This window comes from Phascolarctos cinereus, unplaced genomic scaffold (genome assembly GCF_003287225.1).
Source record: "Phascolarctos cinereus isolate Bilbo 61053 unplaced genomic scaffold, phaCin_HiC Scaffold_3;HRSCAF=262, whole genome shotgun sequence".
In the NCBI taxonomy this organism is placed as follows: domain Eukaryota; kingdom Metazoa; phylum Chordata; class Mammalia; order Diprotodontia; family Phascolarctidae; genus Phascolarctos; species Phascolarctos cinereus.
The window spans coordinates 236,295,756-236,439,934 of NW_027555736.1; the positions used below are offsets into that span (position 1 = coordinate 236,295,756).

General features: G+C 36.3%; 2 protein-coding genes across 5 annotated transcripts; one reads left to right on the plus strand and one right to left on the minus strand.

Annotated features, from left to right (window-relative positions):
- Positions 1–21,241: 21,241 nt before the first annotated feature.
- Positions 21,242–84,191, minus strand: EXOC5 (exocyst complex component 5). The gene is made up of 18 exons (XM_020986453.2): positions 83,931–84,191; positions 65,125–65,219; positions 64,156–64,303; positions 59,248–59,442; positions 52,825–52,889; positions 52,284–52,312; positions 46,145–46,254; positions 45,370–45,414; positions 45,128–45,268; positions 44,073–44,155; positions 42,766–42,975; positions 40,916–41,063; positions 31,869–31,977; positions 31,348–31,468; positions 26,755–26,841; positions 24,531–24,639; positions 24,104–24,319; positions 21,242–23,399 (listed from the first exon to the last, which is right to left on the minus strand). The coding sequence occupies exons 1-18, from the start codon at positions 83,955–83,957 to the stop codon at positions 23,211–23,213; spliced, it is 2,127 nt and encodes a 708-aa protein (XP_020842112.1). The 5' UTR covers positions 83,958–84,191; the 3' UTR covers positions 21,242–23,210.
- A 172-nt stretch (positions 84,192–84,363) lies between these two features.
- On the plus strand, positions 84,364–109,221 carry AP5M1 (adaptor related protein complex 5 subunit mu 1). Of its 4 annotated transcripts, XM_078151509.1 has the most exons (9): positions 84,365–84,781; positions 87,734–88,373; positions 91,012–91,239; positions 101,863–102,002; positions 103,426–103,511; positions 103,603–103,721; positions 106,125–106,221; positions 107,169–107,251; positions 108,439–108,605. In XM_078151509.1, exons 1-8 carry the CDS (start codon positions 84,708–84,710, stop codon positions 107,246–107,248), a joined length of 1,464 nt encoding a protein of 487 aa, XP_078007635.1. In that variant the 5' UTR covers positions 84,365–84,707; the 3' UTR covers positions 107,249–107,251; positions 108,439–108,605. The 4 variants fall into 4 exon arrangements, with proteins under 4 accessions (XP_020842114.1, XP_078007635.1, XP_078007636.1 ...); XM_020986455.2 differs by lacking the exon at positions 107,169–107,251 and having other exon boundaries at positions 84,364–84,781; positions 87,734–88,124; positions 108,439–109,221; XM_078151510.1 differs by lacking the exon at positions 108,439–108,605 and having other exon boundaries at positions 106,399–107,251.
- The last annotated feature ends 34,958 nt before the right edge of the window (positions 109,222–144,179 follow it).

Here is a 144,179-nt window from a genome sequence, read left to right on the forward strand (position 1 = left end):
AGTGGAGTAGACATAGATAGCAATTGTCCTGAAAAAAAGATCTAGATTTTAGTGGGCTTAAAGTTCAATGAGTTAGCAGTGTGATAGAGAAACAAACAAAAAAAAGTAATTCAGTCTTGAACTGCATTAGCTGGGGCAAAGCTTCCAGGCATAGGGCGTAATTGATAACCCCACCGTACTCTGTCCATACTAGATGTCATCTGGAGTATTGTGTTCAACTCTGGGCTTCTTCATAGTTTAAGAAGGACATAGATAAACTGGAGAGTGTCCAGAGAAGGGCAATCGGGGCGGTGAAGGGTCTGGAGTCCGTGTCCTGTGAGTATTAGCTAAAGGAATTAGGGATGTTTAATCCTAGAAAGGGAAGACTTGGGAGTGGGGTGGGGGGGACAAGAGAGCAGTCTTCAAGCATTTGAAAGGCTTTTGTTTGGAGGAGGGATTTCATTGTTTCTATTTGGCCTTGGAGGGCAGAACAAGGAGTAGTGAGCAGAAGCTGCAAAGAGGACAAATTAGATACGATGCCAAGAACAATTTCCTTATGATCAGAGCTGTCCCAAGGTGGACCAGGCTGCTTTGAGAAGTGTGTATGTGTAGGGGGAGTTTCCCCGTCTTTGGAGGTCTTTGAACAGAGAGGCGAGATGACCACTTGTCAAGTGTGTTCTACGTGGATTCCTTTTGGTGTTAGACTGATTCCGTTACTCCAAGTCAAGAAATCTTGGTTTGGCTCCGACAGGGACTGCCTTTGGGTAACCTTGGGTTCTCTGTCTCTCTAAGACCCAGTATACTTGTCTATAAAAATCGGGATAATAGGAACTGAAACATGAAGTTGGAAGGGACCTCAGAGGTCACCTAATTCAATCCACTCATTTTGCAGATAGGGAAACTGAGGCCCAGAGAGGCTGTGACTGGCTCAGTATAATTCAGGTAATAAATGACAGGGTGGGATTTAAATCAGATACTATGATTCCAGAGCCAGCTCTCTCTCCATTTTATAACGGTTTCTCATAGTAGCTCCACTGTCTCAGTCAGCATTGTAAAGAAAGTTCTCTGTAAGCCTTAAAATAAGAAAGAGATGTGAGTTGTTCCTCCTCACATGCTGATTCAGATTCAAACTTCATATTCTTTCATTATTGTAAATCACTTCACACTTCACCAAAGAAACCTAGGTTTTTGTGCTTCTGCTACTAAAAGAAATATCTTTAAGTTAAGAATTTGCCTCAAAATCAGAGTCACTTCACTGCACAGAAGCAAAGTTCAGACAATGTGGTTTATAAATCAGCACTTGTAACTGGAGCCTGCACAGCCAACGAAGCTAAGGATTTTCACACACAATATCTTGCCTGTCTCTGCCACGGCAGAAGATACAGAAAAAAAAAATTTCTACTAAAATCCTGTCCACTCTACACATGGCAAGATCAGCTGCTAACACAGTTTATTTCTTGTGCTCTGTCTGTTTCCCAGCCTGGCTTCATATATAACTTTTCTTCACTCCTCATAAACCTATTTCTTTTGGGTAGGGATAGTTTTATGCAGTTCTGGTAAGCAAAATTTAACTGCCTCTGCCCACTAGTCTGCCACAAGGAAAGGGTCAGCTTTTGAACTACCCACTTTAGAAGTCTTCAATAATTTAATCAATGATCCCTGGTGTTTTGTGGTGATTGCTAGATTCATTCTTAATAATATTCTTCCCTGGGTTGTAAATTTGTCTTCCAGAATTTACAGAATACTTGAGTTTTAATAATATGAATTTATAAATCTGCTCTGCAATAATGGTATGAGATAAACAGTACAGGAGCAATAAAAATAAAAGAAAGAATCTTAACTACCTCCTTATTTTCTTCTTACATCAGGCTGAGTAGAGTCTCTATATCCAGAGCGGGAGACTTGAATTTGGTTCACTAAAATTTCACTGAAGTCCTAACATAGTAACAAAAGGTAGGTAAAAGGCAGCATTTTGATAATTCAGAAATAACAAAGATATGGTAATGATCAAATCAAGAATAATATAATCTTACAGACTGCTTCTTTTCTGATAAATTAAATTACATTTTAAAAAGTTATCTCCCGGTTATATCCTTAACTCAGCAAGAATCACTTTAATACTAAATTGCATTTTAGCATCCTTAAATTTCAAAGAGAGAGCAATGACGGTGGATACTGGGTCCTCACTCATTTGTAAATAGACTAGCAGTCCAGGAATCACTTCTGAAATGTGGCATCAATTGCATGGGCTTAGTTTGAGTTGCATAAAAGCCGTACTACATATACAAATAACATCAAACTTGTTGGTTTAAAGAAGGGCACCTCGTACTCAAAATCATGATTGTCAATCATCACCCAGGATTAAGGGATATATTTTAAAAACCTAAAAGCAAGCACTTCCTTTTAACTTCTGCCTACTGTGCATTTTGGATTATTGCCCAGAAACAGCATTACTTAAAACAAGACTGCCTCCCTCCTACCATCTATGAGAAGTGCATTGTTACCATCTGCTGCCTTCTATTTGGAATAAAAGTCAGCCAGCCACACAGTTTAATTTAGAGATTTTTTTTTTATGGCCTGTATTTGTGGAGTTCACCTTCTTGTTTAATTGGAGCTGATTTTTTAGGTTGTTGGGCTTTTTCCCCCAGCAACTGACATCTCTCTAACAACAGCAAAAATTAAGTTAGTTTTAGGTGTATCACTGTATATTTTTCCTATAAAGTAGAAAGTTTCTAAAGGCCTAACTTGGCAAGTTCTATTGATTTACTTTTCTCATTTTATATTTTCTCTTTATAGACATCTTTATTATCTTAATATTAGAGGGCATAATTTAAAATGATATACATATATATGATATATAACTTGGACATACATATTTGTATATATCTGTCCTTTATTAGCTACACCTGAGTTGAAATGGCATGAATGACCCAAAATATTTAATAATATATGTTTTTCTTCCATTAATTGAAATAGGCATAATACCAAATAGATTATATGACTTAGAAGGAAAATGAATACTAGTTCTTTAATCAAAATTAAAAAAGAAAATAACCCCACAACATTCCAAGGCTAATCTTATCAACATATAACCTCTTAATAAGATTACTGAAACCTGTTCATTTATGAAAAGTTCAACATTCTATTAAATTACTAACAAAACACTGAATTATAACCCAACAGGTTGCTTCATTGAATTCATTCAACCACTACTGACAAACATTCCAAATTTGAACTTAATTAATATTCCTACTTCTGGTTTCCATAGTTTCTTTTTAAACACGAGTACCAGCAGAAACTGGCAGTAACTTTGCCCATATTCTCAATAATAACCCCCTCTGGCTGTCAATATGTATGAAAAGAAAAAAATTTTGCATACCCAGAACAGCCTGGCATTTTCATGTCTTTTGTTTTAAAAAAATGCTGGTAACATTTTTTTCCCTTCTTTCCCACCCCACCCCTATTTTTTTTTCTGCTTAAGTTGTTTAACTATTTCTCCGGCTGTGTTATGTATAAGATTCAAACAGAAAATGAATACCTAGACTCAAGAGTATACCTGTGGGTTACCATTCTCAAACTATGAAGACTTCATTCTACTTTCCCCTAATCATAAAACCACAACAGAACAATTTTTTTTTTTACTGGGGAAGGATCTTGGTGGATGGAGTACTTCTCTTTTTCAAATGATCACAAAAGTTAAAATCAGGGGTGTTGTGAGTTTCAGAGGAGATAATAGATGTAAAGCACTTTGCAAAGCTTAAAGCACCATATAAATGCCAGTTATTATTAGCCTCCAGTCACCAGGCCTCCAATCTAATAATAATAACAGTAATGAGTAGCATTCATATAATACCTACTATGAACTTTCTAGCTATGTCAGTCAGTAAATCGATAAGCATTTATTAAGCACCTAGAATGTTACAGGTCCTGTTCTAAATGCTGGGTATATAAAAAGAGGCAAAAGACAGTGCCTGCCCTCTAGGGGCTTACAATCTAATACAGGAGAGAACATGCAAATAAATATGTACAAATGGGCTATAAGCAGGATAAATTGGAAATAATTAATAGAGGCAAGCCCTTAGAATTATTAAGAGGAGTTAGGAAAGACTTCCTATAAAAGATGGGATTTTAGTTGGGACATGAAGGAAGCCAGGAAAGTCAGTAGGCAGAGATGAGGAGGAAGTGAATTCCAGGCATAGCGGACAGCCAGAAAAAATGCCTGGAGCTGAGAGGAATATTTTGTTTGTGGTAAAGCAAGGAAGCCAGTGGAGAGAAAGGTATAACAAGACTGGAAAAGTAGGAGGCAGCTAGGTTATATGCAACTGTGTTTGAGGTTTGTCGTTCCTTCTCAAAGAGGACCATGACATCAGGAAGATGATGCCATGACTTGCAACTGAATCAGATTTAAGAGAGGGAGGGCTGTGCAAAGTCACCAGCCTCACTTTCTCCTCCTGAGCCATCTGAGTCCAGCAGCCAGACATAGATCCAGGAAAACTGGAGATGGCCCAGGATGCAGGGTGAGACCTCGGTCTTTTTAAGTTAAGGTCTTTCTGAGTTGTCTCTTTTCCTGAAGTAACGCCCATTCAGTGATTAGGCCAGTTTAAGAGGTGAGTCTAGTAATGGTCTCTTCAATAATGCTACTACTAATAAAAACCACACTGGAAGGGTAATACCCTCAGGGTTGCTGTCCTAAAGAGAAATGATTGCTGTTTGCATTCACTCTGAGCCCAAAAAATAACCTCTAGGAAGTGGTGCAGGGACCTGCTTATGAAGGACCCTAAATAGCAAATAGAGGATTTTGTATTTTATCCTGGAGTCTGTAGGAAACCATTCGAGTTTACTGAGCAAGAGAGTGACAAGATTGGACCTGTGCTCTAGGAAAATCACTTTGGTGGCTGAATGGAGGATGGATTGGAGTGGGGAAGACTTGAGGCAGGCAGACTCACCAGGAAGCTATTGGAGTAATCTAGGGGCAAGGTGATGAGGGCCTACACCAGAGAGGTACAGGTGTCAGAGGAGAGAAGGGAGCATATTTGAGATATGTTGCAAAGGTATAACGGACAGGACTTGACAATAGATTGGACATGGTGGGGAGAGGGGTATTGTGGGGAATGAGAGATAGTGAGGAGTTGTGGATAACACAAAATCACAGTAATAGAGAAAGTAGAAGGGGAATGGCGGTTTAGGGAGAAAGGTAATGAGTTTGGTTTGGGGCAGGTTGAATTTAAGTTGTCTGCTGGACATGCAGTTCAAGATTGGAGGTCAGCAGAAACGGTAGGACAAAACAAATAGATTTCATCAGCATAGAGATGGTACTTAAATTCATGGGAGCTGATGAGATCAGCAAGTGAAGCAGTATAGAGGGAGAAGAGAAGAGGACCCAGGACAGAATCTCGTGGGACGTCTATGGTCAGAGGATTCGACAAGGATAAGGATTTAGCAAGAGAGAATGAGAAGTGGTTGGAGAAATAGGAGAATTAGGAGGACAGTGCCTTGAAAGACCTAGAGAGAAAAGACTATTAAAGGAGGAGAGAGTGATCAATAATATTAGAGCCTACAGAGAGGTTGAGGAGAATGAGGATTGAGAAAAGGCCATTGGATTTGGCAACGAAGAGACCACCAGTAACTTTTGAAAGGGCAGTTTTGGTGCAATGATGAGGTTGGAAGTCAGATTGTAAGGGGTTAAGAAGAGTAAAGGAGAGAAAGTGGAGGCACCTATTTATTGTAGGTGACCTTTTCAAGGAATTTTGTCACAATGGGCAGAAGAGATATAGGATGATAGTGGGGGATGGAAGTATCTAGTGAGAGGTTTTTGGGGATGGGCGAATCATGGGCATGCAGGAAAGCAGCCAAAACATAGTGAGATTGAAAATTAGCGATAGAGTAGAGGTGACAGAGGGAGAAATTTGTTGGAGGAGTAACAGGTAGAAGGATTAACTTTGGTAAGAAATAAGGCCTCCTCATCATATCAGATGAGTAAAGAAGACAGTGGTACAAGGCATATGAGGTCTCATGTGAGAAAAAGGAGAGAAGAGGGGGCTCACAGCAAATAACTTCAATTTTTTTTCTGTAAAAATGAGAAAAGGTTCTCAGCTCAAAGGGTAAGGGGTAGGAGAAACATGGAAGGTTTGAGGAAGAATAAAAAAGGTTTGAAAGAGCCATTGTGGAGAGTGGGATAGTGAGTTGATAAGGAGGTTGTAGCAGGATTGCCTAATAGCAGTGAGGGCCCAGTTGAGGTTGTATAACTTAAATTTGTAGTGGACTCAATCAGAATGATTGTATGATTTTCTCCATCTTCATTCAACAGCACATGTATTGGTGCAAAGGAGACAGAAATTTTAGGTAATATTTACAATGTAGAACTAGAAGGACAGTAGCACAAGTTCTATTCTGCCTCAATTTATGTCCCACCACATACAATGATTAGTGACTACACGATCTTGATGTATATAGTATAAGATGTGTTTGCCATGTGTTCTTTCCAACTTTTATCCAACCTAGAGTATTGTTAATCAAGAAAAATTTACTTTTTTTCTTTTGTAAATGGAGTCAGGTGTCATTACAAGCTATGACAACACATAGTAATACACAAAAGTTATTGTAATAGTCTCTTTCCAGGTTATATCATATATCTCCTCTACTAAAACCCTACTCCAATCCCTCGTTGTGGTGTAAAGGTGTGGTCTTTGAAAGCTATACAAGCCAACCAAAAGCTATGGCAACAAACAAGCATTTATTTAGTCTTTTTTTCCCTTTTAAATATATTTTTATTTATCTCATTATAGTACATCCCATTACATGCAAAATTTTTATTTATTTATTTTTTTGGTGAGGCAATCAGGGTTAAGTGACTTGCCCACAGCTAATAAGTATAAAGTGTCCAAGGCCAGATTTGAACTCAGGTCCTCTTGATTCCAAGGCCAGAGCTCTATCCACTGTACCACCTAGCTGCTCCTTTTTTCTTTTTCTTTTTTTTAAATAAATTTATTTATTTTTAGTTTTCAACATTCACTTCCTCAAGATTTTGAGTTCCAAATTTTCTCCCCATCTCATCCCTTTCCTGCCCCAAGATGGCATGCATTCTGTATACCCCTTCCCCTAATCTGCCCTCCCTTCTATCTCTACCTCCTTCTCTTATCCCCTTCCCCTTCAATTTTCCTATAGGGCAGGATAGATTTCTATACTCCATTTCCTGTATATCTTATTTCCCAGTTGCATGTGAAAACAATTTTTTTAACATTTGTTTTTAAAACTTTGGGTTCCAAATTTTCTCCCTTCCTCCCTCCCTACCCACCCTCATTGAGAAGGCAAGCAACTTAATACAGGTTATACATGTGTAGTCATGCAAAACACTTCCATAGTAGTCATGTTGTGAAAAACTAAGTATATTTCCCTTAATTCTATCCCACCCCCATTTATTCTATTCTCTCTTTTGACCCTGTCCCTCCTTAGAAGTGTTTGCTTCTGATTAACCTTTCCCCTAATCTGCCCTCCCCTCTATCATCCTCCTGCTCTCTTATCCCCTTCCCCCCCTATTTTCCTGTAGGGTAAGATAGATTTCCATACCCAATTGTGTATGCTATTACCTCCTTAAGCCAAATCAGATGAGAATAAGATTCACTCATTCCCTCTCACCTTCCTCCACTTCCCCTCCACTGTAAAAGCCTTTTCTTGTCAGTTTTATGTAGATAATTTACCCCATTCTACCTCTCCCTTTCTCCTTCTCCCAGTATAATCCTCTCTCACTCCTTAATTTTATTCTCCAGATATCACCCCATTCATCTTCAACTCACTCTGTGCTTTTTCTTTCTATCTATCCATCTATCTGTATATATATATAATACATATAATTTTTTCCCTCCTACCTACCCTAATACTGACAAAGGTCTCATGAGATACAAATATCATCTTTCCATGCAGGAATGTAAACAGTTCAACCTTAATAAGTCCCTTATGATTTTTTTTCCTGTTTACCTCTTCATGTTTCACTTGAGCCTTGTATTTGAAAGTCAAATTTCCTATTCAGCTCTCGTCTTTCATCAAGAATGCTTGACAATCCTCTATTTCACTGAATATCCATTTTCCCCCCTGAAGGATTATACTCAATTTTGCTGGGTAGGTGATTCTGGGTTGTAATCCTATCTCCTTTGACCTCTGGAATATTATATTCCATGCCCTCTGGTCCCTTAACGTAGAAGCTGCTAAATCTTGTGTTATCTTGATTATATTTCCACAATACTTGAATTGTTTCTTTCTGGCTGCTTGCAATATTTTCTCCTCTACCTGGGAACTCTGGAATTTGGCTACAATATTCCTAGGAGTACAGGCGAAATTTTTTAAACTCATTTTTTAAATGTTTCCATTCCAAATTCTCTTTCTTCCTCCTGATTATACATGTGAAGTTATGCAAAATATATTTTCATATTAACCATGTTGCAAAAGAAAATATAAACAAAAAAAACAAGAAAAAGAAAGGATTTTTTAAAAAAAGTATACTTCAATGTGCACTCAGAGTTCATCAGTTCTCTGTCTCTGGAGATGCATAGCATTTTCATCATGCATTCTTTGGGATTGTCTTGGATCATTATCTTGATCAGAGTAGCTAAGTCTTTAACATGATTATTCTTACAATTTTGCTGTTATTGAGTACAATGTTCTCCTGGTTCGGCTCACCTCACTGTGCATGAATTTATGTAAGTGTTCCCATGTTTTTGTGAAACAATCCTGCTCATCATTTCTTGTAGCACAATAGTATTCCATCACAATCACATACTACAACTTGTTCAGCCATTCCTCAATTCATGGATTTTCCTTCAATTTCCAATTCTTTGCTACTATGAGAAAAAGAGTTGCTACAACATTTTTGTATATATTTTGATCCTTTTGGGATACAAACCTAGTAATGGTGTTGCTGAGTCAAAGGGTATTTATAGTTTTGTAGCCCTTTGGGCATAGTTCCAAATTGTTCTCCAGAATGGTTGGACTAGTTCGCAAGTGTCCCAATTTTTCCACATTCCCTCCAGCATTTGTCATGTTCCTTTTCTGTCATGTTAGCCAATTTGAGAGGTGTAAGGTAACACCTCAGAGTTGTTTTAATTTGCATTTCTCTAATCAGTAGTGATTTAGAACATTTTTTTCATGTGAGTACTGATAGCTTTGATTTCTTCTCCTGAAAACTGGCTTTTCATTTCCTTTGACCATTTATCAACTGGGGAATAGCTTTTATTTTTATAAATTTGTGTCCGTTTCCTATATACTTGAGAAATGAGCCCTTTATCAGAGAAACTTGCTATAAAGAAAATTTCCTCCGTTTTGTTTTCCTTCTGATTCTGGTTGGATTAGCTTTGTTTGTGCAAAAGTTTTGGATTTCACGTAATCAACATTATCCGTTTTACATTCTGTGATGCTCTGTAGCTTTTGTTTGGTTATAAACTCTTCCCTCATCCATAGATCTGATAGGTACATTTTTCCAAAGCAAGTATTTTTTTTTGCTTTTTTTTTTTTGCCATAAATACACATTTGTATAATGTGTACCCACATAAGTTAGTCAATTCACAGAGAGTATCAACAGACATCTGTGATATTTTCCCCATCTTTCTCCAAAGGAGACTGAGTCTTGCTTTCAGGGAAGCAGGAAACAGATCACAAGGCTAGACATGCTCTTTTCTCTAGTACTAGCCTAGAATGACATCTGGTTGACCCCTAAATATTGCTGGTCTAGACACATGATTTTTAGATTTACCCCAAGTTTATACCTGTTGGCTTGACTGCTTCCCACCAAACACAAGTATAAAGTCTTTTTTTGCTGTTATTCAGTTGTGTCTGACTCTTTGTGACCCTAAATGGGGTTTTCTTGGCAGAGATACTGGAATGGCTTGCCATTTCCTTTGCAATTTCCTTCTTTGGTTTGTTTTTACAGATGAGAAACTGAGGTAAACAGGGTTAAATGACTTGCCCAGAATCATACAACCATTAAGTTCTGAGGCCAAATTTGAGCTCAGAAAGATGAGACACTCTATCTATTGTGCCACCTCGTTACACAAAAGACTGTCACGAATAGCACATATGAATAAACCCATTTATTCAAGCAGATAGCAAAGAAAAATCATAGGAGTTATACCAATTGGAATATATCAGAAAATAAGCAGAGTCAATGAAGAATCCAGCAGGAAGTGAGATACTTCCATTCAAACCAAGAAGCCCCAATTTCACCCCAAGGGAAATTTTCCAAAATCTCTAGAGAGGCAAGACAGAAATTGGGGATATGTCAAGAAGTAGGCTTCTTTGACATATCTAGAGTTTACAAAGTCTCTTTTTCTATCTCCATATGTTTGGAAGTAGTCCCCAAAATGGTCTTGTATAATGTATAATGTTTCTCAAAGAAACAATGTCTCCTCTCTCAAAAAAAAAAATGTCTTGAACCAACTCCATCATTTATTTGTATGGTTGAGATGACGAATGCAGACTCAACACCCTGAACTACAGTTACAACCTAATGTAATGAAATCTCAAGTCTTTGAAATATTAAAAGATTGAAGTATTCTGTCTTTAATTTTAAAGTGGTAGAATCGTCATACTAGATTAAATTGTGAACTCCTTGAGGGCAGGAACTGCCTTTTGCCCCCCCCTTTTTTTTTTGTATCTCTAGAGATTACATCATGCCTGGCACATAGTAGACATTTAATAAACGTTTATTGACTGTTGGCTCTAAGAGTGTGCATACATGTAAAGAAAGTTATATTTATTTATTTATTAGTAAAGTTCTCTTCTCAACAAAGTATAACCTGAAATATTTATCTATGCCCGTGACTGATCCAATCATTTTAAATCCAGTTAAGAATTTTGGATTTTCAAATTTATCCTAAGGACCAAGGGTAGTTTTATAAGGGTTTAAGGAAGGAAAAGCTGGAAAGAAGATTATGACATTCATTTAAAACAAAATTGTATCTATTTATATATGTGTGTATGTATGTGTGTGTGTATACATGTGTCTGTGTGTCTATATATGTATATATATATATATATACATATATAGAAGAAAAAAACATTTCTTCAGTTTTTAAGCTGCAACTCCAAATTCAAATGACATTCCCTAGACAATTAAAAGAACACATTTCATGTTTAACAATTAATTCCATGTAAATTCATTTATCCATTCAACATTTGAGAGCCAACTATGTAAAAGTCACTATTCATCCTCAAGAATACCCCCCCCTGTTTTTGTGAGGTAGTTGGGGTTAAGTGATTTGCCCAGAGTCACACAGCTAGTAAGTGTTGTGTGTCTAAGACTGGATTTGAACTCAGGTCCTCTTGACTCCAAGGCCTGAGCTCTATCCACTGCACCACCCAGCTGCCCCAAGAATGCCCTTTTTTAAACAAATAGCAACCATACATTTAAATTAGCTAAAACACCTGCCATATGAACCAGTTTTTACATATTAATACCTCAAATATTTTGAAAACTTTCAAGTATTCATTTAAGGTACCCAAACTAGATACAATGAAATTCATTTTGAGTTCTTTGGTTTTTCTTCCAGAGAAGATATCTTACACTTTCCTGAATATCGCTAAATTGTTTAATAATAATTATATGTGTGTGTGTGTGTACATATATACATACGTGTACACACATGCAAGCAGAGCAAACCTTTAGAGGGGAGAAATGCCAGAAAACTCCAACACATGCTTTGTTTGACACTAAAAAAAAAACTCAGGAAGAGTCATAGAATCCACCTCACACACAATGCCGTTTCAATGCCAGGTGTCTGAAGTATCTGCCACTCCATAGAAATAAAGCAGGAGACAGAACCTTTTGTCTAAGAGAAAAGAAGATGTTGAGTCATAACTGTAGCTCAGGACGCTGTGAGTTTGCACTCATTATGTCAGCCATTCAAGAAAATCCAGATTTTCTTGATCTTAAGCCTGAACTGGGTCAATGAAGAGAATTCTTGAGCAGTTCAAACAAGGGAAAGTTTCTTCTAGCAGAGAGAACTTGGGCAAAACTGGCTTGTTTGGGGATACATTTTGGCAGAGGATATGGGTAGAAAGTGACTGAAAACCTTAGAATTGTCAGTGCAAAGCACAGCCAGGATTGGGCATGTTCATAAGCATACACATTACAGAAAACAGCTTGCCTTGCTTCAGTAATGGAGTTCAAGAAGAGACAGTTCACTTAAAATATAAAGGAGTTTTGCTCATATCACAAAAGCCAAGAAAAATTCTATTGAATAATAACTATTACACAGACATATGTGCACGTATAAATACTTTTTTTCCTTCCCAGGACTATTCTCATAACCTTATTTGACTAGGGAAACACCTCCAAGTGACACATTTTCAGAGAAAAAAACCCCATGGCATATAATTTGTTGTCATATTTGTGATTGGGGGTTTGGTACTAATGCTTCTTTTCCTTCCTTCCTTCTTTCTTCCCTCTCTCCATCCTTCCTTTTTTCTTTTCTTTTCTTTTTCTTTCTTTCTTTCTTTCTTTCTTTCTTTCTTTCTTTCTTTCTTTCTTTCTTTCTTTCTTTCTTTCTCTTTCTCTCTTTCTCTCTCTCTCTCTCTCTCTCTCTCTCTCTCTCTCTCTCTCTCTCTCTCTCTCCCTCCCTCCCTTCCCTCCCTCCCTCCTTCTTCTCTTTCTTTCTTCTCTTCCTTTCCTTTCTTCCTTCCTTCCTTCCTTTCTTTCTTTCTTCCTTTCTTTCTTTCTTTCTTTCTTTCTTTTTCTTTCTTTCTTTCTTTCTTTCTTTCTTTCTTTCTTTCTTTCTTTCTTTCTTTCTTTCTTTTTTCTTCCTTCATTCCTTCCGTTTTTTCTTTCTTTTTCTCTTTCATAAAGGAATCAGTTCTCACCTTACTCAGCCCAATCTGGTGACTGTAATACAGAGAAAATTCCAAAGGATTCTCAGAGTTCTATGTGTGAAGATATCTTTCACCTGGTCAGAAAACCACATTATCCCTATCTCTAAACTATATAGTCAGAGCTAGTGATGGCTTAGAATAAATTGAGGTTAACACATAAGATGCTTTGTATTCCCAGTACTTAGCACAGTTTAAGCGCTTAATAAATGCTAATTGACTGATTGCTCAAGGGTTGATGGATTTTTCGTTTTGGTTTGCTCCAGCTTTGTGCAATTTTGAACAAGTCTTTTCACCCCTTGTGGGTTTTAGTTTCCTGGTCTGTGAAATGAGAGAGTTGTACCAGAATGATCTGTAAAGTACCTTGCAGCTCTAAAATTCCATGATTCAATCAACTTCTGGTGAGAGTGCTTCATAAATAAGGTTGGGGAGAGAGGGACCTTTCATGAGCTACCAGTGATGTTGAGACATAAATTGAATTCACAGAAAAAAAAAACAGTGTTGATCCTGAACAGATTTCCAAATCTTTAGTTTTCTGTCTTAATTTTAATTGTTAATAATACACAGTGACCATCTACTTGTGTGGAGAAAAAGTAGCAACTGTGGACCACAAAGACAGAGGCATAGATATCCACATGAACCTGCAAATACCCCAGCAATACATGTTTTAAGAATCTTTCTCTTTTTTCTGTGGAAACGGAAGCCCTTTAAGGAGGGCAGCATCTACTATAATTCTATTGTATGAATGAAAAAAACATTCATTAAGAAAGTGCTGGGACTTCTACATGCAAGTTGGTTCTTGCTCTCAAGGAACTCATATTCTAATAGTAGAAGGAACACATATAAGAGGTTTCAGCTACAAATCAAACAGAAAGGCCCTGGCTCTTAGAGTGCAGTGGCAAAGCAAATGGCAATATGCTTTAGCACAGTGCCTGGCATATTTGCTGTTCAGTTGTTTTCAGTTTTGTCTGACCCTTCATGACCCCATTTGGGGTTTTCTTGACAAAGATGTGTTTCCTTCCCCAGCTCATTTTACAGATGAGGAACCCGAGGCAAACAGGGTTAAGTGACTTGCCCAGGGTCACACAGCTAGTAAGTGCCTGAGGCCAGATTTGAACTCAGGAAGATGAGTATTGAAACACTCCAGGACCAGCGCTCTATTCACTGCACCACCTAGCTGCCTATTTTAGCACAGTGCCTACTGTATCGTAGGCACTTAATAAATGCTTATTAATTATTGATTGATGTCATTTCCACAATAGAATCATATCCATTTCTGATGTAAACTATTTAACTGTGGACATTGGTGAACATTTTCTTTTATGGGTCCAATGCTTTATCATAAAGTGACCATGGGTTCTCAAAAGATGAAATCTATGAGTTGGGCTCTCTAATAGATATTTCCCATTTGAAGACTAGCCCAAAGTCAAAGAAGCTTGCCACTAGAAGGACCATTGGGTGATTTTGTCCCCCCTATCTACTAAGAGGTAGGAATATCCACCCAGATGAACTCACAATTCTATCACAGTATTGAAGATGAAGAGGAGAATGGTAGTTCGTGCTGTCTCCACTCTAGCGTACAAGAAGCCTTATTATACATTGACATTGAATTCTAGATGAATTGAAGGTATGTAGAAGAAAGGCATATATGCCATAACATGTCACTGCTGTTGGCAACTATTCTTGGTAGCCGTATTCCTTGTGCCCTGGTTGGTAGAGATCTTTTGGATATACACACACATACATGCATATATATATGCATGTATATATTAACGCCCATGTATACATGTCCACAACATATATAGACATATGTGTGTACACACATATGCATATGCATTATAAATGTATACACACATATGCATATGCATTATAAAAACACTTTTTAGGAGGGAGGAGGTATGTTCTTACTTGGTACAATACCCTAAGAAAAGTGGAAGGGAGAAGGAGTCATTTTCAACTTCTCTGAAATTGTTTTTGGAAGAGGCATTTTTCCTTGCTGCGAATCACTCACTTTCCTCACTCCAATGGCAACCCACCATAATCACAGCAAAATTGCATATAACAGAGTCAGGCATTGGTTCTCAGGTGATTAGGAGCCTTAGATGTCACTGTTTTCTTGTGCTCATCTACTTCTGGTATTGCTAAGAGCTCTTAATACAGAGTCGTGTTTTCCCCTGAGGTACTTGCTTATATGCCACATCAAGGAATCCTAGAATGTTGGGTCCAGAAGGAACTTTCAAGATAGTCTAGTGCCAACCTCTTCATTTACAGGTGAAGAAAATGAGGCTCAGAAATAAAGTAAATTCCCCCAAATCACAGAGGTGGTAATAAGAAGTAGTCCAGATTATCATAGGATGCTAAGCCAAATAGTGAAATGACCAAAAAGTCATTCACTAACACACTAAAAGTCAACAGGATATAAATTTTAAATCAATGGATAATAAAATAATTGGCACATATATGTGCATTAAAGTCTGCAAAAATCAATTTGCATGTATTACTTCATTTGAACCTCAGAACTGAGACAAATTTTACAGGTGCTGCCAATACAGTAATTTTCTAGATAGTGAAACTGAGGCTCAGATGAGTGAAATGACTTGCCCATAGTCACACAGCTAATACTTGAACCCAGGTTATCCTGATTCCATGTCCAATGCTATCCATTAAGTCGCATCATATTTTTAAAAATTAATTTTAGGGATGAGAGCATATGGGAAAAAGTGGACAGGTAAAGAATCGTCACATTTTTATAGCATTTGATGTCTATAAGGTGTTTTTGCTAACTTCTTATTAGATTCTCATAACAATATTGTGGAGAAAGTTCTACTGGAATTATTGCCCTTGCTTTCCAAAAGAGAAAACAGGCACTTGGAACTCATTAAGTCATACAACTAGCACCAGAGGGATCATTTGGATTTAGGTCTCCCTAGTCTTCTAATTCAGTATGCTTTTTCCACAATGCCACCCTTCATCTTAAAACACATACAAATTTTAATAATGTCCTCAGGAAAAAGTTCTTTAAAACGATGCTCATTCTTTACTATATTTGTTAGGAAAAATCTGCTCCAAATCACTCAACTCACTGGAGTTAAGAATACTTTCCAGCTATTGTTCTTGATATGTAGGTTGTATAGACGCATGGGCAGATGTCTAAAAACTTCCATAGTTAGTGCTGAATGTTCTATTGCTTGATTTCCCCCTCCCACTTCCCCCCCCCAAAAAAAAGGGCACAAGGAAATGAATGTCTGGAGGAAAATCAAGACACCAACAAGAGGAGGTGGCACACAACGATCCTAAAGTATTATTTTATTATTATTATTTTGTATTATTTGTATTTGTATTAGTATTTATAATCATTTATGACAATGATTTTTCTTGATAAAAGGCAAATATATACTTAAATTTCCTCGTAGGTTAACAGTGTGTCTGTCTGTAAAGGATGTTGTGCTTCATGGGGTTTTTAATTTAAAAGAAACTTCAAAAAGGCTCTAAATTGAAACTTAAAATATTACCATAAAAACATAGTAGACATTCAGTGTTTGCTGAATACAAATAAATTCTCCCCCTGGTGGCTCAAAATGTTTATGCATCAGAATTTACAATCGTGCAGATTCAGAACTGTTAATCACCCAATCTTCAATATTTCACTTCATGTAGGTACTTTGTCTTTCACATCTCATGTAGAACCCACATTATCTAATTCTAAATGTCATGTAATGTGTGCAAATGGTGGATACTCAAAAAGCAACATTTTCTGTCATTCCAGGTCAGACACTATTTAAACGCACGCCTCTGATGGTCCATTTATTTTTAAGTAACTTAACAGCAACAGAAAAAGAGGCAATTCTCAACCAACGATGGACTATTTAACCACAGAGGCTTCTGGCAACTGCCTACTTGATGTGAATTTATTGGGCAATCTTTCTCCCACTTAAGCCTCCAACCTCTTCCCAACTGTCCTGCCATGACACCTTTAATTCTATCATTAGAGATTCATTTCTTCGAGTTAAAGTAAGTTGGTTTTGAAAAGTCCCCAACTAAAATGCAAATAGCCCTGGGAGGGGTAAGACTCTAAGCTTTGACCAACTAGTAACAGTTTCGTCTTGGTATTAATCAGGTTAGCTTGCCAAGTATGTGAGAGCTGGAACTCGTGTTAACAGGATGGTCAAGGAGGTTACACATAGAGGGTAGAAAAACCAATTTGGGGTTGAAGGGGGGAGGTTATGAACAGCAAAGGGATGATATAAGAGGATTCAGACTGGAGAAAGGATATCGAGGGAGTAACAGTCACTTTGCAAAGGAACGCTGTGTGGTAGGACAAAAATGGAAGTCCCACCTGTTGCCAATTACTGATAATTCTATTATCTAGTGATTGTCAGGTCATTTGGAAGGTAAAATTATTTCTGCCCTAAAACTTCTGAATTAAAACTAACTCAACTGGATACTGTCTATAAAAGATATATAAATATTACTATCTTAGCTGAAATGAATTGACAATTTAATACATGTTACACAGTACATATTAATATAGGAAAGTACATTATAATCAGTGTAATGTTGACCAAGTACTAATCCATTCCACCTGCTCAAATATTAGTGCAAATAATTATATATTTGTAATGCATCATTGCTGCCTCGTTCATATCATGCCTTCTGAATAAGTGCTTTTCTTCTGAAGTTGTTTGCTAGTTTGAGTATGTTATATATTCATACTTGAATTGACTTTGGATAAAGTAGACGACACCACCTTTGAAACTCACTTGACAAAGCCTTAGCAGGTAATTTTAAGGAATCATCTATCAAATAAAGTTAAGTTATAAGAGCTAAGGTTAATTGATACCCTCAGCCAACAATGGTAAAAAATATACATAAAGAAGAAAAAAAGCATTTTGCATGAAAGTTGTCCACTTACTATGCACACACACAGAAATTGATTTATGAATCTTTTCAATATGATTCTCTCTGTTCCCAAAACCTGATTCTTCCAGCTTGTGTGTTGAATGAGGAAGAAATGAAATTTAATGAAGAACAATTTTCAAAGGTCCTAAAATGAGTTTTCTAGTTCACACACATTTTCACATTCTCAAAATGGATTTTTGTCTCACATTTTAATTACAGGCCTAGTCCCTACAGAGTAGCTTTCATTTATATACTGCTTTATGGTCTACAAAATGCTTTCTTTACAACTGCCATATGGAGTGACTAGTGAATGTAGTATCAATCTCATTTTACAAGCTAAGGAGTGATTCACAAAATATAAGCAAAGAAGTCAGAGACTGAACACAGATCCAACTCCAAGTTAATTTCTATTTCCACTCCATCACAACTGTTTTTCTTTACCTGACAAATACAGCTATGCAAACCTTCAGTGTATATGAAAGGAGAAACTACTTTCCTTGTATCTTTTAAGTGGATGTTTATTATTCAAGAGGGAATGGTATATGGTATTTTCTACATGAACAGCTATACCTTCAGTCAAAGCTGGGAGGGAAGTACCTAATAATGGATAACAGAATCAGAACCTCCCCCCCCCAAAAAAAAATCACAACATGCTGTAATGATGAACAAAGACTGGTAACACAAAATTCAACAGGGAGAAGTATAGGGACTTAAGTTTGTTGATTACCACTGAATTAAACTGAAAAAATCAATTATATGAGTACAGGATGGCTGGATTTAATTCATGTAAAGAGGACCTAAAAGTTTTTACTAGACCGCAATCGAGCCAGCAGCATGAGACAGTAACCAAAGAAGTTGCTAGAGTACCAGGGTTTTTGTTGTTTCAGTCATGTCTGACTTTCCATGACCCCATTTGGGGGTTTTCTTAGCAAAGATACTGGAGTGATTTGCCATTTCCTTCTCCAGCTCATTTTACAGATGAGGAAACCGAAGCAAACAAGTTAAAGTAACTTGCCCAGGGCCAATACAGCTAGTATCTGAGGCTAGATTTGAACTCAGATCCTCCTGACTCCTGGCCCATCACTATCTAGCTGCCTCCAAGTACAAGGAGTAGCCTTGTTGTATTCTGCTCTGCTCAGACCACAAGTGTGCTAAGTTCAGTCTGGAAAGAATAGAGGTGTGGGTTAGTTCTGCTGAACTGCCTTTCCCCACCCATTCCCCTTTTTCCTTATTTCTGGGTTAGAAGGGATGGTGTTCTAAAGAGGAAATGGAAAATGTGGAAAGGGATATGCCTGGGAATGAAGATAATTTTAAAACAAAAGCAACAAAAATGTGTTTAAAATAAATGTAAGATCAATGAGAAAAGAGGAAAGATATGTAGATTGTGTCCAGAGGTGGTCCAGCAAAATAAGTGCACAGGAAACCATGCGTTACAAGGACTGGTTGAAAGAACTGAGGATGTTTAACCTGGGAAACTAGTCGGAACGTGAAGTGCTTTATTACTAGCTTTAAATATCTGAAAGCCAATCATGTGGAAGAAGGATTACACACATATTTCTTGGTCAAAGAGAAAACTAAGAGCAGTAAGTGAAAGCTAACAAGGAGGTAGATTTCAGTTTAATAGAAGGAAAAACTAGCACACTCTCATTTCTCTTAGAAAGTGGGGTGGGTTGCCTTGGTTGATAGTGACTTCACCATCACTGGGAGTCTTCAAATGCATGCTGGATAATTGCTTTTCAGAGACGGTATAAGAGAGTCATGCTTCTGAGAGAAGATGGACCTCTGAAATCATTGCTGCAACTTATGACCTATCATGAAAAATTATAGTGGAAATGGCCCATAAGGACAAACAATTTATGATCATACATACTAGTGAATGAAGAAAATATGCCACAGGATTCTACAAAGAACTTAATCATTAAATTCACAAGCCGTATCTGAAAGAGGGGAAATCAAGAAAGGGCAATAGAAAATACTAAAAAGCAAAATTCTTTGTGAAACAGCTAGTTTTGTAATGAAACTTCAAAATAAAGGCCCTATCTCATAACTGGATTGTACACGCCTTCAGTCAGTACCAACTTGTACTTGTCACTGAAAGCTTCAGGTTTAGTTACATTTAGTTGAATAAGAAGCACCCTTCCAAAGTACATTATCAGACCAACCCTTCTCAGGTAGAGTAAGAAGACGCAGACACTGAAGAGAGCTACATATTATGTTAAAATAAAAACTGAGGAAGTTTTTATACATCACTTATTTTTGTACTGCATTCTGGAAAAAGAGAGCAGTAGCATTTGGAAGGTACATTTCCTCAAAGTACATGGCAAGTCAACAGCAATATAAACAATGGAAAGTCAAAAAAAAACCCAAAACAACTAAACTAAAGGGGTCCCAAATACAAACTCTCAGAAGTCAGAGGATTATACACTGGAATCTTGCTATAACACTCCTACAAGTCACGCTGACACTGCCTCATGGGTGTAACATTGTATGTTGAGAGGCTTTTGGTAACTCAAGGTTGGATTGAGAATCTCATTCTCCTAAAGTCAACTTTAGGTATTATAGTTCTACTTTCAGGCTTCTGATTAATTAAAATATTTGTGTATAAAGTGGAGGAGCAATTTAGAGGAAAGAAAAACAGTAAAAAGATAATGGGACCATTTGAAAATAAAGGGCAAATGTTTACTTTCCAGCAGTTCTCTTACTTTTTACTATTTATAATGTGTCAGAAAAGGATCATGAGCTAAAAATATTCCACTAAAGTACTGAAACAAAGTTCTGGTGATTGTGTCTCTGGAGATCTTTAAGGAGAGACTCATCATATACTTGAAATGGTTCAGTCACCTGTCTATAAGCAGTGCTAAAAGAGTCACATAATCTTTTGAGATCTCTTCCAATTCTATAATTCTATGATTCTTCTTTAGGAAACAATCATTCAGTGTGTTTAAGTCTTCACTACACAATCCAGAGACTTTCTTTTAAGACTTAAGTTGTTCTCCAGATTTTGTATTGCTTCACTTCAAACAGTAACATTTCAGAAAATGTGACTTAGATTCTCATCTTCAAGCTTTTAATAAGTTACTTATTCACTTAATTTTAATGTAATTAAGATTATGTACAGTTCTTAACATTCAAATAGGTTATTTTTAACTTAAAATTTCACTGTCCAAATAAATGAATTATTATTTTTTAATTAAGTGTACAGATTCTTTCCCAACCTTCATTTGGATGTGATGGCTGTAAATGATGACAAAATTGTCGAGTTTTAATTAGTTAATGAATATGTGTTGTTTGCCTAATATGGATAAATTTATTTTTCTTCTTTGAAGACAATATGTGGAAGCTGAATTCCCAAAGACCGGAATATGCCTGGAATCTGACTTTTAGGTAAAAGTTAATGTTAGGAGAAAAATTTAAGCTATGAATCTAAAGGAAAAAGTATTTTAAAATTTTCTTTTAATAGAAGTAATTTATCAAATGGAATATGAATGGAGAAATGAAATAAAAAAACAAGTTTAGGGAATTTGTTTATTGAGCAAGGATGTTTACATGTCTAAAATTTAAGTACTGTGGGTTTTTCTGTCACTATCTTTATAATGGACATAATAAAAATATCGCACAGAACTCAAACATGGAAAATATAGCTAACAAAATATTTAAACAAGCATACATTTTACATCTTTAAAACGAACTGAAACATACAAAATAACTTTGAAGCACATCTATGATTTGAAGTCTTAAAATGACATCTAATGTTTTATTTAATAACTAAAAGTGTTTACAAATTGACACAGTATACAAACATTTTTTAAGTGGCCATTAAAGCCAATGCTTTAAAATTGTTGGCTTTAAGTAACAGAGGTATCATTTGAATTCATATCAAAGCTTTCTAAAATGTCAATAGTACATTTATGTGCCTTTTTCTAGTATCCAAAACTTGCCGTGGCTCTCTCTTTGCTAAGAAACAGAACTATACAGCTGTTTAAAGTTGCCAGTTTTCCAGAATGATTTCATAAAATCTGGCATACTTTATATTTCCCTTGCTTACCTTGATAATACTGTGCTAAGAACAAATGAAGACAAACCAGTAAATACTGACTTGCTTTATATCTATCCCCAGGGTCTAGAAAGTTCAAGAATTTGGGTAAGGACAACTGAATATTAAGAAATAACAGATTTTTCAGAAGATAACCTATTTCTAAAAATAGAAAAGAGAAGCCTGTGGTTGTGTTAAAGGATGTTAGCATAAGTTGAATATTGAAGACGTTCTATTCCTTAAAGACTAGGAACAGAATACAGAGATTAGTAAAAGAAACAGGCCAATATAGAATGTTTTCTTACTGCTCAATTAAGCAGAGCCAATTGCTCAGCTACAGTCTAAATTTCCACTTGGTGGCAAAGCTATCCTAAGTATTTTAATCTACTATCACTACATTAGGTTGGCTCAATCACTTGCCTACAACAGGAATCCATTTCAGAAATACCTTAAGGAAGGAGAGAGGCAGAAATTGTGGGGTCTGGGCCACCAGTCTTGGTAATGAATTTGTCTGAAAGATTAGTTGGCTGGCTGCACATGAACTTCCAATTCAACTTCAAATGGAGGACAGACTTTCTGAATATTCTTTCATTTTTTAAAGACAGAAATCTTTAAAACAGCACTACTCCTAAAAATGAACATTTTCATGTGTTTAAATTATATCTCATCCTTTTATTTCCCTTATAATTTTAAAATAAAAAAGTAGTCCTTTCTATAAAGATACCCCACCTTATACCTTAGAGTAACAAAATCTAAAATGGGGTGGCTATATATATATATATTTCTTGATAGGACATGTTTAAGATTTATGTACCAAACAAGATATTGTAAACCTTCTTGAGTTAAGCCAAAAGCAAATATATTGTTGAAGGCCCCTGACTAACATCTGTATAAAACAGCTTCACCAATTTAGTTTATTACATCATTTTTAGATTAGTGTTATATCTCAGAAAAATTGCAGAAATTATGCAAAGTAGGATAACATATAAGATGATGGAAAATTACTTATGAACACCTTAAAAGAATTTGGTTAATACCAATTTGATCGGTTGTAGTGAAGAAATCATTAAAAGCGATGAGCAAACGTATTTTGGGTCAGCTTTAAACCTGTGCTAAGCATCATAGTTAAAGTCGCTAAATGGAATCAGATAAAGAACAAACCCTGGTAACGTCTTATTTGCCTTTCCACGTAAATAACTCGCATGGTGAAAACAGTGACAAGAAATTTACAATACAAGGTTTGGCTGAAATCATTAGAGAAAATTGCAAAATGTGACTATCAGTCTCCATTTCCCCCCAATAAAATCTCAAGTTTAAATATGGCTGCCATATTGTTCTGAAAAGTCATTTTCCTGTAAAAATGTGGCTATTCAGTAAGGAATACTCTGTGCTTTCTAAAAATCAAGGCTTGGGCAAAGTACATCAAGTTTCTCTTTCCAACTCAACCTCAGCTGAAGTGCCGAGCCAGGCGGGCAGATCGATAGTCAGCCCGGAGTTGCACAAAGGAGTGAAGTATGTTCTTGTCCAGATTAGCAAGTTGTTCTCCAGAGCAGACCTGCTTTAAATTATCTGGGGCTACTACCAGAAGGTTGCAAAGTGCGTGCAGAGTATCAAAAAGCTGTAATACCAGTGGAATCTGAATTGAGAGAGAAGAAAAAATTATTAAATAGAAGAAATACTAGTTTGATGAGAAGACTGAAAAACTATTTGCAATTACTTACCCCTCATAAGAAAGTTACCCATTAGGGTTTTGTTTGTGGCAAATGAAAATATTTAAAAGCAACTCAAACTTCATAATGCAAAGATTTCTAAATAAGTTTTAATTCCTTGCAAAGACTTACAATTTCTATCAACCATAATCACTCACAGAAATATTTCTACTGAATAGGGCCAGTTATGATTAAATGTGCCCTTTCACTGACTAAAGGGAAATATGAATTGAAAAAAATTTAGTTGAAAACTTTATAAGAAAATGATTTTAAAATTTACTGTAAAGAAATTAAGACAGGGAAAAAAATAAAGAAAAAAATTAATTAAATTATGGAATTTTTTCTGATGCATAATACATATTGCATGTCAGTCATGCATGCAGCATGGGCATATGGACCTGAAAAAAGGGCTAGGCCTACAGAAACCAAGTATTCAAACAAAATATTCAGAAAATATGAACCAAAAGACTCACGGTCTGCTTCTTTAAGGCCATGATACCCACTGTAATGAAATTTATCTCACTAACAACATGCATTATAATGATCAGAGAAAATACCATAGGCTAATAAAAATTTTGTTGGGCTGATACATTTTGGGAACCTGTTTACAAGGTTTAGTCGCTGTGCTTACCTTGAAGTCTTTGGCACATTTCCTGTATTCAGCCACATCACAAATTGCTAACATGCCACCCATACAACTATAGGAATATTGTTGAAGATGTTCATAAATAAGTCGATGAAAACGTACTCCAAATTCCATCAAAACTGTGTCCACATTCTTCCCATCCATGGAATTCCTTATCTTTTCCACTTGCTTCCTGACATAACCACAGACTTTAACACATGCCTGAAAAAATTTTGTACAATTATAATATGGAAACGTCTATCAGACCAATTTTAAAAAAAACACAGGCTCTAATTTCAAAGAACAGAAGACAATTTTGTAGCATAACAATATTTTAAAAATACATATTATCTTTCAAAAATATCAGAGCATTTGTCAAAAGTATTTCAAAGTACCTTTAATCGTTAACAAAACTATAATTAACATCACTCACATTAGTGTACTGAATCAGAACATTATTTTCATCTTCTGGTTTAAAGTCAGTCTTCTTTTGTTCTGCAGTCAAGATATGCTTCATCTGTCCAATCATACAATTCAATGTCCTTCAAAGTTGAAAAAAAATACGTTTGAGTTTTTAATTATTAAGGTTCCTCACCATATTAAAACAATTTTAATTTGAATTAGATAATTCCACAAAGTTAAATTATCTCTGCTTTATTATTTGCTTGCTTTAGAATAGAGAAAAAGTCATTTGCACAATGTTTTAAGACAACTGTCACATAATTCAGAAAACCATCACTACAGAAGTGGAAAGAATTAAGCAGAAAGGATTAAAATATTTCTAAATAGCGAACAATTCATTCCCTCTTTTTCAAAGTTAGAACTTCCCTGCCCTTGTTCACTTAACTTATTCATGAAAAGAAAATCGTTTTATTTCAATTTTTGCTGATAAAATCATCCTAAAATGTCTACTTTTCAGTCTTAATAAGTACAGTTTAGTAGCTATAGAATAATTAAATCTCTCTCTGATTTCCTGTGATTTATTTCTCACCTCTTAGTGAAGTGATAAAACCAAATTCAATTAATGAGGATTCTGATTGATTGAAATTTAACTGTAACAATAAAACATGAAATGAAAGTGTTTGGTAAGGAAAAAAAAATACACTGTGAAACAGTACAGATCAGTGGAAAGAGAGTATAAAACCAGGATCTAATTCCAGCTCTGCAATTAACAAGTGATCTTGGTTAAGTCACATAACCTAACAGGGTCTCAGTTTTTTTTGTCTGTAAAATGAAGTCAAACTAGACGAGACTTTAAACTTTAAATGTCTGTGAGTCTATATAGTCAGATATTCAAATGGGATGGGGCAGGCAGAAAGTACTGATATTTAATATAAAGGTAATTAAAATGATGAAAGAGACAAATCCTCCTAATGTAAAGAGTCTTAGAAATGAATAATGTAAATTACAATGAAGCATCGTCAGGCCATAAGTTATTTTTTGAAGAGAAAAGAATATTTACTTGGGAGACGTAAGGAAAGATAAGGCACAAGAAAATCTGGCTGATCACGTAGCACTTGCATAAAAAGAATGTCAGCTGATCAGGTCAATATCAATCAACAGAGTGACACAGGCTGTACTAATGAACTACAATGTCCAAAACATGCCGTATTTTATGTCTGATTGTAAGAATCACATTTTAGGAGGGACGCTGACTAAAAGACACTGATCCTGTATATGAGCACCCTGACCACCACTTGGAGACAGATCCACTTCAACAGACAGCAGCTCAGACATCTTAGTTTTTTTTAATGTAAACAGCACAAAAGCAGGGAATTGAAAAGTATGCACACACAAAACAGTACACAGGAAACCAAAACAATTAACATGCTGGAGAATAATACCTATAGAGGAAGCCTGTAAAGAAGTAGTATTACTTACAGAGAAAGATGGTTGGGAAGTAACTTAATAAAGTTTTTTACATATGTAGGAAAAATTGTTATACAAAAGATAACTAAAGCCTGGTCTCTTAGTCAGAAGAGGAAAGGTCTTCAGTTGTTTGTTACATGAGAGCTTTAGTTTAGACCACAGAATAAATCTGGCAGGGATAACTCCAAACTGGAAGGGTTTACCGTGTCCTAGCTTCTCTTAGATTTGTTATGGTCCAATTTAAAATCATTAGATTGAACTAGATCATTCATACTGGTTCTTCTAAGCCAAAATTCTGTCAAACTAATGCGGTCTATTTGTCCTAAGCCTATTTTCTTACTTCTTTTCTTTGATGCCAGATGTTATGTGGTATAAAAGAGACCACAAGTCTGAAATTTAGTTTGGAGCTTATTTTTGTTCTCTCCTCTCCCCTCCCTCCCAATCACCAAATACACAAGAGGCTTTCAAGGAATTCATTTTACTGTTTGTTCAAAATACATAGGAAAAAAAATCCTGGAAATTTAAATTACAAATTAAATTATCTTTTTAAAATGCTGTAGAGGAGTTTTTTGGTTTTGGGGGCTTTTCTGAAGGGGAGAAGAGGATGTTCTCAGAGGCATACCTCAGAATTAGCCTTTTACTAGGAAATAAAAGATAAAGAGCTTTTACCCGCAATTATGTTAAAAACGAATTCTTGACAATTTCCTCAAATTAAAAATAAATATTGACACCTTATGCAAATAACAAACAACAGTTCAAGAGTAAAAAAAAAAGTCAATACAACTTGCCTATCAATACCAGTATCCAGTTTCATCTCCATTTGTTCAATTATGTCTTTTTTCTTCTGAAGGCATTCAGATAACTTAGGAGAAGAGCTATTAAATATTTAAGAAAAAAAATTCAATGTTATTACTTATTTGAAAAATCAAAAATCTTGCTTTTTAAAAATAGTCTAGTCTTGCCCCCAAGAAGCAACCAAACAGTAAGTAAACGCAATGAATATTCTTTCCTATTCACCAAATCATAGCATTTACAGAGAGACTACGGCTATATGCAAGGCTCGATACAACTCAATAACAGTAAATGAATATGAAATGAAATGAATATGAAAGTATCTAATTTTCAAGAAAATATCACTCAAGTGGCCTTCAAAACTGAGGCACAATCATTCGAAGGGCAGTGGACTGGTGCATGCTGGGCATAAGTAAGATGAAACAATCCAAAGAAGGAAGCAGGTAAGAGAAACAATGTAGTATCACCAGAGAAATGCATGACAGGAAAAATAAAAGAGCCAGTAACATAATAAATATCACATATGGAGTCCTCTAGCCAGCTTACAATGCTATAATGGTATCTACACAATGTCAAGAAGGCTGGAGAAAAGCTTCTAGGACACTGGATGGACTCCATGGGATAGATTTTTGGGAAACCACAGGAAAGTCTCATGCAATGAAAATGCATACAAGGGTTATGATCTCTATTACTGAAGAGAATAAATATCTACACTGATCTATATAAATAAGATTGCACATTCATTATCGAAGTAATTTTAAAATACCAGAATGATTTGGTTTGGTTTCACTCCTAAGAGAATTAATTCTTGAAACAAAAAATCATGCTTTACTATTCAAAAATCAAAGGAAATCACTAAGTTAAACGAGACTAAGAGGATGACAGTATAATCTTGCTAGCTTATGGCATCAGAAGCTGAATTCAGTTTGGGGAAGAAAAAAGATTTGCCAGTTATATTTCCCTTCTGAGTCACCTACATACACATCACATCTCATCAAAATCTTATGGGAGTATGTATGTATGTGGAGGGGAGGGTATGTTTATTAGGCCCAATGGTTTAAACAAGTCTTATCACAGGAAGAAAAACTCTCTTTAGTGGTAAACACTAGGAGGGATTTTTTTAGAATGTGATCCTGAAACTATCAGTGGTACAGTCTTTGAAATGTTAATTGACAGTATAACTTACAGTACACTACTTCTCATAAGATATCTATACCTTGATAGCTATATAAATATATGATGTTCTGATAAAACATAATTGAAAAATCAATCTCCTGTTTAGTGCCAAATCAAAATTAATACTATCTCCCTCTCCCCCATCTTTATTGCATCAATAGAGACACATAGGAGATGCAAGATGCAACCCTAGAATGACCTGAACCATTAAAAAGTGTGTCATAAATACAGCACTTAAAATCTACTCATTAGATAAATCATGTATTCTAATATTACAGAGAAGAGCTAGCTCATTTACTGGTGGCACTATTCAGGAAAGCATCATAGTAAGGTGGCATCTGGGCCAGGAATTCAAGGATGAGTAGGATTTCAATAAATCTAGAAGCTGGGCTAGATCAACTCCCATGAACTGCCAGGTTCTTTTCAATCTAAGATACTATGATTTATGAAGAAGCAGAAGTTGTTTTTTTTCCCCCCTTTCCAACCTCTCCCCTGTGGGAGATGGGGAATTCCAAGTATAATTAATGGTAGGAATGAAAGCAGTACAGTTTTTGTGGAGTATAACAAGCAGAATACCATGAAAGAAGGCTATTACGGTAGCTTGGAAACAGATTATACAGGGCTCTGAAGGCTAGTCTGGACTCTTATTTATTAAATTATGTGTAAACACTAGATATTTTTGAGCAGTGGAATGATATAAGCAGAGCTTTGCACTGGAAAGATTAAACTGATTAAGGGAGGAAGGATGGTATTGGACAGCAAAGACTGGAGATGTGGATAGAAGTTATGTCACTGTTACAATAACCCAGTTAATTGTAGCAATGGTAACAGCAAAGAAAAGATGGATCCAAGAGTTAAGGGACAAGAATTCACTATGAATTGTATGTAAGGAAGAGAGATGGAGGGAAAAGAGGTGAGAAGAGGAAAAAAGAGGTAAAGGAAGAAAGGGAATTTACTTGATCCTTGTAACTTCTTGGTGGGGTGGGGTAGAATTATCCCAATTTTATACATGAGGTTTAAAGAGTGTAAATAACTTGCTCATAATCAGATACTAAGTGGTAGAGTTAGGACTCAAACCCAGGTCTTCTGACTCTAAGCGTAGTACTCTCTCTTCCAAAGTATAATGCCTCTCAGCTAAAATACCTCAAAAAATACCACTGAATAAGCATTTATCAAGTGGCTACCATATGCCAAGCACTTAGGATACAAAATCAAGAACATAAAAATCCCTATACTCAAGGAGTTTACATTCTATAGGGAAAAACAACACGTATACATAAGTAGATACAAACTATATACAAAGTAAATATAAGGCAATTTTAGAAGAGAGAGGAGAGAAAGGTAAAGGGCAGAGGAAGGAATGAGGTCATTGCAGGCATGGGGGAAGTTAGGGGAGAAGGAAGACTGTGTAAAGGCATGAAGATGAGAGACAGACTATTGTCTAAGAAGATCCGCCATACTGACGAGAAATAGCAAACAGGCCAGTTTGACAGGACTGCAGAGTAGGTGAAGGGGAGTGATACATAATATGCCTAGAAAGGTAAACTAGAACTATGTTATGAAGGTTGCTAAATGCCAAACAAAGGGTTTGTATTTGATCATGGAAGCAACAGGGGGCCACACAGCCAAACTTGTGTTTCAGATATATTAATCTAATGGACTGGACAGATGAACACTTTGCGGCAGAGAAAACAATTAGGAGGTTATTATAACAGTCCATATAAGAGGTGACAAGAGCTTGAACTAGGGCAGTGTCAGTCTGAGTAGAGAGAAGCAAGTACACATGACAGATGTTATGGAGATAAAAGTGACAAGATTTGTCAAGTGACTGGAAATGGGAAGTGAAGAAGACTGAGCTGAGGGTCAATCAAGAACATTTATTAACTGCCTACTATGTACCAGATATTGTGCATAGAAATAAAAAACAGAAGAAAAAAACTACTCTCAAGGATCTTATATTTAAATGAGACAGGCAGCAAGCATTTAAGTATATAAAGATAAAATAAATACAAGGACATAATAAACAGTTGAGGGGAATCAGGAAATGCTTTAGCTGCCTCTTGATGGAAGAGAGGAATTCCCTAAGGTAGAGGTGAGTAGGTGGTGCATTTCAGGCATGGGGGAGGTGGATAGTCAGTTCAAAGAGAGAAGGGAGATGGAGAAAAGAGATTTGGGACGGCAGCCTGAGAGAACAGTAGGATCTAATGGAGGTTTTTTAAGGAAGGGGAGACTTGGGAATGTCTGAAAATAGTAGAGAAGGAACCAATCTATAGAGAGAGTTCGAAGACTAAAGATAGAAGAGATGTTTGAGGGGCAATTCGCTATAGGAGATGTTGTCAAGGGAATATACAGAGGGACTGATCTGGGCAAATAGAAGGGTCACATCATCAGAGTCTGCAGGACATAAGCAAAGAATAGGGGACAAAATTTTTTTTTGTTTTTTGGCTTTTTTTAGGCAATTGGGGTTAAGTGACTTGCCCAAGGTCACACAGCTAGTAAATGTCAAGTGTTGGGTCTGAGGCTGGATTTGAACTCAGGTCCTCCTGACTTCAGGGCTGGTGCTCTATCCACTGCACCACCTAGCTGCCCCAGGGGACAAAAATTTTTTGAGATGAAGAGATGGGTAGAAGAGGGAACTCAAATCAAATGGTCTAGATTTTCTCAGTAAAATAGTGAAGGTCCTCAGTTAAGAAGTGGAAAAAAGGGGAGTGAGGAAGACTTGGGGAGAAGAGGTTTGAAAGAGCTCCTATGAAGAGTGATAAGAAACCAATCAGAGAGGAATAAAAGATTCCTTTGCTGCCATGAGGGCCAGGTGAAGACAGTTAACATAAATTATGAACCCAGTCAAAAGGGTTTTGTAACTTCTTCCAGCTCCATTCAGCAGAAGATGATAGGAGTAATTCAAGGCTTGGTTTTGGCAACTGAAGAACAGCAATAGGAAAAAGAAGTGAGTAACTCAAGAGTAGAGGATAGTGTGTAGTTGAAATGGTTAACTACAGGATATAGAGGGTTTCCTAAAAGCCTCAGTAAAATTTTAAGGTTTAGTAGTTTAAAACTTCATTAAGACTTTTGTCTTGTACAGTAAGACGCTGGGATTATGAATGTGGTCACGGGAAGAATGCAGTACCCTTAATGGGAATAATAAAATTAGGAAGAGTGGGAGGTTTTAGAGGAAATGAATTCTGTTTTAGATATACTGAATTTGAAATTCCTTTAGGTCATTTAGTTGAAAACGTCCTTTAGGAAGGTGATGATAGCATCTGACAATATGAGAGAGTAGCTTAGATGTGAGGCTATAGCTCAGCATATGGATCTGCACTCACAGGATCAAGATACAGAGCCGGCCACTTCTTCTGTGTAGAAATAATTCAACCTACCGGAGCTGACAGTATGAATTAAAAGATTTGACTGACCTTATCAGTGGCATAAGGTGATCATTAAATTGCTTGTCAAAAAGGTGAAAAATAGTGTTGGCCTGTTGCACAACATCCAAAAAGTAGAGATTTGCATTTTTAGAATCTGAAGAAGGAATTCCTAAAATGCAAGTGAATGTATATTAAAATCAGCTATTAAGTAAAATTAATACCTTGCACCATTATAAATGTATCTGGTTAGTCAGCTGATCAACAAATATGTATTAGACAGCTACAATTTTAAGTAGAAAGAATAATAAATCATCCTTTTTTAAGATAATACAGAAAGCAACATTAAAATTAAGATCATTAATCATTTCATAACAAGACATTTCAGATTAAACTTACACTAATGATTTTTAAATTACACAATTTTGATTATTTTATAATTCTTAAAAACAGATTTTGGCATACTGCATCATCTAAGTAAAAATATAGATGCTATATATATAAAAATGTCTAGTATTTCTAATACTTTTATTTACTACTATGCACACATGAAGACAAGATATTTTACTTACCAACAAGTCCTGTTTCCAAGGCATAATCAATATGCTCAATACACAAAAATTCCACAAGAACAGTAAAAATTCTAAAGGCATTCCTTGGCAAATCAGATGGGTCAGAAAGCTTTTAAAAACAAAAACAATATCCACATCAGCTTAAAAAGAAATTAATTCATTTAACATTTACTGGACAGATAAAGCATTACGGGGCTTAAATATATATAGATTACATTTCACAAAAATAAGAAAAGAGTAAAATTAAACATATATAAACAACTGAAATCACATAATAAAATGAAAATATAAAGCATTACGGGGCTTAAATATATATAGATTACATTTCACAAAAATAAGAAAAGAGTAAAATTAAACATATATAAACAACTGAAATCACATAATAAAATGAAAATAAATTTCAAAACCAGAAACGATTCCCACCATAACACACATGCTGTCTCTGTGATGCTCCAAATCTATATTGCCCTAGAATGAATGGCTATAACTTTCCTGACTTGGATCAGGTCATCCTGGAAAGGCCAAAATAAACTCAAGTATATGACCAGCAACAATGGTTTTTTACTGCTTGTCTAGCTACTTCAAACACCCAACGACAGGAAGAACTACAGGTGCCACAGGATAAACGTGACTGACCATTATAATCCTTTAATGCGAGATAAGGATCTTGGGCAGTCAGAAGAGTTGTCATAAATGAATTTCTCTTTATCCTTTTTCGAACCTATTTGTTTCCCACCTATACAAACCTCCAGAATAGTGGGCTTCCTATTATTAATATATTACACATTACGTTCATTTGGTCGGTGAGTCTCAAAGTGTAAACCACTCCTTACCCCCACCCACTCAGTATTTGGGGATTTGGTGAAAAGGTTTATGTTTACCTTAAGATTTCGGGCCTTTGCCTTTCTAGAATATGAATTCTAATCCAGAATTAGACACCTGTGACTTAAATATCAATCAACAAGTATTTATTAAGCACCTATTATATGCAAAGTGCTATGCTAAGCAGACGAAAATGGAAGTACAAAAAAAAGAAACAATTCCTTCTCATAAGAGGTTTACATTTAATGAAGGAAGCAAGAAGTACATATATAAACATAGGATAAACATAAAGTAAGTACAAACATACAGAAAGTATTTAAATGTATGGTATTTGGGAGAGAAAAGGCACTAGCAGTTCAGAGGGAAACCCAAAAATGTTTCACACCAAAGATCGTGCCTAAGTTAAAGGAAGATAGAGACCCTATGAAGTTGATATGAGGAGAGACCTCACTCCAGGCAGAAGGGACAGCCAATGCAAAGGCATGGAGTTGGGACACAGGATGTTATGGGTGAAGAACAGAGAGAAGGCCAATATCAAAAAGGATGAAAATACTACATGATTTCATGTCCTCGATTCTAACCAAAATTAAAGGTTAATCTTCTTTATGACAAAAGGAATTTTTATGTTCACTCATATCTTGATTTCATACTAAATTCAAACATTTATTAAATTCTTTTTAAAAATTTTATTGCATTCTGAACTTAAGAAATAAAATAAACATTTCCACAACAGAGAACAGAAAATAAAGATTGTATATGAAACTGCAAATCTATTATGTACAACTTGCTATTACTTACTTTTAAATACATAATAAAATTATCATGTAACTTTTTCTTTTTTCTCTGCCCCCCTACCTTAGAGATGGCTACCATTACATACTAATGTGTATGCGTGTGTGTATGTATGTGTGTATATGTATACACACATATAAACATATACATATGTGTATATATGTATATATGCATCTGTGTATGTGTGTGTATGATACACACACACGGATGTGTAAGTTTTTACTACGTGCCAAAGCAGTAAGCAAAGCACTGAGGAAAAATTTAGTTATTTTTAGTTTTCAACATTCACTTTTATGAGATTTTGAGTTCTAAATTTTCCCCCTTCCCTCTCCCCAAGACAGCATGCAATCTGATATAGGCTACACATGTATGATCACATTAAACACATTTCCACATTAGTCATGTTGTAAATTAGAATCAGAACCAAGAGCAAAAACCATGACAAAGAAAAAACAAAAAAACAACAACAAAAAAAGAAAATATAGTATGCTTCGATCTGTATTCAGACTGCACAGTTCTTTCTCTGGATATGGATAGCATTTTCCATCACAAGCCTTTTGGAATTTTCTTACATCACTGCCTTGCTCAGAAGAGCTAAGTCTAACAAAGTTGGTCATCACACAATGTTGCTGTTACTGTGTAATGTTCTGGTTCTCTCACTTCATTCAGCATCAGTTCATGCAAATCCTTCTAGGTTTTTCTAAAGTCTGCCTGCTCACCATTTCTTACAGAACAATACTATTCCATTACATTCATATACCACAACTCCCAATTGATGGTCATCCTCTCAATTTCCAATTCTTTGCCACCACAAAAAAGAGCTAATATAAATATTTTTGGATAAATGGGTCCTTTACCCTTTTTTATGATCTCTTTGGGATACAGACCTAATAGTGCTATTGCTAGATCGAAGGGTATACACATTTTTATAGCCCCTTGGGCATAGGTATACATTGTTCTCCAGAATGGTTGGAACAGTTCACAACTCCATCAACGATGCATCAGTGTTCCATTTTTCCCACATCTTTTCCAACATTTATCATTTTCCTGTTTTGTAATGTTAGCCAATCTGATAGGTGTGATGTGGAACCTCAGAGTTGTTTTGATTTGCATTTCTCTAATCAGTAGTGATTGAGAGCATTTTTTCATATGATTATAGATAGCTTTAATTTCTTCATCTGAAAACTGCCTGTTCATAGCCTTTGACCATTTATCAATTGGGGAATGACTTGTATTCTTATAAATTTGATTTAGCTCTCTATATTTTAGAAATGAGGCCCTTATCAGAGACATTGGCTGTAAAAATTGTTTCCCAGCTTTCTACTTCCCTTCTAATCTTGGTTGCATTGGCTTCATTTGTGCAAAAACTTTTTAATTTTGTAATCAAAATTATCCATTTTACATTTCATAATATTCTTCTTCTCTTATTTGGTCATAAGTTCTTCTATTTTCCATAGATCTGACAGGTAAAATTATTTCTTGCTATCCTAATTTGCTTTGTTTCCTGCTTTGTGTCTAACTCATGTCATCATTTGCACTTTATTTTGATATATGGTATAAGATATTGGTCTATACCTAGTTTCTGCCATACTTTTTTCCAGTTTCCCCAGCAGTTTTCGTCAAATAATGAATTCTTATCCCAGATGCTAGAGTCTTTAATCAAAAGTAGATTACTATAGTCACTGACTACTGTGTCTTGTGTACCTAACCTATTTCACTGATCCTCCACTCTATTTCTTAGTACCAAATAGTTTTGATGACTGCTGCTTTATAATAGTTTTAAATCTGGTATGGCTAGGCCACTTTCCCTTGCATTTCTTTTCACTAATGCCCTTGATATCCTTAAGTTTTGTTCTTTCAGATGAATTCTGTTATTATTTTTTCTAGCTCTATAAAATCATTTTTACTAGTCTGATTGGCATGACACTGAATAAGTAAATTAATTTAGGTAGAATTGTCATTTTAATTATATTAGCTCGGCCTACCCATAAGCAACTGATATTTTTCCAGTTACGACTTTATTTGTGTGAAAAGTGTTTTGTAATTATGTTCATACAGTTCCTGGATTTGTCTTGGCAGGAAGGCTCCCAAATATTTTGTATTGTCTACATTTATTTTAAACGGAATTTCTCTATCTCTTGATGTTAGACTTTGTTAGCAATATACAGAAATGCTGATGACTTATGTGGCTTTATTTTATATCCTGTAACTGCTAAAGTTATTATTTCAAGTATTTTTTTTAGTTGATTCTCTAGGATTCTCTAAGTATATCATCATATCATCTGCAAAGAGTGACTTTTGTTTCTTTGTTGCCTATCTGAATCCCTTCAATTTCCTTTTCTTCTCTTATAGCTAAAGCTAACATTTCTAGTACAATACTGAATAGCAGTGGTGGCAATGGACATCCTTGTTTCACCCCTGATCTAACTGAAAATGTTTCTAGCTTATCCCCATTACATATAATGCTTGCTGATGGTTTTAGATAGATGCTACTTATCATTTTAAGGAAAACTCCACTGATTCCTGTGTTCTCTAGTGTTTTCAATAGGAATAGGTGTTGTATTTTGTCAAAATCTTTTTCTACATCTATTAAGATAATCATATGATTTCTGTTAATTTTGTTATTGATATGGTCAATTATGCTGATAGTTTTCCTAATATTGAACCAGCCCTGCATTCCCGGTATAAATCCTACCTGGTCACAGTGTATGTATGAGCCTCATGATAAGTTGCTGCAATCTCTTTGCTGATATTTTATTTAAAATTTATGCATCTATATTCATTAAGGAAATTGGTCCTTAATTTTCTTTTTCTTTTTGGCTCTTTCCAGCTTGGATATCAGCACCATATTTGTATCATAAAAAGAATTTGGTAGGACTCCGCCTATTTTTTCAAATGGTTTATATGGCATTAGGATTAACTGTTCTTTAAATGTTTGGTAGAATTCACTTGTAAATCCATCTGGCCCTGGAGATTTTTTTCTTAGGGAGTTCATTGATGGCTTGTTCAATTTCTCTTTCTGAAATGAAGTTAAGTATTTTATTTCCTCTTCCATTAATTGGGGCAATTTATATTTTTGTAAATATCCATCCATTTCACCAAGATTATCAGATCACTGGCATACAACTGGACAAAATAGCTCCTAATTATTGTTGTAATTTCCTCTTCACTGGTGGTGAATTCATCCTTTTCATTTTTGATACTCATAATTTGGTTTTTTCTTTTTTTAAATCAAATTAACCAAAGGTTTATCTATTTTACTGGTTTTGTCATAAAACCAGTTCCTAGTTTTATTAATTAGTTGAAACGTTTTCTTAATTTCAGTTTTGTTAATCTCTCCTTTGATTTTCAGAATTTCTTATTTGGTATTTAGCTGGGGATTTTTAATTTGTTCTTTTGCTAGCTTTTTCAGTTGCATGCCCAATTCATTGATCTCTCCTTTCTCTATTATATTCAGGTAAGCATTTAGAGGTATAAAATTTCCCCTAAGAACCACTGTGGCTGTATCCCCAAAGTTTTTCTATGTTCTCTCATTACTGTCATCTTCTTGGATGAAGTTATTGATTGTTTCTATAATTTGTTATTTGACTCACTCATTCTTTAGGATTAGATTATTTAGTTTACAATTTTTTGTCTATCTTTCCATGGCTTTTTATTACACGTAATTTTTATTGCATCATGATCTGAGAAGGATGCATTTAATATTTCTGCCTTTCAAGACTGGTTTGTGTGCCTTAGTACATGGTCATTTTTTTTAATGTAGGTGCCATGTACCACTGAGAAAAACTTATATTCCTTTCTATCCCCATTCAATTTCCCCCCAGAGGTCTAGCATATCTAACTTTTCTAAAATTCTATTCACCTCCTTAACTTTCTTCTCATTTATTTTGTGGATAGATTTATCTACTTCTAGGAGAGGGAGGTTGAGATCCTCCACTAGCATAGTTTTGCTATCTATTTCTTCCTGTAACTTACTTAATTTCCCTAAAAATTTGGATGCTATATGTACCACTTAGTGCATATATGTTTAGTATTGATATTACTTCATTGTCTACGTACCTTTTAGCAAGATGTAGTTCCCTTCTTTATCTCTTTTAACTAGATCTACTTTTGTTTTTACCTTGTCAGATCAGGATCAGTACTCCTGCTTTTATTACTTTAGCTGATGCATAATATATTCTGCTCCACACTTTTACTTTTACTCTGTGCGTATCTCTCTGCTTCAAATGTGTTTCTTGCAAACAACATAATGTAAGATTCTGGTTTTTAATCCACTCTGCTGTGCACTTCCATTTAATAGGCAAGTTCATCCCATTCACATTCTGTGTCCTTCTCTCCATCCTATTTCTATACTTTTTATACTTTTCTTTCACCCTTCCCTTCCTTACCAGTGTTTTGCTTCTGACCACCGCCTCCCTTAATCTCCCCTCCCTTACCTTTCCCCCCTTCCCTACTACTTCTTCCCTGCCTTCTAACCACCCCCTTTCCCTTTTCTTTCCCCTTTCTCCTCCTCCTTCCCTATATAGTGTGATAGGTTTCTATAACCAACTGAATGTGTATGTTATTCCCCCTGAGCCAAATCTGATGAGAGTAAGGGTCAAACAATGCTTGCTCTCCTCCCTTCTTTCCTTCTAGTGTAACAGGTCTTTGCGCCTCTTATTGCAATGTAATTTACCCTATCCTGCCTCCCCTTTTCCTCTTCTCCCAGCACAATCCTTTTTCACCCCTTATTTTTATCATCACATCAAATTCAATTTATTCCCACACCTTCTGTCTATGTATACTCCTTCTAAATGCCATAATAAAGATATAGTTCTCAAGAGCTACAAGTATCATCTTCCCATGCAGGGATGTAAAGAGTTTAACCTTATTGAATTACATTTTTTTCTTTCCTGTTTACCTTTTTATGCTTCTCTTGAGTCTTGTATTTGAAGATCAAATTTTCTGTTCAGCTCTGGTCTTTTCATCAGAAAAATTTGAAAGTCCCTATATCACTGAATGTCTATTTTTTCCCCTGAAAGATTATACTCAATTTTGCTGGATAGTTAATTTTTGGTTGTAATCCAAACTCCTTTGCTTCTGGAATATCATATTCTAGGCCCTGTGATCCTTTAATTTAGACACTGTCAAGTCTATGTAATACTGACTGTGGTTTCACGATACTTAAATTGTTTCTTTCTGGCTGCTTGCAGCATTTTCTCCTTGACCTGATAATTCTGGAATCTGACTACGACATTCCCTGGGGTTTTCATTTGGGGATCTCTTTTAGAAGGTGATTGGTGGATTCTTTCAATGACTATTTCACCCTCTGGTTCTAGGATGTCAAGATACTTTTCCTTGATACTTTCTTGAAAGATGCCATGCAGGTTCGTTTTTTGACCATATACCCTTAATTCTTGTAGACCATTTTCATGTAGACCATTAATTCTTAAATTATTTCTCCTGGATCTATTTTCCAGGTCAGTTGTTTTTCCAATGAGGTATTTTATATTTTCTTCTATTTTTTCATTCTTTTAATTTTTTTTGACTGATTCTTGCTGTCTGATAAAGTCATTATCTTCCACTTATTCAATTCTAATTTTTAACAAACTGTTTTCTTCAGTTAGCTTTTGTACCTCCTTTTCCATTTGGCCAATTCTACTTTTTAAGGAATTGTTTTCTTCAGTGGATTTTTTTTTCCATCTGGCCAATTGTATTTTTTAAGAAATTGTTTTCTACATTCAATTTTTGTCCTTCCTTTTCCAAGCTGCTGACTCTCTCTTGTATACCTCTCATTTCTTTTCCCAATTTTTCTTTTACCTCTTTTATTTGATAAATTTATTAATCTATTAATTATTAATTCTATTTGATATGATAATCTGATATGATATATAATATAATATTATATCTATATATGAAATACGATAAATTGATTAATTAATTATATTATTAAAATTCTTCTTGAGCTCTTCCTAGAAGGCCTTTTGGGCTTGAGACCAGTTCATATTCCCCTTTGATGTTTTGGATGTAGGTATATCGACAATGTTGTCCTCTTCTGAGTTTGTGTTTTGATCTTCCCTGTACCCATAAATAGAGTCTATGGTCAGTGTTCAGTTTTGCTTTTTGCTCATCTTGTTTGCCTATTTCCTGGCTTTTAAAGTTGAACTCTGCTTCTGGGATACAAGAAACTGTCTCAAGCTTCTTGTGCTGGGGTCCAGAGGCCCAGTCACTAGCTTTGTGCCCTGGGGCTTCAGGTTCTGGCCATTGGAGGCGATAGGGGTCTAGCAGCTTTCCTGGTGTTGAGCTAGGGTCTTTGTGGTAGTGTTTGGTGTGTGCTGAGGCCAGGTAGGGTTTTTCTGCATTTCTTCTAAGGCTGCACTCAAGCACAGGGAGGTCTGCTGCTAGAAGACACCTGCTCACCCAAGGTTAGAAGCACAGGAAAGTCCAGCTGTTGGAGGATGTCTGCCTGCCTGGGGCTGTGTCAGCACACATGGTAGTTCTCCAAGCTGGAGTTTGCCAGTTCCCTTGCCTGTGCTCAAGGCATGCAGGGGGTTCTGGTGTTGGTATCTGCCTGTGCTCCACCTCTCTGGGGCTCAAAATCTCCTGCTGGTTTATTGAAGTGGAGCCTGCTGCAGGCTTGCTGGAATGCTTCCAGTCCTAGACATTGCTTCCCTTTTACCTGAGGGACACGGACCTTATTTGCTGATCCTTTATGTCTCTTGGATTAAAAGACTGCTCCACTCTGTCTTTCCGCCAGCCCCACTGTTCCAAGATCTGTTCTGGGGCACCATTTTATGGGTGTTCAGGGATGAGAATGGGAGAGGGACAGTGATCTGTTGCTTACTCCACCATTTTGGCTCCTGGAAATCTCCTCTCAAAAGACAAACTTTTAAAAAAATGTACAGGCACAAAGTTTCATTTAAAATTACAATAATGTAAACTCCTAAAGCAACTTAGCACTAATTTTACTCTCTAAAAGAATGTTACCATTTACCTTCAGGATTACAGAAAACATTTTTTCCCTGTATTTGAGAGTAGAGATGCTTATGTGGCCTACTGCATGGAACACTATAATTTCCAAAGAAAATCAGAGGTGCCACAAAAGGAAGTGGAGAGATATAGAGTGGGTATCAACAGGCTATAGGATATGACAAATGATATGGGACACAAGAAATGGCTTGACTATATCAAGGACGTATGTAATTGGAAAGAAGGGAAAAATAACAGATGAGACAGCCCTAGAACTGTGATGGCATCCATGGAATGAATGTTAAGAGACCTAGAGAAGAAGGCCTTCAGTATGCAGACTAGATCTTGAAGACTGAAGATTTATAGAAGAACCTGTACAAGACTTGCACAGGGTGAGAAGATGCAAATAGCAAGCACTAACACTGAGGAGCTAAAGGAGCCACTGAAACATAGTATGTACAAAATTAACCTGCAATCAGTCTTACCCTATGACATCTTTCAAAGGCTTGTTTAGTTTCCTGTAAAAGATTAACTACCACTTCTTGGGAGAGGAAGGTTTCACCATGTGTATCAATACTGGGCCCAAGTGGTAAATTGGTCCGTAGTCTGATTCTCTCTTTCAAATCTTGAATGCTGGAATACCATATAACACAAAAGTATTTCCATTAGGCACAGATTTTAAATTAAAAACTACAATAAATATGCTCTACATTAAGTGTGATGGTATGAAAAGCCCTAAAGTGGGAGTGAAAAGTCCTGGTATTCTGATTCTTCCAGGAAGTAGCTGTATGATCCAGGGCAAGCCAATCAGTCTCTCTAGGCCCCAGTTTCCTTATCTGTAATTCAAAAGCATGCAACAAGGTGCTCTCTTAAGGTCCCTTCCAGGTCTAAAATTCTGGTATTATAACTATAACACCTCAATTATTGAGCATCTGTGGGGAATAAGCTATTGCACCTAAATATATTTCTACCCAACACAGTGTTTTAAGTCCTCAAATTTATTTTGACCATTAAGACCTATCTCAAAATTGTGTTAAAGTCTTCTGACTTCTTATATACTTACTAACCACAATTCAACAGTGATGTAATGGGGCCTTTAGGGGTTACTGAGAAAGGAAAAGCTCTCCGCTAAATGTCCTCAGACTACTACGCTTATATCTGTTCTTAACAGTTTTTTTTCTGTGTCATCTCCAGCTGATAAAGTATCACTTGTCATTTATTCTTATTGTCAATGTTCTTGTTTACAGCATCTCTCAATGCATACAAATTTCTAAGGTACACATTTCTTCTAATCTATTATGTGCTGGGAAATGATCAACTTTATTAAAAATATTATATAAAGAGTAAGTGAGGCCTCTTTACATTATAAATGTAAACTTAAATAGCTCCTGAGTAAGAGTTATTTATAAATAAAATATGTAAGCTTTAGTGACAACTAGTTTGCATATTCAAAGTCCTTTTTTTTTTTCACTTTTTCCCTGGATTTCAGTCATGTTTCAGGTGAATTAGGCTGCCAGATAAGTGAGGTATCGCTATAATCCTAAAGTTTATAAAAAACCATTTTTTCTATGAGATAATGATCTAGCAGTAACTGGAGGCCTATTATAGTTGCCATTTTATTTACATAGCAATGTTATAGCCAAAAGTCATTATAAATCTTATCAACATGAAGACCACACTCGGCATAAAAAGTTTCTGAAGACTAATTCAATCCAACACATGTTAACTATGCATTTATTATGCATACAACCCTCCACATCATGAACTGGAGAAAGTGGCTGAAGAGTCTCTTAGGTTCTTTAGTAACAGATTTATTAGCAAGGTACCTTGCATCTATTGTATTAGGACTAGCCTAGCTTTGTTCAATAAAACTCATCATTAGAAGATTCACTATCAGGAGATGACTGTCATCTAGGTATGTAGTTATTACATTTTAAGAGATTTTATTTGTCTACTGGTATATCCAAGCCAGTGTTACAAAGAATTCTGTAATACATGTTTTCAATAAATGAACATTATTTAGAAACTTCTTTTTGCTCAAAATATAAGTTGAGAGAGAATAGAACAGAGAACTACCTTCAGTAGCAGAAAGACCTGGAATAAAGTTCTGCCTCAGACACTTATTGGCTTGTGTGACTCTGGGCAAGTCACTTAATTTTTCAATGTCTTGGGCAATTATTTAATACCATAAGTTGCAGAGAGAAGGTGCCAATTTACATTAGTAGGAAAATATTTTCAACAGAAAAATTCTACACTATTCTATGCTAATAAAATTATAGACTCTGCCCAAAAAACCCCGTATTTTTGTATGTATAAAATCCATTTTGAAACTTACCCTCCTGTACCTATGGATCTCTTCTGATGATTTTTTGAATCATAATAGCGTTGTAGGATCATAGCACTTCTGCTTTTCAAATAACCAATCTCCACCTCAATATAGTTCTCCAAATAGGAAATGAAAATGCATTTGATAAGCTTAGACAAGAAAGTCTGTTTATCAGTACCTAAGTTAAACTCCATCAACTTGCTGGAAAGATTGGTAGTTCTTTTCATAGAGGGAGGAAGGAAAAAAAGATTAATGTATGTTTGGATATAGTAGCAAAAGTAAGGACTATCTATATTTCTACAAGTAATTTTGGTGAATTATTTCACACTAACACTTCTTAAAGCTGGATGGGGTGGATTAGGTAGCAAGTAATCAGAAGTTCTAAAGGGCTGCACTGGAGGTAGAAAGGACTATCAAATACAAATAATATGACACCAGCAATTGTTGTGATCTTTGGGAATAAAATTAAGAGCAGGAAGTCATACTAAAAATTGGCTCAGAATAGGCAGGATGATGACAGCTATATCTCAGTTGTTCCACATACATGACACTCAGTATAAATACTGGAAAGGGACTCCAATCAAGGGGCTAACTCCACTTTCCTTGGAGGTACTTCCCCTTGCCTTCTTTCTCAGCCTTCCTCCAACAGCCTCCAGCCTAATCTGCCGCTGCTCACGATCCTTCCTGTCTGATCTATCTCATGAATACGCCCTTTGCCACTGCTGTAGGAATTGTAGTTACAATGAACACAGACTTTCTGATCAAAGTTACTTCTAGAGAATTGGCTTCCATATGGGGAATTATCATAAGAAGAAAATATTTAAGGACTGTTCTGGACAAAGCTTCACTCATCACAAGGGTAGCAATGACCCTAATAACAAAAGAGGAGAAATTTTCATAATCAGATACAAGACTGTCTTTTACCATAAATGGGACACTTTCTTATTCAAAGATTCTAATTCAAGATATACTTTTCAAATAAAGACATGCAGCAAAATATTTTTTAAAAGGCTTAAAGCACCTTCCACACAGATTTTTTTGAGGGGAGAATTTCATATTTTATATGAATATGCGCACTCATATTTTATATGAATATGAATGATACCAAGATCCTTTCCCACAAGCACCTTTAATGCTACTATCAACCACTTTAAAAAATAGTTAATAATACTGCTACTCCTTGATTTAACCTGCTACTTTCTACACATTGCCCTCCCATGACAATATCCACAATGCCTTTATATTATGAAAAAGTATAGAAATCATATATATATATATGTGTGTGTATATATATATATATGTATATACATATATACCTTGTATAAAGATCATAGAGATTTTTAAGATACTGTTCTGCATCAGACTTCCTACATTCTTCTAACTGGTCTTTCACAAAACTCTAGAAAAAAATTATACACATAGAAACCTAGATTATAATATATACATCAAATACGGCAATTTCTTTTTTCTCAATAACTTTATTTTCTTATTTTTTCTCAATTACATTTTTAAATGTTTTTAACTATTTTTTTTTAAATTCTGAGTCCCAAATTCTCTTTCTCCTTCCCTTCTCTCCCCCCTCCTTGAGAAGGCAAGCAATTTGCTATAGATTATACATGGGCAGTCATAAAAAACATATTTCTACACTAGTCAATATGGCAATTTCTTAAGATAATTTCTCCTCAGAAATTACTATGCGTTTAATTTTCTTCCTTGCTCAAAAATACGAAACAGCTATATAGGAAAGTAACTGATCATACCAAATAAGCAACAATATAATTTTTAATTTTTTTTCAAAATTTGCAATATTTCATTTTTGTTAAAACCCTAACAATTTGCTGTATCTTTAAAGATTTTGGGAAAACTAAGAACTCAGAAGTACACCTTTCATTTTAAAACAATCTACACTACACATCAATTTTTACAAATCAGTATTGACTAATTCAATTAAAGTATGTTGTTAACGAGATCAAGATCACAAATTCAGTTCTCAGAGTTGTTGTTAGCTTTACACTGAGAAAATAGTCAATACTTGTAGTCACAGATTGTAATTCCATTTTGCCACTTTCACAAATAGCCAATACTGGCTATGAGAGTTAATAAACAACAATAAAAAGCAGGTGGATGCCTCCATATTATCCATACCTACTACCAGAAAACAATTCAACATATATATCGTTCTGACAGTGTAACTTTTATAACTGAATGATAGTTGGTACTTTTTTTTTCTAATTAAATAGGAGGTGACTGTCTAAGACTAATCTCTAGTGTGCATAACTTTTGTAAGCTACAATCTTTTGAATTAGAGAATATTTCCCCTCATAATACACACAGTAAAAGACTATTTAACTTATGAGTGTTCAAAAGTTACCTGCAATTTGATTTCAAATACATTTTGTATAAGTTTGGCCAGTACTGTTTCTGGACTACTAAATATATCTCCAACTTGCTTATTTACACGTTGGCAGAGTATTGCCGTATCTTCAAATATATCACTTCTCAAATTAGCATTCTAAAGGGCAGAGCAAATTAATAGTTTTACACATCTTTAAAAAGTGCCAAAGAACATGTAATACTACAAAATCCCCCCCCCCCAAACCCCTAGGCTATTACCTCTTGGCATTGCTTTATATATACATCAACACAGTGAGAATAACCCTGAGAAAGGGAAAAACATAGAAATTATGATATCTGAGCAAAAAGACACATAAACACATAAACATATAACACATAAAATCTCATTAAAAGGAAGGGCTCTATATAAACTCACTAACCCTAAAGATTCTAACATTTTACAAAGTCAACCCAAAACTAACCTCTCAATCCACCCACCAAACCAGAATTCCAATGCAAAAAAGATTCAGGAGAGTGGAGGAAGACTGGGTTGCTGCTTGGTACCACTTTCCTTCCTTTCCTAAATTTCAAAGCACTAGTTTCCATTTGGTAATTTATTACAAAGATATTGGTCTTCAGATTTAGGTCTTGAAATGTGGAAACATGATTTCTATCCACATGTTCATTCTTAAATTTGAATATCCCCTGGAATTCATTATGACTTTTGCCCACAGCAATCATCATATATACAAAGAAATTAAGACATCTAAGCAATGCACATTTTGATCACAGGTCTATAATAGATATTTAAAAATAGCAATTTATTATTTCTTGATCCCTAATACTTACGATTATTCAAGCAAAAGATATAGCACACATTCTCAAATTACTGAGAATTCAAAATGATCCTTCTGAAGCACTTAAAACTTAAATGAGAAAAACAGAATGTTTTATGATCAAAAGAAATGAAAGATTTCAGAAGTCCTAGGGTTCAGTCTTAAACTTACAACAATTAATTTAAAACATTAAGCTTTTAAAAAAGTAAGTTATTTACCTTAAAGTGAAGTAAAACTGCTGCCACTTCTCTCATTCTGGAGATTTCACCCCTTTTTTGAGCATTAGTAAACTCCTGAATAAGCTGGCATTCCAAATCATGGTACTTACCTAAACAGAAAAAAAAAATTATGTATCTATATCTATATATAAAATCTGTCAGCTCTTCTTAGGTAGATAAGGCATGTGCAAAGAGTTAAGTATATATGAATTTCTTAAGAGTGATAGTGAAAATGGGTATAGACCTATCATTAAATATCACTGGAGAACGAAAATTGGAAAATAGAAAAAGAAAAAGTATGAAGTATATAAAATGAGGGTAGTGTAAAATTAGTGTATCTACCATATAGAAAAGTTGATGTTTTAAGGTCAGAAATTTTCCCCACACCAATGTGTGATTAAACATATACTACATAGATTAACAACTGAGCCCTTTCTAACCCTGGCAAAGGGAGTTACCATAACCTTTCCAAAAAGGGGGTAGAGAAAAGAGAGAAGAAAGGAATGAAGGACAGAGGGCTTTAGTCTGGGAATGCAACACTGAACAAATAAGAAAATGATGTTTTGGTCTGAACACTTAACTGATCTGATCAAAAGGGCTTTAAAACTAGAAAGGGAAGAAGAAGGAGTACAATACCTAGATATAGCTTTAAGGAAGGAACAGCAGATGTAAGAGGAAGAATAAAATATAAGTATTCATTAATCTATAAGATACCATAACCAGAAATAGAAGAAGAAATAATGTGTATGCCCTCATAGCTAACATGACAATTTTCAGCACATGGGAAGTAAACAAAAATGAACAAGAGCTATTAGAAAAAAGAAACAAAAATGACCTCCAAAGTATGTATCATTGATTTTTGTTTCATGACTAGAACATGGCAGGACAGGTTTATACTGTTCAACCAGAAAAGATGAAAAAAGAGAGGTAGAGTGAAGCTGTACACAAATTTCTCAAATCTATTGAAATATGTGAAACTTGAGGAGGGAAACACAGTGGAGTTTTTAGATGAAGATGAAAAAAGGGAAAAACAAAAGCAATATTGTGGTAATAACTATAGACTAACTGCAGACCACCCAACCAGCTGAATTTAAGAAGCAGATCTAAAAGCTGACACAGAAACAGTATAAATGTTTGCTGAACTGAATTAATACAGTCGTGTGGAAAAGCTGGACATCTACGAGGCATCCCCCTCTGCTAAAAGCAAAACATCTAACAAATTCTTGATTGGCCTTGCTAAATTTCATATTTCAGAGGGAGGAGGAAGCAATAAATAGAACTACTATTCTGGACCTGATGCTGCATAAAGATGAATTACTTGGTGACCCGGAAATGACAGGAACTTTGCCAGATGGTGACCACATTATCATAGGAACACTAGAAATATGCATGGTCAGATGTATAGCTTCACATGGTAAATTTTTAAAGAAGTCCAAGGTAGGGCTGAATGGCCTCACCCTTTAAATAAAAGAGAAAGCATAAGAGCATTGAGAAGTCATCAAAAATGAAAATCAAATGACACAATAAAAAATTACATGGAATAAAGGGGAAACCTGTTTAAAGGCACCAATGTAGCTGCAAGAGAGTTAATGAACAAGCTCAGATTCAGAGAGAAAATGAACAAATGACAGAATCCTGGGCAAGTTACCGAGAATGAATATAAAAAAGTATTACAGCTCTATAACAAAAGAGTCAGAGAAGCTGCGGCTGGCAATAAAAGCTATGAACAAAGAGGATTTTGTGTTTGTTTGTTTTGGTCATGTCGGAATTAAGAGGAAGATCAAAAAAGGATAGCACCCTTGCTTGCAGTGTATACAAAAACTGTAACGGATAATTGTGAGAACTAACTACGATTTTAGTTGTGTTCTTTACAAAGGAGAATAATCTTCAGAATGAAGATAACAGAACACACATGGCTAACAGGGAACTGGACCCCTGGATAAGTGAGGATATTAAATCACAGATCTGGATTTTTTAAAAAATTACACATGCAACAATATGTGATGAAAGGTAAAAGAAAGGAACTAGGCATCTTTTTCTGAATGGCATTCTATAGCAGACCAAGTCTTTATAGTCATACAGCTATATGAAAAGTATAAAGAACAGAAAAATCCATTAGTTTTTTTGTTTGTTGATACAAAAAAAAAGTAATTTATTCAAATAGAATAAAATGCCACCTTAAAGGCAATCCTCTAACAAAAGACTGTATTAAAATCATAAAAGATAACCTTGAAAATTTTAACAACAGCAATAACTATTTTTCTATGGTCTGCTGATAAATAATGTCTAATAAGATGTAAGTCAAAAAGTATGCTTGCCAAAGGGATTTGCTGGAGAACATCCAGCACAAAGTCCAAATCAAGGAAATGAGAAGCTACAGATAACTACTCTCTGTGGATGACACTGTGCTAATTTTACGCCCTGGAACAAGAGATATTCAAGGAATTTGGCCTGTCCATCCATACAGGGAAGACCAAATAGACGAATAATGTTTACTGTCTATATTTCAACACGCATTTGGACAGACACCATACAGTTTGTCCAACAACGTGTGTGCGCGTTCATGTGCATATGCGTGTGCATGTGCGGATTTTTTTGAGATAGATAATACAGATGGACAAGGACAAGTTAGCCCAGAATGGAATGGAAGAATAGGCTGGATTGCTATAGAGAATGTGAAAAGTTCTTTTATTGATCCCAAGCTTCCCATGAAAGCTGGCCCATCTTTCAGTACTAATATTTTGCCAGTGTTGCCATATGGGACACCATGCCTCCAAAAAACTAAACATAAGTATCACAGAAAAAACAACGGACAAGTACATTTTGAGGGAAAGCAGTCAGCAACATATAACCAACAAGGAACTTGGAGGAGGAACAGGAGTAAAGGATATCATCAAGAAATTATATGATAGGCAGAGAACACAGGTTGGTCATGTGGCAAGAGTAAAGGATGACAGGTGGGTAGCCAGAGTGCTCAGCTGGTACCCTTGAGACTGTGGGAAAAACCAAGGAAGACCTTCAGAATGTTAGGTAGACCTCATGGCAAACTTCTGGGGAAAACATGGACCAACATCACACAGGATGTGCTGCTGCCTACATCACTGGAGGTAACCCCCAAATCAATGACAGCAGAGATCCACTTGAATATCTGAGATGCTACATGGCTATAAATCATAGAATACTACAATCTCTGAAGAACTAAAGTTGTAGGCCACCCAAAAGCAGTGGAGAAGCACATAGTAGGTGTTAGTAGGCTGCAGCATATCACCAATGAAGAACTGCAAAGAAATGGAATAAAGGATATCATCAGAGAGATGTATGACCTGAAGAGGAGTCAGAGCAATTATGTAGGAAGAGTGTGAGATAACTGACAACAGAGCCCACATACACCACTGACAACCACGTAATGTGAAAAGGGCCCCCCAGCACTCCAAATAAACTACCTATGGAAGAGTTATAGGGGGATGTGGACAAAAGTAAATGAGAATAAAAGGAAACTTATTTGATTATTAGAAATTCCTTCTCCCTCCAGAATACTCTTCCAACCTCATCTTCCTGCCCCTCAAATGTAAGTATCTTATAAAATTCTGTCTTTGGTCCTCTTCTATTCTCTTTCTGCATTCATTATTTGATGGTCTTTACCTACTGTCAAGGCTTCAATTATTATTCCTATACAGGTTATTCTCAATTCTGTATCTTCATCCCAAATTGTTCCTAAAATTCTAATCCCATACTTCCAAATGCCTGAGTATCTCCATCTAGATGTCCCACAAGAATTTTAATCTCAAGAAGCCCAAAAGCAAAGTCACTATTTTTCCTGCAAATCTTGCCTTTCTCTCTAGCCACCTATTTCAATTGATAATGTGAAATCTTTAATCTCAGTATTATCTCTGGCTCTTCCCTCCTATTCATTCCCCATATCTAATGAGTTAGCAAATTCTAATTGATTCTACCTTCATAATAATCTCTAGCACCTTTGTTTTCATTAACACTGAAATCAGTCTAATCTCTTCTTACCTAGACTACCTCAATAATCTCCTCACTGGTCTTCCCACTGGTCTCTCCCTTCACCAATGTATCCTTCATACCACTGCCTAAATAATGTCCCTAATGTGTGTTGATTACTTTATTCCCCTATTCAAAAACTTTCAGCTGGCTCCCACAATGGTCAATTTTAACAAACATTTATTAAGTAGCTCCTACAAGCTGGATGCTGTGGCAGGTGCTGGGCATACAAATCCAAAGAATGGGACATCTTTACAAATGGTAATTGTGCTCTAATGGTCACTTCAAAATAAGATACAAACTCCTGATCATACCTCTCAAGGCCCTTTAACTTAATGGCTCCAGTTTGTCTTTCCAACCCTATAATATGGTCCCACAAAACTCAACTGCTCTCCATTTTTTTCCTACCTATACTCATTTGTTCCTTTTCTCATGCATCTGCTATTCCTGCAATTATCTTCTTTCCTCATCTCACTTTCCTTGGTTCCCTCTCAAACTTCCCATAGCAATTTGCTCAGACCTCTCCTTTGAATTTGTATGTCAATCACAGTTATTTCTGTACATATCCTTTACCACCACCACTATGTGCCCCTTAAAATCAGAGACTATGTTGGTTGGTATCCACCTTCGTAAACACAGTAGTTTGCACATAACAAACAAGCTCTTAAGAAATGATTGCTAATTTAAAGTTCACTGGAAAAAGACCTCTGCTGCTCTAACAGAATGCTCTCCTTTTGACTGTGTTCTGTTCAGCACCTGTGGATGAAGGCCATCTGTGGATAACTCAGAGTTAGGAGACAGCCTAACGTGTGAGAATGACAGACCAAAGGCAGACAGCTGGTGATGCAGTGAGTGTATAGAAGGCTGATGTTTACTAGATATGTGACCCTTGCAAATTACTTAACCTCTGGCTGCTCAAGTTTCCTACACTGTAAAATGGGGATTATAAAAGCTCCTACCACACAGGGCTGTTGTGAGGATCAGATGAAATGATATTTGTAAAACACATTGCCTGGCACAAAGCAGGTTTTTCATAAATGCTTCCTAACCATTCTAAACCTACATAGCTGACAATTAAATAGCACTTCATGATTTACAAAGTAAGTTACATACAATATTTCACGTAATCTTTGCCATGACCCTAAGAGGCAGATATAACAAGTGGTATCATTATTTCAGAAGGAGAAACTGAGACTCAGAGACACTAAATGACCTGTTTATGACTACATAGCTAATAAAGGATAGGCAGGACTTGAACACAGGTCTCATTTGACTCCAAGTATTTTACTACTCGACAGTACATGAAATTCAATAGAAATAAATGAAAAAGTACCATACACAGGCTAAAAAAAATGAACTGCATACATATATGATGGGAGAAGGCATGCTCAGATATTCATTGAAAATTTTTAAAGAAATTTAGGGAACTTCAAGCTCAGTATGAATCAACATGCAATTTTTCAATGCGGAAGTCAAAACATGTAATGTAATCTTAAGCGGCACTGACAGAAATATAGTAACCAGAAAGATATCATATCTCTTCTACAACATCATATCCAGTTCTGAATACTACATTGATTGGCATTGATGAGCTTGAACTTATTCTGTTATTATAACTAATTTAGAGCCCACTATATGGTGAATGTCATAAACAATATTCTTGAAGTTATTTTAAGTCTGGCTAAACTAACTTAATAGTGCTTTTCATAGGACTGATCAAAGGAACAATACTTATCAAAAGTAGACCCTGATTATCAGAATTGTCTCCCAAGAGCAAACACGTGGTTTCATTGTTTTTTTTTATGGTCCAATCAAATAGGGACCCAGGTTATAATGCATTATTAACACATGGCACCCTGGAAATACAGGATTGGCTCTCAATTAAAATCAAGCATTAAGACAGAAGTCAATTAGCCTCAGAAATATAGTGAGTCAGAACTTTTCAAATGCTTCATGATATAGGGAAAACAGTAATGGCCTGGGAGTCTAGAGACAAGGGTTAGACTGTGCCAACCACTGAAGGCCTCATTTTCCTCATCTGTAAAATGAGGGAACTGGATTAGATGACCTCCAATGTCTCTTTCAGGCCTAAAATTCTATGCTTCTAAGTAGAAAAAAGATGACTTTCACTTACTTGCTATTTTTGATTTTACTTCAGAAAATCTGTAAAAAAACCAAAAATGATAAATATTAATGCATCACAAAATATTAAGATTGGAAAAATTAAATACTTACAGGACAAACATTTAATAACACTGGAATTACAGTCTTTTCTCAGGATCTCTGGCTCTTAGGGGATGAGAAATAACAATAAGGCCAAGCAACTCAGAACTGAACTACCTCATTTTGTGCAAAGACTGCTTGACTTAAGTTCTCTCTCTTTGTGTTACACACGGATACCATTTGATATCAAAAGAGACACAATCAGAAAGAAAAGAATGAGGACCAAGAGTTACAAAATCCCAAACTATAAGTAACACTTAAATTTTGGTCAACTTTATCTTTCAAACATTCTAGCAGATTTTTTTAAAAAACTTACCTAAATAGCTGCATAAGTTAACAAGAAATCTTAAAATAATATTACTTAAATCAGTTTTTAAATAATCACATAGGAAAAAACATAGTTTACAATAAAAGTTCTCCCATCCATATTAGGTCTTGACAACTAAACTCACCTATCAAAGGGTAACTCCTGGGCAATTAGGTGTAACTTTTGAATAATGTCAGCTGCCTCCTTTATCTGGAAAAAAAAAAGCAACAAAAATTCATGTATTTCAAGACAAAATTACACATTTACATTACACAATGCCATCCAATAAAAATACCTTTATAATTATTTTCAGAACTCAACATATAAAAGCCTTCTAGGCAACCAAATATTTATAATTCAAGCCTAGAACTACGGTGAACTGGAACTATCTATACACATATACAACAGGGCCTCACCACTCCAAGCTTGAATTTTGGCTGGTTATTTGACCAAAGCTTTGGTGTTACATTTCCAAATCAAAGGTAAACCCAAGACATCTGAATTATTCTGTCTCACCCACTGACAGGACTAAATTTAGCCCTCAGATTCTGAAGCCAGAGAACAGTAGAAGGAATCTGGCTAAATCTTATAAGCTGGTCAGTATACTGCATATAAGTTGGAAGATGATAAAAGAGATAGGAGACAGAGGAATAGGAATGAAGAATCACAATAAAAGTACTTATATGACTGAGGTGAGATTTATATGATGTGTCACAATTGTAATATTATCTCACACAAGTCTATATTAGTAAATAAAACATACAAAGGAAAGCAGGTATTCTCTGTGAGATTTTAGGATATATCTTCATTTCTATAAAATTGCAGAGAAGTAGGGATAATTCTACTGGAAGCCTTGAGCTTGTTACCTTTTTCACAACATTAGTAAAGATTTTATCACAGAAATTGTGTGTGTGTGTGTGTGTGTGTGTGTGTGTGTGTGTGTGTGTGTGTGTAAGAGATGTGACTAAAAAAAATACTACACAGAGACTAAAGTAAAAGGAGGAATTATAGGTTAATAAGTGAATCTTACCATAAAAATCTAACTTTAAGTGCTTAATAACTGTTGGTGACAGATTTCCTATGGTTCAGGAATGGCAGAAAATCTATAGTCAAACAGTAACAAAGTAAAGAATATCTTCTGGTTTTATCTTTCTTTGTAGTATCCTCTTCATTCCAGCACAGCTAAGAAGAGGTAGATTTCCTTATCCCTTATGCCCAAATCTAAAAAAGTTTTTAATGATCTATATATGTCAGAGTCAAGAATCTCTCTTTAGCATTTTCCCCCATACATAATGACAAATTTTGACAGTTTAAAATGAAAAAAAAAATGCAAATGTCCTAACAAAATTTTTAAATAATTCAGAATGAAGACTAAAAGAAGTGATAAATCTATCTCAGAGAATACAATTTTAACAGTATCACTGTGAATGAAAAATGAATATACATAAATGAATTCAAAATACTGACCTCTAGTTTCTTTTGAAGCCTTGGTCATATACGCCATATCAAGATAAGTATTATTTTGGTACTATGAAATTATTTTGTTGTTGTTCAGTCACTGCACTCACGTCTGATTCTTTGCGACTGCATTTAGGATTTTCTTAGCAAAGATACTGGAGTGATTTACCATTTCCTTTTCTAGCTCATTTTACTGATGAAGAAACTGAGGCAAACAGGGTCAAGTGGCTTGCCCAGGGTCGATTCTAGGCCCTGTGCCACCTAGCATATTTTAGCATATAATAAACATGTTAAGAGCCTGACTTTAAAAATTTTAAAGTTCTACTAATGGCTCTGTTGTCTTTCTTTAAATGTTTCTTTTTTATTTAAAAATAGTTATTTCTGACATTTGTAGAGAACTGATATTTTTACTGAGTATACGTATGAAGTGTAGTAGGCAACTAGAAATGCCACATGCAGGTCTGATGCTATTTCTATCTTCTTCTCACAGACAACATAGTATTTGTTTGAGTCACTGACTCTCCAGCAGCTCAGTGAATGCTGTTTCCCAGCAACAAGTCATGCTTACACTGCTCATGGAAGTATCACTTAGCCCCAACATAATGGTTAACCAATGGCTAACCACTGTTGAGAACTTTATCACCTGCTTTCTTCATAAGTGACAAATTACTATAAACACTGGCACTGACCGACTTCACTCCTCAAAATTCTACACTGGTTATTCTGTCTCACTACTAAAAGCTAAATTTACCACACAAGATTTACTGATATAATTTATGTAAAGCTAAATGTGACTGCTTAACGTATATAACTAATCACAAATTAGATTATTTCTGTGTTGACATTACTGTTGTCAACCTAATGGTTTGTTTTAATTTAAGGGATAATTATCCTAACTATTAAATGTTAACAAACTTACTGCTTGCTGAGTCTTGCAAAGTAATAAATTGTGCTTTCTTTTACTTAAGTTCTGTTGGTTAATTGTTGCTTTAAAGTCTAAAGCATTGGAATTTATATAGTGATAGGACGATAGATTTAGACCTACAATGTAGCTAAGAGGTATCATATCAGAGTGGAAAGAACAGTGACTCTGGAGTTTACCTTAGAAATTTACTGTCTATGTGACCCTGAGCCAGTCATAACCTTTCCAAGCCTCCATTACCACTTTTGTAAAATAAGGGAGACAAGGAGGAGGGAGTGTCAGACCAGATGGCCTCTGAGCTCCCTTCTGACTCTAGGCTAATAACTTCATTTCAAAGATTTGGAAACTAAGACACAGACAGGATGACTGATCTGCCCCAAGGTCACAAAGGTAATAAGTAGCAGGCATGGAATTTGAACCCAGGTTTTCTGAATCTAAATACAACATTTTTTCTGCTGTACTGTATACCAAAGATGCTAACTCATCTCGAAAGTCTATTTACAAGGCTAAAAAAATCTACACAGGTGCAACATACAAAGAAACATGAGGCATGGTAATGGTTACGCTGCACTCTGACCACATCTTACCATCTAAATAAAAATCAAGTTCATGACAATAAACTCACTGGAAAATACAATATGGACTGGGTTTTTCTTTTCCCCCCAAGGATGGACTTGCATGGATTTTTATTTTAATGGAAAAAGAAATGATCAGAATAGGTTTAATTCAGATTAGTGGTTCAAGAATACCTTTAAAAAATAAGACTTCGAAAAGGCAGAAATTGCTAAGTAATAAGATGAGAAAGAAGCGAGACATTTTAGCAGTTTCCTGATCGTCCCTTTTGTTTTGTCAGCATCTTCAGCTATATGGAAGATTTCTGTTTTGCTTTCTCTTTTTCTAAAAGGTGGCTGGTACACAGCCTAGGAAATAACATAGCTGGAAAGTTAGCTGCTATCTGGCAACCTAATATGTGAACTCTCGAATATAACTGCTTATGATATAATCTGAGATAGGAACAATCCACAGTCAGCCACTGGTAATCTCAAGTTGGTGAGGCAGGGAGACAAAAAGAGAAAGTATAAATGATAAAAAGCAAATACAGAAGCAGAGGAAGAGAATTAGGGATGAGACAGAGGACAGGCAAGCTGGAGGGAAAAAAGGCAAATCAGTTTAATGATTCTGTATAGCCTCCTATTCTTTTGAGGCACAAAGTAGTTAAGTGAATCAATCTAATCAACAAGCTTACTATGTGCCAGGAACTATGCTAACTGCTTAGAATAAAAGAAAAAGGAAAAACAATACCTGCCCTAAAAGAACTTACCTTCTAATGGGGCAGACAAAATATAAATAAATGAATACATGCAAGATAAATACAAAGTTAATGGCTAATAGGGGTTAGGGGACCAAGAATGGCCAATGGCAGAACTGGGGCTTGAGCTAAGTCTTAAAGGAAGCCAGGAATTCCACAAACTGGAGATTAGGAGAGAGAGCGCATTCCAGGACAGCTAGTACAAAAGCAAAGACAATGGAGATGCAGGATAACATGCAAAGAACTGCAAGTAGGCCAGTATGGTTAGCATGGAGGAGAGCAATGTATTAAAAGATTGGAAATTAAAGACTGAGAAGATAGAAAGGGGCTAGAATGTAAAGAACTTTAAATACCAACAATAGGAGTTTATATTTGACTCTAAAGATAACAGAGAGTCACTGAAGTGAGGGGGAAGAAAGAGATGGGGAAGGGGGGAAAGAGGGAGAGGGTGAGAGAGAGAGAGAGAGAGAGAGAGAGAGAGAGAGAGTGTGTGTGTATGTGTGTGTGTTGGAGAGTGGGGGGGGGAAAGAAGAGTGACATGATCAGATCTACCCTTCTACCCTTTAGGAAAAATCACTTTGGGAGCCATGGGGAAGATGCACTGAAGTAGGGAGAGACTTGAGTAAGGTACTCCACTTAGAAGGCAACTGCAATGGTCCAAAAGAGTTGATGAGGGCCTAACCACATTGGTAGCTATGTAAATAGGAAAAGGATACATAAAAGAGATACTAGAGAGAAATAAATGACAAGACTTGGCAAATGACTGGATATGTTAAGGGAGAGAGAAAGAGGAAGATGATACTAAAGTTGTGGAACTGGGGTGACTGGAAATATGGTGGTGCCACTGACAAAAAGAGCCAAGTTCCCAATTGGGGTGAGTGTGTAAGATAATGAGATCAGCTTTGGACAGGTAGAGATTCAGACATCTACAGAACATGAAGTTTGAAATGTCCAACAGGCTGTCAGTAGCGCAGGACTAAAGCTCAGTGACAGACTAGACTAGGTCTGGATATAGAGGTCTGTGAATCATCTGTGAAGAGAAGATAACTGAACCCATGGGAAGCTACTGATATCAGGTGAGAGGTCATAGTGAGAAAAGAGAAGAGGCTTGGAGGTGATACCTACACTTAGTGGGTATGAATAAAGATTCAGCAAAGGAGACTGAGAGGAGCAGTTAGAGGGAGAGTAGAGAAAGGAAAACCCAGACAGGAAAGAGTCAACAGGGTCAAAATGCTACAAAGAGGTCAAGAAGAATGATGAGAGAGAAAAGCCTGTTAGATTTGGCAATTCAGAGGTCACTGGTAATTTTGGAAGGAAGTTTCAGCTGAAGGATGTGACTGGAAATCAAACTGCTGTTTAGAAAGGAGTGAAAAGGAGAGGAAGCAGAGGTGCTGAGAATATGAGACAATCATCTAGGGCATGCAATGAGAATGAAAAATGCTCACTTCTCTTTTTATAAAGTTCTCCAAAGATTAAAGAGGACGTGCACACAATATTTACAACTTTACAATTTTTTGGTGGATAATAAAAAGATTAAAGGAAACATAATTAATACTAAGTTGAAACCTTACAACTTCATCCAAATTTGATCACTAGCATGGAGCCATATGACCTGCCTCAGTTTGATATGCCTTCTTTCTTTAGGTTCTGGATGATTGTTTTGATCTGCTTGCAAAGAAGCAGGCCAGTTCACATTAGAGAAGACAGCCACATCACAGCACTAACAGAATATAAATACACACATACGCACACAGAGACACGTGACCCTTTTTAATTTTACCGTATGGAATTACTTGTATAAAGATGAAACCCCACATTTAAAGAAACTGGCCCGGGCTACTATCTTACATATTCATTAACATACTTAACTTTTCTTCTGATTTAATTCCACTGTCTTATTTTACAGATAATACGATGACAATTACACATATTAAAAGGTCAATATGTCTACAAAGATACACACTCACATATAACTGGCAATGCATTAATTTTTTGACTTTAATAAATTATAAATTTTTATGGTTTTATATCACCTACACACACATTAAACAAGAAGACAGTGTTGCTGAAACTGAATTTTACTGCCACGTAGATAAAAATCACTCCAACATTTAGGGAGACAAAAATCACTCCAACACTCACAGGGTACACTGGGAACAATTCAATAGTATTTTATTCAAAGTAAATTCTTAGGAAATTCTTTTGTATGCATATGCCATTCACAAATGTCTTTAAAGTCTCATGCATTTTGATTCTTTTCCTGAGGGGAAAAAAGTGAGCTAAATTTACCTTCTTTTCAAGACTGTAGAGCAGCCAATACCATGTACCCTTAGACCAGGATTAAGTGACTAGTGCTATGAAAAGGATTAACATGAAATAGTTAATTCAGATTTTTCATTTGTCCAGGGTCTAAACTCTATACTCTTAATTCTTTATAGGATATCTTCAGTAAGAAAACTAAGTGTTTTGGACCAGATCTCTGAATTCTATCAGTTTAATACACAGAAAAAACTTTCAGATTATGAGTTATTTAGCTCATACCCCTTCCCCTCATCCCTCCAGGAAGCCATATTCCAAATATAGATGCATTGTAGAAGAAGTTAATGGGAAAGAACTGCATTCTAAAACTGATGGTATCAGCATTTCTAAAATCTCATGTCATTTCACAAATGAAAAACGTCAGTATTACCACATTAAGAATTACTGAATATAAATGCTTTATCAGCAATCTGCAGTCAAGTGTTGACTTACACTTCAAAACAAAACTTTTCATAAGTCAGTCACTCTTTGGTTTGAAGTCTCACCATTTAAAATCACAATAGCTGTAATTAGGGCTATGCTATTTAATGTACTGCTTTTACCCTGCTGACAGCTCTTACCTTTTCAGAGTTTTTAAAAACATCAGACTTCAACTCTCCATCTAGAAACTCATTAAAGTATTTCATCAGTTTCTGAGCCTCCACGGCTCGTTGCCGTGGTGTGTTTACCCCCTCCAGCTGGTCACCAAGGTGACAGACCTTAGTTGCTACATAGCTGATATGCTCATCTAATTCTTGGAAATGTTGAAAGGCAACCTATAAAGAAATAGGTGAAAGCAAAAAAATAAAAGTTATTATTAAACCAGTACATAACAAACTAAATATTCAATCTATTTTCCTAATTCAGATGATTAAAAAAAAATTTTTAAACAATGTTTCAAGTATTCTGTATTAAAAATAACCCAGAGTCAAGGAGCCAAGATGATGAGGTATCAAAAAGAAACATAGCAGAATTCCCCTCAAATGTCTCTAAACAGATTTGGAAAATGCATTAGACCAAGTTCTGACTGGAAAATTCAAAACAAAAATCACAGTGAGTCATTTTTCCAGCACAGGTCAACAGAGGGAGACAGAGAGTATAATGGACACTGAGGACAGGGGTCTAGTCAGGAATGGCTAGAAAGGAAAGTTCGTACACCAGGGCAGTAAGAGGTCCCAGACTGAGCAGAAAGAGGCCCCAGACTGAGAAGAAAGAGGCCTGACCTTATCAGGGTGTAGGAATAGATGCCAAATGACAACTCTGTTGTTCACTACCCAGTTCTAGGTCACAAATCCAGGGTTGACTGAGGATGGGACCTGTGCCTGGAGGTGGCAGTCCAGGGAGGAATGAATCGTGGTCCCTAAGCTGTATACCAGCAACGGAGTAAGTTCAGAAGCAAGCCACAGCTGCATGGCTTAGATCCCAGGAGTAGAGTAAGGTCTCAGTTAAAGCCTCTAGTCTAATTAGTGTAATTACCAGGTCAGAAACCTCAAAGCTGAACCTGCAGAATATAATGGCTGAATCCAGCAGCAAACTACTAGAACACCAACTGGGGCAAGCTCATAGGCATGCAGTTCGGAGGCAAACCCAGGTCAGCAACATGCGAAGCACAAATCCAACTCTGTTCTGGATGAGCCCACTTAGAGGGCTCTGAAAGCTTGCAGATGCTGAACTGTCCCTGACATCCTAGAATAACTCAACACTTAATCTCCCTCAAGAAAGCAGCAGAAGGATGAACACCTTCATAAGTGTATAGAATCTGACTCTAACACAAAATCCAAAGTCAGAAAAAGCAGTCTGGAATAATGAGCAAAAAAAAAAAAAACACCACCATAAAAAGCTATTATGGTGACAGAGACAGTAAAGACACAAACTCAGAAGAAAATAAAGGATCCAAAATATCTACAAGCAAAGAAAAACACAGCTTGGGCAAAAATTGAACTAGAATTCCTGAAAGAGATGGAGAAAGAGTTTAAAAATGCTTTTATAAATGAAACAAGTGCTAGAGGAAAAAATTGGAAAAGAAATGAGAGCTATGGGCAAAAGAACTAGGAACGGAAATAACAGCTTGACATAAAAAGTGCAAAACCCTGCACAAGCAACAGAGTCCTGAAAAATAGAATAGGCCAAATAGAATCTAATTATTTCATGAAACAATGAAAAAAATATTTAAACAAAATTGAGACTGAAAAAATAGAAAAATATATAAGGTATATCACAGCAAAAATAACTGACTTCAAAAAAAGATTGAGAGATAATCTGAGAATCACTGAAACTATCTACTACCTGAAAGCCAAGACCAAAAAAAAAAAGAGCACCTAGATATCATATATCAAGATATCATAAATGAAAACTGTCCAGAACTCTTAGAACCAGAGGGTAAAATAGATAACGGAAAGAATTCACCAGTCACCTCTGGAAATTTCAAAATGAAAACTCGTAGGAACCAAAATAGCCAAATAAGCCAATATAGCCAAAATTCAGAGGTTTTAGATCAAAGAAGAAAATACTGCAAACAGTCAGAATGTATTCAAGCACTAAAGGAACCATAATAAGGATTACACATGATTTCACTACCATAAAAGAGCAGAGAGAGCTCAGAATACGATAATCCAAAAGGCAACCAAAAATAATCTACCCAGCAAAACTGAATATAATCCTACAAGGGGGAAAAAACTGATTTTTAATGAACAAGAAGACTTCCAAGCATTCCTGATAAAAACACCAGAGCTGCATAGAAACTATGAAGTGCAAACAAAGAAGTCAAGCAACAAGGTAAACATGAGCGAGCAATTTCAAGAGATGAAAAAGGATCAGCTGCTCACATTCTAATATGGAGAGATGAGACATGTGTCCCTTCAAGATCCTAATATCATTAGGAGGGAATTTAATTATACAGAGGAGCTGAGAGTAGTTCTGTTATGTTTTGATGGTCTTAAAAATAACCATGCAAAGGACCGGGAGAGGATGTGAAAGCAGGGAAGGAAGGGTGAAGGATGAGGGAAGTTAGGTGCAAAAGTAGAAGTCTATACACACAAGGAGGAAGAGGTGAGGGCTGCACTTGATAATTCTCACTCATCTTAACTGCTCAAAGGAGAGAAAAATGCACATGCACAGATAGGTAGAGATAGGAAAAACCCCTTTTAAGCTTAAGAGTCAGCCTTGGACCCAAACAGGAGAGTCTCTCTCATTTGAAAGTCAGGTGTTCTCCAGATTACTGCACAGGTAGTTAAAATAACTGCTTTTTTTATAGTTGAATAAAAGTATTAAAATATAAACACATCCTTGGTACAGCTCTAATGGTAAATAGGACAACAAAGATGATATATACCTCATATTATTTCTGCATAACTTTAATTTCTATATATACTGAAAACTTTTCATTCTATGTAGCTCAGAGATTATGAGCCTTTGGTATGGCAACAACTGCTAAAACTTCTGTTCTGAAGTTTTTACAAAAGTCTTATATAAAAGAATAATAGCAGGATAACAATTTGTCCCAGGACCACTTCTATTTGAACTATACTAAAAAGATAAGATGATATAATGACAACATAATAATAAAAGAATAGTAGTAGGATAGTGACTTGTTTTTAACAGGACTGTTTTTAACTAAAACCCATCAAAAAAGATGAGAAAAACAAGATAACATTTCTATTACAAAAAATAAGAATGCAATAATATCTAATATTTACATAGCATTTACATAATATTGGAAAATATTTTATATCTACTGTCTCATTTGATCCTAACAACTATGTAAGTTAAGTATCACAGGTATTATTATTCTCACTTTATAGACAAGTACAAGTAGAAGCAATATCCCAGGTCCTACCTGTCCCACGCAGACTAGGTTAGTTTTGCCCTAAAGATTATTGAGGTTATTGCCTCAGGAGCCTGAGACTCAGATTGCTTATGTAGCCTAGGTTCAGAAAAGTCAGACGAAAAGAATCAACAGCAACTCCCACGCTCAGGCTCCTGATGAGCAAACCAGTGCAGGCAACACAGCACAGGCAGCTACAGCTAACTGAATCAATGCTATATCTTTACTGAATATTCTTTCCCTGCTATGACTAACTAAACCTTCTGTTAACTGTCAGATGTTTTAAGAATTTTTATTTCATTTCAAACCCAAACCTATGCTACCAGACAGACCTGAATCAAGCCTGGCTAATTACACTGAGGGAACCAAGGCTCAGAAAGGTTAAGGGACTCAACTACAGTCACACAATTGTTAAGCATCAAAAGCAGGATTTACACTTAGGTCTCCCATGACTCTAAGACTGTTTCTATTCTACCACACTGTTTCTCAGTGAAGGAATACAGTAATAAAGAAAACCCTGCAAAGAGCTCCAGGCTGGCTAGTGAAAAGGGAAACAGCATCACAAGATCCAGGTTCTGGGGAAAGTAAAGGAACCTAGATATCTAAGTTTTATAACACAAGGATACAGACCTGCCTAGCAGAGGCTTTCCTACTGAACCTATTTAAACAGACAGGATCCATCTTAATTACTGCTTTAATTAAATGCAAAAGGGACAGCTTTAGAGGTTGAAGCACTATTTTAAGTAGACAAATATTTCTTCCATAATTTTAGCAAAGCTATTATGATAGAAAATACAATGCCTTGCACACAGGTACTTAATAAGTATCCATTATATTTGAATTTTGAATACATAAAAGTAGAAAATCTGAAGCAATGAACTTTTTACATCTAAAAATATAAGACAAATTAATGAAATCTTTGCATTAATGCTTAAGAACAGGCTGCTCAAAATTTAAGATACAATTGGGGCACCAAAGATAAAGGATGTTCCCCATTCTAAAATCTCAAAGGTTATATCTAGGGCCAGACAAGTTATGAAATTGGTCTGTGAAGGGCTAATTAATGGGTCTTCTCTGGCCTGAAGTTAATGCTGGGGCTTGACTATGTTCTAAATTATGTGCATCAGACTATCTCTAAGGGGAACAATCCTTCCAAATAAGTAGTCCCTAGACTTTAGACAGAAATTTTATAGCTTTGAAAGAATGAAAAGGAACATAAATCTTATTGGGACACACACATCCCCTGTAAGTTTACTTCCCAGACTGAGTTTGCCTTGAGTGAAAAGGTGATGCAGGAGACCCTCAAAGCAATAAAGGTCAACTACAAGGTCATCCTAAAATCTTGGATCTGTTTAAGAAAAAAAGGCCAGTTCACTAGAGATGTCTTCCTAAAAACCAAGGGTAGGTCTAGGATTAACCAGCTTCCTTGGAACATGTAGTCTGATTTGGAACCAACATTCACTATTAAATCCAAAAGAGAGTAACTGATTTCAAGCCAACAATTTTAGACCGCTAATTTTTTTTTTTACTTCACAGAAAATACCCCTAAAGAAATAATAATTTTCATTTTATTAGTTTTTTTTTAACTGAACATCAGAAAGAATAATTTAAAGATGAAGTACATGTCTACTTCTTTATCCTTTAGATGACTTATCCTGATTTTTACCTGATTGCTTTTCTGGAGTTCTTGTACTTTCTTAGCAAATTCCTTGGCTTCTTTCTGACACTGCTGTTCCAGTTTCTCGACCTTCCTCTGAATCCTTTCATCCATTATCTGCAGTTCTTGAATATGATTTACAAATTCTTCTAACAATCTGTTAAAATAAAATGGTTATAAAGTACAAAAACAGTTATGTCCAAACAGAATCCACTAATAAATCAATTCACATATATAATCCAAACCTAAATAAAAAACTCCATAGGACAGAGAAAGTTATTTCTCTGCAATCTTTTAGGAACCCATCTTTGTTTAACAATAGTGTTTAAATCTTCCCACTATTTCATACTATTTTCTGCCCTTGTTCAGGACTTAAAACTTCAAAAATATATGTTACTTCAGAAATATATCTCTCAAGTGTTGAAATGAAAACTATCATTTGGTGGTTAAATCATGCCGAAATTTTAACTCTGGGTCCAACTCCCCACCAATCATGAGTTATGCACCCAGGAGCTACAAAATAATTTTAATATAAGTCTAAGGAAAATCATCAGGAAGACAAAATGTGTTACAAATCATATAATGCATTCCAAAACCCAACATATATTAATTCTTGATTAGTTGTTCAATTTGCAGTGCTCAAGTTTGTATACATCACTGAAATTCATGTACTTAAAATAGATGTTTAACATGTTTTAGAGAGGTGTACTGTATACACATCTATAACATAGTTTATAAGTTTTCCTTAAATGATCATGCCAGTAAACCAGATGAAAGTCTTCAAAATGAAGTGGTCATAAAAATTCAAAAACACTGACAACTTAAAGGAAAACATCTTACTTCTGAAACTCACTAAAGATGTTGTTTATAATTGTTTGGTAAAATCAAGTCAGATAGAAATTTGAAACTAATTAGAATTACTTCATTTCAAAATGTAGTCACACCAAAAAATAGACCGATGTAAAATTTTCACTTCACCTTTTGGGATCAAAAGCTTCAGGTCCTCCTCGAGAGCCTCCTCCAGGAGTTCTCCACACCAGACGTTCAATGTACTCATCTGCCACAAAAGGCTCCTAATTCGTAAAACAAATAGTTCTTTGACACAGTTCCAAAAACGGTAATTTGATAATACTCCTAATAGGGTCTTAAGAGTTGGATTTTGAGAGTTTTAAAAGTAGTGAAAGGAATACACGATAATTAAATTATCAAACAGTTAAAACAAATTCTGGAAGAACTTTATTAAAATATAGTGTTTCAACAAAATGTATATACTATTAATAATGTTTATTTTAATAAAATATATAACTTTTGGAACAAAAACTTGTGGACTATTCTATCAACCTAAGGTAACAATGCTCAACCTCGGCTTCTATACATTCTTTATAATGACAGTACCGACATGTGTGCACATTTCTGTACTACTGTGTATATATGTGCATATTCATACACTATTCCTGGTCCTGCCCATTTGGAGTTCCTCTTTCATAACAAATAAAAACAACATTAAAAAAATCTGTGCTAACATATTTCATTTTCTTGTCTACTGTCCTCCTGTTTTAATTTTAAAATGCTACTGGGATAATCTGGTCGAAGTGGATTCAATGTCAAGTTCTTTATAGACTCATTTTTTGTTATTTTATTACACAATACTGGGTGTACACACACACACATACAGTTCCCAAAATAATAATCATCATCATCTTTGGACTAAGGACAGGAAAAAATGGCTAAAAGAAACCTAAAATCCTTCTCTCCATCATCTGCTATCAATGTCCCAAGGACACCAATGTCTCTTCTCTGACCTTCCTCTTGTCCTCTAGAGTCTAGATTTGGGGGGGAAAAGCCCTTTTTGTTTTTAGCATTCATCAGCAGGGTCATCTGAGCTTCAATGGTACAGCTTTTATTCTCTGAAGTTCATAGCACTCTTTTGTATTCATACAGTTACCTATCCTTGCTTCAATCTTCTAAACATATCTGTTTAAATTCTACCTTAGCCAATAAATTCCCTACATATTAATAGTGTCACTTTATACAGTCCATCCTCTTCATGAGAAGCATTTGTGTGTCTTCAGAATTTCATTTGTTTCAAATCTGTTTCTTTACTCAGTAAACTGGGATAATATCAGCATCTCATTTTTTCTTTTTTTTAAATGTTTTAATCACAAACCACAGATACAGTGACCAAATCTAACAGGGTTTGCAGTAGAGAGAAGGGAAATATCAACATCAGTCCAATTAAGATAGGTCATTACATGGATCTGAATTTTTATGTGAAATTCATTGTTCACTCTTTTACTCTTTTGTTTAGTAGTCTATATATTGTTGGTCTCTTAATTTTAGTTACTTCATTCTGAATTAGTTCACAGAAGTGTTTCCAAACATTTCTGAATTTATCATATTTATCATTTCTTATGGCATAATTATATTACATTACCATATACCATACTTGTTCACTCATTCCCCAATCAACTGGCATCCAATTTCCTTCAGGCTTTTTTGGTACCACAAAAGTTATCTCACAATTGCTCAAAAACTGTCATTATCTGACAGCTTTTTGTTTGTTTATGACAGATCTGAACATATCACTTAACCTTTTAACAAAACTAATCCTCTCTCAAGTTGGTGTGAATTGCTGCACTTGCAGCTGAACTCTAACCAAGATAGCTTCTAAAGCAGTTCCATATGCCTGCTGTTTACTCAGCTACTAATGAACGGAGATTATTACAGGGCTGAGTGGAACCCAAGGGTCAACCTCTATTACAAATACTAAAGGTTAGAATTTCAATTTAACCAAGTTTTAACTTTCTTAGGTCAAATTCTTTTTCATTTTTAAATTTTTATTGATAATTTTGGGGTTTTTTATAATATTTTCATTTCCAAACCTCCCTCAAAACAGATGATAACAATTTCATTCTTGAGAGTATCCCATTCTTTTCTATAATTTTGTCCCTAGGATCTTACCTACTTTTTCTGAAATATGTAAAATTTGTGGTCCTCAAATTTAAGATAGGCATCAAATTATGCCTAGCTTTCATCTTCTTATCTCTCACTCTAATCCTTCTAATCCTAATAATCAAATTCTTCCAATATTTCCAACATTCCTATTTTGACAACCAGTTCCTCCTTGCTGGGCACAAATAAGTTTAGGGCAGCAGTTCCCCAAGTCATTTTTCTGTACTTTTTGATGAATGAAATTATCGTGGCATTAAGTCAGTAAAATAATAAGCATCTCAAGGGCAGGGCTGTTTCATTTTTTGGTCTGTATCCCCCATGACGACTACGGTGCCTAGCACACAGTGGGTGCTTAATAAATACATAATAATAAACTGAAATGAAAATTAAGAATATATCAGTTGCTCTTGCTTTTTAGCAGAAAGCTTCATGAGATTAATCAATACACTTTTAATAAGTGCCTACTTTGAGCCAGTTTCAAATGGCTGAAGTCCCCTACGACTATTATCTATGCCAGAAGTACGATCAATTTCCTGAACTCATCATTTATGTCTTCTTACGGATGGGCCATGTATAAGCTGCCCCCACAATATCACTTCCATTTTCTCTACACTGATCTTCATGCAAACATTGTCTACCATCGTTCCCAGATTTCCTCACATGAGCACCCATTCTTGACATGGAATGATGCGTCCCCTTTTATTACGTATGTTCCTTCTGAATAAAAAATAACCATCCATTCTCATAGTCTAACCAGGAATCATTTTTACCCAATCTCAATGACTAAGGGCTTGAAATTATAGTCTTTATCAATGATCAAGTTCATCTTATTACCCATAATTTATACATTTATGTATAAATATATGGGGCCATGGGTTTCATTATACTTCCCTTTTTAGATAAGACTCTTTGGTAAGTTATCAGTCCTCTCTACTGACCTTTCTATGTTGCATTTGCTACTTTTGTGGTACCTGGTTTGTCAATTACACATGTGTAGCTTTTTCCCCTGATTCCCCCTGACATTTTCAATTGATGCTATAAATAGTAGTTAGGCCACCAGATCAGCCCACAAAAGCCAAATTAACCCATTATGTTCCTTAAATATGATACAAATCCTCCCTCCTGCCCAATAAGTAAAACAGCCCTCGTTGCTGTCCTTACCATACATCGTTATCCTCAGCTTACTAGGAGCTTTAGTGTTCCTGTTACTCAAGTTAACCAGGGAAGTTAATCTAAGTTGACTCAAGTTAAAAGTTTCTATAGAAAAACATCATAAAGGTTCCAACTTGGAACATCAATTACATTCCCACTGAAATGAGATTATGTCCTTCCCTTTTTCCTCCTTTTGCCTGGCTCTGGGAATGAAGCCCCAACCTACTGGTGGTCACTCTTATAGACTGAGGCAGATTTGAGGAAAATAAGAGCAAAAATCTCAAATCAGTACAAATCAATTCTTGGTCCCAGGTAGCTTCCTGTTCATTCCCTTTTCTCAAAAATTAGCCTACCTAATTCCCTTCCTATTGCTACCATCTACTGCTTCTAAATGGGGTTTCTCTTCCCCACTGGGCTACTAAAGTCCGGCATACACCCTAGCAGCTTTTCCCCTATTTTCCTGTCACTAAAGTAAACACAAAGGTTTTGGAGGGTTGTTTTTTTAAAAAAATATTTCTTATTAGTAACAATGGGGAAACTGCATAAAAAGTCTCCAAGAAGTAATGAAGGAAAACATCCCAGATACAAGAAATAGCAACGAAAATGCAGGGGCAGATGATGGAGTATAATATGTGAGAAACAACAAGGCCAGTATGGCTAGTGTGGCAGGGGACGGGGAATGTGAGAAGACTAGAAAAGTAGGAAGCAACCAGATTCTGAAGAGCTTTAAATACCAGAAAGGGCTTACATTTATTTGATCCTAGAGGGAGTTTCTGGGTGGAGGTGGGGTGGGGATAGAAAGAATGACGTGAATCAATAATATAAGCATTTAAGTTCTTACTAGGCGTCAGGCTCTGTCATAAGGTCAGAATTGCATTTAAGAAAAGTGCTTTGGGGCAACTCTTTCCATGGTGGCAAAAAAGTTGGAAATTGAGGGGATGCCCATCAATTGGGGAACGGCTGAATAAGTTGTAATACATGATTGTAACAGAATACATGGACTCATGATGAAAGGTGCTATCCACATCCAAGAAAGAACTGAAGAAGTCTGAATGGAGATCAAAGCATGTCATTTTTCACTTTATTTTGTCATGTGTCTTCTTTCACAGTGTGACTAACATGGAAATATTTCTGCATGACTGCACATGTTAACACATTGTTTACTGCCTTGGAGAGGGGAGAAGGGAGGTAGAAAACTGAGGAATAAAATTTTTGAAAAAATGAATATTAAAAATTGGATGTGGAAAAACTGAGACACTAATACACTGCTGGCAGAACTGTGAACTGATCCAACCATCTTGGAGAGCAATCTGGAATTATGAACAATTATGCCCTTTGACCCAGCAATATCATTATTAGGTTTTTTCCCCCAAGGTGATTAGGGAAAAAGAAAAAGATCTTATACGCTCTAAAATGTTTTATAGTGGTGGGAAAAAAACTGGAAATTGAGGGGATCCCCATCAATTGGGGAACAGTTAAATGAGCTATGGTATATGATTGTGATGGAATGATTCTGTGCTATAAGAAATGATGAGCTGGTTGGTTTTAGAAAAACATGCAAAGACAGGAAATAATGAAGAGTGAAATGAGCAGAACCAAGAGAACATTGTATACAGTAATAGCAATACTGTTTTAAGAACACTGTGAACGACTAAGTTATTCTGAATATTATAAATACTCAAGTTAATACACCTCCGAAGAAAGAACTGATAAATAAAATCATGTATAGTATGGTTTTCCATATACATACATAGCTGTATCTAATGGTAGTCTTCTCTAGTGAGGTATAGAGAGGGAGGGATAAAAACAGCACACATCAAAGAACAAAAGAAAATTCAGAGAGAAGCAGAGTAGCTTTGAAAACAATGTATAGGATTTATTACACAGTTTTTCAAAATAAATAGTGTGAAATGGAGATTCATGGTTTCATACTGAACCCTCTTTTTGTGTTGTGCTTTGTACATGGAAATTTTTTTGTCTTTAATTTTTTAAAATTGACTTTACATGTAATTGAGAAAAATTAAGTGCTTTGGGGGCTGTGGAAGGATGGATTAGAGTTAGAAGATATGTGTGACAGGAAGACCAAATAGGATGCTACTGGTTATTGCAACAGTCCAGGTAAGAAGTGATATGTGCCTTAATTAGTGTAGTGTCCGTGTGAGTATAAAGATGTTGTGGAGCCACCAAAAGGCAAGAAATCAACTTTCTGCAATTTAACTTCTGGTTTTTCACACATATATGTACCTCAGAAATTTATGTTCATTTACTGCAGGCAGACCCTACACAAATGAACTTCATTCTGATTCCTATTACTCTTCTACTAACTTTCTTTTGGAGACCTGCCTCTGTCTGGGTTTACAATCTCTCTGTCTTCAGGGTTTCTTGGCTCTAAGACATCACTAACATAACCCCTCCAAGTGTTCTCCCAGTTGCTGCCTCACAACAAGCACCATAACACTAATAGGGTAAAACTAAATGTAACAAATGGAGAGTGGAGGTGAAAGAAGGGAACAGAGATTAATGTTGGGTACCTTGTGACTACAAAGTCATAAAACAAGGACCTACAGATGGATGGAAAACTAGCTCTGAAGAAAACTTTAAAAAAGGAATTCCAAAACTATTTTAAGCAAAAGTGACTCAATTGAAGGATAATGGTCAACATGAATGGCACCTTTGAGGGAGAGGGCAATAGTATGGTACAACTGCATGTGAAAAATAATAAATCACCTTAGTAAGGTCTTTTTTCTTTTTTTTTTCTTTTTTAAAAAATATTTTTAGTTTTCAACATTCACTTCCACAAGATTTTGAGTTCCAAATTTTCTCCCTATCTCTCCCCTCCTTCCACCCCAAGATACCATGCATTCTGATTCTTCCTTCCCCCAATCCCTCCCTATCATCACTCCCCTCTCTTATCCCCTTTCCCTTCTATTTTCCTGTAGGGTAAGATAGAATTCTATACCCCATTGCTTATATATCTTATTTCCCAGCTGCATGCAAAAACAATTTCCAACATTCGTTTTTAAAATTCTGAGTTCCAAATTCTCTCCCTTCCTCCCTCCCCACCCACCCTCATCGAGAGGGTAAACAACTCGAAAAAGGTTATACATGTGTAGTCATGCAAAACACTTCCATAATAGTCATGATGGGAAAAACTAACTATATTTCCCTCTATCCTATCCCACGCCTCGTTCATTCTATTCTCTCCTCTGACCCTGCCCCTCCTCAAAAGTCTTTGCTTCTCATTACTCCCTCCTTCAATCTGCCTTCCCTTCTATCACCCCCCCTTTACTCCCTTCCCCCTACTTTTCTTTAGGGTAAGATATATTTCCATACCCAATTGAGTATGTATGTTATTCCTCCCTTAAGCAAATCCAATGAGAGTAAGGTTCACTCATTCCCTCTTACCTCCCCCCCTTCCCCTCCACTGTAAAAGCTTTTTCTTGCCTCTTTTATGTGAGATAATTTACCCCATTCTGCCTCTCCCTTTCTCCTCCCAGTACATTCCTCTCTCACCCCTTAATTTTATTTTTTAGATATCATCCCTGCATATTCAACTCAACCCGTGCCCTCTGTCTATACACACACACACACACACATAAATATATAATATATAAATATATATATATGTTAGTCCCTCCCACTATCCTAATAATGAGAAAGGTCTCATGAGTTACAAATATCATCATTCCATGTAGGAATGTAAACAGTTCCACTTTAATAAGTACCATATGCTTTCTCTTTCCTGTTTACCTTTTCATGCTTCTCTTGAATCTTGTATTTGAAAGTCAATTTTTCTGTTTAACTCTGGCTTCTCAAGAATGTATTAAATTCCTCTATACCACTGAATAACAATTTTTCCCCCCCTCACTGATTACACTCAGTTTTGCTGAGTAGGTGATTCTTGGTTGTAATCCTAGATCCTTTGACCTCCAGAATACCACATTTCAAGCCCTCTGATGCATTAATGTAGAAGCTGCTAAATCCTGTGTTATCCTGATTATGGTTCCACAATACTTGAATTGTTTCTTTCTGGCTGCTTGCAATATTTTCTCCTTGACCTGGGAACTCTGGAATCCTGGGAGTTTTCCTTTTGGGATCTCTTTCAGGAGGTGAACGGTAGATTCTTTCAATTTCTATTTTACCCTCTGGTTCTAGAATATCAGGGCAATTTTCCTTGATAATTTTTTAAAAGATGATGTCTAGGCTCTTTTTTTTGATCATGGCTTTCAGACAGTCCAATAATTTTTAAATTATCTCTCCTGGATCTATTTTCCAGGTCAGTTGTTTTTCCAATGAGATATTTCACACCGTCTTTTATTTTTCATTCTTTTGGTTGTGTTTTATAATTTCCTGATTTCTATAGAGTCATTGGCTTCCATTTGTTCAATTCTAATTTTTAAAGAATTATTTTCTTCACTGAGCTTTTGTACCTCCTTTTCCACTTGGCCAATTCTGCTTTTAAGGCATTCTGCTCATTGGCTTTTTGGACCTCTTTTGCCACTTGGATTAGTCTATTTGTTAAGGTGTTATTTTCTTCAGTATTTTTTTGGGTCTCCTTTAGTAAGCTACTGACTCATTTTTCATGATTTTCTTTCATCACTCTTATTTCTCTTCCCAATTTTTCCTCTACTTCTCTTACTTAATTTTCAAAATCCTTTTTGAGCTCTTCTCTATCTTCTCTTCACTCACACAGGCACCACCCTAGTTCAAGGATTTCTCTCACACGTGAACTTTGAAAACTCTCACCTCTGGCTCCAAAAAGGTGTAGCATGCATAGTGCCCATCCTGGTAAACCATTGGGCTAAACCAGGTTGAGGGTAACTGAAAGGCCTCAAACTGGTTGGTGAGTTAGGGGGATAACTAACCCAAGCATGTGAAGACTTCACCTGATAGAATGGGAGGATGAGAATAATTTGCTCCAATAGCCAGGAATGTGGCTGAAGCAGGAGCTACGGAGAGCTTAGAGTTTGGTCAGGCAACTCTCCAAGCGTATAAGTTGAAGAGAATGTGCCAACCTAGATTGGTAAAGGGACCCAGAATGTCCTTATATTAATGACATCACAGGTCCAGGCTCTATCCTTATTCCTATCTACTTTTTTTGATCTCATGGGATATATGGAGTGTTTAGGGAGGTCTAGCACTTCTGATGCTTTCTGAGCCCTTTTCAAGGCTGCTCATCCATCTTTGGTGTCTACTTTCATCTAATTCTCACAAGAAACTGTGGTATATGCAGTAGCCACACCCTGATAAAACCATTTCAGCAGGCAGCCTAAATCAGGTTGAAGGTAATCAACAGGCCTCAAAACTATTGGCAAGTCAGGGGCAGCTAGGCAGCGCAGTGGATAGAGCTCTGGCCTTGGAGTCAGGAGGACCTAAGTTCAAATCTGACCTCAGATGCTTGACACTTACTAGCTGTGTGACCCTGGGCAAGTCACTTAACCCTGACTGCCTTACCAAACAAACAAACATACAAAAAATAAAGGACTTCGCTCAATGGAATGGGCAGGTGAGAACAATTTGTTCCAAGAGCTGTGAAGGCGACTGAAGCAGGCATTGTAGAGCACTGAGAGCTTGGTGAGGTAATTGAAAACACCAAGGTCCTCCACTGCATCTTGGGCCTTCACCAGTCACTTTGACTTCTGTCTTGCCACTGGACTTCAATTACTTTGGAACAGAGACTGAGGCTGAAGATTTACTTTGTGCAACTCTGCCTCACTTAAAGCCAATTCACATGCAAGTCTAGGTATCACCCATGACATCACTGGTGCTCTTCACATTGCCTTTCAGAAGGAATACTATTAACAGCCCCCTAACTGGTCTTGTCTCCAGTCTCTCTTCTCTTTATTTCATTCTCCACACAACTGCCAAAATAATTTTTCTAAAGCATAGCTCTGAACATAGCCCTCTCCTGCTCAAAAATTTTATTTTACTCCCTATTATGTCTGAGATAAAATACATACTCTTTGCCCAGACATTTAAAACTTTTGATACAATCTGGCTCCAAGCTACCTTTCCAACTATATTTCATAAACTTATTTTACTCTCTTTTCACACTCTATGTTTAGCCACACTAAACTAACTGAAGATCCCCAAACACAACATGCTACCTCCAGCTTCGATGCATTTGCGTAAGTCATGCCCAGAATGCTCTCTCTTCACTTCCAGCGCTCAAGAATTCTTACAGCTGAGTTCAGATACCACTTTCCCCGTCCCTCCCTCCCCCTCAAAATTCTCTTATTACGTTCTAATCTGTGCACATGCTCTATTCCCCAAAGCAGAATGTAAGCTCCTTAATAGGAAAACGTCTTATTTTGCCTATTTATATCTCTGGAACCTAGCACATAGCTGGCACCTATTTTAATTACTGAATCCAAAAAAAAGTTAAGTCCTCTGCCCAAGGTTATTCAGAACTAGAACTCTCGTCTCCTGAATCTCAAACAATGCTCATTTTATCAAAGGAGCTTATGACTTGAAGACCAGCTAAATTCAGAATCTGTGATAACTGACTGAAACTCAGAAATATAAGCGGTCATCCAGTTACTAAGTGTCAGAGGCAGAATTGGATTTCAGGTCCAAAGTCAAGTCCAGCAATCTATCCTAAGTTAAGGAACACTATCCTACAATTCTCTCACCAAATTACATCCTTATCAGCTAAACTCTCTGAGCTAATGAAATCATCAGTATGTTTCCACATATCTCTTCCCCATTTTTTGTCAAAAAAGAGAGCTAACTACTAACTTTTAAATCATCGATGATAAAAAACCAATTTTCCAAGATATAAGACAAGGAATATGTAGCGATGTATGGGATCCCTTAAATACAAATGATGGTAATGATGATAATGATAGCTAGCATTTATTGCTACATAATATACAGGCAACAAATAATGGCCTGTTATTTGCCAGGTACTACATTAAGCACTTTACAAAGATTACCTCATTTGATCCTCACAACAATTCTCTGAGGTAGGTGCTACTAGTATCCCCGTTTTACATTTGAGGAAACTGAGGCAAACAGAGGTTTAGGTGACTTGCCCAAGGTCAAACAACTAGTCGGTGTCTGAGGCTAGATTTGAACTCAGGGCTCCCTGATTCCAGGCTCTGTGGTCTATCTACTACATCATACTGCCTCTCTGGAAATCATATTAGAAAGACAGTAAATCCTCAACATGTGTGTGTTTAACTTTCACAACTTTAAGCATTCATATGATTTTATTAGTAACTTCATTTTCACTTTAATGTGGGCCAACATACACATTTGTGGCTATGCACAGCAGAGAAAAAAATGAGAAGTGTGATACACACCAGTATGTGGAGCAGTTAGCATCCTACTGGGCTGGTGTGACAGCTGGCTAGAGACATCAAGAATGCCGATCCCATCATCAATCTCAGTCTCAAGGTTAAATGCCAACTCATCTCTGCTATGCTCCCTTACTCTGAGACTCTTAAGAATCTCAGGCCATTCACGAAGCAGACATCACTGACAGATTATTTTAAGCTGGTGAGCCCTTCAGAATCTCCAACATTCACCAGCCATGAAGGACTAAAGACCTAGCAACCTCTCCCTTGGTTTTCAGAGGGCAGCCACAGTAGAGTGGTTTACAGCAGTACAATATACAGTACAACGCTCTCACACCACCATTTGACACTGTGGAAGGAAAGATTCATGTTAAAAAAAGTTTTAGTTTTTAAAATTCTATTTGCTGTACTTATTTATGGTACCGTAGATTTCCTATGTTATGAAAAGAGAATGTTGTTTGAAATCAACTTTTTTTTTATTTTACTGAGATGTTAGCACAAAAGGTGATAGAATCCTAGGGAATTACTAGCAAGAAAAAATGTTTTGCATGTTAACAATTTTATTTTGTGTACTGCATTTTTATGGGTTATTTCACGGCTACTGTGTACTGTGAAGAAAAGTACATATTCAGACTTAATGTTCTATTATAATTATATGCAGAAAAGTATATTTTCAGCAATATCTAGTGAAAGATTAGTTTTTGGTGGCTGTGGGAACTAAATCCCCTATTTCCCATAGGTTCCATATATCAACACTCACATTTTTTACTTTAACACTGTTTTTGAGGAATGTTACTCCTGCAAAAGTTGAGGACTAACTGTATCCTGCAATAAAATTCTTAGGAAATGGAAGTGGATCATTTTTTTACAATAGGGTCCATCTGGCAGAAATATTATTATACGATCATTCATAACCCAAAGTCTGAACACCTTCTTTTTCTTGGTTGCTTTACCTAACATTTTTATTTAAAAAAGTCTTGTCGACCCTAAAATATTCAGTGTTTAAACTGACATGCACATAAAGTGAGATACTCCTTCTAAGCCACAGAAAAGTCAAGGAAAAGCAGATGGATTATCAAACTCTAGACAGAGGGAACATAAAATCTAACAAATAAACAATCATCCCAACAGAGGTCAAGAAAAGGCTAGAATCTAGCTGTCGAGTTTGTTTCTTTGCTCTAAAGCTGGAATTTAATCTCCTATGGAACTACCATAAAAAGCCATGTGCTAAAATGGATTCCAAGTTCCAAAGTAGAACCTGGGATGCCAACATTACAGTGCCAGCCAGCAGCGTTCTACTCCTAGCTGCAGTAAGCCACTAATAACCTAATGTGAAGATGAGGGGGAAAATCTTCCATCCCCACTGATCAACAAGCTTTTATGAAGTATATAACTACATGCTAGGTAGTACACTTGGTGCTGAAGACAAAAAAAGACAGTTTCTACCTTCAAAGACCTCACATTACAGAAGGATACATGTTCACAGAAAAGATATAGCCCAGATTCTTATAATCTAGCCAATAGCTCACTAATGTTCAGACTCCTTAAGAGTCTGCCCAATATGATGGATGTTCTAATAAACCTTGTCTCTGGCTGAAAGAAGACTTGGATAGAATTCTTTCGGGCAGGAAGTCCCAGCACCCCTAAACCTCTAAACCTCAACATTTTGATGGCCCGTACAGGGAAACTGCCTAACCCCAAGTTCCTCTCCAGCCAAGACTGGAAGGTATGTAAGCCTCCCTCCCCCTTTTTCTTGCTCTGCAGTTGGGATTGCTCTCTAAGCATCAAGGCTTGGAGGTGCTTTTTGGGCAGGCTGTCTCGCACTCGGCCTGACACTCTCAGGCCCTCAGTCCTTCCACAACATAGAGGACAAGGACAGATGCCCTACCTGGAAGTGTATGCCCAATTCTGTTAATTCTCTCTGTGCTAGGGAATTGGGGAAAACTGCAGTTGCTTTTTGGTTCCCTGAGGCTTACTCCCCTTCCCTCTATAATCCTCAATCCTCCTTCATGTAGGTTACAGGGAAAAGTCAGAACAGCTAAAAATATCTTGGCAGATTCTGAAGGTTTTGCAATTGATCATTAAGGAGTTTTGAAACTCCTCCTTACAACCCTAGTCATTCCTTTCACTTCCTTTCCTTGCATCAAGAAGAGTAACTGTTAACCCCACTCGCAGGAGAAGAGAGTTTCACCCTCCCTGACCTGGGGAAAGGAAGGAGGAGGGAGGGGCAGCAGCTACAGCATGGGCCCCCCCTGGCAATGGCCTTGGGCCCTAAGGCAATCTTTGCCTGGAAGCATCACCCAGGTTCAGCACATCCTGATCAAGGTAATGAAACTAGCCTCTGAACTTGGGTAAGCATGCTCTTTTAAATGTGTAGTTTTAACTGTTAATGATGAGACGTTGATTCTCCTGTAAAGTAATTTGGAAATGCATTTAACAAAATTGAAGTCACTTGATTGGTAATGGGTTTGTTTCAAGTTTCAAATTGGCGAACTTTTTGTATCAGTTATGTCAAGCAACTTTTCATAATTTGGTTATCGCTAAAAGAATTTAGCTATTGCTAGTTATTGTTTTAATGTGTAAACTAGCCAAAAAGCTTGTTTGGGTTATGTATGGCTCGCTGAGAATTTGCAAGTGTATAGAAATCTCTAATGGTTGGCTTTTTACACCAAGACAAATTTGTTTGAGATGTCAATCCTGGAAAAGTTTTTCCTAAACTGTGATTAATGACACTTGCTGTTTGAGGTAAAAGCTCCTAGGATTTTATTTTGAGTTGTCTGAGGGATCACAATCCATCAATAATCAATTACCCACCATCTGAGAGAAATGCCACAAACTACTCAGAGAGAAGGTGATACTGGTGGGAAGTCAGCATTGGGAAAAGCTGAGAGGACAATTTTAGCCTCAGTCTAAGATGGGATCCTCCTGGCTCAGTTTCCCCATTATGTTCCTTTGAAAAGAAGTGTTACCCACCTTGCTATTCCTGAGTCTGGCTATGAGGTGGATTTGATACTGCATGGTTGGAAAACTGAATTATCTGAATCCAAACAGAGCTAAGGATGTTTTATCCTCTCATATCTGGGCCTTAAATCTAGTCCCTGCTTTATATCTGGGCCCTGCAGTCTTTTCTGTCAGATTTGTGTCTTCCAGACTACAGGTCATTCACCTACAGTGGGTACCAGTCAATGTCCTCCCCTCCCCACTTTGTTCCTTGGATGCAGCCTGTGCTCAGTTCCAGTCAACCTCCTCTTTGAGATCCCCCTGAGGCAGGGACAGCTCTATGCCCCTTGCCAGCAGGAAGCAGTTTCAGGAGCCAAGACCTTCGTCCCTTACCCCAGAAGAATGTGTGTCCCATTTGTTTGAGGGGGAAATGATGAGGATGATGGGATCTAGACCCCAAAAAGGAAAAAAACCTGGACTTTCCCACATGGCCAAATCTCTGGCATTCCCCTGAAGCCATAATCCTATCAAACTGGCCTTTTATCATGCCTATGCCCAATCTCCCAATTCTCTGTTACCTTTAACCTAGGCTAGCTCTCCATTGTCTTACCTCTCTATGGCCATTTCCCACCCTTAATCCTATCCAGGTTCCATTCTCCCTTGGCCTGTGGTCCAGGTCCTGGCTTTCTATTACCTCACAGTCCTGTCAGTTTCCCTGCCCCCAGACTACTTGGCCACTCCTAGATCACTCCCACAGTCCTTCTGTATATAATGACCATCTTGCCTCTATTAAGATGCTCAGATTCTTAAAATCTAGCCACTGCTCAGTTTCTTATCTAGCCAATAGCTCACTAATGTTCAGATTCCTTAAGAGTCTGCCCAATATGACAGACGTTCTAATAAACCTTGTCTTTGGCTGGGAAAAAAAAAAGAAAAGAAGATATAAACAAAATATACAGTATAGGGGATGAGGACACAATAATTTAGGGAATCAGGAAAAGTGTCTTGAAGAGGGTGGCACCTAAACCACGTCTTGATGTGAGCTAGGAGTTCTGTGAATAAGAGATGAAAAAAACATTCTAAGCATAGGATATATAAAGCCTGTACAAAGATCCAAACGCTAGGGATATTTTTTTAAAGGGAGGGGGTGGGGGGGAAGCAGAGTAGTAAGTGGGCCAATTTGGCTGAAGATTTTCTTTCCCCCACCAGCTGTACTCCTTGAACTTGGACCCCTCTGTCATCATGTTCCGAGGAAACCTCTTCACTACTAAACTCATCATCCTTTAAGACTGTATCAGCTTTGGTACTCACACCCCTTTAGTACTCTCTCCATACTCTCTGCTTAGAGAGCTGGAGGGTGAAGCAAAAAACCTCTCCCAGAGCATCCATTTAAAGAGGGCTCAGGGACCAGCCAACTCCTCATTTCAGACCAGATGCACTTCTCAGACTAGGGTCCACCATGCCCCCATGGCAGACATCCCCCACCCACTCCTTTTAGCATTCCTCTAATAGACTATAAACTCCTTGAGAGCAAAGACTGTCTTTCTCTTTCTTATTCCCTACGCTTAGTACGTTATAGAGAATATGGTACAATTTTCCTGGAAAGACACGCCGTATGAAAAGCTTTAACGCAAGAGTGTTATTTTATCCTAAAGACAACAGAGAGACAGAAACTTCCTACAAATGATAGAAGCATGATGAGGCCTATATGGTCGCAGGAAGGCAGATGGACTGGAAAGAGGGAGACTGGAGGTGGGGGACCAATCAGAGGACTACTAGCAACACTCCAGGTGAGAGGTGATGAGGGTCTGGACTAAGGTGACTAACAGGAGTGGAGAAAGGAGATGTGAGAAATGTTGTGGACACAGAATTGGCAAGCTTAGTAATTAACTGGCTACAAGTTAATCAAGTATGACTCTTTGCGAGTCTGGGTGACTGGAAGAATGTTGGTATGCTTAACAGAAACTGACAAGTTAGAATATGGAGTGGGTTTATGGAAAAAAGTAATGAATTCTGTTTTAGAAAGCAGAGATTTATATATGACATCTTAGTGCAGATATTTAGCAAATGGAGATGTGGGATTGAAACTCAGGAGAAAGTTCAGATATATAGATTTAGGAGTAATCTCACAGAGATGATAGCTGAATTTCTGAGAGTCGATGAGGTCGCCAAAAGAAGGAAGAAAAAGCCTAGAGCAGAGCCCTTGTATACGTACCCTCACACATGGGGGAGGATCATGAATGACGTGACTGCAAAGGAGACTAAGAAAGGGTCAGACAGGTAAGAGGAGAACAACAGAGCAGTGTCATGAAAAATTAGGGAAGAAAGAGTACACAGAAGGTGGACATCTTCAAATGCTACAAAAGCTAATGGACTTAGCAATAAAAAGATCAACTGCAACCTTGAAGAATCCAATTTTAGTGTTGAGAAATGAGTAGGAATTAAGAAAGCAGAAGCAACTATTTCTAGGCCGAGATGGTTTTTCCTAGGAATTTGACTGTGAAAGGAAAAAGAGATACAGAGGGGACAACTGGTCAAGGGAAGGTTTTTAAAGGATGAGGGCATTGAATGCAGGATTTGCACATCATTTTCAAGGCAATACAGAAGGAACCAATGCATAAGGAAAGACTGAAAATTAAGGAGAAAGAAATGATGATATTGTAGACTAGGATGACTGCGATATGAAGGAAGAGAGCAAGGGCAAACTTGCAAGAGAAAATAATAGTAAAGGCGGCAATCAAGGCTACAAGTAGTGGGGCTGGTATTAGCCATAAGGGCCATTTCATAAAGCAAATGAAGACAGAAAATGATGCATGATGCTGGGGTGATTTGAAGTATGGAATTAGAAAATGAGAAAATTTATAACTAACTCAATCTTTTCTGGGAAATCTGGGTTAGTGTTTGGGAAAGGAGTAGCCACAAGAGAATGATTAAGCAAAGGATTCAGGAGGGCAGTGTAAAATTAAAATGGTTAACAAAAAGATAGAGATTTTGAAGAAAAATGAGGCCAGATAGAGTTGATATTATATGAAAGCAAGGAGAACAGTGACTGGAGGCTAGGGTGATATGTGGTTATTATGAGAGGAATTTCATAGTTCTAGACTACGAAAATGAAACACTTGTTGATGACGACAAGAAAAAAGGAAATACTGATAAAAAGTTGTAAGCCTCTCTGAGGAAAAATATATAGATTAAGCTTTAGTTTTCTAAATTAAAAAAAATTTACTTTGACAATGAAAAATTGTTTTTATTTTTATTTTTTACTGCTACAAGGGGGTTTCCAACATTGGATTATTATTATTATTATTATTTTGATTAGGCAGTTGGGATTAAGTGACTTGCCCAGGGTCACACAGCTAGTAAGTGTCAAGTGTTTGGTCTGAGGTCCGATTTGAACTCAGGTCCTCCTGACTTCAGGGCCAGTGCTCTACCCACTGCACCACCTACCTGCCCCCCCATTGGATTATTAAAGTAATTCTTCACAGTCAAATGTTAACATCAAAAATGACTGTTAAAATGTTTAAACTGATAAAGCAGAAAGCTAATATAAAGAAGAAAAAAACAAAAGTTAAGATGAAGCTTTACATGTAGGACTGCTCTAAGACTTTGGAGTCATACAAGCTTCCTGTTGCTATCATCAGGCAGAATTATGTTCTACAATATTATAATCACTTAAATGACAAGTTCCAAGACAAGAGAGACTATTATTTTTAAGAAAAACAAAACAAAATAAGAAAAATACCTAAACATATTTTCAATGAAATCAGGAAGGTTCACTTGACTAAGTATTTGCAGACAATATGAATATCCATTTTAACCCATAACATAAGTGCCAAGAATAGGTTCAATAATTGCCAAATTCCAAGAATAAATTCAACAGTTGACAAACCACAAGTACAATAATTATCAAATACTGTCTTCCATTCTTCTGATTTGTTGGAACACCACAAATCTTGATATGCTGAAACGAGGCACTTCAAATAACTTTGCAAATAACTTCCCTCTACATATAGTTAAAAAAAAAATAAAGAAATCACTTAACTAGCTAGCATGACTATAAGGTCCTGTGCCATATTAGATGGCATGAGGCTGTTTAAGAAAAAAAATTAATCTGATGTCTAAAGATATCATATTAAATGTCATGTGATAATATTCCTCTTGTAGTATGAGGAATTATGTCGCTACCTGAATTATGTAGCCAAACTGATTTGAGAGAAGAAAAATAGCAATTTTATAACTAAATTCCATCTGGCGAAACTTAGTACTTGAGGTTCTGAATTTGAAAAAACGAAAATTATAATTCAAAAGGAGAACGTAATTTCTTGCTGCTGCACAAATTTCCCAAATATATATTGCACAGGTTCTCCAATATAAAACAGTTCTTCCCTGGTCTTTGGATTTTTTTCTTATTTTTCTAGGAGGAAATCAGTAACAGGAGAGTTTCATAGATGAAGAACTCAATCTATTCCATAAACAAGGGAAGGCATCCCATCACCCCTACATCCTACCAAATTTTTAAAAAAACCAAAAACCTCTAAGTGGTCAAGGTACAGATCCCACACAAACTAAAGGGGCTAGAGGGTACACAGCAGCAGAGGTCTTATGTCTTGGGTGGCCCAGCGGCCTTGGAGTGGGGAAGAGCAGAATTCAAATCCAGCCTCAGACGCTTTCTAGCTGTGGGACCCAGGCCAAGTCATGTTTGCCTCATTTTCTGCACCTGTACAATGGGGATAACAATAGCACCTACCTCCCAGGATTGTTGGAAAGCTCAAAACGAGACAATAACTGTAAAGCGCTTAGCACAGTGCCCGGTACACAGGCACTAAACGTCAGCACCACTTTTACCATGATTATTCACGTTCTTTGGGATCCTCAACACACCAGCGGCTCAACAGCTTTGCGTTTCTCTCTAGTTTAACGGGAGAAAAGCAGGCCCCTCCCAAAGACAAGCTTCCACCGATGCACTGCGTTCATGTTGCTTCTCCTACAACTAAAACGGCCAAAGGCAGCCCCCAAAAGCGTGCGATACAAAACACACGCGTTTCACCTCGGACTCAAACTCCGCTGGCCCCCACGAGTACGCGGCGTTCGGGGGCTCCCCGACTCAGAGGCCGCTGTCATCTTCTCTTCCTTCCTGCATCGTGGGCAGCCCTTCCCATTTCCTCCAGCGATCTGGAGGCTTCTTCGGATCGGGGGCTTAGCCTTCCACGTTTCCACACCCCGCGGGAAGTTACAGAAGAGTTGATCCGGCCCTCCCAGAGAGCTGCAGCCCCCCTCCCACTCAGGAAGCCAGCCCCTCGCCGCCCTCCCCCGTTCCGCGCTTGCCCGGCCATCCCCTCCCCCAGCCCCTCCTCACAGCTGCTTCCCCCGCCCCTCGCCCCCCCGCAGGGGCAGCCAGCCCCCGGACTCCCTCCCCTCCAGCTCCAGGGGCTGAAGACCCACCTCGAAGAGCTCCGCCGTCGTAGCCATGCCGGCGGACTGTCCGTCCGGCTCTCGCCGCGCAGAAGGATCCCCTCTTTATTCTGCCCCGCGCGGCGGCCTCCCGCTTCACATGCTGCGCTCCCCCGGCGCTTCGTACAGCCCTCCAGCTAATCCACCGCCCCCGGCCCTGCCGCTGTCCCAGCCGGCCCAGCGGGGCGGCAGAGCGGCCATAAAAGCGGAACCGCTAAAGCCTCTCGGCGGCCACCTCCCAGCGCCGCCCGCGCCGCTCTGCGAGTCACCACCCCCGCGCGCCGGAAGTGGAGCTGCGCCCGGCGGGGCCCGGGGAGGGCTCTTCTGGGGTGGGGTGCTGGGAGGGGCCGAAGGCGAAGTGAAAACGAAGAGAGACGTCGGGTGGCGTATTGGACACTGATGAAGCATGAGCCTTCCGAGCCACCGTCCCGGAAGTGGCGTGAGCAGGAAGAGGCGCTGGGGGCGGTGGCAGAAGGTTTCGCCGGGCATCCCGGCTGAGCGGTTTTGCTGGGAGATTGTTTTGGGGCCTGTCATTCCGCCTTCTTTGCGGATGTGGCGTGTATTGGTCGATGCGGTCGTAAGAGCCTTCGGACCGTACCGTACCGTAGAGGGAGCCTATTTCCCCGCCGGGCCGGAGCCATAGGTGGCAGGGGGCGACCGGCAACTCCTGGAAAGACCCCTGAGGGCCTCAACGGGGATCCGGGCCTCTGGGAAGCCTCAGCTCGAGTTTTCTCCTGACGGTGCCTGAGACGGGCGATGAGTTGAGGCATGGCCCAGCGGGCGATTTGGCTGGTGAGCCACGAACCAGGGACCCCGCGTGGGGGGACCGTGAGATTCTCCAGGTAAATGGGAGTGGGCACCCGCAGGCGTCGTGATGGCTTCCGAAAATACCGACTTCAGCGCGTTTTTTCTTTCTTCCCAGAGGAGCAACGCGATCCATCCCCGGGGCAGATGAAAATCAGATTCAGAACCGTATTTGTATAATGGGTGTTTTCACATAGTTGCTGCCTATTCTTCCCCCATCCCCTAAAAACTTCAACGCTTCTCTTCATTTTAATCTTTAGAAAGGGTTGTGTTTCAGCCCTTAGTCATGTGCCTCGAACTTTACAAATACTTACTGTCTTAACAAGATAATCAGATGTTTAGTTTGTGGCTTGAGGAATGAGTAGAGAAAGTAAAGGAAGGAAGGTCGTGATATGAAGGAAAGAAGAGCACCAGATTTGGAGTCAGGGCCTGGGCTCACATCCCAGTTCTGCTGTTTGCATCCACCTGTAAGACCTTGGACAAATCAGTTAATTTCTCTAGCCTTCAGTGTCTTAATCCACAAAATGAAGGAGGATTAGCCGCAGTTTGGGGGAGTGCTGGGCCTGCTTAGGTGATCAGTCATTAAGGACCTATTCATCCCTATTACTTAAGATACTAAGAAATGAAAATTGGAAGAAACATTGTGCTTCTGGAGTGAGATTTAACTAGTCTACTAGTTGAATAGGCCAGCATTTTATCCAGGTAAGCATGTGAAAAATGGAAATAGATGGGAAAGTCGGTATAATCACATGAACTTTTGGTTTTTCTCAATGAAAAACAGTAATTCTGCCCTTAGTTGTTGAAGGGACCACAGCAAAATAGAAGCCCTAAAAAGAGGTTGGCGGTTGATCTAAGTCTAATTCATTTATAAGCCTAACAATTGTCAGGCATTTATTAAGGACCTATAATATGTCAAGCACTGTGCTAGGCACTGGGACTGTAAATACAAAGAATTAAAATAATCTCTAATCAAAATGGATTCATAGTCTAACAGGAAAAGAAATACATTTATAAGTGAATATAAAATAAATAGAGACTAAATGTAAAGTTAAGGAAGGAGAGCAATAGTAGTTGGGGAGAATCAGGGAAGACTTTTGAGGAATGTTTCACTTGAGCTGTGCCATAAAGGAAGAGAAGGATTCTAAGAGCTTGGCAATTCAGAAATGAAAATTCGTGGTATTTGACACAAAGAAGGTTGCTTAGTTATTTTTTTTCTTTAATAACTTTACACTCTTGACAGTTAGGTTTAGTTTTTAATCTTTTATTAAGATTGCTTTGATTTGGAGTCAGAGGACCTGAGTTTTACTACCTCTGTGATTTTGGACTAGTTATTTATACTCTCTAGGCCTCAGTTTCTTCATCTGTAAAGAGTCAGACTGAGCTCTAAGGTATCTTCCAGTTCTAAATCTGTGGTCCTATGAAATTTGAAAATTTACATAATTCATTTTAGTACGATAAACATGATTTTTAAAAGTTTTCATGTTATTACAGTAATAATTCAAAATAATATTTCACGTGTGATTGGATGAGTTTTTCTTCACCCATTCATATTGAAAATTAGCCAGCCATTGGTAGAATCTAGTGAGATAAATGATTCTTAACCTAGCAAAGTACCCTTCTTACATCAAAAGCTGATTTGGTGCCTTTTAAAGCCTTAGAGATCAGTCAATCAAGGTTAGGGCAGCTACATAACACAGTGGATAGAGGGCCAAGTCTTGAATCAGGAAGATCTTCCTGAGTTCAAATCTGGCCTCTGATACTTACTAGCTTTGTGACCCTGAGGTCACAACCTTGTTTGCCTCAGTTTCCTCATCTGTAAAATGAGCTGGAGAAGAAAATGGCAACCCACTCCAGTATTTGTCAAGAAAACCCCAGGTGGGGTCACAAAGAGTCGGACTCGACTGAACAGCAAGTCAAGGCTGGTTTTGGGTCATATCTGTCCCATAGCAGCCCCAGTGTCCTTGAACCTATTAAAATCTTTTAGAGTAAAAACCACTCATTTTTAGAATCTCAGTGGGTGAGAAGTTCTGTGATTTTGGTCATAACGCTTCATTTCTCTGAGCTTCATTCTGGTATTGAACAAGGTTTTCTCAAAAGTGTCTTTCAACTCTGCCATTTGTAGCCTATTCCAAGCAAAGCCTAGATTAGCATTTATTAAACACTTATTATACGTCAGACACTCCTGCTAAGTACTGGAGGTAAAAAGAGAGGTAACAGACAGTCCCTGCCCTCAGGGAGCTCACAAGCTAATGGATTTTTACCCCATATTCAGTCATAGATTTTTAGAGCTTAAAAAGACATTTGAGAACCCTTAAATCAACCCATATATTTTCTAAGTAAAGCTACTGAGAACTAGGGAAATTAAAAGTCTTACCTAAAGTCATTGTGCTAGTTAATGATTACAGTATTTGGGACTGGTCTATACTCCATAGGTGGTGGCAGAGAACTTTTAAAACTAAGAGTATGTAATATTTTAGAGTATGTGAAAGTATCTTATGTATCCCCAAAAGAATGCTTTAGTCCTATGTCTGGCATTGTATCTAAGGTATGCAAATCATAAAGAATTTTTTTAAACCTTTAGCTTTTTACTGCTAATTTGTGTCCTTCAGGACCAGACTTTTTTTTTGGGGGGGGGTGAGGGGAAGAAGAATGTGAAGAGTGTTAGTTTCATTTGTAAGTAACAGTAATCTGTAGATCTTCTACTTTTAAATCTACCCATTGAATGCAAAAGTTTAAGCTCTGTATATAGAACTGGGTCAGATCTCTTCCATTTCTACAGCAATAAAACTGTACCATAAAGAAAACAAACTTGTTCAAGTTTTCAGTTTTTAAAATGACAGCTCATCTTGTGAGAGAATGAATGAAACATAAAGGAGAGAGAAAGAATGTGTTAGGAAGTTAACCGTTTTTTTCTTTTACTTACTTTCTTCTGTTTTGTCTGTGAACAGATGGCATCAGGAGTAACACAAGCTTTTCTTTCCTTAATGCAGAAGGTATCCCACTGTTGAAAAACGAGCTAAAACCTTTAACGGATCAAGTTATGTGCCCGTACCAGAAGACGACCCCTTCTGTAAAGCTCTGCTCTTTGAATTGAGGCTATTGGACGACGATAAGGACTTTGTGGAAAGCCGTGATAGCTGTTCGCGAATCAGCAAAGCTTCAGTCTATGGACTTCCAACAGCAGGAAAAGAGCTGTGGCCCGTTGTGGCCATTCAGAAGAATGGCTTGGTTTATGTTAGTGTTCCACTAGTTGAGCAGACTTTGTCTACTCGCCCACCACTCATTAGCATTAGTGGAATCTCACAGGCCTTTGATCTCCTTTTTGGGTTGATTGATTTTTTCGACTCCGGGCCCAAGACTGAAGCTGATCTAAGCACTAAAGTGAGCCAGCTACCTGATTTGCTCCTGTACATTTGTCCATTTGGCACTTTGTTGGGTACCAACTTTTTATTAGATAATTTTAGTAACCTTTCAATAAATCGAGCCCCAAAGCAACCAGCATGGAAAGCCGGTACTTACAAAGGAAAGGCACACGTTGCTGTTTCTATTACTGAAAAAGTTAAGTCCATGCAGTATGATAAGCGGGATGTAGCAGATATGTGGCAGGTCTATGGAACTATAACCTGTAAGGTGAGACTTTCTGGTGCGTGTTCAGTGAACCTATTTTATATATGTTGAGAAAAGTAAAAGTACTTTACTTTAGTAAATGTAGTACTACAGCTTAAATTTTATCTGAAGTGGTAGTCCTTAAATGCCAGAGTGGTATGAACTATTAATTTTATTACTAATGATGGACAGATCACGTCATCATTTTCCACCTGAGTTTCTTGTATAAAATAAGGGCTTGGACTAAATGATTTCTAAGGTCCCCACAATCTTTAACACTCAGTGTTTAACACTCAGATTCCATTACATGCCCCACCAATTTTCTACTAGATTTTATAGGAGGTAAAACTGACTAATCTCTAAATTGGTACCTAAAGTCATTAAAAGTCTTTTTCCCCCCTATTTTGTTTTGATTTAAATGAACCATTAAGTAATAATCACTCCTACTGGAATCCTGTTTAAAGTTAAAGATTGTGAAAAGGCAACGGCGATGTTAATAAAAATGCCAACTTTTAAAGTCCATCTTAGGGGCAACTAGGTGGTGCAATGGATAGAGCACCAGCCCTGGAGTCAGGAGGAACTGAGTTCAAATGCAGACTCAGACACTTGACACTCACTAGCTGTGTGACCCTGAGCAAGTCACTTAACCCCATTGCCTAGCCAAAAATAAATAAATAAATAAGGTCCATCTTTAAAAATGGTCAGAAATCCCTATAAATAATATACCTATAAGTAAACATTTTGTAGCTGTTTTTAAATAACATTATTTTTATATTGTTTTATTCCCAGAAATCTTCCTTCAGTCTTTATGTTTTAAATGTAGACATTGATGTCTAACTTATTTTAATAGTATATAGCTACTGAATATTGTTGACAACATTAATATGATAAGATATAATGTCATTAGGCATTTCATTTTTTTGGTTCACTAAAGGAACTCACTATTTAAAGGAATCTTATTTTTAAATTATTTGTAAAGCAAATGTTTTGCTTCCTCCATCACCATCCCCAAAGGAGGAGAAAAAAAAACCATACACATATTTTATCTTTTGAGTGTAATAGAAAGAATACTGGATAAAGTGCCCAGAGATTTGAAAATAGAGGTTGAGTCCTACTACAGACTGACTTAGCAAGTCCCTTTCTTTAGTCCTAGTTTCCTCTGCCTCAGGAGAATTAGACAGGTTATCTTTAAGGTCCTTTCACTAATTCTAAATACTGATAACTATAGATATAGATATACCCACACATATGCATATGTATGTATGTGTGTATATATGTATATATGTACATATGAATGAAAGAGCTTAAAATGAGATGCACTTTTATCTTACAAATCGTAATCCCTCCCTTTTTTAGGGGGAGGGAGCATGTCAAGAGCATTGATTTTTATGAAGAGGTAGAAATTGGCTCCACCCATGCAGATTGGCAAATCTTCTTTGTATAGTCTTAAAAGATTGCCTGAAACATGAGATGTGAAGCCAGTATTCTCACAGCTAGTCTGTGTCAGGGTGGGATTTGAGCTCTTCCAGGCTGCAAGATTGATCCTTTTATCAATTATACTATACTACATCACTGAAATATATTGCTTTGTTGCAAATTACTAATGATCTAGTCATCAAAGTGAACGTAGTAGCTAATATTGCAATGAGTTATACAAGGAAACAATAGTGGTGTTTTTTTCATCACTAAGAATATGAACACCTGAATTATATGCACATGGCTTAACGTCCCCTCTTTCTTAATAGTAGCTAACTAGTGGCACTCGGTTGCCAAAGAATTAGAATAAATGAAGGGAGAGAAAAGAGAAGCAGTGTAGATAGTAGATAGAAAACCAGTTTCCGGGCGAGGAAGGCCTGGGTTCAAAGTAACCTAACTGAGTGTGTGAATCTTACCAAGTCACTTAGCCTGTGGTGCCCTCAGCAATTCCCTAGTACTCTAAAGTTCAAAGAAGGTGCCTGTCTATACTGGGAAGAGTTCCCTCTACCAGTAAAATCACAAATCCTTTCCTTATCCTCGGGGGGAGAAACACATGTTTTTACTCTTGTGTACAAGCCCACCTCAAATTGACTTTCATTTATACCCACATCATAATCATCAGAAAGCATTTGTGAAGAACCTTTTTATGCATGGTGCTGTGCTTGATGCTCATAGCGCTGTTGTCTGCCTACAAAGTACTTATGACCAAAAATAAGCACATTGCTGTGAACACCCATACAGGGTATTTAGACAATAGGTTGAAAATTTTAAACGTGAATTTCAAGGATAAATATATTTTAGGGGCTAAAGCAGGGGTAGATCATAATACGAATTGATGTCAGACAAAGTAGTCATTGAAGTTCCATGCTTAGATTCAATAAAGCAGAAACAAGCGATTGTCTCTACTGTGGTCTGTCTGGAAAGGTTTCATAGAAGAGGAGATAAACTGTTCAGGAGACTTGGATTTGAGTCCTGCTCTTGACACTTGAACCTCAGTTTTCTCATTTGTACAATGGGGATAATGCCAATAAAGTACCTCAGAGGGTTATTGTGAGGCTCAGTGAGATAGGTATATAAAGTATATATAAAGCACATTGCAAATCCTAAAATGTTATCTAAATATCAGCTATTATTGTTATTATCATCTTAGGATCTTGTTGGTAATAATCCTGTTTGTTTTTTTAAGTGTGATTTGGAAGGAGTCATGCCAAATGTTACAGTCAGTTTGAATCTCCCCACCAATGGATCTCCACTTCAAGATATTCTGGTGCATCCTTGTGTGACTTCCCTTGACTCTGCAGTTCTTACTTCCAGCAGCGTTGATATGATGGATGATTCTGCATTTAGTGGGCCCTACAAATTCCCGTTCACTCCTCCTTTAGAGTCATTCCACTTGTGCTACTATACATCTCAGGTAAAGTATGTGTATCTATCTATGTATGTGTATGTGTGCGTAATATGGCTTAGTGGATAGAGATCTGGTCTCAGAGCCAGGAAGACCCAGATGCAAGTTCTGCCACTGACACAGCTTACATAACCCTGGACCAATCACTTAATTTCTCAGTACTCCTGGAAACTCTTGAAGAACAGGTGGCAATCTGCCTAGGTAGAGAGAGTTATCTACAGGGATAGAATCATGGCCTCACTTTTAAAAATTACTAATTTGTATAGCTTATAATGCGTGTTTGTTTCAGAGCAGAATTTTTATAAGGTTTCATAAGATAGTAGATGAATAAAAATGAAAGTTTAAAATTTCATTGAGAGTTCTTCTGAATTCTATATACTTTCATAACATTAAATGCTGTAGCTTCAAGAGTGATCTGTCACACACCTTTATCAGTAAAAAATATTTGAACATAGACCCCCAGTGTATGTATATATTTATTTATAAATAACAGATGTACTCCTGTTCTTACCAACATATTACATGTGTTGTAAAACAGTGGTGTCATACTCAAATAGAAACATATCCCTGTGGGCCACGTATTGACTTAGAATGTCAAAAATTAACATTATCTATGTTTTATTGTATTTTTATTTATTCTGTTAAACATTTACCAATTACATTTTAATCAAATTCAAGGCACATTCAGGAATTTGACAGTTTGATACCCCTGTTGTAAAACATGTACCCAAAGTAAAAAATGTATGCATATAGACATATACATATATGTAGACACATATCTAGACATACCCATATATATGAAATTTATAAAAAAAAAATAAAGTAAGATAAAATAAATAGTATTTTAAAATATTTTATTAAAAATATGAAACCTGGGTCACATGGCACAGTGGATAGAGCACCGGCACTGGAGTCAGGAAGACCTGAGTTCAAATCCGGCCTCAGACACATAACACTCACTAGCTGTGTAACTCTGGGCAAGTCACTTAACCCCAATTGCCTCACACAAAGATACATATATGTGTGTGTGTGTGTGTGTGTGTGTGTGTGTGTGTGTATACACATATACATATATCTATATATCTATATATATGTATGTGTGTGTCTATATATATAGGTGTATATATATATATGTGTGTATATATAGGTATATAGGTATATACATATATACATACACACACACATGTATATGTACATGTGTGTATGTGTGTGTACATATATGTATGTGTATGTATATACACACACACATATATAACCCCTTTTTGCTCTCACTAAAAGTCATGTGCAACTCTTTGTGACCCCCATTTGGGGTTTTCTTGGCAGAGATACTTTAGTGGTTTGCCATTTCCTTTTCCAGCTCATTTTACAGGTGAGGAAACTGAGGCCATAGGGTTAAGTGACTTGCCAGGGTCACACAGCTAGAGAAGCCGAGATTTGAACTCAGGGAGATGAGTCTTTCTGACTCTAGGCCTGGCATTTCACCCACTGCACCACCTAGCTGCCGTATATGACTGATTAGAATTGATTATTTTTAAAATTTTGGCGTAACCCTCTGTGATACCATAGTTCTGAGATCTGGAGCTAAATCCATTTAATCCCAGTAGTTGGCTTTAATGAATGGTCTAGTTGAAGAAAACACTTCAAAAAAATAGGGAGATCCAATTGAAAAGAAGTATCTCATAGGCTGCACTTAAATCTTGAAACTCATTTTTCAATTTCACCCACCAGTTATATAAAAATTTTTTGTTATTGTTGAAATTCTGCTAGTAAATTTCTGCCTTCCCTGATGTCAGTCATTTGTTCTTGAAAACTAATTGGAAGGTGTTGCATTTTTTTAAACAAATAGACTTAAAATCCACTGACACTCTTCATTTGGAAGATTTTGAAATAGGTTAGGAAAATCCTTTCTAAGGTTTTTAAGTGTATAGATGCATATTTTTATGGGTGACATTTCTGGGACAAAAGTTTAGTTTTTAGATGTTTTGCAAATCTTGATGGCTTTAGGGGGCAGCTAGGTGGTGTAGTGGATAGAGCACCAGCCCTGGATTCAGGAGGACCTGAGTTCAAATCTGGCCTCAGACACATAACACTTACTAGCTGTGTGACCCTAGGAAAGTAACTTAACCCCATTGCCTAGCAAAAAACAACAACAACAACAACAAAAAATCTTGATGGCTTTATACTATTCCACCTTAATATCTTAAGGTACAGTATACACTTAGGGTGAGGTTCATTGTTAATATATAAATCCATATTTCAGATTATCTTGATAATTTTGAAATTTTTGTTTTGCCAGATGCTTGCCAGAACTGATTAGATCTTTGTGGTCTTCGCCTTGTAGCTGAGACCTAGGAATAGAAGTATTAGCTCTGCCATTTTTTTTGTTTACACTCACATTATTAGTTGATTTGTTTACAAGAATTTTTTAAGCCACTTGTCTATTTTGTGATGGATAGTTTAGCTAAAACTTGATAATATAATCTGTAAATCATCTTAGCCAAGCACATGTAAATTATGATGTATCAGAATATTGCTGAAAATGAACAAATGAGTAAGGTTATCACCATCAACCTTGCCATGTTGTAAAACTTCCTCATGATACATTTACATATAACATGTGACCTTAATTCCTTATTTAAAATAACAATAAGTATAAATAAAAGTTATATTATTTTCTTCATGGTTCTCTTTTTGGAGCCCACTGTGGGCTGTTTCGCTTGATCCGTGGTCCTGTATTGTATGTCTGGCTTTAAGCAATAGCATCTTATTATGATCATAACAGATGAGAGGTTTTCCAGGAAAGAGCAGCAGAAACGTATTTCACAAATATTCTCTTTTTCTTCTTAATATATTTTCTTTTTTATTTTTTTCTAACTTTTTAACATTTTTATTTAAAGTTTTGAGTTTCACATTCTATTTCCTTCCTTCCCTCCTTCATGTGCAATTATGTAAAATATTTCCATATTAGCCATTTTGTACAAGAAGAGTTGAATAAAAGAAAAAAATGGAAAAAAAGAAAGTGAAAAATAGCATACTTCAGTCTATATTCAATCCGTATCAGATCTTTCTCTGGAAATGGATAGTATGCTTCATCATTCATTAGTCCTTTGTGATTGTCTTGGATCAGTGTATTGCTGAGAATAGCTGAGCCATTACAGTCCTTCATCAAACAGTATTGCTGTTACTTTGTAAAATGTTCTCCTGGTTCTGTTCACTTCACTATGCATCAGTTCATGAAGGTCTTTCCAGGTTTTTCTGAAATCGTCCTGCTTGTCATTTTTTAAAGCACAATAATATTCCATTGCAATCATATACCACAGCTTGTTTAGCCATTCCCCAATTGATAGGCATCCCTTTGATTTTCAGTTCTGAGCCACCACAAAAAGAGCTGCTATAAATATTTTTGAACAGATAGATCTTTTTCCCTTTTTCTTTGGATGTCATTGGTATATAGACCTAGCAGTGGTGTTGCTGTATCAAAGGGTAGGCACAGTTTTACAGCCCTTTCGGCATAGTTCCAAATTGCTCTCCAGAATGGTTAAATCATTTCACAACTCCAACAACAGCATTAGTGTCCCAGTTTTCCCACATCCCCTGCAACGTCCAGCATTTTCTTTTTTTGTCATATTAGCCAATCTGATAAGTGTGAGGTGGTACCTCAGCTGTTTTAATTTGCATTTCTCTGATCAATAGTGATTTAGAACTTTTTTTATATAACTGTTAATAGTTTTGATTTCTTTGAAAACTGTTCATATTCTTTGACAATTTATCAATTGGGGAGTGACTTGTATTTTTATCAGTTTGACTCATTCTCTATATATTTGAGAAATGAGGCCTTTATCAGAGATACTTGTTGCAAATTTTCCTCCCAGTTTTCTGCTTTGCTTGTAATTTTGATTGCATTAGTTTTGTTTGTGCAAAAACTTTTTTTTAAAAATTTTCTATAACCAAAATTATCTATTTTACATTTTGTAATGCTCTCTATGTCTTCTTTGGTCCTAACTTTTTCTCTTATCCATAAATCTGACAGATAAACTATTCCATATTCTCTCAATTTGCTTATGTTATGGTGTCACTGTTTATGTGTAAATCTGTATCCATTTTGACCTTATCTTGGTATACAGTGTGAAATATTGGTTTATACCTAGTTTCTGCCATACTGTTTTCCAGTTTTCCTAACAGTGTTTGTCAAATAATGAGTTTTGGTCCCAAAAGTTTGGATCTTTAGGTTTATCATATGCTACATTACTATGGTCATTTACTATAATGTAATTTGTACCTAATCTATTCCACTGATCCACCACTCTGTTTCTTAGCCAGTACCAGATTGTTTTGATAATTACCACTTTATAATACAGTTGGAGATCTGGTGCAGCTAGACTACCTTCTTTCATATTTTATCATTAATTCCCTTGATATCCTTGAATTTTATTCTTTCATATGAATTGTTATTATTTTTTCTAGCTTTATAAAATAATTTTTTGTTAGTTTGATTTGGTATGGCATTGAATGAATAGATTAATTTAGGTAGAATTGTCATTTTATTATATTTGTTCGGCCTAGCCATGGGCAATTAATGTTTTTCCAATTGTTTAGATCTCACTTTATTTGTATGAAAATTGTTCATATAGTTCCTAGGTTTGTCTTGGGCAGGTAGACGCCCAAGTATTTTATATTGTCTACAGTGACTTTAAATGGAATTTCTCTATCCCTTGCTGCTGGACTTTGTTGACAATATATAGAAATGCTGGTGATTTATGTGGATTTATTTTGTATCCTGCAACTTTATTAAAGTTGTTAATAATTTCTAGTAGGTTTTTAGTTGATTCTCTAGGATTTTCTAAGTGTACCATCATATCATCTGCAAAGAATGATAGTTTTGTTTCTTCATTGCCTACTCTAATTCCTTTAACTCCTTTTCATTCTTTTATTGCTATAGCTAACATTTCTAGTACAGTATTAAGTAGTAGAGGTGATAATGGGCATCCTTGCTTCACCCCTAATTATATTCAGAAGGCTTCTAGCTTATCCGCATTGCAGATAATGTTTGCTGATGATTTTAGTTAAATAGTAATTATCATTTTAAGGTAAGCTCCATTTATTCCTATGCTCTCTAGTGTTTTTAATAGGAATGGGTGCTGTATTTTGTCAAAAGCTTTTTCAGTATCTATTGAGATAATCATGGGATTTCTATTGGTTTTGTTATTGATATGGTCAGTTATGCTGATAGTTTTTCTAATATTGAACCAACCCTATATTCGTGGTATAAATCCCACCTGGTCATAGTATATGATCTTTGTGATATAATGCCATAATCTCTTTGCTAATATCTTATTTAAAATTTTTACATTGATATTCATTACGAAAATTGGTCTATAATTTTCTTTCTGTTTTGACTCTTCCTGGTTTGGGTCTCAGCAATATATTTGTGTCATAAAAGAAATTTGGTAGGACTCCTTTGCCTGTTATTCCAAGTAGTTTATATAATAGTGGGCTTAATTGTTCTTTAAATGTTTGTAGCATTCACTTGTGAATCCATTTGGTTGGTCCTGGGGATTTTTTCTTAGGAAGTTCATCGATGGCTTATTCAATTTCTTTTTCTAAGCTTGGGTTATTTAAGTATTTTGTTTCTTCTGTTAAATCTGGGTAATTTACATTTTTATAGATATTCATCCATCTCATTTAGATTGTCAAATTTATTGGCATATAATTGGTCAAAATAGCTCCTAACAACTGTCTTAGTTTCCTCATTGGTGGTGAATGCACCCCTTTCATTTTTGATACTAGTAATTTGGTTTTCTTCTTTCCTTTTTTAAATTAAATTAACCAATGTTGTATCTGTTTTATTGTTTTATTTTGTATTTTCATAAAATTAGCCTCTAGTTTTATTTATTAGTTCTGTGGTTTTCATTCAATTTAATTAATCTTTTCTTTGACTTTTCAGGATTTCCAATTTGGTGTTTAATTGGGGATTTTTAATTGTTCTTTTTCTAGATTTTTTTTTCTGTTATTGCCTGCCTAATTCATTGATCTGCTTTTTTTCTCCATTTTATTAATGTAAGCAATTAGAGATAGAAAATTTCCCCTAAGTACTGCTTTGGCTGCATCCCATAAATTTTAGTATATTGTCTCATTGTTGTCATTTTCTTTAATGAAGTTTTGGATTGTTTCTGTGTTTTGTTCTTTGACCTACTTATTTTTTAAGATTAGATTATTTAATTTCCAATTAATTTTTAATCTCTCTTTCCATTGTCCATTGTTGAATGTAATTTTTATTGCATTATGATCTGAAAAAGGTACATTTACTATTTCTGCTTCACATTTGGTTGTAAGGTTTTTAACATCCTAATATGTGGTCAGTTTTTGTGTAGGTGCCACATATTGCTGAGGAAAAGGTATATTCCTTTCTATTCCCATTCAGTTTTCTCCAGAAAGCTATCATATCTAACTTCCAGAATTTTTTTTACCTCCTTAACTTATTTCTTGTTTATTTTTTGGTTAGATTTATCTAGTTGTGAGAAGGGATAGTTGAGGTTCCCCACTAGTATAATTTTATTATCTTTTTCTTCTGTAAGTTATTCAACTTTTCCTTCTGAAATTTAGATGCTATACCATTTGGTGTATATTTGTTCAGTGTTCATATGACTTCATTGTCTGTGGTACCTTTCAGCAAGACATAGTTGCCTTCTTTATCTCTTTTAATTAGATCTGTTTTTGCTTTTGCTTTGTCTGAGATCATGATTGCTACCCCTGCTTTCTTTGCTTCAGCTGAAGCATAATAGATTCTCCTCCAGCTTCTTACCTTTACCCTGTGTGTATCTCTTTGCTTCAGATGTGTTTCTTGTAAACAATATGTTGTAGGATTCTGCTTTTTAATCTATTCTACTATCTGCTTCCATTGTATAGTAAGTTCACCCCATTCACATTTATAGTTATGATAGCTAATTGTGTATTTCCCTCCATGCTATTTTTCTCTTGTATATCCCCCTCTCTCTCTCTCTTACCTCCCACCCTTTCCCTCCTCACAAGTGTTTTACTTCTGATCACTACCTTCCCCAATCTGCTGTCTTATATCAGTCCCCACCCTTCTATGATCCCTGTCCCTTTTTACTTCTTTATAGGATAAGATGGATTTCTATATCCCACATAATGTGTATGTTATTCCATCTTTGAGCCAGTTTTGATGAGAGTAAGGTTTAAGCTTTGCCCACCACCCCACCATCTTCCCCTCCGTTATAATAGCTCTTTCATGCCTCTTTTATGTGGAATAATTTACCCTATTCAGTCTCCCCACTCCTTCTTCCAGTGCAATTTTCTTTCTCACCCCTTTATTTTGTTTTTTGGGGTATCATCCCATCAAAGTCACCTTATATACACACCGTCTGTCTATATTTCTCCTTCTAATAAAGTTGTTAAGAGTTAACAAATATTATCTTGCCATATAGAAATATAAACAGTTTAACCTTATTGAATTCCTTGTTTTCTCTTTCTTGTTCTTTTTCACCTTTTTATGTTTCCCTTGAGTCTTGTATTTGGAGATCAAGGTTTTTATTCAGCTCTGGTCTTTTAACTAGAAATGCTTGGAACTCCTCTATTCATTAAATGTCAATTCCTCACCCCTCCCCCATCCCACCCCTCCATCCCCGAAAGATTGTATTCAGTTTTGCTGGGTAGGTGATTCTTGGTTGTAATTGTAACTCCTTTACCTTCTGGTCTATCATATTGTAAGCCCTCCTGTTCTTTAATGTGGAAGCTGCCAAATCCTGTGTAATCCTGACTTTTGAATTTTTCTTTCTTCCCCCCCCCCTTGGCTGCTTGCAATACTTTTTCCTTGATCTGTGAGCTCTGGAATTTGGCTGTGATGTTTCTGAGAACTCTATTTGGGGATCTCTTTTAGGTGGTGATGGGTGGATTCTTTCAATTTTTATTTTGCCCTCTGGTTCTAATATATCAGGGCAGTTTTCTTTGATAATTTCTTGAAAGATATTGTCCAGGCTTTTTTTTTTTAAATCATGGCTTTTAGGTAGTCCAATAATTCTTATATTATCTTTCCTGAATCTATTTTCTAGGTCAGTTTTTCCAATGAGAAATTTCACATTTTCTTCTTTTTTTTTTTTTACTTTTTTGATTTTCTTTTATTGTATCTTGATGTCGCATAGAGTCATTAGTTTCCACTTGTTCAATTCTAATTTTTAAGGAATTATTTTCTTCAGTGAGCTCTTGTACTTCTTTTTCCATTTGGTCAATTCTATTTTTTAGGGAGTTATTTTCCTTAATAAATTTTTTATATCTTTTCCCAAACAATTGACATTTTTTCATAATTCTCTTGCATTACTCTCATTTCTTTTCCCAATTTTTCTTCTACTTCTCTAGTTTTCTTTTTAAAATCCTTTTTAAACGCTTCCAGGAATTCTTTTTGCACATGAGACCAAATTACATTTTTCTTTGAGGCTTTACCATGTACACATTTTGACACTGTTATCCTCTTCTAAGTTTATGCCTTGATCCTCCCTATCATCATAGTAACTTTCTATAGTCAAGCTGGGTTTTTTTTTCTTTTGCTCATTTTTCTGCCTTTTTTTTTTTGAGACTTGGTGTTTTTATATAAGAGTTGGGCTCTGGTCTTGCTCTGTCCCAAGCTTTTTGTGCTGGGGCTCTGGGTCTTACTGTTGGCTTTCACTGGACTTCATGGCTTAGCTGCTTGCTTTCTCTGGAGGGTCGGCTTCCCTTCTGGCTTGTACTAGGGGGTGGAGTCTCCCTGTTGGCCTCCCCTGAATTTGGGGTTTAGCTGCTGGCCTGCTCCAGGGGTGGGGCCTTGCTGCTGGGTTGCTGTGGTAACCCAGCTGGTGACTGGGCCTGGAGGAGGGATCTTGTTGCTGTTCTGCCCCAGGGATAGGGCCCTCTTGCTCCATTGCTATGGAAATAGAGTCTCTCTACTGGTAGGCCCCAGGGGTGGGGTCTCACTGTTGGCCAGCCCTGGTAAGCCATGGGGTCAGGGGCTGGTTGGTGGTTTGTGCTGGGGTGGGACCTTGCTGTGTGGCACTGACTGCCCACTTGCCTAGGAGCTGCTGGTTTGCAGGAGGGTGGGGTTTGGGGCCTTGCTATAGGCCCCTTGCTATGACGCTGGCTGATGTTGTTCTTGGACCCTGCTCCCCTCCCACCCCCAGTGAAACAGACTCTTCCTGCAGTGCTGGTAAGCTGCTTCCCTGCTCCTAGATCAATTCTGAGGCAGTTTTTCTAGTTGTTTGGAGGGGAATTTGGGAGGCCTTCAGAGGGTTCCTTCCTCACCCTGCCATCTTGGCACCGGAACGCTTTTAACAAATATTCTGCATAAGATATTGTGCTAGGTACTGAGGACAGAAAAAGGAATGTATAAGACATAGACCAGTCAATGCAAGTCCATATCTGTGAAATAACTCAGAGCCAGCACCCTGTTCATTAGTGTCACAACCATGTTCAGCACCTTCGATAAAGATGAACACAGATAGCATCAAGGTCAGCTGCTGCACTGGGGGCAAATCATTTAACTTGAAAAGGCCAGAAGCCAAGGCTGATGTGGAGGGAGTGGTAGGGCATGATTTTTTGATCACAGATGATTGTGCACTGAGTGCAGTTTCTGAAGCTGAGATGCAACAAAGTTTGAATCTGTTCTCTACTACTTGTTAATTTGGCCTAATAATTAACACCAAGAAAAAAACAGGTTCTCCACCATCCAGCACCACACTATCCATACCTCAAACCATCAGTTATAGCAAATGGAGAAATTTTGAATACTGTAGATAAGTTCACTTGACAAGGTGCTTTCCAGGTATATCCACATAGATGATGAGGTTGACTCATGCATTGCCAGAGCTAGCTCAGTTTTTAGGAGGCTACGAAGGAAAGTATGGAGAAAAACAGGTATTAGACTACCTACCAAACTGAAGGTCTACAGAGCCATTGTGCTGACCTCATTGTTGTATGCCTATGAAACCTGGACAGTATACCAGCTCCATGCCAAGAAACTGAATCGCTTCCATATGAATTGTCTTAGGAAGATTCTGAAGATCACCTCTCAAGATAAGGTATTGGACACTGAGCTCTTTTTTCAAACTAAACTGCCAAGCATTCAAATTCTACTGCCAAGAGTGAAACTCTGATAGGCTGGCCATGTTGTTCAAATGCTAAACATGTGTTTGCCTAAAAGACTATTTTATGGAGAACTCACGCCAAAAAGGTGCTTACATGATGATCAGAAGAAGTGATGCAGGGACACTCTCAAGTTCTCTCTGAAGAACTGGAATCAATTATGTGACATGGGAGATGCTAGCAAAGCACCGCCCAGATGGCATGTCCCCATAAAAGAAGGCACTGTGCTCTGTGAGCAAAGCAGAATTGCAGTAGCTCAAAAGAAATATGAGAAGGGCAAATTAGAGACATCTCCACTCCAAATGTTCACATAGACTGTTTGTGCTCACCCTCAGACACATTATACCTTGACTCCAACATAATGATGTCATTTTGGTCCTCTTCAAGAACAAAAGACAACCACAAACCATGATAATACTGTAATTGATGGGTGGATGTATCCATGAATATTTTACATCTAATAGCTGAAAATTATTTGATTTTTTTTAACATGTTTGTTTTTAGGTGCCTGTCCCACCAATTTTGGGATTTTACCAATTGAAGGAAGAAGATTCACAGTTAAAAATATCTGTCCATTTAAAACTTCATGAAAGTGTGAAAAATTGCTTTGAATACTGTGAAGCTCATATACCTTTTTATAACAGGTAGGAATAATGTAGTGACATGGTTTCTCTATTTTTGTAATATTCTCTTTAAAGAATGTTTGTTTAGGCAAGTAAAGACTCTCATGCTAATCTAATGATGTTGGTTTTTAAACTATAATTATAAAATCACAGAATCACAGATTTTGAGAGTTGGAAGTGACTCTAGCAGCCCATCTAATCCAAGGTATATCCAAAAACAGCCCCTACTATAACATACCTGACAAGTATTCATCGTGTCTCTGAAGACCCCTGAAAGAGGGAGCCCGCCTCCTATGCCAGGTGTCCATTCCACTGTTGGACATCTCTTACGGACAGGAAGGTTGACCTCTTTGCAGTTTCTGTCTCCTGCTCCTAGTTCTGCCCTCTGGGGCCAAACAGAACAAGTCCAATTCCTTAAAGTCCTTGAAGGGAGCTGTTATATCAGCCCACATCTTCTTTTGGCTAAACGTCCCCAGTCCTTCAGCTGATTCTCACATGTCGTAGATTCAAGGCCCTTCACCATCCTGACTGCTCTGCAGCCTGTCTTACTAGATTCAGTTCACTGTTCCAGGCTTTCAGTCCTTTTGGATCCCAGCTTTCTGATCCAACTATATTACCTATCCCTACTGGTTTTGTGTCATCTTCAAATTTGATAGATATACCACATATGCTTTTATCTAAGTCTGATAGAAATGGTAAACAGCACAAAATTCCATTTTTAGCTTTAATTTTTTTCTCTATTTTTCCTGATTGTGAATGCTAGTCACTAGTAAATATAAGCCATAGCAGACTCCTGTTTCCAGAGAGTGCTCTGTCTTCCAGCAATTATTCTGTATCCTTATGTACATGTCTGGCCATGCTGTCAACTAACCATCTGGTGAATTAAGCTGATTAGGTTTCAAGGTTACTTCTTCACCATTTTCTGTTTTTAAATTTATTCTGAAACATAGTTCTTCTCAAAATGACCTAAATAGATAGAATCATATTATGTACATATGTGTTTTTATGATCATTGCTATGTACATTTATTAGGCTTTCTAGTTGTTTTTAGAATCAGTGAAAGAATATATGAAATATTTGGGAGACTGCGGATACTTTAATTATTTCAACAAGCTAAGAATGATTGAGCCACCTAGAACTCATCATTAGAGCCCTAATGTCCATTCATAAGATCATAGTCGTCTAGTCTGATGCCATTATTTTAAAGATGAGGAAATCAAATCTCAGAGACTAGGTAAACTACCCAATGTCACAGATGTAATGAGTGAACCAGAATTCAAAGTGAGGTCCTCTAACTCAAAACCCAGGTTGGAAGTCAAACAAATTAGATATTTGAACTTGAGTTATCCTTACGTTAAGTATCGGTATCATTTTTTGCTTATTTTTCTGTGAACTGTGTGTAGCTTTATTTATATAATAACTCTTTAAAACTTTGCATTTTCAGAGGTCCAATCACCCATTTGGAATACAAAGTTAGCTTTGGCCAGGTAGAAGTATTACGAGAGAAAAGCTTATTAATCTGGATTATAGGTGAGTTGCTTTTTTTCTTCTTTTTCCTCTTTTATCTATTGCAGGTGCCTGTTAATATGGAGTGGTTGGTTGATGATATTTCTGTTTTCAGGGCAAAAGTTCCCCAAGTCACTGGAAATTAATCTTTCTGGAGCTGTGAATTTTAATACTATGAGTCATCAAAAACAACCAGTTGACACTATTTGCATTGGGGGTACAACATATGTAAAAGTAAGTTGTTGAATATGTTTGTGTGAGTAAACTACATTAAAAACCTCTCCTTCAAACAAAAAAAGACATAAAAAGAAAAGCTATGAAATTAAAAGCAAAGAGATTGTCAGACGGAACAGTTAGTTATAAAGATTATACATATGGATGGTGGTATAAGCTACTGGCAATCTAATAGCAAAAAAAGAGAATCTGTTCCATAAGGAGACAAAAAAAAAGGGTAGATGTGCAGTTGCAGTTTAGATGCAAACAGTTCTGTACACTTTAATAGCCACTATAAGAATTGTCCTAGCAATACCAAACATAGTTCAGATATAGAATTTAGAGACAAACATTCCTAGATGCATTTGTATAATCCCTACCAGCTATAAAGGGCTGCTAGTGGTTAGAGTGCCAGGCCTGGAGTCCAGATGACTCGTCTTCCTGAATTCAAATCCGGCCTCAGATACTTATTAGCTGTGTGACCTTGGACAAGTCACTTAAACCTGTTTGCCTCAGTTTCCTCCACTGTAAAACTAGCTTGAGGAGAAAATGGCAAACCACTCCAGTATCTCTGCCAAAAAAACCCCAGGTGGGGTCCTGAAGAGTCAGACACGACTGAAATGACTGGACAACAACAAACCATCTGTAAGACAGTTCCGCAGTGTAGCAGTGAATAGCTGTACATAAGGTGCCACCTTTCAGCACAGTGTGATAGAATGATGGTTCATGTGATGACAGATCATAAAGGAAACCTTGCTGATATGTAATGTACTGCGTTTCTCCCTTCACAACATCTCCCGTGTATATCGCCTTCCTTCCACTCACGTATCCACCATTCTAGCATAGACCCTCATCACATCTCTCCTAGACTGGGACAGTAGCCCTCTCATTGATCTCCTTGCCGCTTGTCTCATTTGACTGCAGTTCACCCTCCTCTTAATTTTTAAAGTGATTTAAAGTGTAGCTCTGACCAGTTAGCCTGCTCCCTGGCACACAGTAAGTGCTTAATAAATGCTTGATGACTAACTAATCTTGTGATTCTCCCTACTCAATAAATTGCAAGGAGTTCCCTTTACCTCCAGGGTCAAATATCAAGTCCTTTGTTTGGCATTTAAGGCTTTTTACAATCTGACCTCTTACAGTTTACTCCCTTTCACAACTTCTTTCCAGTTACACACATGATACTCCATCTTTCATCTCTGTGCCTTTGCACAGGCTGTCATAGTCCCCGACCCCCGTTCACCCCACTTCCCCCATCCCTTCCATGCCTGGAATGCTCTCCCTCTTCACCTCTTAGTTCCCCTGGCTTCATTCAAGGCTCAGCGCAAATTCTACAGGATGCCCTCCTCTTCCAACTGCCTCTGCTCTCATAGTTCCTTTGATCAACTCCATGCCTGCACGTGCGTGCGCGCGCACACACACACACACACACACTTTTTTACCATTGGAATGCAAGGTCGGACTCTTTTTGCCTTTCTTTGTATGTCCAGCACACAGCATAGTGCCTAGTATTTATTAAGTGCTTAATAAACGCTTGCTGAGTGACACTCCAACATGGCAATGAAGTGCTCTTGTGTCCTCAGAAGCTGTACCTTCAAAGAGAAAAGTCTGATAAGTCTTAGCTAGCTGATAGAGCTCTGAATATGGGCCCAGTACTAGACTATATGTCTGTTTGGAGGGAGCTGGTGGAGTATTGGATAGAGTGTTGGGCTCTATCAGGTCAGGAAGACCTGAGTTCAAAAGTGACCTCAGATACTTTCTGTGTGACCCTGGGCAAGTAACTTAACCTCTTTTTGCCTCAGTTTCCTCAATTGTAAAATAGGGATAATCAAAACACAAAGTTATTGTGAGGGTCAAATGTGATAATCTTTGTAAAAGACTTAGGCGCTACTAAAATGCTTATTCCCTTTCTTTCTTCCTTTCTCCCCCACTCCCTTCACTTGTCATCTCTGGAAGAACCTAGCTAAGTTTGAAGAGTTTAATCACCAGGAGGTTAGCCAACAGGTCATAGACCTTCTTATGGCCACATCAACATGTGAAGGGCTTGCAATCAGTGTTGGTAGGGAGCATCCATACCTTTGGATGGACTGGATTTGAAGTATCCAATATTTAAAAAGATCCGGACATTTTAAACACATTTTAGAATGTGTAAATATTATCCTTTGTTTTCACTACATGACCACCCGCCTCCTTTTTTCAACCATACATTTCTACTTCTTGCACTTCAGGAACCATTAGAAATATATGTTAGCCTACTTAACACTCATCATAAATATTTACACTAACTCCTGGTTTTTGTGTTTGTGATTATTATGTTGTAAAATATGTAAGATAAACCCATTGCAATCAAGAATAAAGAAACTATGTGACATTGTGTACTAAATGAATGACCTGGATTTAATTACATTTTTGTTTTCTTCCAAGCTTTATTTTAGGATCCCAGATTACACACTCACTGGGTGTTATGCAGATCAGCATTCAGTTCAAGTGTTTGCGTCAGGAAAACCTAAAATAACTACGTGTAAGTTCCCTAGTTTTAAACTGAACTGAAGAAAATGTAACAAATATTTCATTAGAGTAAGACTTCATATATTGTGATGTGGTCCCAGTATATTAAATGTAGGAGGTTTGGAGGACCTTCCTAAGACACTTCTGTTCTTGTTCAGCCCATCGCATTCAGATCTCTGCTTTCTTGTAGCTTACAGAGCAACCCACTGAAACTGGATATGTGAAAGGGGAAGAGCTATGATAGCTTCAGCTGGATCAAAAACTAGATTTCTTTTCTTCTTAGTAATTTTTTTTTTTGCAAATGATTCCTACTATAATAATGTAAGTGGTTTTTTACCTTTAAGAAAATGTTTTTGCTAATCAGTATTTACTGAGCGCCTGCTATATCAGGCAAATACTAAATACAGGTACATGATTCGTCATCACAAAGCAGCTTGTCAACAAGCTTAAAATGATATGCAGGTTAAGTACTGAAATGACATAGAATGAAGAAGTAGTGACTTGGATTCAGTTAAACAGAATGTATATAATTTATATATCCTGAAAGAGAATAATTTTTTTAAAATTTTTACATGTATTTGTTTAAGCTGGTGGATAGAAATCCTAGGGTGCCAGGGAAAAGGAAAAAGAGCAAAGTGAATGAGATCGTCATTTGAGAGTTCTCAGGGAGTTTCTTGGATTAGAGTTACAAAATTCAAAAAGACTGTGTGCACTGCATGCACAAAAGTGAACTGGTCTCCTTTAGTTGGTTGGCTCTGCTCTTTTCCTGTATTATCTCCATCTTTTCTTAAAGATGTACTTCTTCCACCTCTAAAAATCTCTGATTTGCTTCGTGATACAGTTTAAGTGCCACCACAAAGCCTTTCCTAACACCCAAGCTGCTAGTGCTCCCCTGCCCAGAGTTATCTTTAATTCATTTTCTACATATTCCATATATGTACAACCTATCATCCCCTTTAGATTGGAAGCTCCTTGGAGGCGGGGACTGTCTTTTACCTCTTTTGGTATCCCCAGTGCTTACCACAGTGCCTGGCACGTAACAGGTACTTAATAAATGTGAATTGAATTGAATTGTTTCATTTTTGTCTTTGTATAGCCAGTACACATAGTAAGTCTTTAATAAGTGCTTGTTTGTTGATTGATTTCAGAGAAAGTTGACCACAAAGTATGCTGAAGTTTTTATGCTTTGTTAGAGATAAATCATGGATGTTAAGAAAAACCATTGTGGAAGGCACTGGTGGTAGCTGACAAACATCATTTAAGACTGTATAGCTCTTGAAGATGAATTGGGTCTAATTGAGTCCATGTCTAAAACATCTTAGGTATTCACTCTTAAATAATTGAAATATATTGAAAAATAATTTTCAGACGTGTATCCTGTTATTAGGTGACCAGCCCAATGCATACCTGTCATAATTTTAAACAAAATGGAGCCCATTTTAAAGGTACCATCAAGTACAGACCAATTCCTTTCCACTATTCATTTCACAGCTTGCCATAATGGTAACAATTATTACTCAATCTTCGGCCATTATGGGCTATCACCATATTATAATATTCAAAAGTTACAGCATGGTTAGGAGAGCAGTAATCTTTTTACAGTGTTCTAAACTATGATATTCTGTAGCTGGGATGAAGAAAAGTGTTATGGGTTATACTTGTTTAATAAAAGCTACAAAACTGAATGTTGCAAATGTAGAAAGATGAAATTTAAATTGTACTAGGGAGCCCGCAAAGGCTCCCATGTGAATAACTTTGTAACAAGTAATTAAGAGAGATTATTTTAGCTGAGGTGTTTTAAGTGAATGAAAAGGTATCAAGGTCAGAATAAGGGATACTCATCAAGAAGTTGCAGTAGTGAAAATGGAAACTGATTCAAGTGTAAGTAAGGATTTTGCTATGCGGGGAAGGGGTTAGAAGTAGAATGTCCACACTGAGGAAAATGGCAGGATTTGGAGTAGCAAGAGTCAGGAACATTTGAATAACACTTTGTATTATAAACTAAAAACAAGCAGATTAACCAGGGGGTATTAAAATTTGTTAAAGCTTCTGTAGTATTATAGTAGTAGGTAGCATATTGACGTATTGATAAATGAAATTAGTAAGATATACATGAATATTATTAAAATTATTTTCAAATGCTATTTGGTATCATTTTTAAAGTCAGAACTTCATAAAAGAATTTGTGCATTCAAAAAATGTATAATATTGTCTCTTGTTTCCTTTGTAGGCCGGGAATTGATTTCATCTGATTACTATATCTGGAATTCTAAAGCCCCTGCACCAGTAGCATATAGATCATTATTTCTGTAATTTTCTAATATTTAAAAAGGGGAAAATTTAACTCACATTAACATAGTTAAAATAAAATTACTGTGTTTTATTTTTTAATATGTACATTTCTCTCCAATGGGAATGAATCATGGATCAATTTCTCTTTTAAAATGGCAATGTGTTTGCTCTCATGTGTTTTAAAAGAAAACATTTTAAAAACTGATTTTTTATTCTGTGGCCTTTTCATGATTTCCTTGAACAAGATAGATCACATAATGGAAAAGAATATAGTTTAATGGGAAAGAGCCTGGGATTTGCAGCCAGAGGACCACAGTATAAATCTCAGCCCTGCTACAAATAGAACCTTGGGCAAGTCACTTAAGCACTCTCTAGACCTCAGTTTTCACCTTTGTAAAATGAGGAAGCCATACTCTAGAACCTGTAATAGTGACTTTTAGGCTGTGTATTTCAGTACCTTACACAGGGCGAGCCCCTCAGTAAATGTTAGCTGATGTTGGTAGTAGTGGCTGCATTAGAAACAATGGCTGTCTTGGACATGTAGTCTTATAAAAGGAGGAAGTTATTTTAATGTGAAATGTTGATAGAAACTGCATAATTCAGTTGAAGATGTAAGCGTGCTTATTCATCTTCCCTAGTAAAGTTTTTTTTCTTTGGAATGACATTGAGTATATTAAAAGGCAATAAAAAGCCCTCTAATTAAAAGGGCTTGATAACCTGCTGTTTTTCTGTCTTAATTTTTGTAAGATGCATATATTGCTTTTATTCATTTTTTTACTACATTCAAGAATTCAGTTATGAATGAATTGATGTAAAAAAGTTAAAAACCATCCTTTGTGTAGAAAGTATCATTTAACATTTCAATTACAGCATATTGTTTTTAATCTTTTTCTCTGATTTCCATTGATATCTTTTCTTTTTTTTCCAAAAATCCATCCATTTTTGTTGTTCTTTCCACCATTGTTCTTTCTCTGTTCTTTGTCATCTTCCATGTTCTTGGTAACTAGTAGTTATGGTGGCTTTAGGTGAGCATTTAGTTTAAATCTCTTCAGTCTAAGTATTTTTCCATAGGCATATCTTTTTTAAAACTAAACGTCAGCAGCAACATGACACTGCTTTGGAAAATGACCAAGTACTAATGCCGGATATATTTATGATACTTTGCTTTTTAAAGATTCTAAGAAGAAAAATACTGCAGAAATCTTGTAGCTCTTTTGAAGGAGAGCAATGGAACGGCTTGAGGGCAGCCTGAAACCTCCAGCTTTGAAATGACCATTTCTTCATTATTATCACTTAGACTACCCCATTATTAATGACAGCTGGCCTTTTTAGAACAGAAAAGGCAACAATTTTCCATTCAGCAAGTTTGAACTCTTTTCTACTGCAGGAATATCATTGTTTAGATCATCTGCAAACTAACCACCAACTAAGTGTCAGCATTAAAAACTAAATTGTCTGGAAGTACTGGTAGCTTACCCAGCTACCTACTTTTACATAGTTTGAGTTAAGTAGGAGATTCATACTGATTAGTGGGAAATTTTTATGTAATTGACCTCTTTTTAGAAACTTTAAATAGAAACCACAGTTCTCTGGTTTGAAACCAGTTCTAGAAACCTGAAGGAAAATATAAAGAAGAATATGAAAGATATATGGGGAATGAAATGTGATACCATCAGTTGCCTTTCAGAACATTACGTACTAAGACCAATTCCTATTTTCATCCCATTGAGATCAGCTGAGTACACTGTGATACGTTTGATTTTGTCTAGAAACTTGTCACTTCAGGATAATTTCTGAAGACAAAGTCTATTTCCCATTTTGTAGGTAACCTGTTTAATGTTTTCCCTGTGTCTGGGAACTCCTTAGTGTAATTAGCGACCTTTGAACTCCACAACTAATCCTGAGCTATTTTGTATTCCTTACTCATCTTTAAGGCTGGACCTTTCTTTTCTTTAGAGTCCCTTCCACAATTAAAGAAGAAACAGCTGCATTTCAAAGGGATTCCGATTCTAGAAGCTTAATCGTGATTGACATGTTCTTATTCTAAGCTATAAGACGCTCTAAGAGTCCTTTCTTGGGTTAAAACTTCAATCATTTTCTAAAAAATTATCTCAATATGGATTTTATTCATTTTCTTTGATAACCATTCTTTGCATTTTTTTTAAACTTGAAAGATGCTTTGGATTTCCAATGAATACAGGAATTGCTTTCAGTGAAAGACTGAATCATATTGGACCTAGTCTAGATGCAAGAATAAATTACTTTTAGTGTCAAAATATGATTATGAAATCTGATGTCTGCTATGTAGTTAGCTTCTTCAGGGTGCCTAATAGATACAGAAGGTGTAAAACTTCTAGAAAATGACCATTAGAAAAAATATTTATGGCACTGATATTTTAACTTGTCTTTTTAATCTCTGTGTATTTTGTTGTTGTTGTTCTGAGGCAAATATATATGCTCCAACCTTGGGCTGATGATTGCATCAACTAATGCATCTTTTGGTCTCTCAATATCTGGTCTGAATATCTTCACCTGTTGTAAACAACGTTGTCAGAGAACCTTATGAGAATTATTTCTGGATAATGCCTGTTGCATTATTGTAATTCCCTTCTTATAGATGCCAGACTGCCTTAAAATTTCAAACCCATAATAATGTTTGTGGTTTCCTATGTTATCAAATAATACTAAATTTGAAAGCAAAGTTTATAACTTCTCCTGTTTTTTAAATTAAAGACCTCCAAGCACTTTCTAGATATCATAGAACCTCACCTTTTAGGGTTAAGGTCGATAAGTAGAATGATCATGAAGAACCACGGGGATTGCCGCCAGAACACAACAGTTGTTTCTAAGACAAAGGTCAAAAAGGGGGTGTTAATAAACAGTCCTCAGGTTTAAGGGACTTTTTTAAGGATTACATCTTAAATTCCAACAAATCAGATTTAGGAGTTACTACTGAAAGTGAAATTGATCCATCCCTCATCCAAACTTTGCAATACTTTCCTGTTCTGACATCATTTAGATAGTTAGCTGTATTATCAGATTAGAAACCATTGTACGGGGTTGCTGAAAGGAAAAGGAGGCAAAAAGCTAAACATGGGGTGAATTCTGAACCTTTTAACCTGGCTGAAGTACGTGGTCCCTGTTATGCAAATACCTTCAATCCTCTGCTAAGTTCGGTGGAAATAATTTTCTTGAATGACAGGTTTATTCAGCAAGGATTCAGTTGGTGATTAATCCCCCTTTGATCTAGGGTATTTCACTTAACTACCAGTTACCTCATTCTGACAAAGTGCAACTGAGATTAGGGAGATCACTAGAACACTACCAGGGTGTGCATTTATTCTTCATAACCTTTTAAAGCAAGGGCCAGGAATGCAATTTATTTTCCGTATTTGAAGTTGTAAAGTCCTGTCTGCTAAGTTGGAAAGTCAATTGAATACCAAATGAAGTTTATTTCTTATTTGATGGAATAAACATTTCCCTTTGCTGGAAGTGTAAGCTTTTTAAAAAGATATTCCAAATACAATTTAAAATGTTGTTTCATATATACATATGAAGAGTAGGGACACCTCGGAATCAAAGGAATGAACCGTTACTTTAGATGAGGAAAATGTTTAGAGAAGTTGCAGTATGTCATTTCTTTTCTTGTAGATTAGTACCACGTGGTATGTTGGAAGGAGATGTAGCTTGGAAAGAAATGTTTATAGTATGAAATTACCCACCGTAATATTTACTGGATTTTATATTATCTTGGGGGAGGAGAAAGGGAAGTCTTCCCAAACATGCTTGTCCATTGTCAAGAATGATAACATAAATTGAACATGTAAACAAGGCAATAAATTTTAGAAAGAAAATGTACCGTTACCAAAATGCAAAAGTCAGCTGTTTTACACATTCTTTTAGTTTTTTCTAAAACACAGTTCTTCCCTTTGATGATTAATTTGGTCTCTCAAACTTTATTCATATATGTTCTAAATTATTTTAAGTTTCAGAATATTGGGAGAACTTTCTCGATAAATATAAAACAGTTTCTTTTTTTCTTAAAAATAATAACCAGTTTCATTATTTGTAACATAAAATTCTCATTTTTCAGAGGATGTCTTCCCAAAAGATAATCACTATCTTTAGTTAAATTCCATTTTAGAATATTAAACTTTTTTTAAGCTAGCATGATTTTTTTGTTACTCAGAAAGTCAATTTTAAAGCCTAAATATTGGTTAATGACTCTTAATTATATTTACATTTAAACTTTAACTTCATCATCATTTATTAATGATCTTTAACCAGTTTGCTGTGTAGTATGTTAGATATTTGGAAATACAATTATTTTGCGTTTTTTTTTCTTTTAGTAAATCAAGCATTTATTAATCACTACAGTCACTCTGTTAATGCTCAAGGAATATAAAGGAAGGCAAAAGACAGTTTCTGCTTTATTGCGTATTTTTATTTGGCAAATTGACTGAATTTTCCCAACTGCCTCTAATGTTTAGTTAACAAACTAGCATGCTGTATGCTCCCTAACAGCAAATCATTTGAGTAACATTGTAGAATTAAAAGTTTAAAAAATTCCTGTTAATATACATATTTGCATGTATATATATCAAAAAGGTTTAAAAAAATGTTTTTTCAGTAATCTATGGATTTAAATGTTAATTATAAAATGTTCTATTTAACTGCTGTATATTTGAAAACACACGAAATACCTACAATATCTGTCAATAGGCTACTTCAGGAGAACATTTATATGTAAGAGATAAAGTATCCATAGTATGTGTCATTTCAGACAAGTAAAGGAAGTAAATATTTTAAAGTTAAAAATTTCATTTCCTTAATTGAACTGCCAAAAATGCCAGGGTGCCAATCCATATTGAGATTTCAAAGTTCTTAAATGAAACCATTACTAATCAAATTACTATAGTCATATAATTTGGATTTTATTAAATCAACTGACAATTTTAGCTTGGCTTAAAAATGTTCACCAGCTGTTTCTGCTCGCTCGTGTCGTGTCTATGAGCAATTGCAGTGAGCAGCAATAGAAATAGACTTCCAAAGATATTTCAGTTATTACTACCCTTGTAATGATACTGCTTTTATGCCCAGCTTTCTTTCAAATGCTAAACCAGTAGGCCCTGTCTAATCTACGTGATTGAATTATGCCATGTTCTTAATGTGTGATGCATATCCACACACAGATTAGGGAAGAGGTGCTTCAGATGAAGACCCCCTTAATGAATTTCCTTCATGTGTGGGTCATGGAATATTTTCTGGAGGGTGACCTATTTAAAACAACCCCATTTGCAAAGCCAAATTGCAAGAAATTAGGATGCTTGACATATTTTTAATAATAGTCATTAAAATAATATATATTCAATAAAAATATGATTCTTAGGGCTAAAAAAAAAAGCCCTTTTTCCTGCAAAGAACTTTTCTGCCCTCTGGTGGTTATAAGGAAAATAGCTAAAGACAAGACTCGGACTATATTTCTATTTCCATCTAATTGCTTAACTGTATGCTACTGCTATTTTAAGGGAAGGTTTGGTCCAGGTTATTTATAGACATCTCTATTGCTTTACTGAGGATCAATGTGGGTGTTTCTGGTTTAGTATATCATTCAGTGAGAATAATTGTACCATCATTTAGCTTTGTAGACCAAGAGGAAGCTTCACTAAAACAAGCCATTTAAAAATTGGATCTGTGAAGAAATACATTATAATTTTTTTTCCACATGTAGGAAAAAGAAAATATTGGGGGTATAAATAATGATAGGATAAGTTATTGTAGGATATGTACATATATATTTTTTTTCTTTTAGGTTTTAAAGTACTTTTCAAAATACTATAAAATTTGCTTTTTTGACATTTACCTATAATATGAAATAACTGTCCAGAGTCCTATTCCTTGTAGAATATGCACAGTCCCTAATTAAGAAAATGAGAATTGTCTGTTCAAAATCAAACTTTGACCAACTTTTTTATTTTAAAAAAAAGTTATGATTGCATAAATAATGATTTGGTATTATTGGTTGCATGGACCAAATAATTAGAAACATTATTTTACTCTTTCAAAGGAAACAACAAAGCTGTCTTTAGAAATACCAGTTCTTTTTAATGTTTCCTTACTTCCTCAGCAGGTGTAGCTGAGATGCAATGTATCTATTTTTGTTTTGGTTTGTTTTTTGTTTTTTAATTCAAAACAATAGAACTACATAGGTTGCCAGTAGCATTTTTGATTGAATTAATTTTTCCAAAGGAACTGCCAAAGAAACTAAATATGACTAGAATCAGAGAAATTACTGGACCAGATTAATAGAAATAGATCTTTTTTCAGACTCCATAATGATCCTGATCACCAACCTTGAAAAGCAAATTAGAACAAGCAAATTGCTGTTGAAAAATTCTTTCAGCACTGTGATGTTGCTACTCAGCTCGCCGTTGCTCAGTCAGAGGTTTCGGGGGAAAAAACATTAACAAAGAGAACGTTAAAGCTAACATTTACATCTATTTATTCAAGTGTTCAAAGAATATTAGCTGCTGTCTTAAGTGAATTTACCGTTCTTCAGGCCACGGTCCAGTGTAGCACTGATCAAAATGACTCATATGCACAATTGGTTTATAAAGCCAAATGTAACTCAATGTCTTTTTTGCTCTTATTAACTGAAAAGTCATTAAGATTTTATTTTAAAAATGCATTTTAAAAGGATTTTAATATTTGGAAATGTGTTTTCAATGAGAAAAAAAATGCTTTAGCTTAAAAAACCTCTTTCAAAAAGACAAGATTCAAATGAAAATTCCTTCCAAGTGTTTCATGTAACTTTCATTGTGGTAATTAAAGTGCAAAGGAACTAATCAATTGAAAATGATATGTCAGACTTAAGATGAAAACACGCGTGACTGTTGCTTAAATGGATATGTACTCAAATATGCAAACTGTACTTTGGGGAAATATCTGCTGATGACATGTCGAAATAATCTCTTCAAGAACTAGAACTACCTGAAACTGCTTTTTGAAGCCTAGCAGTAAAAGCACTGCAAGCTGCAATTGTGCAAATTTGTGTATGGGTGTGATCATTTAAAAGGTTTTAATAAATGCCCTTGATAGTGTTACTGTTAGAAAAAATTCAAATAGCAATCTAAAATTCGGGGAGGTGGGAGTGGGGAGACACTCATCCATAGTGGCCAATTTGAAGGTTATGGTTGATATATATAAGAGCACATGGTAGGTGCTTAATAGGTGTTTATTGATTAATTGGTTATTGATATATGAGATCTCACAAGGGTTAAGATGTACCTTTCTTTTTCAAATAGATTAGTCAAATAAAATTTGCTATTGGCCTGCTTTAACTCAAACCAAATGTTCTGCCAGTAAGACTGTCTACTTGTGAAGAGCACTTTCTTTATTGATTCTGTTTCTATCCAGATGAGTTCAAATCTACTAGAGGAATAATCAGAAGATCCAAGTGTTAGTGTTAAATCTATTATTTTCTAGTCATAGGACTCTGAGCAAATTATACTCTCCTTAAGCTGTAGTCTATTCATCTGTTAAATGGGAGCAATAATACCTGTTCTGCCACTCTGGAGAGCCCATTTCAATATTCTTACATGACAGTGCAGCTACTTCTTTGGGAAGATGGGACAGGATTGAGATGAAGGATGTAAAAGTGCTTTATACAGTAGTCAAAGTACTATTGAAATGTATTTTTAATTACCCTGGACCTCTGGACAACTAACAGTGCCTTCCCTTAGTAGGTGCTTAATAAATGTTTGTTGAGTTGAATTAACATTTAAGTAGCACTTTTACGTTTGCAAGCATTTAATATGCTAGGCAGTCCTGGGGAGAGTGACGAAAATGAATGCTAAAGATTTGTAAGTTTTGTGGATGGAGGACTTCTATGTAATCCACTCAGAAAATTATAATTTAAAATCAAAAGGAAAAACTCAAAATGATAAATGTAGACTGAATTAAAATTGTATGTAAATTTATTGAGCAAAATTGAATATTTTATAAGGAACGTTATCTTAAAGAGATTTCTGATTTTGTTTCCATCTGGTACCTCAAATTTTTAAAAATTTTAATTGTTCAAAATTTAGTCAAATTAAAAATGACAGATCTTAAACCAAAACCAGCTATACTCGAACTTTTCATTTTAAAGCTCAGGGCCCAATATTCTTTAATGTGTGGAATTTTGTTACATTGAACATTTAAGTTACCTACTATGGTAGAGTCTGGAGTCCCCAGCCATTGCAATTTCTCTTTAAGAAATGCAGCCTTTTTTGTTGAATTCTTTGTGAGTTCAAGGTCTGATACATTTTGAAGTTAGTGTTTACTTATAATAGGCAAATTGTGTTAATTTTATGACTTATACTTATCAAACCATGTATTCAGGATAATTTCATATTAAAAATATATAACATTTAACAAATGTATAATTATATATAATATTAAAACTGATATGTTTTAATTATATACTAAAATTATATAATTCTTTTATCTGAAATAATGTAACATTCAAAATTTGGGGGCATATTCATTGCATTGGTCCTATAAACTCTTGCAGTTCTTTCTGGTAAGGAGATGGTCTATAAAAATATAGCTTTTACAAATGTATCAGTCCACACTTCCTGGCATAGCTGGGAAAACTATCTTTAACTGAGGCAAATCTCTGAATTTTAGAGCTGGAAAAGACCTTAAAAAGTTGTCTAATCCAAACCCCTTGTTTTACAAATAAAGACCCAGAGAAACAAAATGACCTGACCAGGGTTACCTAGGAAGTAAGTGGTAGAACCAGAATTCAAAACAGTCATTCCAAAGTTAAATTGACTAATTTGAGTCATTGCAGTCTTGTCAAACTCTCCATGGCCCCATTTGGAGGTTTCTTAGCAAAGATGCTAGAGTAGTTTGCCATTTCCTGATCCAGCTTATTTTACAGAGGAGGAAACTGAGACAAACAAGTTTAAGTGACTTGACTAGGGTCACACAGCTAGTACATGTTTGAGGCTGGATTTGAACTCAAGTTCTCCTGATTCCAAGGCCAGCATTCTATCACCTAAAAAGACAAACATGAAATCCAATTATATAAGAATTTCTTTTTTTTTTCAGGCTTTTTTTTGGGGGGGGCAGGCAATGGGGTTAAGTGACTTGCCCACAGCCACACAGCTAGTGTTATGTGTCTGAGGCTGGATTTGAACTCAGGTCCTTCTGAATCCAGGGTCAATGCTCTATCCACTGCACCACCTAGCTGCCCCAAGAATTTAATATTATTTATAAAGAAAAAGATCACCTCCTCCTTTATGGGAAAGTTTGTTCACTTTTCCCCAAGTGCATCAAATAATAAAACTAGATGTGAGATTTTGTAATACCCTACCTCACTGGAGTTCGGAGGAGTTCACGCTACTATATAAGCACAGGTTAGGCAGATAGGTGGTACAGTGGATAAAGAACTTAAGAACTGGTCCTATGATCAGAAAACACAGGGTTCAAATCCTACCTCAGACACTTACTAGCTGTGTGACCCTGAACAAGTCATTTGAGTTCTGTCTGCCTCAACTGTCAAATGGGATAGTAATGGCACCTACATTATAAGGGTTGTTGTGAAGATCAAATGAAATATATAAAGAACTATGTAAATGCTAGCTGTTATTTATGGATTCTTTTATTTACCTATTTGAGAAATATGCTACTAGGAACCTTTGAAGGAAAAGAGAATGAGTCCTTCCAATTCAGAAGCTTATATTTTAATGGGAGAGACACCAGACATATATAGATACCGTAGATATATGCTAGACAAATGCAAAGTAACCTTGAAGAAGAAAATGTTAGCAGCTGAGAGGCACCAGGAAAGGCTAATTAACATAAGTGGTATATGAACTGAGTCTTCAAGGAAACCAGAGATTCCCAAAATAGATAAGGAGGGAGGGAATTCCAGATATAGGCTCTCCCAAACTCTCAAGATCTTAGTTGGTAATCCTGAGGGGTTGGAGTTTCTAGTAGTCTTACTCACAAGTCTCCATATGGTATACTCCCTCCATATCTATTAGGCAATGGAGATCTCCCCAATATCAATTGACCATTTGATATCAATTAGCTTTTATATAGGGAAATCCTCCCAGACCAGAAGACACACTATCTCCTCTGCATGCGGGTAGTCCCCTGGAGAGAGTGGACTCAAAGTAGTTGATACAAAATAGTCCCCTCCCCACGTAGGGTGGGGAGGGCACTTTATGGCCCTGGGAGTCCTTTTCTCCCTTCTCAGATTCTGTACCAAGTTCACTTCTGGGTATTGCATAACCAATGGGTAAATCATTCCCTCACTGGGCCATCTCAACAGCCTGGTGGACTCACTACTGGGCTTGATCAAGCAGGTCACTACTTAGGGATACACTGGCTCTTCACTAGATTGGGCAGCTGCTGCTATCAGCTCTGGGACTGTGATTGTAAGGCTTCAAATGGTTTTGATTAATTTACTAGTCTCACTGGTCACTTGAGTGCCTCCATCTCAAGATACTCATTCACCTGTGATCAGTAAAGAATAAACACAAGAGAAACAAAGGAAACAGGTGCTATGTGTTCACGGACATATGGAAGCCAGGTAGAAGATAGAAGAGTCGCTTTTGCCCCTGCCTCTGTTGCTCAAGGCAAATCTCACTTGAAAGCACAGGGAAGAGTGCAAGAGATTATCTTCTCAAACATTTTATACACACACTTAGTTCTGACTAAGCAGATAAAAGAAAAGATATCAAGCTGACAAAAACCAGCAAATACCTGTGGGTGTTTCTGAATTAGGAGAGAAGAAGCCTCCATGATGCATGCCTGGAAGCAGGGTCACTTAGCCTATGCATGAATTGGAAGCACTCGGGACATAATGTATATGATCGAAGGACTGGATTCTCATTTGCTACTGACATGAGGGACAGCCAGAGCAAAAGAAATGGGAGATAAAGGGTCACAGGTGAAGAAAAACAGGTAAATCAATATGGCTAAACCATAAAGAATATGAAGGGAATAATGTATAAGTAGACTGGAAAAATAACAAAGGGCAGCCAGATCCTGAAGTGCTATATGGGGGCTGGTTTGGGGTGATAAAGAAAAAGAGGGAGGGAGAGAGAGAAAAAGAGAATATAGATCTGCAAGGGTGTTTTAGTTTTCTTCAAATTTGAAGGTTTGAATGTTTGTAATATATGAAAAAAACTCACAGAAAACAATTTTTTGGCTTATTGTAATTTCTAAACTGGCACATGATACCATGCAGGTCTGCACTTACTCTGTAATTCATATAACATTAGAGAATTATCTGGGAAACCGAGAGGTTAAGTTCTTTCCCAGGGTCACATAGCCGAAATGTGTCAGAGGCAGTATTTGAATGCCGGGCTGTATGACTTCTAGATCAGTAACCTGTAATCTACGATGTATTGTATTTCATCTCTACAAATATCTAAGCACAACTATGTATGTATCTACATAAATTTCTACTTCATTGTTTCTACTGCCAAATTTAGAATTTATATCCATTAGGTCATAGGGCTGGAAAGTTTGTACCACATATGAAGCTTAGGTTTGATGAGCATATTAAAAATATTAAAAAAGATAGAGAGAATGTTTAAATTATTTAAAGGAACATAATTTCTGAGCAGTTTAGGAGCATTACTTACAATCACTTGATGTGCTGATTACAATATATTTAAATAGTTCTAAGGAAATATACTAAGCAATACTTTGTTACCATAGTTCTAATAAACTACAATACCTGAAACTAACAAAATGGAAATAAATATATATATATATATATATATTTTTAAAGATTCTATATTTTAGAATCTGGTTTCACTTCAAACTAGTTAGATTTTAGCAATTATGACGAGTATATGTGGGACCAAGATTCCTTTCCATACTTAGCACATGTGAAATGTGTCCTTTGATTAGCATCTATAGTACTATTTGAAGAGCACTATTGTGACACTGTCTCTCAGGCTTATTGTGAGCCCAAAGTCTTGGCTCAGTTCATTATGGCTGCAACTGCCTGGTTTGTTGGCTACATTCTTTCCCAGCCATCCACAGTTATGCCACATTGCTTGAGGTTATGCTTCAGTGAATCCTTACAGCATTTCTCCTGCCCTGCCTCCTTTGGGTTACGCCACTTCAGGTCACTATACAACAGCTATGTAGGTATACCGTTATTGTCCATTCATCACAAATGTCTAGTCCAAACCAAAAGTGACCCTTCATTTTTATAACTTTCATTGATAGCCTTTTTTTTCACTTAGAAGGGATTCCCAGATGTCCAAAACCACAAAGTAAAAAATTTAAAGCTTTTTTTCAGTCATTCTGTTTCATAGGAAGATTTTTCTTAAGAGCATATTGAAATGTAATAGAATTTTAGGGTTAAATGGACACTTACAGTCACATCGACCAATCCTTTCATTCAACAGCTTTGGAAAGTGAAGTCCCAAAAGGCCAAGTTTAATGCAATTCAACAACCATTTATGAAATACATACTATGCACAAAGTGCTATGTTGGGCTAGGGGATATGGAGATGGAAAATGTTAAATGGGGTAGAGGAGAAAATAATATTTATGTTCCATGTTATATTTTATAAAAATGCCTTCGCCACAACCTCGGTGGTATGTAATGCAAGTATCATTATTCTTACTTAGCAGATAAAGAAACTGAGGCTGAGAGATTAATGAACTTGGCCAAAGTCACATATCCGGTAAATATCTGAATGAGCACTTGAACTCACAGCTTCTGACTACAAGACCACTGTTCTTCCAAGTGAACCAAATTTCAATATGCCAATAATTGTAATAAAGATTAGAATATGATTAAGGACACAGTAGAGGAGTTACCACCCAGCTAATTAATAGTTAGCTAGGATGAGAAGCCGGGTCTACAATGTAACAACCTGTACCTTTAGTTATAGCTTTAGCTTATAAAAATTAGGTTAGTCCCTCTGCTTTTGATTTGGAGTTCATTGCTATATTACATGCAGAAAAGACTAACAGAATATATTTGAAAGGAGGCTTTAATAAGAAGTAGAAAGATGTGAACTTAGAAAGAGGTTTTATGAAAGTATGATGATTCATCATTATAGGAGGGAGAACAGAGATGGCTAGAGAGGCACAATAGGCCGGTTAAAAAAAATGCATTAGTTATTTTTTCTGCCAAAAGTGGGAGTTAATGAAAGTGCAATTTATCTACAGGAACATTGAACAGATACTGATACCACTGCACATTACTAATACAGCACAATTAACCTCTATAAGTCTCTTTCCATTATTTTGCAACTAACCTGTTTTATGCAAAACTTCTGCCTACTGAATGTGGGAAGCAGTTAACAAGATGAATTCCTAATTATAGTATGTATTATCAATTTAACTGAGTTGGATGTCAATCAAGAAAGCTAATTCTTTCAAAATATGCTCTATTAAGTGTTTTGAAATTCAAAAGATTATGTCTTAATCTAAAATGACTAATTTTTATACTATATTGTAATAGCATAGGATTAGCAATGAGAAATATTAAAGTCCACTTTTGAAGATTACAATTAAAGGTTTAAACACGTCTTAAAAAAAACTAGACCTGTTGAGTTTCATTAGAAATTTGTCTTCAATATTTACTATGTACAAAGTGAATCCCAAAAAGCAGCTGTTATAATCATGCTGTCATATCAATCAAAGAAAAAATAAAAATGCCCAAGATCAATAGACATATAAGGAAATTATGTTATGCTTAAAGTAACCATATCAATGTAAAATATATATGTGATATATAGTGGCATAACATCAAAATTCATAAAGGAAAATTAGGTTAAATTGCAAAATGTAATGTTAGTAAGAGACTATATGTTCTCAAAACAGATTAAAAAAAGGGGGGGAGGGAGGTGAATATAGAACTAAATAAAGTATGGGAAAATTCAAAATCCAAAAATCTTTGTTGTTGTCTGAATACTTCCTGAAATAGGAACAAAAAATGGTTATGGTCCATTACAGACCATAACATCAAGAAGGGGGAAAAAAAAGAAAGTACAAACAAAAGGCACAAACCTAAATGGAGATATAAGAGCATTCTGACAACAAATGGTTTAAAGAACAAATCACAGAAACATTTAATAGCTATGTAAATTATAATGATGAGACAACATGCCAAAATTTCTGGGACTTGACTAAAGCAATCCTGGAAGGAAAAATCACATCCTTTATTAATGAAATAGAAATAGAGGAGATAAATGAATTGAATATATAATTTTTAAAAATAATATAATAACAAAAGAAGAAATCTTGAAAATTAGAATAGGAATATATAAATTAAAACAAAACATAGAACAAATAGATAAAACTAAAATCTGATTCTTTAAGAGAGCCAAAAAAAATTGATAAACTAACTTCCAGTCAAAATGGTTGCCCAATTAAAGGCAGACTACTCAACTCCCAAAACTCAGCAAAAATCTAAAAATTATGCCAAACCAATAAGAAACTAAAGTAACTACTTCAACCTCAGAACTACACAAAAAAAGTCAGCCAAAAGCACACAGGTTGTTTGGAGGAAGGGGTGGGGAACTAAAGCTGGTAGATTGCTTAAGTTGGGGAGTTCTGAGCTTCAGTAGGACTAAAACCTATCAGTTATCTGTACTAAGGCACCAAGATGATGAGTCCCCGGGAGTGGAGAGCTAACAGGCTGCCTAAAGAGGGCCAAATTGGCTCAGGTCACAATGATAGAGCAAATTAAAGCTTTCACGCCAATTAGTATTGGGATTGGGCCCCTGAATGGCCACTGAACCTCCAGCCTGGGTGAGTTAGGGAGATCTAGTCTCAAAAAAAAAAAATCCGGGGGGGCAGCTAGGTGGCGCAGTGGACACAGTACCAGCCCTGAAGTCAGGAGGACCTGGGTTCAAATCCAACCTCAGACCAAACATTTGATTCTTACTAGCCATGTGACCATGTGCAAGTCACAACCCCAATTGCCTAAAAAAATAAAAAATAAATCCTGGACACCATATTTCAAGAAATTATAACTGAAAACTTCCCTGATGTATTAGAACCAGAAGTCAAAGTAAAACAACAAGAATCCATCAATCTCTTCTAGAAAGGAAAAGCTTTGATAATGTCATGGTCAAAATCCAGAGCTTCCACATTAAACAAAAAAATAAAATAAAATAATACTGCAAGCATCCAGAAAGAAGGAAATGCCATGAAACCATAATCAGGCTCACACAAGACCCGGCCCCCTTCTGTGATGCCAAGTCAACTCAAAAAACATTTTTTAGGCATTTACTATGTGCCAGATACTGTGTGAAGCACTAGGGATATAAATACAAACAAAGAGAAAGATAGTACCTGCCCTAAAGTAGCTTGCATTCTAATAGGGGAAGACAACACATAAAGTGGGAGGAAATACTCACTGGAAGTGGTGCCAAAGAGTTCAAAGCAGAACCAGGAGAGGAATAAAGGGGACTGGACCCTTCCTCTAAACTGATGTTCCAGAAGGAACTCACCAATGAGAGAAGAGAAACATGGAGACATAGGGATTTTGTAGGCTAACAAGGCCACAGAGGTTGGGGTAAAGTTCCAGGATTAAAAAGCAGTAGTGAAGACCAGGGAGCTAGAAGTAGAAAAGGAGAAAAGGAGATAAACAATAAGAGATCTTGCAATACAATACTCCAAAAGTAAAGAGGTAGGCTTATAACCAATGATAACTCACTTAGACTTTTCATGGAATAGAGGATTTTTAAGCATTTCTAATTAAAAGACCACAGCTGAGTGGAAATCTTGGAATACAAACACAAAGGTCAAGAGAAACCTTAAAAGTAAATTTATTTCAGCAATCAGAAGGAGCAGTCTTATGATATAGTGCTAACATTCAATTTTTTTCGGGGGGGGGGCGGTGGAAACAAGTGTGTCTCTAGAATAGTGGTTGGCAAACTATGTCCTATGGGCCAGATCTAGCCTGCCACCTGTTTTTGTAAAAACATAACAAAAACAAAAAATAACATTCTTAGCTTGCGTGTTGTTCAAAAGCAGGTGGCATGCCAGCCAAAGTTTAGTTAAGGAATTATTTTCTTCAGTGAGCTTTTAGACCTCTTTTTCTATTTGGCCTATTGTGCTTTTTAGGGTATTCTTCTCCTCATTGGCTTTTTGGACCTCTTTTGCCATTTGGCTAGTCTATTTTTTTAGGTGTTATTTTCTTCAGTATTTTTTTGGATCTCTTTTAGCAAGCTGTTGACTCATTTTTCATGATTTTCTTGCATCACTCCATTTCTCTTCCTAATTTTTCCTCTACTTCTTTTACTTGATTTTCAAGATCCTTTTTTAGCTCTTCTATGGCCTGAGACAAATTAAAGTTTTTCTTTCCTTTGTATTTCAAGGTCTTTCTCCTGGTCACTTGCAAAACTTATTTCTGAACTGAATTGTTAAATTTAATCCGAGGTGTCTGTCCTGAAGTCTGCAGCCCAGTTTGTTTATTTTTTTCTTCTGGATATGGTTTTTGAATTCTTTTAATTATAATTTAGTTTTCTAAGCTCAGGAGTTGTGGGCAGCTCTCATTATTTCCTTCATTATGGTATTAGTGGATGGTTTTGGGGGGTTTTTTTGGTTGTCGTTGTTTTTGTCCTGTCATGTTCTTCTAGGAGATCTGTGAACTTTAGGGTATCTCTACACATCCTTTCTTCAAAATCAGTATGTTTTGCTTGCATAGGGATCATCTTCCTTTATTTGCAGTATTTATTCATAGTTGCCTAAACTTGTTTGCTAGTTCTCCAGGCCACTCTCTCTCTTTTGTGAGTGTTTTTCTTGTTGATTTACATTTATAGTTAAAGTCTTTGAGTTTTCTTCTTCCTTCAATTTTTTTTTGTAATTGCAGTCTTTTTCTTCTCTCATTCACTTTCTGACTCCCTCTTCTCTGATTGTAGTTTCCTTGGGGGCTGGATCTCAGCTTCCTCCTATGCTGGGCAATTTGTGACCTAGCCCTCCAACCAACCTAGCCCTCTGTCCCAATTGATTTCTGGTTGGTCAGTATATTCCCAGATGGATGCTGTGCTCTTTCCCTCACACTTGGTGGAATGCTACACAGCTTATTCACACACATGCATGCACACGCTCACACACACACACACACACACACACATATGTACACATACAGTGCTCTGCCCTGGTGTCCTGTCCTACACCTTCTATTCTTTATTTAGTTTTTTTTTTTGCTTGGCACTGGAAGTTCAGAAGTTTGCAGTTCAGGTGCTACAGGGTTGTGGCACCCCTGTAGGCTTTTGCTCCTGAGGGGCTGTGGCTGCTTGACTGTCAAAGCCAGGACGAATTTTCACAACTTAGAGCTAGAGTCTCCATGGGACTGGGTTTGGGTGGCAGGATTCTTTGTAAGCATGTGTTATGTCCTTGGGTCTCCTAGTGAAGCCTGACTATCGGTAGCATGGGAGACGGAAGAGAGGTGCTGAGAGAGCTTAGGGTCAATAAGTATATGTGACACTCAATCTAGAGTCAGTAGCATGATGATGAAACCATTGTTTCGAGAGTCCAGTATTGTTCCATGATGCCAACTCTGCAAGGATTGCATGGGAGGTAAAAAATCCAGCAAACGTGGTTGTGATAGATTCAAATGTCAGAGTTCTTCTGTCACATAGTATGTGCCCTGATCATAGGCAATGTTGCAGAAGAGTGAGGGGGGTGGAGACAGGAAGACAGGAGGGGACAGGAGACAGGAAGGAAAAAGTGTAAACAACTTTATTTTGATGGACATTGATCTGGTAACCAAGGACACCCAGAGGGATTGGGGATCTTGAAAAATCCTCCCCAGTGGAACATGAGAGAACTTTAATAAATAGGTTTGATAAGATTCCTGGGCAGGGGCCATGGATCTGACTTAGTGATCTGAGGTCCGGGGAGGACAGGACTGGACAAGCAAATGTTCTTCTTCTTTGGGTCAGTAGACAGTCCCTTATGGTAAAAATCTACCCATTCTCACAACATATTGTGGAGAAAGTCACCCCTCGGCAGAGTAGTAATAGAATGAATTCCCAATTCTCATCTTCTCACCTGTTTCTATTCTCTTCATTTATAGCCTTACCTCTACCTTCTGACCTTCCCAGCTTCATTCAAGATTTTGCTTAAATCTTATCTTCTATAGGAAGTCTTTCCCAGTTCTACACTATTATCCCATTACTTTCTTTCTGAGATAATCTTCTATTCGTAAAAATGTAAAGCTTCTTTAGGGGGGACCATGGTTTTGTATTGCTTTCATTTTTTGCCACTTTGTATCCACAGTATTTAGCAAAATGGCTAGCATATAGTAAGTGCATAATAAATGTTTATTAACTGAGTTACCTCAGGACTAAGCCTCTGGTGGTGAGTGCTGAAAACTTAGCAAAGCTAGTCCTATTCTAAGGCCCCTATTCAAAGTCTCTCCCTCTTGGCAGAGCCTCTAAGAAGGAGATTTGTACTTCATTTGTATTGACAAGGGGTCAGCTCCATGCCATGATGAGACTTCAGAAGAGAAAGGATGAGGTAAGTTCAAGAATTTATATTAAGGAAAACAATAATGAACAAATTTAATTTGATCCAGAAGCCCATGGCTGGTGAGTACCCAAGACAAATCTTAGTTACATTAGTATCCAAAGATCTCTAATTTTTAGTACATATGATCAATTATTACTTTATAAAATAATTCAGTTTTCAAAATGTGACTAAAGTAATAAGGTGTTTAAAAAAAAAAGGAGACACAAATGTCCCAATGAGTATTATTCTTAAAAGAAATCATCTGAAGAGGCTTTCTACTTACCTGTCCAAAATATACTTGGATCTCTTCTTGCCATTGTTTTAAAGAATATTTTATAAGCCAAATAAGAAATTATCTCATTATACTGAAGTCACATGTTTTTGTTTTGTTTTACCAAAAATATCATTACAAGATTGATCAGTGTCGTGTTAGGCAACAAAAGTTAGACTGGGAAAGAAACGAATCTCAGTTAGAATCTTGGCTTTGCCACTTAGTATCAATGTGACCTTGGCAAGTCCTTTGACTTCTCTGAATCTCTTCTAGCTCTAAATGTGTGACCCTATGATCACTTATGTTAGCAAATTTAGTTCCACATGATACTGGATTGCTTCAAAAAATCAAATTCACTCTCGACGGACCAATATTTGCCAGAACTGAATATATTCCAAACTATGTTCCATAGAAACTGATAGTAGTCCAAAAAAATAATCCCCAAACTGTCTTGAATACTGTCAACATTGCTAGAATAAATATAGTCAGTCCCCTAAAGAGATTACTTTGAAGAGGAATTCACATTTGGATATGTAAGTTCTTGTCTGTTAAAAAAAAAAATCAGATACACTTCATCAGCATAATTCTCTACCTTCAAAGAAAGCCAGAAATATTTCCAGTACTAGATGCCAAAGTAAGTTCACAGATTATGACTTGGAATCAACCTTAAGGGTTGTCTGATCTAATTCTCTAGATAAGAAAGCAAAGGTCCAGAGAAATAAAGTGATTTTGTCAAGGCCATGGTAGTAAAAGGGTAGAGCCAGAATTCAAACTTGGATCTTTTTACTCTAAATCCAATACTCATTCCATTATGTCAAATTGCCTCACTCAGCAATTTGGGTTTTGATATCTAAGCTATTGAAAAAATTATAAACACAGTCATGTTTTAGGGTCTTTTTCACTACACATACCCAGTTTTGACCTCCCAAAATGACAATTATTAAAGATGGCATGACTTAAGGCAGAAATGAATAATAATGAGCTTTCCTCCATTTGGACCTGATATCAAAAAAGCTTTTAGGTGTCTTATTAACCCAGAGAGTCTCAGTCTTAGTGGAACATTGTAGTTGTTATCATCACTATTCCATATTTTCTAACATTTTGATTTTGATTTTTAGTTATTCGCCTACAAATGTAGTAAGCTGAAATAATTACCCCCTTTTAATTCACAAAAGACATGTATTTACCTATTTGTTATAAGGCTTTTCATGTTGTCATGCTGTTGCTGTGACGAGACTACTTTGAACACACAGTAGGTAAAATAACATTGTATATTGCACAGAAACCTCAACTAAATGTAAATTCAACCTATAATAACAGCATAGTAATTATAATAATAATTTCTTATCTCTAAACCAGGTTAAAGGCAGAACTCCTCATTGTCATGTAGTATTAGTTGAAGCCCAGAACATTAGAATGATGATAACTACCTAATAGGCCAAAAGAAAATTTGAATGTGCCTTAAATACTCATGCACTTTCCTGATTTTTAAATTTTTGCACTCTTAATTGTTCAAATGATATTAAGTTGTTGTTAAGTCATTTTTTGATCATGTCAGACTCTGTGATGCCATTTAGAGCTTTCTTGGCAAAGAAACTGGAGTGGTTTGTCATTTCCCTCTCCATTTTACATGGTAGTCATGACTGACTCCCACACTGTTTGAGGCTAGACATCTCTCTAATGACATCTTTCACTCCAATTCTGTTGTAAAGTGGGGAAGGTAGGTTTGGCTTCTTTGTCCCCTGAAACATAACAGGCTCACTGGAGGGGGAATTGTGTAAGAGCTGCTACTCCCTTCAGGGAAGACCTTCCTGAGTTCTTAACTCTTTACTGGTTGCAGTGGTGACTGTGGAATTGGAAGGGAGTAACATTTTATACACTTCCTAGGGTATAAATTCTGCCCTGTCTGTAAAGTGCCCATTTTTGACAATAGTCTGCCCCAGGAATTCCTCATAGCTTCCAGGAGGGAGGAGGTATGTGGCATTATCTGTTCCATGGATTCATTGATTTCCCCCTTCTCTGACCCTGCGCCCTTGTCATTTTTCAGAATTAGCCTTCCTTTTAGAGATATTTTTATTTATGCTTTTGCAGCCATTGTCTATATCACTGTCTGATTTTCATGTCATTTTTATACCAGAGATTTCATGAAGGCTAATTTCTGGGAAATTACTCAAATTAATTCTACGCGCCTTTCCTCTGCTTTTCCCTTCTTTTGTTGTTGTTGTTGACTTTAATCTACATGTACCTCATCATTTTTGCTAACCATGGCATTCAAATGATACAAGCAATCGTTCTATGTCTGTCACGATGTTTCGTAGGTTATCTGCAAAATTTAAAATAAACCCTTAGCTTTGGTTCCCTCAATTTTCACAAGGAATAGCCTTCCTCAAATTTTACAGGCAAATGGTGAGAAACTAGAAATGAGATTCTCTGAAATCTTTGAATCTTGAACACTTTGGGTTCAAGGAATTCACATTGTAGGGGCTAATTGTCAGAAAGTTTAATTGTTACCCTGTAACTCTTGCTTCCCTTGTGTGCTGGTGGCACACTGTGGGAGCTAATAGTGAGAAAATGTGTATGTTGCTCTGCTGTTCTCTCTTCATTAAGCTAATGGCACATTTTTCTCTCATTTTCTCCCTAGGGTGGCTGTAGGAGTACAGCCTTATAATTGCTGCTCTTACTGTAATTGGAGGGGGTAGGAGTATATATAATCTCATTGTCTTTCCTGTGTGGTGGTAGGTTTATTTATGACCTATTGATCGTTTCCAGCCGCTGCTGAAAACTCAGTGAGTATTACATTAGCCTTCCCTCCAAGGAGAATGACTACTGCCAAGGGCTGCACTACTAAATAAAGGCTATTATTAACTAGAAAGACTATAAACTAGAGATGGCCCACTGTACCAAATATAAACTGAAGCAATAGCAAACAAAGGGACTAGTGACTTCTGTATGTTATGAGCTTTCTTTTTTTTTTTCACTACAAGATATGGAGCCTTAATCTTTACCTTTTTTTAGACAAATGAACTAAATGTGCTTTTTTCTTTTAAGATTCAGTATACAACCTCTTGCCTCCTGCTTCTCCTTCCTCTTCCTCCAATGGAGAATTTTGAAATCCTATGCAGTTTAATTTGAAAGGATTCTCAAGTCACAGGGATGTGAGAGAGGGTTTCTCACCTTGGCTCAGAGCTGCTAGGAACAAACTGAGTGCTTCGATGAAATTACTTTAGGGAGCATTCTGTCCTCATTCTCTCAGAGTGAGGTTGGCTATATCTGCCTCTCAAAGTTCTAGGGGCTACACTTCAAGGATTGAGGTTGGTCCAGAATCATCTGTTTGTACATTATCTCTCCTCTCTGTCTTTCCTACCTATATCCCCAAAAGTTGGATGAAAACCTCTTCTTTAAACAACACTGTAATTACAAAGTAAACTAAGCTCTCCTCTAAGTCTCCAGTCCTATGATTCTTTCTCTTCCTGAGAGTTTTCCAAAATCTCTCATCTTGGCAAAACCACCCAAAGTTTCTATGATCTCAAGGAGGCCAACTAAGATTTCCATGATGACAGATCTCAGTAATCAAGGGCTGCATGTAATTGGGGTTGATTTGCTGAACTAAGTCATTTCCTCTGGAATTAAGCATGTGCCATGGTCCTTTCTGGTATAGGGGAGTCTTACGAAGGTACGTGTGCAATCAAAGCTGTCTGATTGTTCTCCCTACCCAGCCCACCACCACTCTTCACTTTGATCATGGATGAATAAGGGGATTGTTTTGTCTTTTGAAAATATCAGTACATGGGGGTGGCTACATCATCCCAAAGTGAAAGCCCTTCAGCACTGAGCATTCCAGTGTGGTCTCGGATTTAGAAGATAGTGGGGGAGGTTTTCCCCTGATTACCTTCTATTACATGTACATGTACGAGCTTAGGCTTGTCTGATGTCTTTCTAAAAGAGATTAGCAAAGTCCTACCTAAAAGGATCGATTTAGATGTATATGGGATCTTGTGCTCTTTAGTCCTAATTTCTGATCCTTCTTTAGCCTTTGGCTCCTCTGCTACCTAAAAACATGTCCCATCTCTAAAAATCTTCATGCGACCTTACCATCCCCCTAAGCAAACTATACCTATGCCTATATCTACATATAATAACAATTTATTTCCTCCAACTTACAATAGATGCTTAAAACTCAAAAGATATATATACACTCAATGAAAAATATTTGAAGCATGATATAATAGAGTATCACTTCTATTATATACTCTCTGGAGTTCGATACTTAAAACATCAATTATGAAACACTTTTTGAGACTACCAAATAGGTATTTCACTTTTACCTTAGACCTATAGTATCCAAGAAACCCCCTCAATGGTCATATCTCATGGAAAAACAAAACATAGCTTGGGGTTCATCCTCCTGGTGATAGTCATCTTCTCCAACCATCAGTCAGTCAGTCAGCAAGCACTTACTTTCTGATAGGCACTGTGTTAAGTACTGGGGATACAAAGAAAGTCAATAACAGTCTCTACCCTCAAGGAAATCACAATTTGAAGAGCGGAGACACCATGTGAATACCTAAGTAAAATCAAAATATTTACAGAGTAGATGGAAGATCTGAGAAAAAGGCATTAGCAGCTTGGAGGACTAGGAAAGGCCTCCTGAAGAAAGTAGGATTTGAAATGAAATAAAGGAATTCAGGGAAACTCAAAGGAAAAGATCAGAATGGATAACATTCTAGGGTTACGGGAGAGCTGTGGGGGACAGGCATGAAGACAACTTCTAGTGTTATTGTAAGGCATAGCAACTAGGTCAGTGTCGCTACATTATAGAATGTGTCAAGGGGAGGAAAGTACAGGAAAACATGGAATGTAGGAAGGTCCCAGGTTGTAAATAACCTTGAATGTCAGGGAATTTTTTTATTTGATTGTGGAGGTGAAGTCTTCTCCTACCAACAAAAGGCCAGAGGAGAAGATGGAAGAGTTCCAACACACTCAACAATATTGAAAACATCAACCATGATTAGATGGATTATTTCAATCATCCTGGAATTTCCAGCATAGGAGAGATTCTATCAGTTTTTCAGCCACAACAGTGGCTCCTCACCAGCCACTTGGAGTTTTATTGTCTCTCTCCTCTCCCCATCACCACTTCTTTCCCAGCTTGCCTTTATGTGCCATCTTTGCCCTTTAGAATGTAATCTTCTTGAAGATAGGGATTGTCTTTTTTTCTCTTATCTGGCACTTTTTAAAGTGGCTGGCACATAGTAGAAGCTTAACAAATTAGCTATCTCAAGAGTTCTAAACTAATTATTTAAATATTTGGATGAAGAAATATTAGTAGTTTAAGATATGAATATTATAGAGGGGGAAAAGAAAGAAAAGAGGGTCACTGAGGCATCTTTCAAAAGAAATTAGAGAAAAGAAGGAAGGCCAGAAAGAAGCTAAACAGGAAAATTATGAGAGTTATAGGCTGAATTCATTATGAATTTAAGAAGAAAAGCAAGCTATACATAATAAAAGAGTGGCAGATTCCTAAACATTCCTCCTTTTCTACCATGTATATGGAAATGCCCATTTTATTTGATATTTGTTAAGTTCAGAATAAAAATGAATAACTTTTAAAATTCATTACTCAGAGATAGAATTGAACTGTTAAGAAGGCCCTATTAAGTGCCTCAGAACTTAATATAGGACATAGAATACATCTTATTCTTAGCATTTTTATTAGGAATATACATCAAAGATTTTAAAATTGTGAATCCTTCACAACATTTTCCTATTCCTTATCATGGCATGGAGACAACTCTTGGTTTTTGAAGACTATGCCAGTGAAGTGCAAACATTTACAATTTCTACCATACTGGAAAATCTTCCGGTAAAATTCCAGGAACAGACTGTGCCTGCTGTCCAAATGCTGAACTAGGGAAATATAGAGAGGCCCACTACCAGAAAATTGGCTACTAGCTTCCTTTTTTTTTTTTAGCCCATGTCCAAGTTTGAAACAAACAAACAAAATTACAAAATAGCCTTTATTCTTCTAGGCCTCCCCCTTCCATTTCTTCAGCGTCTATAACTGAGTGATGGGGGAACGGTGCTAAGAATTAAATCATCTATAAGCATTTATTGTTGATGTTCTAAGTATGAGATCCTTGTCCAACAATTAATGGACCAATAGCCAGATGATGGAACTGAACCATATTCATGTTGACTTTCTCATTTTAAATTAAACCAAAAGGTAAAAAAAGTCAATGGTAAACAGAAGAAGGATGGCATGCAAGTTTTCCTTGGAGAGAAAAGTAAAGAAGTTGGTGGAATCTCTGCCTTTATACAAGCTTTGTCGTTGCTGGCCTTAGTGGGGCTGGGGGGATATACCCTCTCCCTTTTCATTCAGGGCCACCATTCACATTAGGGCAGGGCTTTTTCTTCTTGTACTCTTTGCCTCTTTATGATCCCATCCAAGAGCTTCATGGAAAATTGCTTAAAGCTTAGGTTGGGTTTGTGTCTAGGTTCTCCCCAATGTAGGGAGTAGAGTACAATATAGACCAGGTATAGGATAGCTATTTATTTCTGTCACACAAAGGAAATCCTAAACACACAATGCCAAAGCTCATGTTGACAAAAATGAAAATCTAAATAATAGACACAGTAACATAACTATCTTTTTAATCTTCCAGGAAGTTGGGACTTACATTTCATAATATGAATGAATTTGCAGGATGGCTGCATGGACACAATATTTCACTTCCGTTACATATTATCCAAATAAATAACTCCAGGTTCATGTCTTCTGGCAAGCCAAACCAGGGATTAGGGTCATTCTCTTTCTGAAGAAGGAGAAACTCTTCTGTTGGATTGGGGGAAGGGTGGACCATCCCCCCACCCTTAATGGTAAAGTCAGGGAGAGAAAGCTACTTTTAGTTACATGTTGAGTTGAAGGAGAAATAGAAGGCTTTGTCACTCCCTTTTTATCAAATGGCATTATTTGGTTACTAGATTTAAAGTAGGATTGAAATGATGTAGTGAAAAAATAATCTAATACTCTTTTTGAATTAAGTTTTATAAAAGCAATTGTACTTTTGTGTTTTTAAGCTCTACTTTCCAATCTGTGAGTTTTGCAGATGGTGCCTTCTCTTCAAATGCTTTTGTTCCAAATCCACTTTTTACTGTATGAAGGACTGGAAACAAGAAAAGTCCATTAGAACCATGCTTAATCCTGTACTAGTCAGCGCTGTATCAGGTTGATCAAAATTGAAATCTTCCTTTTCTCTCCTCCCTCATTGGCTAAGAAAAGCAACTTGATAGGATAGGAATGACTAGCTGTGTTTTTTTCTATCATTTTCTATCATTAGTTCTTTTAGAAAAGTCACATTGCTAATTGAGAAAAGTTTAATGAATTTTACTAGCATTTTTTAAAGCTGTGATTGCAATATATTAACAATGTACTCATTTGAGAAATTCATTACATTTATGTATTATGTTTTCACATAAATACCTTTGTCAAAATGTATTAGCAAGGAATATAATATTATGGTTCATGGTTCATGTAATATCTGAAAGGAATAATTGTATAACTAATCAGTGAAAACAAAGTAAATGTTCCTTTTGAGCTTATAGAATAAAACCTGAATTAAAACTATTCAGGCTCAAAAATGCAAATATGGCATGTTTCTACCAAGAAGAAAATAAAATGTTAATAGGTAGAACTTTTAGGTAACAATGTTGCAGTTTTTCCTAGTGTCTCAGGGTGACTATGCAATATTTGTTAAAATGCAAGAAAATATTTCATTATTTTGAAATAGTAAAATTATCATTCATTCTCCTGAACAAGTTCACACTATTCAGAACACAATTATGTGAAAATAAATGCTGATGAGTTCACGGCAGCAAATATCATAGCATTTTCTGTATTAAAGAGCTGCCTGAGATTAAATCAGCAGTAAACTCAAAGGCAAGTAAGCACTGTCCACTTAACTAGTTGGAATCCTGAGAAGGATAGAGGGTGAAGGGCAGAAACCTTTTGAATCCTGAATTTCCAAATCCTAGGAAAGATAATGAGTCTTCTATTAGACAATAGCAACACCTAGAAGCTACTTCAACAGGCGTCCTTGGAGGTTGCAAAGAAGGGTGATTAAAAACAGTAAAGGAATTTAGTGGAGATTAGCAAAACTAAGTACGCACCTTAACTCTCACCCTCACTGAATCATTATTTAACCGCATTATCCACAATCAACCTGGCCACAATTTATGGCCACTTATGTAATTCAGAAGCTTAATTCAATCTTTAGGGGCAGCTAGATGGTGCAGTGGATAGAGTGCTGCGTCTGGAGTCAGGAATACTCATCTTCCTGAGTTCAAATTTGGTCTCAGGCACTTACTAGCTGTGTAACCCTCGGCTAGTCACTTAACTCTGTTTGCCTCAGTATCCTCATCTGTAAAATGAGCCGAAGAAGGAAATGGCAAAACGTCCATTATCTCTGCCAAGAAAACCTCAAACAGGGTCATGAAGAATTAGACATGACCAAAATGACTGAACAACAATAAATTCAATCTTTGGAGATTTAAATTATTTCTATAACAGCCCTGAGAATAGGATGTGTAGAAACATCTTAGCAGTAAATACTAAATTCTTTGAATAATCCCATCCACCAATACTCATAGGATCAGATGTGAAGCTAGGAGGGACCTTAGAATCAACTGAATTCTATTACCTCTTTGTAGTTAAGGAAACAGATTGAGAGATATTAAATGACTTGCCTTTCACACATCTAATAAGTGTCTGAGGTAGGATTTGAACTCAGACTTCAAGTGAAGCACTACGTTAATTACCACATTTCGCCACCACATAATCATTGCACCCTATTTTTTGTTTTGTTTTTTGTTTTCAGCCCAAAAATTAATTCATAACCTTTCATTGTTTAATCATCGCATGGTATAATTCTGTTTGCCACACCACTTAAAAGGTAAACAGAACAGCAATGTATTCATCAGTGGCATATGGATACATATTTATCTCTCATGCATTGTGAGCCTAGAAGTCTCAGTGCACATGCATTGTCAGTATATACCCAAAAGCCAACTTGGGGGGTTTGTTTAGAGCACTGCAGTACTAATAGTATTGTCTCTCAAGCCAATGAAGAGCCAGAGGTGTAAGCAGAGTGGATGGGCAGGCAGAGCTGTCATGAGTAAGTCACGTGATATAGTAAGACTTGCATCTTCCAGAACTAGCTAAACTGTATAGTTCGTCTGCCAGCGATACAAGCATTTCTTTCAAATTATGGGTAAATATAAAAACCATTCTGCGGACTTCAAAGTGAAAGTGATTGTGTTTACTGAACAGCATTCGAACAGAGCTGTAGAAAGACGTTTTCAGTGAGTGAAAAGTTGATGTGAGACTGCAAAAACTAAAAGACAAGCTAAAAAACACAAACCTGTCTAGATGTGAGTTTAGAGGTCCTAAAACAGGCAAGTTTCCACAAACTGATGAAAACACATTTGTGTAGTAATATGCATTTTAAAGCTTCACATAATGGTCACACCCCACTTTTTTGCCAAAAATTTGGCATAAAATCTACAATGATTATGTGGTGAAATATACTTGGACTTATTTCTGTTTGGACTCATTCCTTAATAGTTAATATATTCCCACTCCCTAATACTAATTCCCATTCTAGTAATACTGATCTACCTCACCCCTCCCTACCCTTCCATCCCCCCGTGGTGTTACACTACAGATTGGTCCACCCTTCCATTGTGCCATCTGGATTGCCTGCTCCACAATTTTAAAATATCCTTTCTTTTTTGTGTAACCTGAGTCCCAAAGTCCATTGGTATGGTACTTTCTTCTCATTGGTGGAGAGCAATTCCCTGCTCCCATGAAGGTCAAAGCTGAGAGTCTCCTCAGGCTCTTTGGATGCTGCAATCACTTTGGGCACTTCTGTCTTCTAGCACCTAGAGAGAAATTCCACCTCTAAGAAAACTCTAAGAAAAAGCCAACAGGAGAGGAGCTAGCAGTCTCCATCATATCCTTAACTCTTTACTTGATACACTATAGACTTTGGGGAATTTCCCCTTGGGAGAGATCTGAGACTGTCTTGGTTGAGCTGAATTTTGAGAGCTCCCTCAATCTGTATTGTCTGGTATATATTCTATGTATACTTTCTCTGATTTCTGTTTTGCCATTGACTTAGATAAATGGATTTCTTTGTTAATTGCTTTGTATTTTCATTGTAGAACTGATGTTTGGTGGGAAGGGAATCAAGTCTTGCTTATAAAATTTGAGGACCTGTTTCTCCCATTAATAAACAGTGATCGGGAAGTTTAACCTGAACCTGAAAACCACATCCCCTAGACTAATAATATTTAAGGGATCATATAGATATAATTCTAACAGGAGCCAAGCTTCTGGCCCCAATTTCTTGATTCCTTTCCTGGCAGAAAATAAAGTCTCCCTTAGACAACAGTGTGAAGAGAAGAGGCTACGGATGTCTATTATGCCTCTCTTTGAGTCACATGACACCTCTATGCTAGATGTGGAGGAAAGCCCTTGAAACATTTTTGAAATAACTTTTCATAACTTATGTTTTTATATAACCTAATTTTCTCCCCTTACCCTTCTCCAGAAATCCATCCTATATAATAAAGAATAATTTTGGGGCAGCTAGGTACATAGAGCACCAGCCCTGGAGTCAGGAGGACTTGAGCTCAAATCCAGCCCCAGACACATAATACTTCCTAGCTGTGTGACTGGGCAAGTCACTTAACCCCAATTGATTCACTAAAAAAATTTTTTTAATTAAAAAAAAGAATATTTTTGAAGAAAAAAGAGTTAAAAAATTTCATAACTCAGCAAAACTAACCAATACATTGTAAAAGTTTAAAAATATATACAATGTTACACACCCAGGGACCTCACACCTCTGAAAAGGAGCATATACTAATATCTCTTCTTTAGGGTTTGTTTGTTCTTTGTAATTCTGCAACATTCACTTTTGGTTGTTTCTTGGATGTTATTTTTCCATTGACACTGTTGTAATAATTTTACATATTGTTTTCTTGGCTCTGCTCCACTTCACTGGGTATCAGTTAATTTAGATCTTTCTTTTCCAGGCATCTGCTTTGCTTCCAATTCTTTGTTAACACAAAAGTGCTACTATAAATATTTTGGTATATATAGTGCCTTTTTAAAGATCGATGACCAATGTCCTTGGGATTTATGCCTAGTAGTAGTTCCAAACTGTTTTTTTCCAAAATGTTTATACCAATTTATGGCCTACCAAGAAAACTTTTGTGTGCCTATCTTTCCACAAGCTATCTGACATTAACTATTCCTGTCTTTTGTCATCTTTGGTAATTTATTGGTTGTGAGGGAAAACCTCAGGCTTGTGTTAATTTGCATTTCTCATGTTATTAGTGATTTAGAGCATTCTTTTGTATGGTTGCTTATTGCTTCCAATTCTTTTAAGAAATATTTGTTCATATCCTTTAATTGTTTATCTATCAAAACATTGCTCTTCCTCGTACATACAAACAAATATGTATGGAAATATGTATGTGCACATGTGTATGTATGTGTATCACATATAAATGTATATATGTGTGTGTTTGTGAATACTTTTTAGTTGTCTATACATTTTGGACACCATACCCTTCACTTCTTGTCCTAGACCTATTAATTTTGTTTTTGAAGAAGTTTTTCAATTTTATAGGATTAAAATGATCAATTTTATCTTTTCTAATTATCTGTCTCTTTTTTTAAAATGAAAAAATATCTACTACCCATAACTATAAAAGCTATATGATCTGCTTCTTTTAAAAAATTTATGATATGGTCTTTAATATTAAGATCACTTATCAAATCTATTGGAAATATGGAATAAAATATTAATCTAAGCTCAATTTTAGCCAGACTGCTTTCCAGTTTTCCCAGAACTTTTATCCAATAGGGAGTTATTTTTCAAATAATTTATGTTTTCTACTTTATTGGATACTGAATTATTAAATTTCATGGGAAGAGAGTGGACAGCGTTGTTTTAGTATTGCATTTTTTGGGGGAGGGGAGAAAGCTTTTAATGTATCACCTTTGCATTTAATGTTTGCTTTTGAGTTTAGGTTTGCTTTTTTTTTTGTTTTTGTTTGTTTGTTTTAGTAATACTTAAATAATGTCCCTTCTTCCTATACTTTGTGAGGTTTTTTTCCCTTAACATAAATTAGCATTGTACTTTGTGAAAGCTTTTTTACATCTACTAAGATAATGAAGTAATTGGGAATGTTATAATTTGAAGTATGCACCATCCTTGTTTTCCTGTTGTAAGTCCAACTTGGTCGTGATGCATGATTTTTCTAGATGAATGACTCTAGTCCAAGGCCAAGTTTTATTTCATTAGTATCCATTAATGATGTCATTTTTCTATTCTCCTTCTTTGCTTTATCTTTTCCTGATCTAGGTATTAGAACTACTTTTGTCTCATAAGAGGAATCTGGTATAGTGCTTTCTTTCTTAATTTAAAAAAATAATTTGTATAATATTGATATTGATTGTTCTTTGAAAGTTTGATAGAATTATCCTTTGAATTCATCAGGGAAAAGGTTTTTTTTCTTTTTCAGTTCCTACAGTTACATTTCCTTTTCTAAGTTGGGAATTTTAATGAACTACTTAACCTGAGAGAAAAAGAGAGGAAGAATTAGATAACTACATAAAAGAAATAAATAAAAATGAATTAGTAAGTTAAATAAAGCTCCAAAAATAGGGAAAGGAAGGAGGGGAGGGAGAATTAAGGATGAGGGGAAGAGAACCTATGGGAATAAGTTTGTCTTAAAGTAAATTAAGCAAAAATAACTGGAGTAAAAGTATTGTCATTAAAGAGGAAGCTGAACAAAAATCCTAATTCTGAAAAAAAAAAAGTAATATTAGAGGCAAATGGAGGAAAATTTAAACCTAACTCTTGTAACTTTAAATGTGAATGGATTAAGTAATCCAATAAAACAAAAGAGTGGCAGATTGGATAAGAAAATAAAACCCTCAATCCATCTCTTACAAGAAACATATCTCAAAATCAAAGACATACATATACAATATCAAAATAATTGGCTGGAACAAGATTTACTATGCATCAGGTAAATGAATAAGACTGGAGTGACAACCATGCTATCAGAGAAGGCAAAAATGAAGATTCATAATGTGGAAACAAGGAAGTAAACTACATTATGCTGAAAAGTCATAAAAAACAAACCATTGTCAATATTGAACTTATATACTCCAAATGTCATAGCATCTAAAGTTGTAAAGGGGAAAAAAATTAACTAAATTAAATGGAGACATAAACAGTAATACAATAATAGTAAGTGATTTTAATGTCTCTCTCTTGGATTTGTTCAAATTTAGCAAAAATATAAACAAAAGGGAAAATATAGAATTGTTTAAAATACAAGAAAAACTAGAGCTAAAATACTTATGGTGTCTTCTAAATGAGATTACCAAAAGAATATACATATTTTTCAGCACCACATGAAACTTACAAAAATGGACTATACATCAAGGCACAGAGATATTGGAAATAGTGTAAAAATAATGGAAGTAATAAATGTAACAGCTAGGTAACAAAGTGAGTCAAGTCTAGCATAGTGCTGAGCCTGGTGTCAGAAAGATTCATCTTCCTGAGTTCAAATCTAGCCTCAGACACTTACTAACTGTGTGACTCTGGGCAAGTCACTTAGCCCTGTTGGCTTTAATTTCCTCCTCTATAAAATGAACTCAAGAAGAAAATGGCAAACCACTTTAGTATTACTGCCAAGAAAACTCCAAATGAAGTCATGAAGAGTTGGACATGACTGAAAAAATGCCTGAACAACAACAGTATGCTTAACAAATCATAATGCAATAAAATAGAAATCAATTTATAGACACAAAAAAGAGAAAACAACCCAAATGGGGACTTAAGAATGGAATCCAAAATAGGTGAATCTATGAACAAATCATAGAAACAATAATCACATAAAAGAAAATAATGACAAAACAATGTACTAAAATTTCTGGGATACAGGTAAAGCAATCCTCATGGGGAAAAAGCATCTCCCTAAAAAACACACATTTACAAAATAGAAAAGGAGAAGATTAGTTACTTGAGTATGCATTTTTAAAAATTAGAAAGCCAACAAATAAACAAACCTAAAATAAGCGCAAAAAAATAAACATTGAAAATTAGAGGAAAAAATAGATAAACTGAAAACCAAAAAGGTTATATAAATAATCAGCAAAAATAAAAAACTAGTTAGCAAAATTGATAAACCTTCATAAATTGACTAAAAAGAAGAAAGCAAAAAATCAAAATAACAAAAAAGCCAATTAATAAAAAAGAACCAAAAAGAATTATCAGGATCTACCATATACAGTTATATACTAACAAAAGTGATAAGACAAAAGAAATGGAGGAGTACCTTAAAATATACAAAATAACCAAACTAACAAAAGATCAAACAAATATCTTAATCCAAACTCAGAAAAAAAATAGAACTAGCTTCAAAGGAAAAAAAAACTACTGTTCCTGATGGATTCATAAGAGAATTCTTTCAAACATTTAAAGAACAATTAATACTAATACTAAACAAATTATTCTTTAAAAATTGAAGGGGGAAAGCACCCTACCAGAATCATTCTAACAGGTAAATATACTTCTTAATACTTAAACCAGGAAAGGATAAAAAAGAGAACTATAAACCAATATCATTAATAAATAACAATTCAAAAAGTTTAAATAAATGTTGAATTGACTACAGCAATTCATCTAAGACCATGCATTCATCATGATCAAGTTGGATTTAAGTTAAGAATAGAAGGATGTTTCAACAATAGGAAAACAATCAACACATCATATGAGAAACAAAAACATCCTGAATCACATAATTATCTCAATTTCTAAAGAAGAAACCTTTGACAAAGCACAACACTCATTCTTGCTGAAAACTACAAAATACAGGCATAGAGAGACCTATGTATTATCATAAAAAGTGTCTATCTTAAAACCAAAAGCAAGTATCATATGCAATAAGGGTACACTAGAACTCTTCCCAATACAGACAGGACTAAAGCAAGGATGTTCATTCTCCCTTTTCTCCACCATTATTTGATATAATTCTAGAAATGCTAGCAATAGCAATAAGGCAAGAGAAAGAAAGACTTAAAGATATGTAAAGAGAAGATTAAAAATAATTCTATTTACTGATGATAGTATGGTTTATTTCGAAAGCCCTGTAGAATCAACAAAGACATTAGTTGAGCCAACAGCTTCAAAAAACTTTCAGGTCACAAAATAAACACATAAAAATCAGGAACATTTCTATATAACAATAACAAAATCTTAATGTCAAAGGAAATCCCATTAAAAAAAACCCCTAAAATGCATAAAATACTTGGGGATCAATCCGCCAAAACAAAAAATACTTCTCTGGATTAAGTTACTAAGTGCTCCCTAAAAATATCATGAACAACTTAAGGAGTTGGAGGTATATTCAATGATTATAGCTTGGTTGTGCCATTATAATAAAAGCAAAAACATTTTTAAGGTTAATTGAAAGCTTTAAGGCTATGTCAACTAAATTATCAAGGGATACTTTACAGAATTTGATAAAATAATAACAAAATGCATTTGGTGCAAAAAATTTCTAGAATATCAAGGAAAATAATAAAAAGGAGATAGAGATGAAGGGGGAATAGCACTTCCAGACCTCAGACTATGTTATAAATCAGCAATCATCAAAATCATTTGATAGTGACTGAAAAATAAAGTTACTAGACTAGAAAAAGGAGAATCAGAGTGGGGAATGGAATTCAATAGCCCAGTGTTCAATAAACAAGAAAATATGCATTACTTAAGGGAAAATTCTCTTTTGGAAAAAAAAATCCCTATTGGAAAGCAGTCTGACAGAAATTAGACTTCGAACAACAACTTATACTACATTATGCAATATAGTCTAAATGGATACAGGACCTTAATATCATACTCTCAAAACATTGGAAGAGAAGCAGATCATGTAGCTTTTACAGCTATAAGTAGTAAATGTATTCTTTTTTTTTTTTTTTTGGTTTTAGGCAATGGGGTTAAGTGTCTTGCCCAGGGTCACATAGCTAGTGAGTGTTATGTGTCTGAGGCCGTATTTGAACTCAGGTCCTCCTGAATCTAGGGCCAGTGCTCTATCACTGTGCCACCTAGCTGCCCCAATGTATTCTTACCAAAGAAAGAAGAGAGACAATTAACACAAGATAAAATAGATAAATGATTACATGAAACTGGAAAGCTTTTGCATGAGAAAAATTATACACCTTGCATAAGAATTGAAACTGTCAAATGAAAAACAAATCAAGTTTCTCCAATAAGGGATTGGTATTTAAGAGATATACACAATTAACATAACCAGATGCCTCACCAACAGATAAGTGGTCAAAGAATATGAACAAATAATTCTCAAAAGAATTACAAACTATTGACAAACATTTTAAAGAATGTTCCAAATCACTAATAATAAGAGAAATACAAATAATAACAAACCTGCCATTTTACCACATAACCTACAAATTGGCAAAAGTGATAAAAGATGAGAATAATCAATGTTAGGGAAATTGTGGAAAGTCAGGCAGACTGGTGCATTGTTGGTAGAGTTGTGTATCAGTATAATAATTTTGGAAAGCAATTTGGAATTATGCAAAAATGACTAAAATATTTATAAGCTTTGACTCAGAGATTCCTTAACTCTTTTATTGATTAATAACCAAAGAGGATATTGATTAAAAAAAGTCACTATATGCACCAAAATAATTATAGCAAAATTTTTTGTGACAGCAAAGAATTGGAAACAAAGTAAGTCTTTGATGATTGGAGAGTGGCTAAACAAATAGTGGTACATGAATATAATGAGATATTACTGTGCTATATGAC

Bases quoted from the DNA above. Each gene is read 5' to 3' on its own strand.
- EXOC5 (XM_020986453.2), bottom strand. From the start codon at position 83,957: ATGGCTACGACGGCGGAGCTCTTCGAG. The intron at 45,415-46,144 runs GTAAATAACTTA...TCCCTTTCTCAG, and splicing joins CAGTTTTACTTCACTTTAAG to GGTTATTCTCACTGTGTTGA. The intron at 24,320-24,530 runs GTGAGTGATGTT...AAATTTTTTCAG, and splicing joins TTCTGATTCAGTACACTAAT to GCATGTGTTAAAGTCTGTGG.
- AP5M1 (XM_020986454.2), top strand. From the start codon at position 84,708: ATGGCCCAGCGGGCGATTTGGCTGGTGAGCCACGAACCAGGGACCCCG. The intron at 88,374-91,011 runs GTGAGACTTTCT...TGTTTTTTTAAG, and splicing joins ATGGAACTATAACCTGTAAG to TGTGATTTGGAAGGAGTCAT. The intron at 103,512-103,602 runs GTGAGTTGCTTT...TTCTGTTTTCAG, and splicing joins CTTATTAATCTGGATTATAG to GGCAAAAGTTCCCCAAGTCA.